Raw genomic sequence first — 124,377 nt, 5'->3', positions numbered from 1 at the left:
AGTTAAGTAATGCAAGTAAGAAAAAGATGATGCTGGCTTGCAGTAGGATGGTAAGATGTGGTTTGATACTGCTCGTATATTAAAAGTAGAGGCAAAGGAAGTGCTGATGGGTTGGATGTTAGGTGTGAGAAAGAGTAGTCAGGCATAAGCCCAAGGTTTTTGACATAAGCAACTGGAAAGGTGGGAGGATCACAAAAAGAGTAGGTTGTGGGGTTAAGTGTAGGTGTTTGTTTGATTTTGGACATGCCAAGTTTGAATTGCCTATTTGATATCCAAACAGAGATGTTAGTAGGTAGTTGGACATACAGTCTGAAATTCAGAGTAGAGATCTGAACTGGAGATACACCCTTGGGGGCACTATTATAAAGATGGTATTTAAAACTATGAGATTGGATGAGATCATCAAGAGAATGGGGTAAATGGTGGAAAGGAAGTCTGAGGATTGAGCTTCCAGTCCTCAGTAGAGCCTCTGGTCCACAGTGACATTTTAGCTGTTCCTCTAACACCTAGGGGTGCTCCTGGGTTAAGAGGAGAGATGAGGAAGAACCAGCAAAAGGGAGTGAGCAGGAGGAAATCTATGAGTGTGGTGTCCTAGAAGCCATATGAGGAAAATGTTAAGAGAGAATAAGGTAGTGGTCAAGTATGTCAAATGATGCTGGTAGTTTAGTAAAATGAGGACTGATCAATGACCCATGGATTGACCAAGTGGAAGTCACTGGTGACTTGATGAACAGTTTCCCTTTTGCTGAGGGGCAAAAGCCTAAATGTAGTGGGTTTAAGAAGAAACGGAGTAGGGGATTAGAAATGACAGCTTATACAAGTTTTGCTATAAGAAAGAAACAACAAAGAAATAGAGTGATAACGGGGGGGGGGGGTGTAATAGATTCAAGAAAATCTTTTTTTTTTTTTTAAGACAAGAGAAATAAAAGCATATTTGTAAACTAATGGGAATGAGCCAAATGAAAGGGTAAAGAAGATGATTACATGGGGCCTAGTAGCTGGTTAACTTTAACTGGAAGCATAATCAGTTTGTCCCTAGTAGTAGGCAGGAGGGCAGAGCAAAATGTGGTGGATAGATAGGAGCTTTTACAGTCTCATCTGATGGCTTCTGTTTTCTTAGTTGGGAAGCAAGGCAGTGAGCTGAGAGTGAGAACAATGGTGGAAGCACTAGAGGGTTGAAGAGAGGGGTGAAGATTTAACAGTCATCTACGAGTATGGGGGAGTAAATAGTCTAGAGAAATCTTGTCTGAGTGCTCAGCAGCATTAAAGATCCATTTATGGTTCATGATATGAATTTGAAATGAGACTTGCTGCCACGGTTGGGTGTTTTCACCAGCTACATTCAGCTACTTGAGCAGCCTCAGGATAGATGGAAATTGTTTATCAGGGCTGCGGTTTTGCCAGGAGGTATAACTAAGTGATAGAGGGACAACGGAGTGCTTTTCACTAACCGTGACCTTTAAGCTGGGTAAAAAAGGAAGTGGAAAGAGGGCAGGATCAATGGATTTGGGGTTCAGTGAAGTGGAGGATAGGTGGGGTCAGGGCATGACAAAGACCCTTTCCTTGACCAAACTTCAGTCAGGTTCCTCTGAACTGTCTTCTGACCTGAGCCCCCATCCTTGCTGAAGCTATCCTTTAGAAAGCTATCTGATCACCCTGGCCTGCCTTCAGCAAGAATCCTGTTAAGTCTGTTTAGCTAGAATCCCCCTATGCTTTCTATTTCCTCTTAGTAATTTTCCATTCACTGGCCCCCTCATTTTACTTGTTACGTATAAATCCTCAACTATCTTTGCTGTATTCAGGCATTGAGCTCCACCTCTGTCCCCTATTGTGATAGTCTTGACACCTATTGCAATAGTCCTGAATAAAATCTTTCTTACCATTTTAACAAACATATGATTAATTTTTTCTCAACAGGCCTACGAAATGAGCTGAACAGAAAGAGGAAGGGCCTGCAATTATGGATAAGAACAAGGTCTAGGTATGACCACTGAGTAGGAAGGAGGATACGATTAATACAGAAGCGGAATTTAAGTGACTGCCAGGCCAGGGTGTTGGAAGTCTCATCAATGTGGATATTGAAGTCACCAAAAAGTGTGGCAGGGGTGGTGTTGGAGAGATCCAGGAGCCATATTCCATGTTGTTCCATTCCATTCCATTCCATTCCATTCCAGCAGAAATGACCAATAAAAATGCCACAGTTTAACTCATGAGACCTCTCCCTGGCAAAGCCACATTTCCACTAGTTTGAGCCCTTTTGTCTACAGCCAAAGACAAGTGGGAGGAAAAGCGGTGTTCATTTCCTGAAGCTCAAGTGACAGTGTAACCATAGAAGGAAAGTTAGAAATGTATTACTGAAGCTCTCTAAGCTTCCATTTCCTATTGAAAAATAGAAATAATAGCAGTACCTACCTACCTACGTACCTCATAGACTGGTTATGCATATTTAATGTAACACTGCATGCAAATGATAACACTGAACATTTCAGCATTGTTCTCAAGCGCCTATTGGTTTAACTGAGTCACCTTATGCGAGAGGTTGTAGTTAATCCCTAGTTTACAGATGAGAAACGTTGCCAGGTAGTGCTGATGTTGCTGGTACCTGAAGAGAATGAAATGGGCGTCCGGAGGTTCACAAATCCTGTAATTTCTACTAGATGGGAGAACGCGGTAGGAGGAGAGGGACGAAAGCGGGCGGCAGACAAAACAGACCGACTGATGCGTGCGCCTCCAGGGCTCGTCTGGATGAGCGGCCAATGGCTCCCTCAGGTGGCGGAAGCAAAAAGGGCAGCCGGTGGGCTGGACCAAGCTCTAGGGAAGGGCACCTGTGATGAGGAGGGAGGCCAGGACCCAGCGGACATTCCGGGGATTCGAGAGCCTGGATAGGACACCCGAGGGCTTGAACCGACGCGGCCCCGTGTTCCCGCGACACACCGGGGCCAGGTATCGCGGTCCCGCCCACCTGCAGCCTGCCTGACGCCGTAGCCGCACGCTCCTTTCATCGTTGGCTCTTGAGGACGCCCCTGAGCTCGGAGGGAGGTCCCGCCCTGGTGACTGGCGCTTGTTTGCACCAGGGTAATGGGCGTTGTAGGAGCCGTGGCCCACACCCTGCAGGCGGCGCTCGCTTGAGGGGCACCCCTGGCAGCATCCAGGGAGCACGTGGAGCAGGAGGAGCGCTGGCCACTGGAGCCTGGAGGGGGCGGGGCTTTTCCTGGGTGCGCCCATGGGGCGGGGCCGAGCCCGGGGACCAATGGGACGCGTGTGCTGGGGGGCAGGCTCCCGGCCTGGCATCCCGGTAGCCGCAGCTGTCTTTTCCGGCACCCGCGCCCCCTCCGCCCGTAGGGGACCCCTCTGGCTCTCGGGGATCACCCCGGAGCATCTGCGTCCTCCGGGTGGGTGAGTGAGCGCTCCGTCGCACCTGGGCTGTGGGGGTGCGCGTGGCAGGGGAGGAAAAGATCGCGGCCCCCTCCTACCCACCCCGAGAGAAAGTGGGCAGGAACCGGGGCGGGGAGGAGGACCTACCTTGTGTTGCCCGCCTGTGTTTCTGTTTTGGTAGTCGAAGGGTGTATTTGGGGGTTACTTCATGTGGTGGAAGGGATCTGGTGAGGCCAAGGGGAAGAAGAGACGGTTTGAGATGGGTTGAGGGAGAGGGTTGAGGGAGGGTGGGGCGTGGGAAGATTGGGAAGTTTCTTGTTCCCAGTAGGTGAGGCGACTGCATAGGGGAGCTTGAAGGGGCGGCTCAGTACTGCGGAGGAGGGGGTGAGGAGGGCTTCCTGCCCAAAACTCACTTCCCTTTTGGGGGATTTGCTTCCTCTTCTGCTAGTTAAGAAGGGAAAGGACCTTTGCTTCTTTCCAGAACCACTGCCATCCCTAATCTCAAGAATATGGGGAACGGGTGGCCCCTAGGAGCTGAAAGGGGCCTTGCTGCCCAAATTCTGCCATTGTTGGGGCAGTGGCCAGGGCCAGTCACGCCCCCCCCTCCCCGTCCCCCCCACTAACTCTTTGTGTGTGTTTCCTTTGGATGAGGCTTCTGGGTGTTTACTTAAAGGTGTTTGTCGGGGGCAGTCAGTGGAGCTGCTTTCCATTCAGGACACTCTCTTGTGCAGGCCTCATAATCCACTGCTGGCTTCCTCCACCTGCTTTCAGCCATGGCCAATGAAAACTCTCCTTTGCTGGCCTACCGGCTCCTAGGGGAAGATGGGGTTGCCTTCTCTGCTGATGGGCCTGGAGGGCCTGGAGGTGAATCTGCCAGGAAGCTTTCCACCTTCCTGGGTGTGGTAGTACCCACGGTTCTTTCCATGTTCAGTATAGTTGTCTTCCTGAGAATTGGTGAGTGGATGGGGAAAGGGGCTTCCTAGGGGGTGTAGTGGGGAGCAGGGGGGCTGGGATGAAGTTGTGGAAGGGCTATATAGGTTACCAAGGACCAGTGGGCAAGGGGTAACTGTGGGGGATGTGAGTCATCCTTTAACCTGCTTTGCCATGCCTGTCCCAGGGTTCGTGGTGGGCCATGCTGGGCTGCTGCAGGCTTTGGCCATGCTCCTGGTTGCCTACTTCATCCTGGCACTCACCGTCCTCTCTGTCTGTGCCATTGCCACTAATGGAGCTGTTCGGGGCGGCGGAGCTTATTGTATCCTTCAGCATTGATTGACTGGGGTCTGGCTCTCCCATCTTGTAGGGAGGAGGGAGGAGCCCCTCCATTCTTGGAGGCAGGGCAAGAGGGAGGCAGGTTCTAATGAATGTTTTGAAGACAGGCTGGTAGGGGGAAGGTAACCAACATAGCTTTACAGGTTAGTGCCACTTTCTGGTTGATGAGGTGTATTCCAGCTGTCGTTTTGGTTCTCCTAACAGCCTTGTCAAGTAGGTTGCATTCATTTTAGAGAAGGGGAAACTGGAACTTAAGAGCATTAGGGACTTGTGTGAAATCACATGGCTTGGGAGTGGCTGCACTGGGACATGTTGCTCCTGGGAACATGCAGGGAGACCAGACCTGGAGGGTCAGCTACAGAGTGCTTTGTGCTGGGGCCCTTCCTCATGCTCCTTTTTCCTTAATACTCACTCCCTGCTTCCACTTTTAGTCATGATCAGCCGGACGCTGGGGCCTGAGTTTGGAGGCAGCATCGGCCTCATGTTCTTCCTGGCTAACGTCTGTGGCTGTGCTGTCTCCCTGTTGGGACTGGTGGAGGCTGTGCTTGATGTCTTCGGAGCTGGTCTGTTCTCCCCACGCTGGTCATAGAACCTCTGTGGGTTTGCTAGGATCATGAGGGAGGGAGGCCCTCTCCAGGAGAGGGGCAAAGTGCCCCATTAGCTTGTCTTTTTTGAGCTTTTACCATGTGCCCAACCATATGTAGATGTCCGAGAGATTGTCCTGGCCCACAGGGAACTTACCATCTAGCCTCAGAGTCCAAGCTAATATCCCTAAAATCGACAGTAAGATTGGTGGTACCCACCCAGCAAAGCTAGGATGCTGGGGTTCAGTTTAGCGAAGGAGTAGGGAAGGTGGCCTTTCTAAGAACCGGTGGCACAAGGCAGGGTGTCTATTCCTGCTTTGTGGTTGGGGTCTCTCCTCAGGGCCTGGTCTTCTAATTTTGTTCCTTCCTTTGCAGATGCCACAGGGGCCAGTGGGCTCCGAGTCCTGCCCCAGGGCTATGGTTGGAGTTTGCTTTACGGATCCCTGCTGCTGGGCCTGGTGGGCGGGGTCTGCACCCTGGGGGCAGGCCTCTATGCCCGTGCCTCCTTCCTCACATTCCTGCTGGTCTCTGGTTCCCTGGCCTCAGTGCTGGTCAGCTTTGTGGCTGTGGGGCCCAGGGTCATCCAATTGACCCCTCGGCCTGGCCCCAATGGCTCCTCCCTGCCACCCCAGGTTGGCCACTTCACCGGCTTCAATAGCAGCACCCTGATGGCAAACTTGGGCGGTGAGCTGGACTCAGAAGTGCTGGGGTTCTCAGGGCAAGGAGCAGGCAGGTGTGGGGGCTGGGCCCTTGGAATCCCTGCATGAGAACAGATGTCAGAGAGAATTGGGGGCAGGTGATCTGGACCTGGAACAGAGCAGTTACTTAAGATCAGTTTGGTGTGTGCTGGCTGCCCTGTGTTTGGCTAGTGGGGCGTGAGAGTGGAGGACCGCAAGACAGTCACTGCCTTAGAGGAACTTGTTTAGTTGGAGAGATAAGATGTACAAGCCAGGAAACAATCAAATACATTAATAGACTGAATGTGATTCAAGTAGACAAGAATCAAAGAGAAGTCTAGAGGAATCAGATGGGAGGATGGGCCCGGGGCGGGAGGAGTAGGTGGACCTGGAGGTGGCCCCAGATAGGCTAGGAATTCAGGTAGGATCGAGAGGGAAGGTGTCTCAGGAAAGAGCATGGGTGAGGTCTGGAGGGAGGAACGGAGTGCACAGGAGAAGAAGGTGATGAGGAGCTGAGCCGGGCCCAGTGCTCGGTCAGGGATGTGGTCTTTGTGAGGGTGGCGGGGGAGGCAGGGGTGTTGTGGAATACGAGGAGTGGGTGGCCAGGCCAAGACACCTGGATCACTAGGAGGGATGTTGACACCTTCTCTTTCCTGGCAACAATCCCTCCTAGCCGGCTACGCCAAGGACTACACCACAGGGGCCGTGATGACCTTTGCCAGCGTCTTTGCCGTCCTTTTTAATGGCTGCACAGGCATCATGGCTGGCGCCAACATGTCTGGTGAGCGTCCCTGCCTACTGCCTCTTGGGCGTATGGGGCTGCCACCCTGTGCCCTTCCTTGGGTGCTGAAGGCTCAGGGATGTAGGGGATGGTAGAGGGCTGACCTCTTTCCCTTTGTTCCCCTCCCTCCAGGAGAGCTGAAGGACCCCAGCCGGGCGATTCCCCTGGGCACTATTGTGGCTGTTGCCTACACGTTTTTTATCTACATTCTGCTTTTCTTCCTCTCCAGCTTCACCTGTGACAGGTGCCTAGGGAGGGGGTGAGCCTGGTCCTCTAGAGGGTGCGGGGGTTGTTGGGACAGTGTCGATGGACCTGAATCACCAAAGATCACACAGGCTGAGGGGCAGATGCCCAAGTTGTTGGGGTACAGAGAAAATGGGAACTATTTCTCCCATGGGAGAGAGATGGAGCTACTGCTGCCAATGGGAGGGCTAGCTGAGTGGTGATAGATAATCTGCAGTCAGCATTCGCCATGTGCCTGGTACTGTTGTAAGCACTTGGTTTGGAGGTAGAGAATGGCTTTCTAGTCAATTTCCATAGACAGTTGGCTCCTTGTACATACACTGTTGGAATGTCTGTCATGTGATTAATTCTAAAGCAGTCCAATTATAACCAATGAATGCCAAGTCTATCCCCCTGGCACACTTGATCTATGACTATGGTCCTTGAGATAGGGGCTGGGCCAGTTGAGAATGTCCATCTCTTAACCTCACACGATGTTGTGAGCTCTTTTCTCTCAAGGACCCCAATGGCTGCACATTTGTTTATGATGTCTTCCTCTTTCCATTCCTGTAGGATCCTGCTGCAGGAGGACTATGGGTTCTTTCGTACCATCAGCCTGTGGCCCCCACTGGTATTGATTGGCATCTATGCCACAGCACTCTCAGCCTCCATGAGCTCCCTCATTGGTGCCTCCCGCATCCTCCACGCCCTGGCTCAGGACGACCTCTTTGGTGCGCTGTCTCCTGCTTCCTTGCCCAGCTCTGAGCATGCCTTTCATGTGTGTCTCAGTCTGTGCTGGGCCCAGGCTGATGTGTCTGCTGCGTTTCTGTTTGCACAGGAGTGATCTTGGCACCAGCCAAGGTGGTGTCCCGAGGGGGGAACCCCTGGGGGGCCGTGCTCTATTCATGGGGCCTAGTACAGGTAAGCCTTCCTCTTTAGACTGCCCTTCCCTTCACCCTAAGCCCCTCCTGGTTATGCTTTCAGGACCAGGAGGAACTTAAGTGTGGGCTGGGAGACAGAACCGAAAAGACAGGACGCATTGGCATTTGGTAGGGGGTGGCCCAACACTCAGCCTCTTGGTCCTTGTCCAGTTGGTGCTCCTGGCTGGGAAGTTGAATACCCTGGCTGCTGTGGCCACCGTCTTCTACTTGGTGGCCTATGCTGCGGTGGACCTGTCCTGCCTGAGCCTGGAGTGGGCCTCGGCCCCCAACTTCCGGTGAGAGAATGCCTGTGTTCCTTGAGAAAGAAAGAGGAATGGAAAGGACTTAACACCAAGAGGGCTGAGGCTGGAAATGGAATAGAGTGGCCTGGTGTTCAGAGCCGGCCCTGAGTGTCCTTCCTTCTCTCTGTCCATCTGCAGCCCCACCTTCAATCTGTTCTCCTGGCACACCTGCTTGCTGGGGGTAGCCTCCTGCCTGCTCATGATGTTTCTCATCAGCCCTGGGGCCGCCGGCGGTTCCCTGCTGCTCATGGGGCTGCTTTCTGCCTTGCTCACAGCCCGAGGTGGCCCCAGCAGCTGGGGCTATGTCAGCCAGGCCTTGCTCTTCCACCAGGTTGGGGGAGCTCAGAGGAGGGTGGGGAGGGGAGGGGGCAGTCTGGGAAAACCAACCCTACAAAGAGGCCTCCTCTTCCCTTGGCTAGAGTTGTGGTCCCTTTCTGAGAGGTGTTGAATGGGGGTTGCCCACTTGAGCCTTTCCTCCCCACCGCCTCACACTGTTCCCAGGTGCGTAAATACCTGCTCCGACTAGATGTGCGGAAGGAGCATGTGAAGTTCTGGCGACCTCAGTTGCTGCTCCTAGTGGGGAACCCCCGGGGTGCCCTGCCTCTGCTTCGGTTGGCCAACCAGCTCAAGAAGGGAGGCCTCTATGTGCTGGGCCACGTCACCCTGGGAGACCTTGGTGAGTTGCCCTCCACTCCTCCTTTCCCTCTTGGTCTCAGACATTCTTGATATTCTTTGTGTCCCAGAGGCCTCATCCTTCTCCCCAGGTGGCACTTGCAACCAGTGCACAGCCCTGCCCAGACCTTTTTCTTCTGCCCATTTGGGATTTGGACTCTAGGAGAAAGTACATAAGTTTCGCCCACATTTGCTGCCTTCCTTTTCCACAGACTGCCTGCCCTCTGACCCCGTGCAGCCACAGTACGGGGCATGGCTGAGCCTAGTGGACCGGGCCCAAGTGAAAGCCTTTGTGGACCTCACCCTCTCACCCTCTGTGCGTCAGGGAGCTCAACATCTGCTGCGGATCTCAGGCCTTGGTAAGCTGCTCCTTCCTGGGTCCCCTGTCTCCCTCTGTAGCCCTTTTCAGTCTCTGCCACTCTCCCCCTGACCACCCAAAAGAGTAAACCACGGATTGCAAACTCTGAAAGGAACCCACAGCCTAATGCAGATAAGAGATTACACTCAAAGATAACAGACAGTATGTGATCAGGTCTTGGAAGAAATGCTTAAGGACTAGAGATGGGGTGACATGTTATTTTTTTCTGATCCAAAATTGGGGCACAGGCTCAGAAGAGCATGTTATATTTCTGAGGACAATGGGAGTATTATTTGAAGCTGGGCACTGCCCCATCAAATCTGACAGATGGTTTCAGAGAAAGGAAGACCACTATGCGCTTATGTAGCCAGCAAAGGTTTTATAACAAGATGGTATCTCAGCTGGGCCTTGAAAGGGGTGGAGAAGCAGGGAGTGGCATCACATGGCCTCTGCAGAGATGCGGAGGGTGTGTGCAGATGATGCTTTTGGGTGGAGTGGAATCCCCAGCTTGTGACTCGGTCTCATTGCTGAGGCCTCCGGTCTTGTCCCCCGGCTTCCTCCAAATCCGTCCTCAGCTGCCTCCTCCTTTCTTAATCTCCGTGCTGGCATTTGTCCCCTCGCTGAGTACATGCATCCTTCTCCACTTAGAATCTGGCTAAAGATCAAGTGTTGGACATTGTCCCATTTGGTGTATATCAGAACCCTGAAAAATGCTCAGGAAAGGGTATCACTAGTTTAATTTGCAAGATCAGCGGGAGTTCACACCTGCTGAGGTGTTTTGGGATGTTATCAAGCGTTATGGCATAGACCCTGGAGCACCTTAGGGCCTGGTCTCTCTTGTGGGGAAACCTGTGGAAAGAGACCACTACTTTCATATTTAACCTGCAGAAAATGATTCAAATAAAAGGAAAAAGATTTCCTTTAAATACTGCATTCTCCTGGCAATCCATTTGTTTCCACTGAAGCGGTCTTAGAAAAGGCCCCAGAGTCTTCCTGTATAGTCAGCCCTCTTAAAGGGAGGGAATTATCTGATTCCACATTGGATGTTTAAAAATTAAAAACCAGGAGCTGTTGACAGGGACTTGGGGTGTTGTGGTGGGTACACACACCAGCCTAGAGGCTAAGAGAATGGGCTCTGGTGTCGGATGCATTCTGTTTACCTGTGACCCCAGCATCTACCAGCCATGAACTTTTGGTCAGGTGGCTTCACTGCTCTGTGCCTCAGTTTCCTTATCTGTGAAAGGGAGTGAGTACACAGTCCCTATTGGATCGTGTTGCTTCAAGGATCAATGAATTAAATAAAATGTGAAGTGCTTTCAGTAAGCCTTGGCCCCTGACCAGTATGTAGATGTTAGCTGTCCCTTTTCTGGGAACCATGCTTTGGACATGCCATCAGTAGGGAAACAGATTGTACAGCCCCAGCACTGAGTTCTCATCCTCCCCCAGCAGGGTCTGGGTGCTGTTTCCCTAGATATCGAGGCCATAAGCTTGACTCATCAGGGGCTGCCCAGTAGAGTCAGACCCTCAACGCCCATCGTGAAAAAGGTGTGCTGCAAGAAGCTTGGAGCGAGTGCATCCTACTGCCATGGAAAGTGCTCATTAGTTAAAAGAATCCTAAGGTGAACCTTGCCTATTTAAATAGGGGAGATTAGCCATGGAGATAAGTCAAATAAATGCATGAGAAAGTGTTTGGGAAAACTAAAAGTCATTATGCAAAACTGCATAATGTTGCCCTAAGAGACCAAGCAAAGTACAAACGAATGTCATACCTGATGTTGCCATCAGCATGTATGAATGGATGCGTATAGTATAGTGTAAACTCAGCGGCTGAGTCTGATTCCTGTTGGTTCCTTCCTACCTCCCCCTCTGTTTCCCCAGGTGGCATGAAGCCCAACACATTGGTCCTGGGTTTCTACGATGATGCTGTACCCCAGGATCACTTCCTGACAGACCCGGCTTTCTCTGAACCTGCTGATGGCACCCAGGAGGGCGGGTCCCCAGCCCTGAGTACTCTGTTCCCTCCACCCCGGGCTCCTGGGAGCCCCCGGGCTTTAAGTCCCCAGGACTACGTGGCCACAGTTGCGGACGCTCTCAAGATGAACAAGAATGTGGTTCTCGCACGGGCCTGTGGGGCCTTGCCCCCTGAGCGGCTGAGTCAGGGGTCCAGGGGCACCTCTCAGCCACATCATGTGGATGTGTGGCCCCTCAACCTGCTGCGGCCCCGGGGTGGGCCTGGCTACGTGGATGTGTGCGGCCTCTTCCTGCTACAGATGGCAACCATCTTGGGCATGGTGCCTGCTTGGCACAGTGCCCGGCTCCGGATCTTCTTGTGCCTGGGGCCTCGAGAGGCCCCTGGGGCGGCTGAGGGGCGGCTCCGGGCACTGCTGAGCCAGCTGAGGATCCGGGCCCAGGTGCAGGAGGTGCTGTGGGGTGATGGGGCTGGGTCCGGAGAGCCTGAGGAGGAGGAGGAAGGGGACTTCGTGAACGGCAGGCGGGGAGACTCTGAGGCAGAGGCCCTGGCATGCAGTGCCAACGCCCTAGTTCGGGCCCAGCAGGGGCGTGGCAGAGGAGGAGGGCCTGGTGGGCCTGAGGGTGGGGATGGCGAGGAGGGTCCCACCACAGCACTCACCTTCCTGTATTTGCCACGGCCGCCTGCTGATCCTGCCCGCTACCCCCACTACCTGGCACTGCTGGAGATTCTGAGCCGAGATCTGGGCCCTACACTGCTCATTCATGGTGTCACCCCCGTCACTTGCACTGATCTCTGATGCCTGTTCCTGAAGTAGAGTGTCCAAGTCTGGCAGCCCACCTTGATTAGCAAATGAGGAGAGGAAGGGCTGCCTCCGGCCTTCCCTGCACATGGGACGTAGAGCCAGGTAGAGGTATTAGGGGACCCCGGGCTAGGGCATCGCTAGATCTCTAGGAGAGGGGCCTCGGTGCGCTAATTAATGCGTGGTCGCAGCTGTCCCTGCCAGGCCAGGGGAGGGAGTCAGCGCTGCCCCCTTTCCCTTCACTGGTGCCTTGATGGGGGCTGGGTCTCTGTGAGTCTAGGCTACCTCAGTCTCCCCCTCACCTGACTGACTCATTGACCCCTGAGGTTGTAATGTTTTTGTTCTGTTTTACTTTTCTAACTGCTGAACGTCAATAAAAGACAACACTACAAGCTGGCTGAACACTGCTGGTGTGGGGGTAGGGTAGGTGGGACAGGAAGAGGGAAAGATCTGTTTGGGGCGGGGGTGGAATGTGGGAAAGAGGAGCGCTGGAGTGTCCTAGCGGCGAGGAGGCCACGTGCAGGACCTGGGGCGCCAGCCTGGGTGGGGACTCGTGGAAACGGAGCCAGCCCGCAATCACCCAGACGGGTTCTGGCGGAAAGCCCTCCAAGCGGGGCAGCAGGGGGCTGACTTGGGTGGGGGGAAGGAACGCTGTTTAGGGCCTAGGGGGCCACGTGACCCTCCCCCAGGAATGTGCTGACGTCACCGGGGGCGTGGCCGTCCCCCAAATTGGGGAGGCAGGGGGGGAAAAAAGGCCAGGAAAAGTTTCTTTCCTGGAGTCCCAAACGAAGTGTGCGACGGAAGAAGGAATCAAGGCCAGAGGCCCGGGGCTCCGTGGGACCCTAACCGCTGTCAGGAGTCCCCCGTTCCAGGCCATGTCGGGGCCCACTTGGCTTCCCCCCAAGCAACCAGAGCCCGCCAGAGCCTCTCAGGGGCGAGCTCACCCCCGAGGTATCGCGGGGCCGCCCCCAGCCCGCGGAGCAGGTAAGACAGCCCCAGTAAGGCTGAGGAGGCCCCCGGCTGGTAGGCTTCTGCAAGTCCCACCGAGCCTGCCCCTGCCGCTCCTTACCCTAAGCGGGGCTGGAACCAGCGGCCCCTGCCCTCTCGGCAGCCCTCCTAGCCTCCTGTCTCATTCTCGGACTCCAGGTGCGGGTGGACGTGGGTTGCGGGGAGGCGGAGAGGAGTGACCCGAGAGGGCGGCCTCCACAAGTGTTACCCTTGTCTCCTTCCCTATCTCCACCTTCACTCTCTTTTCTCTCACCCAAGCACTCCAGCCCCACCCCAGGGTCAATTTTTGCCCTGTCCCATCTGAGCAGTGTTACCAGGTCTTGGGTGGACCGGAGGATAGGGGGCCGGCCTGGGCGGGGTGCCATGGTGCACCCCAGCGCTCTCAGGTAAGAGCCGGGATTGGGTGGGGGTGCATCGTATGCAGGGCAAGAGAAGAGGCCATGTGATTTGATTCCCTGCTTTTACTCTATCCCCAGGGGCTCCCCCCAGATAGGGGGGGCCTGCGCCCAGGAAGTCTGGATGCTGAGATAGATTCCCTTACTAGCATGTTGGCTGAGCTGGATGGGGGTCGTGGTCATGCCCCACGGCGGCCTAACCGGCAGGTGACCCCCCCATCCCTCCCTTGTTCCTTGTCCCCTCTCTCCTTCCTTCAGCCTGGTCCCTTCTCTCTCCATTCAGCCCCCCACCCCCACCCCATGTAAGTGATGCACACAGCAGCTCTGGACCTCTAGAGCTCAATGGGTTGTCAGCCACTCCAGGGTGGGACCATTCCTTGTCAAAAACCATCCCTTACCTGGGCGCAACACACATGGGGTTGGGGGCATGGGAGTTTCCACAGGTGTGTGCCCTATAATGGACTGCTCACTCCTTTTGGTCTGCATTTCTCCCCAGGCTTATGATCCCCCTCAGCCCCCTGCCTACCGCCCTGGCTCTGGCTCTGGCTCCATGAAGCCGAACGGAGGGGTTGTTCCTCCTCCACTGCTCCCAGCATCCCCCTATGGGGGCCCCACTCCAGCCTCCTATGCTACAGCCAGTACTCCTGCTGGCCCTGCCTTTCCTGTGCAAGTGAAGGTGGCACAGCCAGTGAGAGGCTGTGGCCCCCCCAGAGGGGGCCCCTCTCAGGCCTCAGGGCCTCTGCTGGGCCCTCACTTTCCTCTCCCGGGCCGAGGTGAAGTCTGGGGGACTGGCTATAGGAGCCATCGAGAGCCAGGGCTTGGGTGTAAAGAGGAGGCTGCTGGGAGCTCCAGCCCTGCAGGAGGAAGAGGAAGTGGGTACGGGCACCAGGTGAGCCCTGGACAGTGGGATTTGGGGTCCTCACAGACAACTGGAGACTGATTGGGTGGGGTGGGGGTGGGGGTGGGGTATTAAGTGCTGGTTGTCGGAGGTTTGGGGCCTCAGAGCTCTGGACCCCCTCCCCGTCCCTCCAAAGGTGTACAGGAGATCCCGAAATGTAAGAGGGAGGGGACTAGAGTAACACAGTGGCTCCTCAAGGCACACCCTTGGACCCTGCGCTGAGATGTTCTCTAACGAGCTTTCTGGTCACCCTCAGGTATTTTGACAGCACTGAAAGCTAGAGATAGTGCTGAACTCGATTCTCACCTCCCAGGTCCCCCTGAGCCAGCCTCCTGAGGAGGAGCTTGAGAGGCTGACCAAGAAGTTGGTGCATGACATGAGCCACCCACCCAGTGGGGAGTACTTTGGTGAGCCAAGTCTGAGGGTGGGTGGAAAGGGTGGGGGGCTGGAGAGTCAGAGGGACAGCAGATGTGGCTTTCTGGCCTATGCAGGTTGACCCTGTCCCTCCCTGTCCCCCAGGCCGGTGTGGGGGCTGTGGAGAAGATGTGGTTGGGGATGGGGCCGGGGTTGTGGCCCTGGACCGCGTCTTTCACGTTGGCTGCTTTGTGTGTTCTACGTGCCGGGCCCAGCTTCGGGGCCAACATTTCTATGCTGTGGAGAGGAGGGCGTATTGTGAGAGCTGCTACGTGGTAAGTTGTTGGGGCTGGGGGCTAGAGTCAGCAGAGGAGGGGGGCGGGGGGGGGGGCTTCCATCCAAGGTGGGAACGAGATGTCCATGTCCCAAAGAGGAACAGGGCTCAAGGCTGGGGGACTAAAGCTGGCATACAAGGGAGGAATTAAGTAGCTAAATACTGGCTGCTGGAGGGGAAGGGCAATAGCCCCTTGCAAATTTGAGGCATTATTTATTTTAGAGTTAAGGGAATGTATTAAATTTCCCACAACACACTGTAGGACAGATATTGAAGGAAACTGAAGTTCAGGGAGGTTACATAACCTTTCTGGGAAGCTGCAGTGCTGAGATTTGTACTCAGATCTGTTCAAGGCCACTTTTCACTAGATCAAATGCAGGGGCTACATAAACAAATGGGTGGGCTGGCAGGATGCCTGTAGACCTGCTGTGGGCCTTCCCAGCCCCTGACCTTCCTGTCCCACTTCCCAACAGGCCACCTTGGAGAAGTGTTCCACATGCTCTCAACCCATCCTGGACAGGATCCTTCGGGCTATGGGGAAGGCCTACCATCCTGGCTGCTTTACCTGTGTGGTGTGCCACCGTGGCCTTGATGGCATCCCTTTCACAGTGGATGCCACCAGCCAGATCCACTGCATTGAGGACTTCCACAGGTCAGACTGGATCCCCCATCTTTGTCTCAGGATGTCTGCTTTTTTCACCTTTCCCCTCCCTTCTTCATGTCCCAGGACCAGCCTCTCCTGTTTCCCACCTTTGCCATGCCTTGTCCTCCTTAACATCACTTCCTTCCCCAACATCCAAGACCATACCGCTGGCCTCTCCCCTTCCCTCCCACATCCCACCTTCTCTGGACTCCATTGTTACTCCCTTCCAACCCTGGGCCTTGACAACCACCTTGGCTCTCTTCTACTCCAGGAAATTTGCTCCACGATGCTCCGTGTGCGGTGGGGCCATCATGCCTGAGCCAGGTCAGGAGGAGACTGTGCGGATTGTTGCTCTAGATCGCAGTTTTCATATTGGCTGTTACAAGTGCGAGGTCAGGTGTCCTGGACAAGGGGAAAAGGAGTTCTTGGGGTCCAGGCTCACTGGGTATGGTAGAACCCAGGGGTCTTGGCCTGATGGAAAGCTGTTACTTCTTTCCTAACAGGAGTGTGGGCTGCTGCTCTCCTCTGAGGGTGAGTGTCAGGGCTGCTACCCACTTGATGGTCACATCTTGTGCAAGGCCTGCAGTGCCTGGCGCATCCAGGAGCTCTCAGCCACGGTCACCACTGACTGCTGAGTCTTCCCAGAAGCACCTGCTGCATTCTCCCTTCCCATCCACCACCTTCCCTGACATCTGCCTTTACAATTCTGTCACCAAATGATATGTCCTCTTCCTCCAATCATGAAATAATAATCTCTTAAGAGTTTGTAAGACACCTCAAGTCTATTGTCTCATCTGATTCTTACAGCAACCCAACAAAGCACAACTGTTGTCAGCATTTTTAGCTGAGAAGTGACCTTCCCAGACTGCATGGTTCTCAAGTGGCAGAACCTGGGTCTTCATAGTCCTGGCCCAATTTTTTGCAACTCTACTACAGTCAGCCCTCTATATCCCTGGGTTCAATCACCTGAGGATAAAAACAATTGAGAAAAAAGTTACATTTAGCTAACGTGTACTGTGTGGTTAGGCTTACCGTGGCCGTGCCCAGTACTGAACATGTACAGATTTTTTCCTTTGTCATTATTCCCTAAACAGTATATTATAAAAACTATTTACATAGCATTTACATTGTATTAGGTATTATAAGCAATCTAAAGGTGATTTAAAGTATACAAGAGGATATGCATAGGTTATATGCAAATAATATGCTATTTAATATATGAGATTTGAGAATCTGCAGATTTTGGTATCCCTGGGGGTCCTGGAACCAATCCCCTCCAGATACCAAGGTACACCAAGGGATGACTGTATACATTCTTTTCTTTACAATGTAGTTTGGTGTAGAGATACCCCACCTCTCAGTGCTGGGAGTAAGGCAGCAGCACGCTCCAGGAGACAGCATTTCCTATTGTCTTCACACTCAACTCACTGACCAAGGACTTGGTGCTATCCTGAGGGTGGTGGTGCACTTAATCTGGGGCAAGCCACATACTGTTGATCAAGACCTCAACCTACAACCTGTGTCATCAAAGTACTGGTCGGGACGAGACTCAGATTAGCCAGTTTTGCTTACAAAAGGGGGTACCTTTGTCAAAGAGGAGGAGGAACAATGAATGAATGGGTTTTGCAGGTAGATTGTACCAGGCACCAATGAAAAGGCTGGTTCTCCAGAAGGAGCACAAAATGGTGGGAGATGCTTTAAAATGGTTGCTCTAGCCCGCTAAACGCCCGCACTCCCCAAGCCCCATCCCTGCGCGAGAGCGGGGCACAATGCCTAGATGGTCTAGAACCGGACACTTCCGGGTAAGTGTGACCTTCGACCTCGGCCTGAGGAAGCTCTCCTTCAGTACCGCCTTCCCCACGCTATGCTTGGTCCAGCCCAGCCTCCGTAGTGTCTCTTGGTCAAGCAGTTCTCGTTCCGGAAAAATCGCGAGTTTTCAGAGTTCCCGTCCCTTCCCATCATTCCCCGGTGCGCCGGGCCTTTCCCTGTTTAGTTCTAGTTAGGGCCGCGCGGGTAGTTGTAGTGCGAGGACCCGTTCCGCGAGTGACGCAGGCACCGCGCGAGCTGCGCGCCGACCGCATCCTCCGCTGTCCCACTCTCTTCGCAACTCCTCGGCCCCGTACCTGAGAGCCCGGTGTCTCCCTCTCACCATCTTCGCGGTCCTCTTCGCGCGCCCGAGGCAAGGGGCGGGCCCAGGTCTCCCAGAGACCCTGCAGGCGGGAGCGCGAGGCTAACGGCCGCGACCCCTCCCAGGTGGGGGAGGGGAGGGGCCTGGAGAGCCGGGGCTGGGGCGGGCGGGCGGGCGGGAGGGAGAGGCGCTCGGGGCAAACGGGGTGGGCGGGAGACCCCTGGGGGCGAATGGAGTCTCGGGGCCGTCCACCTGCTGGGGAAGAGGGCTGAGGATGGCGGGGACCGCGGAAGGCTGGCCTTTGCCGGGAGAGGCAGTAGTGCTGTTTCAGAGGGGCGAACCTTTTTTTGTAAGGGTATTCACCTGAATACCGTTTTTGGGCTCCAGGCTTCAAACCGCGCTATGGGTGACAGTGATGACGAGTATGATCGAAGACGCAGGGACAAGTTTAGGAGAGAGCGCAGCGACTATGATCGTTCGCGGGAAAGAGATGAAAGACGTCGAGGGGACGATTGGAATGACCGGTAAGACACTTTTTCTCGGTTTTGGCACCCCCCACCCCCATTCACATGTTGTACTCCATTCTCATTGCGTTTCCATTATAATTTCATTAGGGCAAACCATATGAAATCGCTCATACTTGACCGTTTCATGTGGTTCATTCAACCTGTTTGTTCTTGGCCACAGATCCTTGAAATATCCAGAAGATCAAAGCAATAGAGCTGAGAGAGTTTTGAGTATGGAAAAGTAGTATTTATAAGTGTTCTTAAAATATGTCTATTTATTGTTTCTAAATTATACCTCAAAAAAGTTGATTAAAAAAAAGTAGTATGATAGAATTGATTTCTCTGGAGAGGCTGTCAGACTAGTTCCCTGGCAGAATGTGATTAAATTTCTTGTAATTGTCTTGCCTAAAATCAGAATGTTCTTTGGATAGTGATGGAATTGAGTTTGACAGTGATAGGTTTGATTCAATAGTGATTAGCTTTCTGGGGTATACCCGAGTTAATTATAGTTAGGGTGTTTCCATTAAGAAACATCAGACATGGCCCTGGCTGATGTGGCCTAGTGGAGTGAGTGTCAACCTGCAAACTGGAAAGGTCCCTGGTTTGATTCCTAGTCAGGGCACAGGCCTGGGTTGCAGGACAGGTCATTAGTTGGGGGCATGAGAGAGGCAACTGGTCACTCTCTCTCCCTCTCTTTCTCTCTCCCTTCCCATCTCTCTAAAAATAAATAAATGAAATCTTTTTCAAAAAATCTGATGTGACTTCAAATAAAGTAATCAAGATTAGGAGGAACTGTGGAAGGTTTTTAATTTTTTTTTTGTAAATATAAGAAGTGTCACCAATATCTAATCAGCTGATGGCAGTGGTTTGATTTGGAAACAGGTTACCAGAAAAAAATTTGTTGCTGAATTACTGTGATAGGGTTTATTTATTCAATATGGTTTTGAAAAATTAATTTAGTAAATTATTCAGGCTTTAAATGTATGTCTTCACTGTGGAGACACTTGCACTGTTTTCTTTGGTATTTTCTAAGAAAGAAGGAAAGCTGTTTTTAATTCTGTAGATGAGTAATGTGTGGTTATTGTTTTTAAGGAGCTTACAGTCTGGGGGGCCAGTATGGCCTGGGGTATATGCTACAAAAGAGTATTTATGACAGATCATCATAAAGATGGTAAGCATTGAGGGAACATTTTTTTTTAAAATTTTTTCTTACTTATTTTTTAGATTTTATATATTTTTAGAGGGGAAAGGAGGGAAAAAGAGAGGGAGCAGAATGCCAGAGACCAAACCCACAACCGAGGCATGTGCCTTGACCAGGAATTGAACCGGTGACTTTTCGCTTTGCAGGACCATACCCAACAAATTGAGGCACGCAGGTCAGGGCAAGGGAACAGATCTGTTAAGTGAGGGGAGTAGTGGTGGAGGTGGTGTGTCAGGGAGCGCTGCAGGAAAGCAGTGCTTAGAAGAAAGATGCGTGAGAATTCCCCAGACACAGGTGGTGTGAATAGCTTTGAGTTGTGGATAAAACAGGTGCAGAAAAGAGCATGTATTCTAGTTTTTTCAGAGTATTGGTTCTCAAAATGTGGTCCACAGACCCTAGGGGATGTGTGAAATTACAACTATTTTTATGGTAATATTAAGTGTTGTCATTTGGGCTGTATTGACATTTGCACTGATGGTGCTATAGCAGTGGTAGGTGAAACTGCTGGTGCCTTAGCACACAGGAAGGCAGTGGCACCGAATAGGAGGGGGAAACCCAACCATTTTCAGTTAATGGTTCTTGATAAAGCAGTAATATTTTTATTAAGTTGGATTATTGAATATACATTTAATATACATGACAAATGACATAAAGCAGTTCTGCGTGTAAGAATAAAATGGTTATCTTTTTTTAAAAAATAAGATTTTATTTCTTTTTAGAGAGAGGGGAAGGGAGGGAGAAAGAGGGAGAGAAACATCAATGTGTGGTTGCCTCTCTTTCGCCCCTGCTGGGGACCTGGCCTGCAACCCAGGCATGTGCCCCAGCTGGGAATTGAACCCGGAACCCTTTGGTTTGCATGCTAGCACTCAATCCACTAAAATGGTTATCTTGAGGAAGAACATTTGTAGGATTGAACCATGAGATAAGTAATAGGGTTTTTTTGTTTGTCTTGGTTTTAGTTGTTTCTATGAGATGCCTTTTTTAAAAAATATGAATAAAAAATTGTAAAACAGTGGTTATTCATATTTGGGTATTTGGCAGTTGTTTTCATGAAAACAAACTAAGAGAACCTGTTACTTAAAGAAAAATTATTAGGCCCTGGCCCATGTGGCTCAGTTGATTGGAGCATTGTCCAGTACATGGAAAAGTCGTGGCTTTGATTCCCAGTCAGGGCACATACCCAGTCAGGGCACATGCATGTTTGTCCCTGTTTGGTGTGCATAAGAGAATCAACTGATCCATGTTGCTTTCTCACATTGAAGTTTCCCTTTCTCCTCTAAGAATCAGTGAGCTTGTCCTCTGTTAAGGATTAAAAAACCAAGGGTCAGTTTTGTAGACAATGAGGAAGTGTAACTTTCCAATGAAAACTAAAGTTTTGGGAAACTTGTATCTACTAATGTGAAATTGTCAGCTTCCCACTACTTAAGGACTTTTCTGAGGAGATGGGTAGTGGTACTAAAGAATGTGATGTTTCGATACCATGTAACAAGATATGTCAAGATCCAGTCATAGAGCAAGGTAGAAAAATGGATTTTACCTTGACACTATTTAGTAGCACACTAATTGTCAAGTTTTGGGTGGTGTCAAAGAATATCCCCAGTTACCTGACAAAGCCGTTAAAATTATTGTTTTCCAACTACATACCAGTGTGAGGCCAGATTATCTATATACTTTTCAGTTGAACAACATATTACAATAGATTGAATATAGAAGCAAATATGAGAATCTAGCTGTTAAGCCAGATCTTGAAAAATTTTGAAAATTTAAAAAGTACCACTTTTCTCACAATTTTTTTGAAATAGCCATTTTAATAAAAATATGCAGTTTATATTAATATACGACTTCACATTGAATAGGTACTAATTTTTTCTGTGCCTATTTTGAATAAAGTAAGTATTGATAGATAAAACCCACATAAACAAAAACTCTTTAACATTCAGTAATTTTGAAGAGTATAAGGGGGTCCTAAGACAAGAAAGTTTTGAAAACCAGAATTAGAGCAAAGGAGTTTTTTTGTTGTTGTGATGGGGCTTGGGGCAACTAGGGACTGGTGGTGAGGCTGGGATGAGAGCCAGGAGCCAAGGCTTTGAACAGTGTTGTGTGCTGGCATTTAAGCAAGGACATGGCATGGTCAGATTTGTGTTTGAGAAAGATCACTTTGTAGAGAAGGGGGAGAGACCAGAGGCAGGTAAGCAGAACCAGTGCTGCACTCCAAGGAGAAATGACCAGAGGGTAACAAGGAAGAGGACAGCTTTGACAAGTTTGGAGGCAGAGGATAACAAACCAATAACAGAGTGTAGTGGTGAGGGTGACACTGGATAACTGGATACATGATGACATATTGATACACCAAGTGCGGGCAATAGGAGGAGGGAAGCAAATTTGGTTTCATAGTGGTGGAAATAATAGGCTGAATTCTGATATGCTGAATTTAAGGTGACAACGGCCATCTAGTAGGGGATTATTAATATTGGTCTAGCACTCAGAAAAAAGGCCAGGCTGGCGGAAGAAGAGTTGAGAGCCATCAGTTTATGAGTAATGGCTGAAGTGGTGGAAATAGGCAAGAGTCTTTTAATTCTGTTTGGAGGGTGAGGGTAATTGTATTTTAAAAAATTTTTATTTATTAATTTTACAGAGGGGGGTTGGGGGGAGAGAAACATCTATTTGTTGTTTCACTTATTTATGCATTCATTGGTTGATTCTTGCATGTGCCCTGACTGGGGATCGAACCTGTACCTTTGGTGTATTGGGATCCTGCTCTAACCAACTGCAGTACCCAGCCAGGGCCTAGAGGGAAGTTTTATAATTTTATAATTTTAGTCTTTTAGTCTTGTGTCTCAGGATTGGAAGGGTCTGTCCAGAAGTATGACCTTGGACTATCCAACTGTGTCTTATTTACTGTTACTGTCCATATCTCCAGAGAATGGGACCGTGGCCGGGAGCGCCGCAGTCGGGGTGAATATCGTGACTATGACCGGAATCGACGAGAACGCTTTTCTCCTCCTCGCCATGAGCTCAGCCCCCCGCAGAAGCGTATGAGGCGAGACTGGTGAGATGGCAACAGTTTCTCTGTCTTCCCTCACTTCTGCTGATAACTTTGATCATTTCCTTTCCTCAGACTTCCTATAAACCCATCTTTTTGTGTCCCTTTAAATCCTTAGGTGAGAGATCACATTCCATATGCCCCTCCCTCTGTCCCATCCTCCTTCATGTTCTGGAGAGATGATTCTCTCCTCTGTCTGACTTTTGTGTCCCCTACCCTCAGGGATGAGCACAGCTCTGACCCATACCACAGTGGCTATGAGATGCCCTATGCTGGGGGGGGTGGGGGCCCTACTTATGGCCCCCCTCAGCCCTGGGGCCACCCAGACGTCCACATCATGCAGCATCATGTTCTGCCTATCCAGGCCAGGTAAAGATCTGGGATTCTAGAGTTCTGGGGATAAGGGAGTTGTTGGACTTGGGGAATGGTTGGGGTTGCTGAAGACGGTGGTAGGAAGTGGGTTAGACACACAGTGGAGTGCCTGTGAGGGTGATAGCTATTGATGCCCGGGTTGAAATTCATGTGGGCAAAGGAAGGGGGCAGCTTGCCCCCCCAGCCTCCGTAACCGAGGCTTCCTGGCCGGGCTCCCCTCAGGCTGGGTAGCATTGCAGAGATCGACTTGGGTGTGCCACCACCAGTGATGAAGACCTTCAAGGAGTTTCTCTTGTCATTGGATGACTCTGTGGATGAGACAGAGGCAGTTAAACGCTATAATGACTACAAACTGGATTTTCGAAGGCAGCAGATGCAGGATTTCTTCCTGGCTCATAAGGATGAGGAGTGGTGAGTGCCCCTACCTTCCTATTATCTTTTCCCTAGCATGTTTCACCTGGTCCTGCTGGTGGAGCCTGCAGCCCTGTCCTTCTCCCATTTTCCCCAATCCAGAACTTCCTAGGGGGTGGGGGATGGGAGTTAAAACAGCATTGGCTGATGGGTTCTCCTCCTCACTTCAATGCCTGCCACGGCCCCCCACCCATCTCCCTTCCCTACTGTCCTCAGTCAGTGGGACACCTCCCGGCAGCTGGCCAGAGCCACCTGTTCCCTTGGGGCAGCAGACAGACTGCTTCCCACTTGCTGGATTTGGGTCGTTGTCGTCCCTGATCGCCAGGACCCTGTGTGACTGTGGCATCCTCCCAAAAGCAACGAGGGAATCCAGACAAGAAAAGCAAAGATGTCAGGGTCGTTTGACAGAAAAAGAATTTTAATTTTTTTCCTTTTGTGGATGTTTTAATTTTAATCAACCATCTTTTCCCCCCTTCCTGCTCCTCCTCCTCATCCTCTTTCTGCTCCTTCTCCTTGAAAAGAGCCAGAACTGGGAACTACACCCGCTCATCGACGGAGCTCGGAGCAAACCCACCTCCACCCCCACCATACCCAGCCCATACATGAGCCCCTGGGCTGAGCCGCGCTGCCCCGGCCAGGCAGACAGGCAGGGCACTGCTGTGCACAATGCAGCAGTTTAGCTGAATGTGATTTCTCAGGCAGTTAGTCAGTCAGGGCCCCCACCGCGGAGTCCCGCGGGGGTGGGGCATCCGGGCCGGGACACCCCAGCCAGGAGCCAGCCGGTGGCCCACCTGACAGCATGGGCCCTGGGCGCGCTAGTTAAATCTTGAGCTCTGTTTGACCAAGCGGCCAAGGTAAAGATCCTGGAGGTGACGCCTGCAGCTTTTCTTTCCTCTTAATGCTCAACTTGTGGTTGTTATGTCTTTCGCTGTCCTCTTTCTTTCTCTCTTTGTCTTACTCATGTACTTTTCTCTCTCTGTCTGTGTTCTTGCTCCCTGACTAACACTTCTTTTTCTACCCCCAGTTTCTCTGTCTGGTCTTTCTGGTCTTCAGTTTTTCCTTTTGTTTTTGATATGTGGGACTTTCTCACACTTTTTCCTTTTCCTCATATTCCTAATTTCCTTTTCTTTTTTTTTAATCCCAGGGTCCTATTTTAAATGTCCTCATGCTCTACCCTAACCCTCCACCCCTCTCTTCACACTCTCTCTGTGGGCATTACCTGAGGTTATAAGGGCACTTCAGTTTCTCCCTTTGGTCTTTTCCCTGTCCCTTCACCATCTGCTTATCTTCCCAAGGGGGGAATAAAGGTATCCTGCCTTTTTGGCTTTTCCTATCTGGTGCATTTCAGGTTTCACCCTGTCTTCCACCTAGGGGTGGAGGGAGTTGGTGGGAGTAATTCTTTTAATGACTAGTTTGGGGTTGGCAAGGAGAGAGAAGGAGGTACTTTGGGACCTACTATTTCCTTAGCCTTCCTCTCAGAAACTTTGGGAAACTACACTTTTAAAGTTAGTGTTTCTCAGAGACTTAAGGCAATCAATTTGCCTCTCCAACCCTGGTTCTCCCTATAGTCATTACTGTTCCCAAATCCAGAACTCTTAGTTCCTGGCTCTCCCCAAAATCTCAGAGCATAAACTCTGGTTCCTTTGGGAATATTGGGTATTTTAATTATACTCCTTTCCCCAGTCTCTGCTTTTATGATCTTTTGTGGGTGTGAGAGGATGGGGGCGAGGTCCTGATTTTCCCGGGCCCCTTCCAATGTCCTGGCCTTGGCCTCTAGTGACAGTTTTGTCTTTTTCCTCCCCACGTCCTCTATAGGTTTCGGTCTAAGTACCACCCAGATGAGGTGGGGAAGCGTCGGCAGGAGGCCCGGGGCGCCCTACAAAACCGACTGAGGGTGTTCCTGTCCCTCATGGAGAGTGGCTGGTTTGATAATCTTTTCCTGGACATAGACAAAGCTGATGCCATTGTCAAGATGCTGGATGCAGGTGTGCAGATTGTTTGGGGCAATAGATGTCTCGTGATCAAGTTCTTAGTTGGGAAACAGAAGTAGGTTGACAGAAAGCCGGAGGCCGAAGGCAAAAGCCCTTGGATTGTGACTTATGTTCCCTTTGCTGGTAGCTGTGATTAAGATGGAAGGAGGTACAGAGAATGATCTACGCATCCTGGAGCAGGAGGAGGAGGAGGAACAGGCAGGAAAGCCTGGGGAGCCCAGCAAAAAGGAGGAAGGCCGGGCTGGATCAGGCCTGGTGGATGGAGAGCGCAAGGTCAATGAGAAGGAAGACAAGAAAGAAGATGGCAAACAGGTCAGTGTTGGGGTCTCTGGGTGCTGCCTGTGAGTGCCAGGGGAAGAGAATGAAGTTACTTCGATGGCAGTGGGGTCCACAGGAGTTAGAAGTAGAGGGCTGTGTATTAGATAAGGGAGAGGTGAACTTGTGGGCTCAGCTGTTGAAGCGGAAGGGGTTGATGGGGAGAGAGAGATCCCAGTGACTGACTTTACCTGTAGGCTGAAAATGGCAGTTCTGGTGATGACAAAACTAAGAAATCTGAGGGTGATGGAGACAAGGAAGAGAAGAAAGAAGATTCTGAGAAAGAAGCCAAAAAGGTAAGGCATCTCTTGCATGGGGTCAATATCAGGGCAGGGGTCCTTGTTATCTGGCTCATGTCCTCTTGCTGTGGCTCCCACAGAGTAGCAAGAAGCGGAATAGGAAGCACAGTGGTGATGACAGCTTTGATGAAGGCAGCGTGTCTGAGTCAGAGTCGGAGTCTGAGAGTGGCCAAGCTGAGGAGGAGAAGGAGGAGGCTGGTAGGTTTTATTTTCTGCTTCTAGTACAGTCTCTTCCTACGAATAGTGGGGTAGGTGTGAAGTTGGTGAAATTGATGGGAGGGTGGCCTCTAGGGAGAGACTGGGGGGTGCGGTGGGAGTTTGACAGCTTTTCTATCCTTTCTTTCAAAATCAACAATAAAAACTCACCAACTCCCACCACTTCCTGCGTAGAAGAAGCTCTCAAGGAAAAGGAGAAACCCAAGGAAGAAGAAAGGGAGAAGCCCAAGGACACTCCTGGGCTGGAATGTAAACCCCGGCCTCTGCATAAGACTTGCTCCCTCTTTATGCGCAACATTGCACCCAACATTTCCAGGGCTGAGATCATTTCTGTGAGTGGGGGAAAATGTCATTGGGGACAGGGACAATACCCAGGCTCCATTCTTTCGAGGGTAGGAGGAGGCACTAAGTGGGGAGGAAATAACCTGGCACTGCTTCTGATGTACATCACTATTTCTCTAACAGGGAGGCTCCTTTCCCATGGGCCCATGTCTTTCAGGGGTTGGTCCTGGTTGCACCATTTACTTTCAGGCATTGTCACTCTTTAAGTTCTTCTTTGGTTTTTCCTTACCAAATAAAAGCTCAAAGGCAGTTCCTTAAGGTCCCAAGGACATGGGGATTGAAGGAAAAAGTCAATTCTTCAATCAGTAAATGGGGTTTCTGTTCCTTTGCTTTTCCAGCTTTGCAAAAGATATCCAGGCTTTATGCGTGTGGCACTATCAGAGCCTCAGCCTGAGAGGAGGTGAGGAATGGAGAGAAGTGTGACCCTGGATACTTTGGAGAAAAGGTGCAGGGGAAGGTTAACGGCCAACATCACTTCCATCCCAGGATTATGTTGACATCTCCGTTATTTTTTAGGTTTTTCCGTCGTGGCTGGGTGACATTTGACCGCAGTGTTAACATCAAAGAGATCTGTTGGAATCTGCAGAATATCCGAGTGAGTGCTGGGAGCAGGGCTGTTTTGAGGAAGAGGTGTGGCTGTATTCCGCACACTTCTTACTGCTGTCCTCATTGATTTCTTTTTCCATTTTACTCCCTGTTTCATCCATTCAGTCTGCTCACATTAATTGTGTACTGTTGTGTGTGGGCTAGGCCCTGGGACACATAGGATTAGAACTCAGAGGCTAATCACTGGTGCTCTCAACAGGGTCAGTCTTTTAGGTTGCTGCTTCCTGGGCAAGTGCTGGTAAGCTTTCTGTACCTTTTAGCTCCGGGAGTGTGAGCTGAGTCCTGGCGTGAACAGAGACCTGACCCGTCGCGTCCGCAATATCAATGGTATTACCCAACACAAGCAGATAGTGCGCAATGACATCAAGCTGGCAGCCAAGCTGATCCATACACTGGATGACAGGACCCAGCTCTGGGCCTCTGAACCTGGGACACCTCCTCTGCCAACAGTCAGTGACTCATCATTGAACTTTTTCAAAAGTAGCCTATACCCCTTCATCTGTGGGCATTTCTGGTCTCATATGATCTGTGGCAATGTCTCTTTGTACCCTCCCATTTCTTGGCCCCTCTTTATTTAGGCAGCACCTCCGGCAGAACAGATTGGTGTTAGTGATTATTTGTGGGGTATGGTAGTACAAGTACAAACCTGAAGACAAATCCTAAGGCAGTGATAACAGGCCAAGTGAGGCTTGAGTTCTTTCAGCCTCACTTTGCCATTTCAAATTAGGTTCCTGGGCTACCTGTCCTGAGGTGCTTTCTATTTCACTTGCCTCTCCTCCCTCCAAACTAGAGTCTGCCCTCTCAGAACCCAATCTTGAAGAATATCACTGACTATCTGATTGAGGAAGTGAGTGCTGAGGAGGAGGAGCTGCTGGGGAGCAGTGGAGGGGCACCCCCTGAGGAGCCTCCTAAGGAAGGGAACCCAGCAGAGATCAATGTGGAACGAGATGAGAAGCTGATCAAGGTGCCAGCAAGAGCAATGTGTGGGGTGAGAGCCTGGCTTGGGGTGGTAAAGGGCAAGAGTGTGGTGAACTCATGGTTTCTCGTTTTCTCCTAGGTTTTGGACAAACTTCTCCTCTATTTGCGCATTGTGCATTCCCTGGATTATTATAACACATGCGAGTACCCCAATGAGGATGAAATGCCCAACCGTTGTGGCATCATCCATGTTCGGGGACCCATGCCACCCAACCGCATCAGTCATGGGGAAGGTGAGCTCCTTGCCTGGGTTTCCTTTGTTTCCCTTTCTCCCCAGCTACCTCTAGTTTTCTGCTCTGGAGCAGTGCTGTCACTTTCCCCTCTCCAACCTGCTATCTGTCTCTGTTCCCAAACCACAGTATTAGAGTGGCAGAAGACATTTGAGGAGAAGCTGACTCCGCTGCTGAGTGTGCGGGAATCTCTTTCAGAGGAAGAGGCCCAGAAGATGGGTCGAAAAGATCCTGAACAGGAAGTGGAAAAGTTTGTTACCTCTAACACTCAGGAACTGGGCAAGGATAAGTGGCTATGCCCTCTCAGTGGCAAGAAATTCAAGGTCTGGGATGTGAGAGTGTTGTGGGACAGGTGGGAGGAGTGGGTGGAGCCAGGAACCTGCCTCCAGACCTGGGAGGAAACTTCCTTGGGATCAGGTGGGAGGGGAGGGTGATTATCTTGGGGTTTGGGGAATTAGGGAACTGCTTGCTCAGTTTTGATCCTCTCCTCTCTGCATCCAGGGCCCTGAGTTTGTACGCAAACATATCTTCAACAAGCATGCAGAGAAAATTGAGGAAGTGAAGAAGGAGGTGGCATTTTTTAACAACTTTCTCACTGATGCTAAGCGCCCAGCCCTGCCTGAGATCAAGCCAGCCCAGCCACCTGGCCCTGCCCAGAGTAAGATACGATCCATGAGGGTCTGTCACATTCCCTCTCCTTTGACAATTGAATTCCTGGTTCTTTAACCTGTTGTCCCCTGAAAAGTTTTTGCCTTACTCTCAGGCCACATTCCTAAAAGCTAGTTGTCTGTGTCCTCCCTGCCCCCCCCCCCCCCCAGTAATTCATGTTCCTGTCTGTGTTGTACTCCCCCCAGGCCTGACCCCGGGACTCCCCTACCCACACCAGACTCCCCAGGGCCTGATGCCCTATGGTCAGCCCCGGCCCCCAATTTTGGGCTATGGAGGTAAGTATAGGAGGGATTTGAAAGGGCTTGGTGGTTTGAGAAAGAAAGCAGCTAAGACGTAGTTGAGGTCATAGGTTTTCAACTCAACACTGATCTTTTTCATAGCTGGTGCTGTCCGCCCTGCAGTTCCCACAGGAGGGCCTCCATATCCCCATGCCCCTTATGGTGCTGGCCGAGGGAACTATGATGCCTTCCGAGGCCAGGGAGGTTATCCTGGGAAACCTCGCAACAGGTGAGAGTGAGCTAAGATGTCCAAGCTTTCTTGCCCTCTTTGATTGGGACCCTCAACTCTCATCCCATTTTACCTCTTTCTTACCTCACAGGATGGCCCGTGGAGACCCACGGGCTATTGTGGAATACCGTGACCTGGATGCTCCAGATGACGTGGATTTCTTTTGAGCCATCTACTTTTCCTCACTCTTGGTATCATCTATACTTAATGACTGCCGTGTCCCATCCAGCTCTGAAAATTTTTTGTACGTCCAGCCCTACTGCCAATAAAAGCACTTCTGCAGTGACTCCTGACTGAGTATATATTATACACTCCTACAGATGCTCCCAAATATTGGCTGGGGCAGTGGTTAAGCTGGGCTTTGCCATTTTATTGATGCCAATGGTCCCAGGCTCTGCTGGGACTTAATGGGGGCCTAACATGGGGCAATGTCTAAACCTCTGCTTTTGAGAGTACAGTGAGTGAGCAGGGCCAGAGTCTCAGTTCGTGGAACTTTGCCTCAGTCCTAGGCATGCAGTTGCTTTTCAGAGTTCTGGCTGGTCAAACACAGGTTGTAGAAGGAGTTGGGGTCAAAGGTGGTGCTCACCTTTTGCCAGCCCACCCACCCAGCAGCCTGTAGTTCACTGGGGTTTTTCGGAGCATTCCAGCAGTGAGGGTCCAATACTAGGACGTAGGCTTCAGTGCCTGGTCTCAGGCAGACTCCCAGCAAGGCCTTGGATTGGGCATCCGCATCCCCCCCAACCATTACAGGCCCCCCGCCTCCTGCAAAGTGGGAGTAAAGCCTCTCCAGTTCCCCCTGAAGCCCAGCTCCACGGGGAACGTGGCATAGGCGCCCCTGGGGCCCTCTGAAGTAGTCCAAACAGAGACTGGCCTCTACGCAGCCGATCCAGCTCCGGGATCCCCGAAACCCAGGTGGCTTGTCACCCATGTCCTCCAGTGCCGCCTGCACATCCACCAACCCGGGTACGCCTGCGGGCTGCCCATCTGGCCACGAGCATAGTGTCTGCAGAGTGCGGTATCCGCAGCCCCAGCCCCGGTCATCCAGGCCGTCGCAGCCATAGTGATAGTAGAGGTAGTGGCCCGAAAGGATGGCCAAGCGAACAGGGCCACGGCCTGGGGGGGCAAGGCCCAGGTGGACGTCCTTCAGCAGCTCCAGGGCTGTCGGCAGGAGCAGAGGTTGTGGAGGCAGGGCAGATGTATCTGGCGGCGTGAGGCGAGCCCCAGGGAGAACTCGGGCTCCAGCACTTACTCTCGGCCCCCGGTCTTGGGCTGGCTGCAGGACCAGCAGGCCGACTCCAGCAACAGCCTCGCGGGGCACTTGGAAGGAGTGGAGACCGAGTCGACACGCAGGGTTCCCACAATGCACCGCGGCGCCCGCACCGCCCTTCTTACTGCGCAGACTCGAGCTGCGCGAGGGGCGGGCTCCCTGAGTCCCACCTCTAAGAGGGCCAGTCCTCTCGCTCCAGCGACCACACCTCCATTCCCTCAACCCTGGTGGGGAGGCGTTCTGCCAGAACTGGGCTTCCCAATGGCTCACACGCCTTTGGCTGTAACAGTTTATTGGCAGCCCAGAGGGGCAAAGGCACCGCGGGGTGGGGGCTCGGCCGAGACATGCAGAGGACTGGGAGCCCTGGGGGAAAGTCGGGTCGGGCAGGGTCTAGGGCTCCTCTGTTATATCCCAGACCTCAGATAAATAGTATATACAACTAGGGGACCGGGAGGGGTGAGAGGGACGGTGGAAAGTGGGGGTCCCGCCTGGGTCACAGGTCTGAGCAGCGATCCTGCTTGCTGTAATGGTCAAACTGGTTCTTCCAGTGCACCATGTAGGAGCTCCAGCGGTGGAACTCGGCCTTCCACTGGCGCTCTGCCTCGTCCAGCGTGTCTGCGGCCAGGGCGCCCGGCAAGTGGGTGGGAGAAGGATGTGGGGAAGGTCAGGGAACGGACATGGGGTGGGGGGCGTGAGTGCAGGAGGACACAAGGAGTAAGGAGGCCACGTAGGATGGTGGAAAGAGGATCAGAATATGAGAAAGACGAAAGACCGGGGAGGATGACGATATAGGGGGGTCCAGAGAAGGACGGTGGGAAGGAGGAGGGAGGGGTAGAAAATGACCGGAAGACGGGAGGAAGGAAGGGATCAGGAGGGTGGAGCATCCATGGATTGATGGGGGAAAAAAGAGAAATGGTTGACGGTTATAGCCCCACTGGGAGGTGCTATCTAGCCCCGGGTCTTCCCTCTCCCCCCAACAGCAGGCTCAGGCTCCAAGGAATAATTTTATAAAAAAAAGAAAATTGGCATTTTCATTTCCATTTAAACAAAGGCATGTGGGTCCCTGAGATGGGTCGTAGGTCACCTCTCTCCCTGTCCAGTTTGAGTCTTTTTGAGGAGGAAGGGGGCGCTGGGTCGGAGGTCCCTGAGTGGGGCCGTTCCCCACGGTCCGACCTCTCATTAGAGAAGGGGCCCCATGAGGCCGGAGGAGGGGAAGAGGCCGTGGTCACAGCCGCGGGAGCTGAGAGTGGAGGAGAAAGAGGAGAAGGAGGGGTAGGGGGAGGCCGGGCCTGGGCCTCGGGGCGGCCACCCCGTGGGCGGGGCCTGGGCAGGTGCTGGGAGCCTCCGAGGCTGGTGGGGAGAAGAGAGGGGTTATACACCCCGCCGGCTTCCGTTACCCCCTCTCTCCGAGCCCCATTTCTCCCCCCTCTGCTCAGCCCCTGCTCACTGGCCCCTGCGTACCGGTGGCGCTGAGCAATTTGGGTAGAAAGCCGTTCCAGAAGGCACAGGTCTGGGCGCGCAGCCCCCGCCGCACCTCCGGCGGCTGCAGGTTGAGGCTGACGTACTGCTGCGCTCCCCCGGTGTACGGTGGCCACTGCGGGGCTTTGGGGTCCTGGGGGTCATTGGGGTCCCTGTGGAAGGAAAAGGAAGGCTCAGCCTCAGGCAAGCCTAACCTGCCCTGGGGTTGGGGAATGGAGAAAGGGGAGAGGAGGAGGCAGGCTGCTCCCAGACCCCATGCCCTCTTTGCTCCAAGGAGAGCCCCATTCCTTCCCTCCCACCGCTGCTTTAATCCTCTGTCTCTTCTCCAGTATCGCTCATCTAGAGTCTCTCCCCTTCTTTTCCTTCAGTTTTCCTGCTCCATTGTTGTCTTTGTTTCTCATTTAAAAAATTGATGATATATTGAGCCCTTACTATGTAATCAGGCCCAGTCCTATCTCTACAAACATCACATTTACTTTTTACAACACCAACATCATGCTGGATTTATTGTCCCCTTCTTCAGACAGGTAAACTGTGTGTGTTTGCACTCATGCATCACAGCTAATAAAATCACCACTGGTCCGATTGACCCAGCTCTCCTGTTCACACTCTTTACTATTATGGTAACTCCTCTCTCTCTCCTTGTTCAGCTCTTATCTTTGTCTCTGTTGCTGACCTTGTCTCCTTGTCTCTTCAAGACCTGCCACCCCACTTCCTCCTTCCTTCCTCTTTCATTCTCCTGTGTCATTCTCTCTCTCCCCCTTTGTCTCTTTTCCTTTGTGAACTTTCCCCTCTCTTTCTAGCCCTTCTTTGCTTGTCTTCTGTCCTCTCTCTGTCCCCCCTGCCTCCCTAGCTCCCAGAGGCCATCCTCCCCTCCACACTGCTGACCCTGTGCGGGCGAAGTTGGCCCAGTATTTCATCAGTCGCTGGGCAAAGGCTCTCTCCTCGATGGTGTAGTTTAGCGAGGGTTCCAGGGGGAGCCCAAAGATGAACTCGATCTCGTAGCCGTGGGGCACCCCCATCCAGGGGGGCCAGGAGAGCGTAGATGCACGGTGTTCAAAGAGGTAGGCATAGACCCGAGCACCCTGGGCGGCCAGTCGCCCAGCCAGTTGGGCCACAGGACACACGACATTGTGGTCGCCCACCACATCACTCATGGCCTCCCTCAGGCGTGCTGGGTCCTCGGGGTTCAGCCAGTCTGTGTAATGCAGGACCACAGCCTCGGCAGCCAGGTCGCTTGCCTGGGGGACCCCGACCCGCACCCCGGCCAGGAACTGTGCCCGGCTGATGAGAGACTCGTTGTCTTTGCTGAAGCCTGGGGCCCCGTAAACCAGAAAATAGGAGCCCTCATCCTTCACCACACCCACCAGCACCTGGGGGAACAGGATGAAGGAATAGGAATGGGAATGGGAATGGGTGGAGGTGGGCGCAGACACAGACAGGCAGACAGAAACAGAAGGACAAAGAACCAGAGAGATGAACAGTTACAGACGCATAACCACAGAGGAAGATAGTATGAAATTGGGGAATAGGTGGAGAGAAGGGAAAAATATACTGGCATTTTTTTTCCCTCTGTCCCACTGGCCACCCTGGGATCAAGCCCTCAAGGAAGAGAAGCCTGGGCCCTTGGGAGTGGGTCTTGTGGATCCCTCTTGCTGGGGTCCCCAGGGAGAGGGTGGGTGGGAAAACAAGCCTAGAGGAACCAGCTCCACCCCCTCCAGCCATTAGTCACCTGCAGGCCCTGGAAGTCTCCAGCATTGATGAGGGCCTCGGGCGTGTCACTGAGGAAGTCTCCGTCTACCACAGGCACAAAAGAGAAGCGGAAGACACTTTCCTGAGGCAGCACTTGCCACTCGTGGTCCACCAGGTCCTGAGCTGGCCGTGTCCGCAGGCAGGCGACCAACTCTGTGTCATTGCTACCAGCCCCACCTGGGGGACAGCCTACAAAGTGGGCCAGCAGTGTGGCCCTTCGGCGGGCCTCTCCCATGCTCACCGTAGCCCAGGGCGCATTGGGTGCACCGCTCTGCAGCACAGCCCTGTGGAACAGGCTCCGGCTGGGTGGGGACAGAAGATGCATGCCCACAGAGGCGGCACCTGCACTTTCCCCAAACAGAGTCACTGACATTGGGTCCCCCCCGAAGGCTGCCACATTCTCCTGTACCCACTGCAGGGCCAGCCTCTGGTCCAGGAGACCCACATTGCCTGGGGCCTCCCTGCTCCCTGGCAGGGCCAGGAAGCCAAAGGCTCCCACCCGGTAGTTCATGGATACCAACACAGTCCCCTCTGCTTGGGCCAGGAAGCGGCCATCATACACATCCAGGGAGGCAGCCCCACTGTAGAAGCCACCCCCATAGATCCAGACGAGGACAGGGGTGGGGGATGTAGGCCGAGGATATGGTGTCCACACGTTGAGGTAGAGGCAGTTCTCACTCAGCTCACGGTTGGGGTTCCACATCTCGGTGCCCTCAAAGCCAGGGTACAAGGTGTCCACGTATTGGTAGCAGACACTTTGGAAGGCTGTGGCATCCAGCACCCCTGACCAGGGCCGCTTGGGCTCCGGTGGCAGAAAGCGACGGGGGCCCACGGGTGGCTCTGCGAAGGGGATGCCCAGAAAAGCAGAGACAGGGCCCCCAGGGGCCCTTAGGCGGATGCCCCGAAGCCGGCCCCCACGCACTGTCACCAGCAGCTCTGGGTCCTCTGGGTGCTCAGCTTCTGCCCCTCCTCCCAGGAGGAAGAGGAGGAGGAGAAGAAGTCGGGATGCTGGGAAGAGAGTGTGCAGGGGACAGCATGGGGGCCTCATGGCTGCCAAGGCAGGCAGGCGGCTGCTGGGAGAAAGAAAGGCAGAGGATGAAGGCCTGAGGCTTCTAGGAAGGAGATTAGGTAACACTCTTGCCCAGGGTTATCGCTAAGCTGCAGAGGAGGTGGGGCAGGCTGGCAAAGAGGAAGAGAGTAATGGAGAGAGGGAGACAGAGAGAGACAAGGACACAGGCAGACAGAGAAGCAAGAGGGGACAGAGATCAGGCACACATACACCCAGACAAATGTAAGGAACAGAGACGAGACCTTTCAAGCAATACCCTCCCCTGCCCCACAGAGGCCCTCACCTCCTTCCCCCAGCTGGATGGACTGGTTTGGGCCAAGTGCGAGCAATGCGGGCACCCGCACCAGAGGCCGCAGTTCACGTACTGGCCACCCGACAGGGGCGGGGCCCTCGCTGAGGCGAGGCGCCGATGGGGCCGCTTGCGGTGGCGTGAAGGCACAGCCTCTTCTGCGTTGGCCAGGGCCAGGGCCCTGGAGGGTGGGTTGGGCATTCAGGGTGCGGGAGGCGCAAGTCCTGGGGCACCCCAAATCCTGCCTACTCCACACCCTACCCACCCAGCCCGCCTCATCCACTGTCTGACACAGCGCGCTGGTACCCTTGAGTGTCTGTCAGTTGCGCACCCCTGTCGTCTAGCCTTAGTGAACGGATTTGCCAGCCTTGGACACCAAGACTCCAGTCCCCAATCCGCGCGATGCTGCTATACACGCTGCTGCCAGCAGGGGGCAGTAGAGACCGAGAAAATACCCGTGCTCCCCGCCCCGAGTAAAGCAGCTGGTAACTTGGGGCGGGGGTCCAGGGGCTTGCGGTCATTGCGAAGGGGTCTGAAGAGCGAACTGGGACGCCTCTGTTTTAGGAGCTCCGGAGATCCCCGGCTGCAGGGGAGGGGGCGCTATTTTGGGGACAGCAGCTGCTGCGGTTCCGGCATCTCCAGCCAAGGGATCAAAATTCCCCGGGTCGGAACTCCCCCCTCTCGCGGCGGTCACCTCTCACCCAGCCGCCGGCGTCCTGACATGGGGTGGTGAGATTAACTAGGAAACCCGAGTAGGGCTAATTATAACTCGGGGCTTCCGCTGAGCCTCCCCTTCCCCCAAAATAGAGACGGAGTCCCCGTGGGAGGGGGATGCCTGGGCCTGGCAGGGGGCTTAGGCTGGGCGCTTCTCGGGGACGCTGGGTCGCCGGATTGGGGTGGGGTGGGGGGTAATGGCAGCCGGGCGCCAGGAGCCTGCGTAGCCGGGGTTCCGCCCCAAGCAGGGGGCGTCTTACAGTGGCCCCAGACTTGAGGACCAACGGGCAAGGGGCGCTCGGGGGTCCTCACAGGAAATTGAGAGCAGAGGCAGCGGCCAGCCCTTCGGGGTGCCGACTCCCTGCGTGGGGGACCGTAAGTTTTCAGCGGCGAGCGAAGAGTTAAGGATGAGTGAAGGGTGGCAGGGGGCGTCGCTAGGCAGGCCTGGGGGCGCAGTGGGCGTCAGGTCTGGGGGCCCGGATCCCTCCGGGAATGCACTGTGCCCCGGACGCGGAAGGGGCCGCAGGCTGGGGGAGGGTCCCGGGCGGGGCGGGAGACTCACCTGAGGCGGCCAAGCCGGGCCGGGCCGGGCCGCGCCGGGAGCTGGAGGTGGCCGATATTCCCCGGCGCTGGCTGAGCCGACTCTGACAGCCGCCGCCTCCGGCCCCCCGCACACACCCCCTCCGGCCCCGCAAGGCGCCCTCGCCTCCGCCCACTGTCTCCGCCCCCTCCCCTCCCCACCCGCCTGGGGCTGCCACCTCCTCTCCCTCTTCCTCCCTCGGAGCCGAGACCCACAGACCCCGAGGCCCAGGCGGAGCCAGTGACAGAAGCCGACAGACGTCCAGATACTCGGTGATCGGCACGACCGAAAGACCCGCAGTGGCGGAGCAGACACCCACAAGACAGACGGACGAACAGAAGCCCGCGGAGACAGACACACGCAGCCGGACGGTCTCATGCAGTGGCAGCCACAAACGCAGTGAGAGACATTCACAGACGGATGGACACTCTAGGACAGGGTGACAGCCTCGGTCGGGGCCGCGCGCCGAATAAGTGAGCATTCCTGGCCACAAACACAGCAGGGATGGCGTGGGAGGCGGGGGGAGGACCCCCCCTCAGAGGAACGGGAGGTGGTGCTGGAGAAGAGGTTACATGGGACACTCTTGGGAACGAGGGCGCACCTGTGGAAATGAGGATGTGGACATGAGATCATGAGTGGAAATAAAGGGGACCCCCATAAAGGAGACGGAGGGAGGGGAGAAGTGACTCGCGGACACTCCAGAAGAAAAGCCAAAGTGGTAGCACGGAAAAGGGTGGAGTGCGAAGCCGCCCTCCGCTGCCGCAATAGAAACTTCCGGAACCCCCGCGGGTGGGTTTGCGCTGGTTTCCTGACGGGTGACCTCGGACTATCGTCACTAGGGGCCAGTAGGTATGACATCACTAGGCCAGGCTCTTATTGGCCATCGCGACGGGCAGGTGGGAGCGGCCTGGCCCGGGCCCTCTATTCTGTTCCGAGGGGCCGAAGCCGCACAGACCACCACGTCCCGCCCTAGGGGATCGCCCTTGGGAAAATGCAGCCGCGATGGTGTCTCACGCTCGAGGTGAGGGCGGAAAAGTATGAGGCGATGTCCGCGTGATTGCGCCGCGCGAAGACGCTTAACTCTCTCGGGGTGACCCGCTCGGGAATATGCGCCCCCGGCTTGGAGGACCGGCGAGCGCGGGCGAGCGACCTGGCGTGCGTGCGCGCGTGCGGCGGTGCGGGGCGCCGCGCGGGTCGGCCGCGCGCGCTCACGCTGGCTCAGCCATCTAGCTCCCCGGCATGTCCCGGGCTCGCGTCTGCAGCCATAAGGGGCCGAGAGCATCAGGTCTGAGGTCTCGGGAGTGTCGCGGGATCCGCCCGAATCGAGAGATGTGATCCTCCCTGGGCTGCGCGGACCCAGTTTTCCTAGCTGGCATCCACCGCCCACCCGCCGCCCCAGCTCGCACGTGCGCCCCGCGGGAACCGGCCTCCGCAGGACAGGTGATCCTTGCTGAGTCTGGTCTGTTCTCCGCTTGAGGGCGGTGGCCGCCAGGTGGCGCCGAAGGCAGCCGCTCAGTCCTCGAGGACTGGGATGGAATGCGGAGATGAACCCCCTTGTCAGTTCTTCCCACCTTCTGGCTTTTCGCCCCTCCACTCTTCAGACACCCCAAATCCCCTGCAGGGACACCGAGGTTCCCGGCATCCAGGCTTCAGCGTCCTAGTCATGACCACGTCCCTATACATTATTAGTGCTGTGAGTGGTGATAGGAGACAGAAAAATGGACAGCCGGTGCAGCTGCGAGAGAAAAGGATGTGAGGCAGGTCTCCCAACGTGGTAATTATGAATTATTAGAATGATAAAAATCCGCTATGAATGAATGAGCAGAGGCCTGCTCCAGGTCTAAGGCTGTGGAAGTTTTTGGCCTGTAGAGGCCCTGACAGTGATGGGGGCTTGCCTCCCTGTCACTCTCCAAAAACAGCTGTCCGATGCAAGTGCCTTACCTGACTTCTCTAATCAAGAGTCCCTAGGCCTGTACCATGAAGATAGAGAAGGCAGAGACAGCTTATAGCCCAGTGTTACCATGAACTAGTGAGACCCTAGATAGTAGAAGGTGAGAGGACAGGGCATGTTCTAGGAGCTAGCCCAGCAGAGACTGCCTCAGAGAGGTCAGTGCTGAAAGCCTGGACCTCCCGCTGGAGTCAAAAGACAGGACACATATGGTGAGCTGGAATCTCCCAGGGAGGCAAATCGTACATTCATCTGGTTTTAAAGCAGATTCAAGCCAGAAAAGGTGTCCAGATATGTCTGCAGGGGCTGGAGTGCAGAGCAAAAACAAGGGCAGTTCCTAATTGCTTGGGGATGGAGTGAGGCAGTGCCGTGACGGATCCATGGGAGATAAGGGCAAGGCAATTGTGAAGCTTTCCGAAGCGTCAGAACTCTATTCCTTTCAGGGGTGGGTACTATGGAAAGTCAGGCAGCAGGAGAGGGAAAAGAAAGTAGAGCTTCCAAAGATGCTGGAGAATCTGGGGCAAGAGTGGATGCAGCCATTGATGTCAGTACCCCCTCTGCACTCTCCACACCTGTGAAGATGGGAAGAAGGGAAGCCCAGTGTGGGAAGGGGGGTTGCATGGAGGATTATGGGGGGTGAGTTGGAATCTGAGGAGGGTGTCCTACTCCTGGAGCCCCTGATGTACTTCCCCATGCTCTGGGTCAGGAGGGGGTCAGTTGAATGTTCAGTCATGTGAATCTGCAAGACTGCATGGAGTTCTAGGGCATGCAGGCCCTTTGTCTCTAATGTAGGTGTTGCAAAAGTAGGCCGGGGTCTCTACAGCTGCAAGCAGCTCTGGGAGACGTGCCCACGGGCCACAGGTGTGTCCTCAGCTTGCCGTTTGTCCCGGGATTGTGAGGATGGGGGAGACCACACAGATTGTGTTTCTATCTTAGGTTTTGTTTTGTTTTGTTTTTAATTTTAAATGTATGTACTTTTTTAAACAGTGATAAAATATACTTTTATTCACTTTGTTGAGTCAGAGGGTTGTAAAAAAATTATTGTTAAAGTAGGTATCAGGAAAACAGAAATGTACTTTAGAAGTCCAATTACCTTGGAGTTTATTTAAACAATGTTTTCATTCAATACATGCTTGGTTCTTTAAATAACAATTATGACAAATAACAGAGAATGAAGGAATACTGCACTTGTGATCCATACAAAACACCAACATTTTGGGTTGTACATAATTTAAAGAAATGTCTCAAACACTTTTTAAAAAAATTCTGTTATAGTCAATGCAGAGAGGCATGCCTAGGGGGCCATAGGAACACAGTTTGTTATTTTTATCTTTTAAAACTTTTTATTATTATTTTTGATTTTAGAGAGAAGGGAAAGGAGGGAGAAAGAGACAGAAACATCAATTTGAGAGAGAAACATCGATTGACTTGCCTTCCATACCCAGAACCTGCAACCCAGGCATGTGTCCTGACTGGGGAATTGAACCGGTGGCCTTTTGGTTTGCAGGACTCTGCCCAACCGACTGAGCCACATTAGCCTGGGTCATAGGAATGCATTTTAGAAAAGAAAGGAATAAAATCACACTGGAACTACTCAATTTCTTCAAAATCACAGAGTAAGGAAAGCAACATTGAACTGCTATCCTGATTCTACACAACTTCTATACAGTACCTTGACTTAAACCCAAGAGCAAAAGTTAAGACTCTCTTCCTCTATTTTTGGTAAACAACTGCATGGTAAACTTAGATGACCCTTCCCCTTGGATTTTACCTAGGAGTAGCCTTTTAACTTTTTTATTTAGAAGAGGACAAGTGTGGCACTTTTATACTGATGTCACAAAATATTTCTTGGGAATCTCAGGAAGATTCACATTCTTTACAGCTGATACAGCAGGGACTGCAGCTCCCATTAAACCAGCCTCAGATTTTTCCAGTTAATTTTGTGCACCAATTTGTGTAGCGGTTTCATTCGTATTGGTCTCTAATACCACTCCCCCATTACCATCTCTGCAAGAATATTGTGAACCTTGTTTACATGGAAAGTTAAATCCAGTACACAGACATTTTCAAAACACTTGTCTAATGTTTATACAAGTACTTGAATTATATCTTCAATGCCAAGTTCACTGTCCGAAAAATCTACATAGAAGACAAAATATAACATTGCGTCATGTCTCTCAATTGGTCTGTTGTCAGATTCTTCAATTAATAATCCCCCTTTTAGGAAATTACAAACACTTTCATCTCTCTTGGATACCAAACGGAATGTATCCCTGATGCTTTGCCGTTGTGTATCTTCACCGTGAAGCTGGCAGAACTTGGAGAGCTGTGGCTTCCTGTGGTTGCCGGAGATAAGGATCATCTTGACCGCGGCTGAGCTGGGTGGACAAGCCGGCACTGGCGGCCAGGGCCGAGGGTGGGTGCTTGGCCTCACCTTGGGTCTCACTGGTGACCCTTCCCCTCAGAGGGTTTTTAAATTAGCAGGGACCGCCCAAGGGAGCCAGAAAAAAGGGTGCAGGCGACAGGAGATCCACAGGGCCTTGGCGTAAGCCCTGGGCTGGATGTCCTGATTCCTGGGTTCCGGCCCAGTGCTCGCAGTGAGACCTCTGCCAATAAACACCATTTGTCTGGGCCTCAGTTTCCCCATGTGTAAAATGGTGGATTGGACTTAAGCATATGTCAGAATTATGGGCGCCACTTCAGAGAGGCTGCTCCATTTGGTGTTGGGTAGAGTACTTAAGTCTGTATTTTTAGCAAGTCATCAGGACAGTCCTATGAGGGCGCTGTGAGGACCACATGAGGAGAAATGCTGGACTAGGTGCCCTCACAGTCAGTCCAAACCCCTGATGACCAATAGGCTCTGTGGGTCAGCAGCGGGTGCTATGGGAAGTCAGCGAGTAGAAGAACTAACAGGGACACCTCTGGCAATGAAGAGAGATGGACAAGGATTTGAGCTTGTTCTTGAACAGAACTTCCAGGAACAATTCCTCTTTTTACCAACCTTAGTCAACACAGGGACCTCACCTGTGTAGCCGTGACACCTTTCTTTACATAGTCCAACATTATAACCCCTCCCATGTCCTCTGTGACCTTACCTTCCACAACCATCACTACAGGGATATCCTTGATTCTTCCATTTCTTCCTTCACCATGTCTGTTTATCCAGGAATTAATCTTGACTCTACTACCAGTTCTGCCAATTCAGGGAACACTCCTCCTTCACTTGCATATCTGTGTCTTAGCTTTGCCAACATAGGGAACTGTTACTTGTTACGGTCCTTGCCCCACCACTGCCAACAAAAAGGATTCTCATCTCCTCTGTTCATTGGTTAGGGTTTCGTTCAGCTATGTGATACAGAAAACCAGACAATAATGGAAATATCTTTTTCTCTTACATAAAGGAGATCTAGAGGTAGGCCATGTAAGGCTGGCAGGGAGCCCTGGAAGCCAGAGACGGGGTTCCTTTACACAGCCTTGTGTTCCTCAGTCATCATGCAGCTTCAATTTCATCGTGTAATGTAGTTGCTAGAGAGCATCAGCCATAACATCTGCCTTCCAGCCAGCCAGGAAGGAGGGAGGACTGAAGAAGGGCATCGCTCCTCCCTTTAAAGGTACTTTTTGGAAATCATACACACAGCCCTTCATTTACATCTCACTGGCCAGAACTTAATCCTAAGCTGGCAATTGGCTATGCAGGAAGTTCAGAGGTGTGGCTTTTAGGATGACTTTGTACTCATCTAAAATTTTACTGTCCTAATACTAAGGAAGAAGAGAGAGCAGATCCTGGGGCTAGCCATTGCCTGCGGCCACTGTCCCAACCCTATTAAGTGGGGTTCTTAACCTGCAGAGGTGGGAGCCTGAGCCAGGCAAGAGACTTTCCTCCCTTCTCCCTATGCCTTCCTGTAACCCCTTCTGAAGACTGGCCTAAGGCACATCATTTTACAGGATTCCTCCTTAGACTCGCCCATCCTGTTTGTACCTTTTTGCTTTTGCTACTTTGGAGCATTTTGCACAATTTCTAGCCTGTCTCTGGGTAATCTGATTTTATTTCACAATTGTGTTAAACATTTAACCAGTTTACAGTATTTCCCGTGCAGTTCATTAGACATCCTTCTGCTTATTCTCGCCCCCTTTGTAGCAGGAGGTAGGGTGGAGTGGGTTTCATATCTTGTGCTCTGAATGGATTACAGACATTGGTACACTTCTCAGGGTGATTTCTGTCCATAAGCTATAATGGCTCTGAAAGGAGTGAAGAAAGGTATAATTTAATTCACCAGGAGTACATTTTGCCCTGTGTTACCATTTATCAGCCCTGGTGTCAGAACCCTGGAGGAATTCAAGATCCTGGAGTATGACTCAGCTCCCAGCTGACAAGGTCCCTGGTGTGCAGACCTACTGCCTGTGCAGATTCCAGCTCCAGCCCACCCTGATGCTGGTTTTATTTTAAATTTTAGCAGCACATCTTGCAGGACCTCTTGGGAATAGCTAGGTGCTATCTATATTGGACACTCTGGGAGCTCCTGAAATGTCTCCAGTTGCTTCTGCAGGTTATCAGCCAGCCAGTGAGAGCATCCCAAAGCAGATTCCTTGGATGAACCCGGCTGTGATTCCAGGGACACCAGGCATCACATGCCGAAGGTGTGAAGAAGTGGGGAAGACTTGCCTGGGATTCCCCACCTTGACTAGAGACAGTGCAGGCTGGTGGCAAGGTTGGCCACATGGCCAACAATTCTGTGGACAGCTGGAGCCCCAGGTCAACATCCACAACACTGAGGACACCAGAGTGGGTTGGTGAGTAGTCAGACCCAGTGTTACTTTCGTGTTAGCATTTACTTGGGGTCCTGTTTACCAGGCGCTGGCCTGAACACTTTGCTAAAAAACATCACCCCAGCTCTGGTGTCTGTTGGTTGGAGTGTCATCCTGTATACCAAAAGTTTGCTGGTTCAATTCCTGGTCAGGACACATACCTCTGTTGTGGGTTTGATCCCCGGTTGAGGTGCATAAGGGAGGCAACCAATCATTGTTTCTCTCTCACACTGATGTTTCTCTCTCCACCCTGTCCCCCCACCCCCCTTCTCTCTCTAAAATTAATAAACATATCCTCAGGTGAGTGTTAAAAAAAATCATCTCATTTAACTCTTGGTTACAACATTCCAGGGGGCACGCCCTATTACTCTTACAGTTGAACTCTCAGTAAATGGAAACTGAAACCCAAAGACATTAAGTTTTTGCCTATTTTTATCAGCTGCTAACTGGAGGCCCTGGACCTTGGATGAGAACTCTGACCTGCACTGGTGTTAATATGCTACAGAGCCACTCACCTTTTCTGTGACTTCCAGAAAATGAACTCCCGGAGCCCAAGAAAAGAAAGGCGGTGGGTAGGTTCCTACCTGCCTCCCACTCTCCCCTCCTTCTTTCCCCACTTCCATCTCTCCCTCCCTCCATTTTTCTCTCTCCCTCTCAGGCCTCAGTGGGGGATCCTGCTTATCAGATCTTCCAGCCATCTTGGACCATGAAAACAGGTATTGGTGACAGGTGCCTGGCTATTGCTCCAACATTCTGAAGGGGGAAGACAGGTGGAGAATACCTAACTCTGGGGGAGAAGAAGGGCAGGTAATGGTTTCTGCGGTTCTCAGGGACCTTTCCTCCTCTCCACCTGGGACCCCACACCTCCACCTTGCTCGCACACTCGTGACAGCTCTCCTGACAGCAGGACCAGCACATTCAGCCAGGCCAGGGCCGGGGCGCGTGGGATGCCCAGCCTCCAGGATGGTTTGAGGAGGTCAGTGCCCGCTGAGTCTCTCCACCCCATCCAGAGCCCACAGGCCACCACATCAGTCCCTCAGCCCCCAGCCTTGTCTCTCTGGCCCTTCCCTCACCACCCCATCTCAGGGGCCACTTCTGAAGCCTCTTCACTGTGCCCAGACCACCCCCTTTCCTGGGGCTCCACGGTTTTCAGGAATTGAGATTGAAGGGGAGAGGGTCCCCCTCCCCTAGTTGCTTCTCTGTAGGCTGGAGAGCTCTTGGGAAAGTGGGAAGGAGGGCCTGACAGCCTCAGGGACCCTGGGGTTTGAGGACAGTGGAAAAAATTTAAGTAGTGAGGTGGAAGAATCTAAACAAAACAAAACTCATTGATACAGAGAACAGACTGGTGGTTGCCAAAGGTGAGGCGTAAAGAGTCGGCAAAACAGGTGAAGGTGGTCAAGAGGTACAAACTTCTAGTTACAGGATAAACAAGTCCTGTGGATGTGATGTGCAGAATGGTAACTGTCGTTAATAATACTGTGTTGTAGATTTGAAAGCTGCTAAGACAGTAAATCTTAAAAGTTCTCATCATAAGAAAATAATTTTTAACTATGTGAGGTCATGGACCTTAACTAGATTTATTGTGGTGATCGCTTCACAATATTTACATATATTGAATCACTATGTTGTATTATACACCTGAAACTAATGTAACATTATATGTCAACTATATTGCAATAAAAACAAAACAAAATAAACATACTATAGGATATTTAAATAACCAAAAAAAGCATACTGGAAAGTATCTTTAGAGACATTAAATATATAGTGCCCATGAGGGTAGGGTTGAACAATTTGTATTTTTTAAATATAAATTTGTGAATGCTCTTTATATATTATAGATATTAACCCTTTATCTGTCATTCACATTACAAGTAATTTCCCACCAACTATTTTGTCTACTCTGTATTGTTTCAGCATCTTTTCCTTACACACAAAAAATTACTTTTTTATGTAATAGGATATGTAGAATTTTATTTTTATAGCTTTTGGGTTTTGCATTTTGATTAAAAGAGTTTCCTCAGTTCCCAAGTTTTAGCCTTATAAAGTTTCCTCTGGGATTTTTAGTTTTTTTCTCATGTCTTTGATTTAGTTTGCTTCATATTTTAATGTTGTAAGATCTAACTTTATTTTCTGCTACATGGGTAGTCAGTTGTTGTGTTTTTAAATAAACAATTCATCTGAATTAAATTCCATCTTTGTTGTATATTTGAATAATTGGATTTATTTCTGACCCTTCCATTGTTTCATTGATCTATTGCTTATTCTTATGGCAACACCATACTGTTTGGATTACAATAGTTTTATAGTACGTTTTAAGTATATGACAAGGAAAACCTCACAATTACTTTTCTGTTTCCTAGTATATTTTTAGACATTATTCACCTACCTGAACTTTAAGATAATTGCATTCACTTAAAATATTCAACCCTGTTGTGATCTAAAGTAAAATGGCATTAAATGTGTATGTTAATTTTAGGGAACTTGACATATTTGTGTTATAAAAATATTTACACCCACGAACTTGGTACATCTTTTCCATTTGTTTAGATCTTGCTTTATGACCTTGAATAATACAGTCTTATAGGTTTTCTCATGTGAGATGTTCTTTTTTGTTAAATTTACTCCTATTTTTCTATTTGAGTTTCTATTGTGAATGGAACATTTCTTCCAATACTCATTTCTAGCTGATTATTTTTAGAATGGGGAAAATTGTTTTTATACTCCATCCAGCCACCTTATTAATTTTATAGTAATAGAGTAATGTAGTAATTTTTTTAAAAGAAGATTTTTTAACTTCTTTTTTTTTTAGAGAAGGGAAAGGAGGGAGAAAGAGAGGGAGAGTAACATTTATGTGTGGTTGTATTGCACGCAGCCCCTACTGGGGACCTGGCCTGCAACCTAGGAATGTGCCCTTCACTGGGAATTGAACCGGCAACCCTTTGGTTTACAGGCCTGTGCTCAATCCACTGAGCTACACCAGATAGGGCTAATATACGAATTTTTAATATAGTATTTTTTTAATATAGTAATTTTCCCCACTAACTTATTTGGCTTTTCTAATTATACAATTTCATCAGCAATGAAATTAATATATAGTAATTTTTAATATAGTAATTTCTTCCCCACTAACATCTTTGGATTTTCTAATTATACAATTTTAGCAACAAAAAATGGGGCATTTAATGTTTTTCTATTGTTTATGCCAAGTATTTATTTTATTTTTTCCTTATTACATTAGCTGACACTCCCAAAACAATGTTGAAATAATGACAATAGTAAGCATCCTTGTCTTTTTTTTTTAATTTCAAAAGATGTCTTGAGTACAATAGCCATGATCTAGAAATAGACCAAGTGCCCATCAGTAGATGAGTGAATCAAAAAGCTGTGGTAGATTCCAACAATGGAATACTACTTGGCCATAAAAAAGGAAATCTTACCTTTTGTGAAAACGTGGATGGACTTGGAAGGTATTATACTAAGTGAAATAAGCCAGTCAGAGAAAGACAGATACTATATGATCTCATTCATATGTGGAATCTAATGAACAAAATAAACTGCAAACAAAGTAGATACAGAGGCATGGATACATGGAACAGACTGACAACTGTCAGAGGCGAGGGAGTTTGGGGCTGGATGAAAAAAGGTAAATAGATTAAGCCAAAAAACCACATAGACACAGGCAGCAGACAACAGTGTGATGACAGAGGGAAAGGGGAGGGGGGCAGGCGGAGGTGGGAAAAGGCGGTGAACGTGAGGGTGGAAAGATGCTGCTTGGGAAACGGGGGCATGACGCAGTGTGCCGACGTTTTGTTCAGTCGTACACTTGAAACCCAAATGGTTTTGTGAACTAAAGTCACCCCAATAAAAAATAGCTCGAGTATTTGATTATTTAGATTGTATTATGTTACTGTCAATTCTCTTAAATTATTTTTTGAGAAATATATTACTCATAAAAAGTGTGGAAAACATACACAGGACTAAAGAATAATAATTTAAAAATCCATGTTCCCACTACTCAGCTTAGGAAATCGAACACCACATGCTTAGAAACCCCCTGGATACTTCTTACCATTTGCATACAGCTCCTTCCTTTTTGATAATTGCTATCCTGAATTTTGCGGTAATAAGTACTTTGTTTTTCTTTGTGACATTACTACACATATATGGAATCTTAATCAAAATATTGTTTAAACTAGCCTTTAAAAATCATATACATTGGGTTGTATCATATATATTTCTCTGTGAATTCTAATCCTCAACATTACCCTATTTCTTGATTTTTAGATGTCATCATGTTCCAACTCCCACCAATACCAAAATTCTCTCCTTTACTGTTTTATTTCTTCTACAAAGTGTCCAGAAATGACGCCCGTTGTTACCACCTCTGCTTCTCATGTCACTCAATATATTGATGTAGGTCCAGTGTTAAAAGTAACTCCTTCCCATCGTTAGCAATCACTTCCAAGACTTCTGTGAGCATGTTGTCAAGTCGTCTCAGTTCTGGGTCACCCCCCTTTTTCTAACATAACTGTGATGTCAGTTTCTCCAGTATAGGGGTTTCCCCTCCTTCACTGTAGGTAGTTCTGCAACATCTTTGACTGCAGGGGTTGGGGTTGAGCCTACCAGCAACCCATCTGATCCTCCTAACTTTATCATCAGAGGGACCACCTGCTTTAGCTTTGTCTGACAAACACATAAAGACCCACCTTGGGCTTGAGTCTGCCTGCCAATGTCATTTGTGGATCTTGAATAGGATAAACCATACATAACCACTGCCAGGATCCCGGCTGTGGTAGATTGGGTCATTGCTCAACCTACAAAGTCTGTCCAGAAAGTATCTGTCCATGTAATATGAAAAATAGAGACATTTATTGAAGAAGATACAAGATACAAGAAACATTGTACATAGGGTGATGACTCCTCAGTCTCCTTCAAAGTAGGTACCTTGGGACCTCACACAGTTCTCCCAATTGCCACCAGCTGCCCTGTCATATTTTCCTGAATGTCATCAATGGTCTGAAATCTCTTCCCATTCAAAGGGGATTTTAGTTTTGGGAAAAGCCAGAAGTTGCAGGGCATTAAATCTGGGCTGGAGGGGTACTGAGTCACCTGGGTGATATTATGTTTCACAAAAAAACCTCTGCCCGAGGCATGATGCATGAGTGGGTGTGTTGTGATGAAGCTGCCAATCACCAGTTGCCTATTAGGCCTTCTGAATCATCCTGATAGTTTCCGTGGAGGAATGTTCAAGCTTAACAAAAAATATGAGGCAGATTCATTGCTCTACTTGCTCAGTCATTTTGAATGCGATAGCCACACAGTACACATGTTCATTCAATGGTATCTACCACCCCCACTGACTAGTACAGTGAAGTGGTCATTGTTCATACACGTGCATTCCATTCTGCTCTCCTTGGCTACCAGGTTACATTGACGTTGCGCAAACTCTTCTTGTTCTATTAACAAAGGCTGGACTTTTTCCAGACAGACCTTGTATTTGTGTTCCCTCCTTCCAGTGGATTGTACTTCCCCTCCCCAGTGACATCAAGCTTGGTGTCAGACCGGCATTTTATATCTTTATCAAACTCAGGTACAACCAGGTGACTTGTTTTGGATAACAAAACATGGGTGGAGGGACGTATATCATCTCTGGAAATAAGCTTAAACAGCCAGTTTGTGGTTTTGCCATCTGTCATTTCCCACTGCCACACGATTGGAAATGTCCCAGATAGAGGCTGTTCCATCAACTTGGGTATTCAAGAGAAGATGACATACATAGAGGACAACACAGATGTTGAGATGGGTAGGTACTGTGAGTGAGAAATAAACCTCTATTGTTATAAGACACTGAGCCTTACAATTATTCATTATTTCAGCATAACATGACATCTCTTGATTGACACACCAACCATCACTGGCTTCCACGTGCCTCAAAACCAAGTACCAATTATTTATCTGTCATCATGTAAATGGATCCCACACTACCCTACCCACCATGACTCAGGCACAACTCTGGTCAGCACCTTGATTCCCATCACCTCACATCATTAATGACAACTGCAAATTCAGGTCATGACACAGTGGAGAGGCTGGTGAGTACACTGGCCTAATGGTCACAACCACCTAAGTTTTACTCCTGTGGGGACAAGGAGTGACTTATTCCTGGGCTTCAACACTTTGTCCCTTGTCCTTGACATCTGAGTAATGGTCCCAGCCTGTACTTTCATGGATTCACATCTTCTCCACCAGGTACCTGTGACAATGGTGAGACCTTGGAGAGAGCCCAGTGCCCTCACTGTTGTCACATGAACCCAACTGTAATGTTACCTCGCCTGTAGAGTGAGGTGCTGTGAAGGGGCCCAATGGTAGGTGTAACTAATGATTGGCTCAAATTCACCATCCTCAGCCCCCAGTCTTTTCACCTCTGCCCCCGTCTCATCACCAGCAGCCCTTTTGCCTTTTTGTTCATCTTAAACTTTGGTTGCACACACACACACAGACACACACACACACACAATCTTTGATTCCAAAGAGAGAAAGGGAGAGAGAGAAACACTGATTGAGAGAAACATCATTTGGTTGCCTCCCACAGGCACCCCAACTGGGGATGGAAGCTGCAACCTAGGTATCTGTCCTGACTGAAAATCTAACCTGTGACCTTTTGGTGCATAAGACAATGCTCCAACCAACCAAGCCACACCGTCTGGGTTGGTTGGGGCCATATTCATTTCGGGAACCACCTCTGGGTCTTGGTTGTATGTGGACAGCCTACAGAGAGACAAGGCTGGACCCCAACATGGGGGTGGGGCTTGGACCGCAGCAAAGGACTCCAGCAGTCTTATCTTGCCCATCTTCTCCTTAAGCTCGGTGGGGGTCCCCTGACCATTGACCTTGCTCAGAATGCAAAGGTATAACCATACTCTCCCCCTTATGGGCAGGCATTCAAATGACTGTAATATCTGCCACCAAATGATAGTTAAGTATCGAAGGAGAGATATCAGTAGTAAACACCATTAAAATTCAGGAGTGGGGAAGGTCACTTCCTGATTCTACATGGCTTCCTGGTGGGAGGAGAGAAAGGGCAAAACAGTAGATGATGGGTGGGATTTTCACAGACAGAAAGGAAGAGAAAGGGAGATGGAGACGGCATTCCCAGTACAGGAAATAATTAGGCAAAGTCCCAGAAGTAGCAAAGCCTGAAGCAAAGAGGTCCGTTGGTTGGAATGAAAGGAAGTTTATACAGGAGAGGGAACTGAAATCGAAAGGGTAGATAGGGAGGAATCAGGGAGCATGACGTTGGATTAGGATCCATCTTCCCAGGAGCCAGGTATCCCTTACAAAAGGGGTCCATTCATGTTTGTGTCTCCAGCACAGCATCTTGGTCAACCCTGGTGCTTGACCTCATAGCCCTAGTTCCACAGAGACTCCTCTGAAAAACAACAAAACTTTTCAAAACACCAGTATTTTAATGCTTCACAAACTGGTCAGTGTGTTAAGAAATCAAAGTGGAGGATCCCAAGGGTGGCCTGGCCCCCTGCCAGCTCCCTCCCCTGGGCTGCCTCTGTGGTGCTGCTGTCTTGGTCTAGGCTCCACCTCGTCAGGATGCTTCATCTTTTCATTCCTTTGTCCACTCTGGCCACCTTGACCACACAAGATTATTGTAGCTTTGCGGAAAGTTTTGAAATCAAGAAGTGTGAACCCTCTAGTTTTGTGCTTCATTTTCGAGATTGATTTGGCTATTCAGAGTCCTTTGAGACTCCATGTGAGTCTTAGCAAATTCTTGGATATGATGTCAAAGTTCTTTTATTTTAAGCACTTTGAATGTAACAACCTACTGTCTTCTAGCTTCCAAAGTTTCTGATAAGAAATCTGCTAGTAATCCTTTTATATTTTTTTAGGACTAGTTGTAAAGAAAAAAAAGTCCTTTATTTTAAAAAGATTTAATATAAATATTTTTATAGGGACTAGTTCTTTATTTTAAAAATATTTATATCAAAATAGTTGCCCTGCTTGTTTCTTTCTCCCAACTGGCCCCTAAAGAGCCCACACCAAAGGAGCGCATCTGTTAAGTCAATAAGCTGCAGGACGCGGACCTAGCAGACCTCACTGAAACCTCAGCAAAGCGGGGGGGGGGGGGGGGGGGGCGGGGCGGTTACTGAATAAAGAAAGTTTAAAGATCAACACACTGACAGCCCAGACCGTGGAGGGCTTTCACAGCCAGAGGGGGTGGCCAGTGCGCCCCGACCACAAAGAAGCAAAGTTTCAAAATAATATAAAATTTTAAAAGTTCTGTACATGAGCTATTCAAGATTTCTCCAGCACTAACTGATACAATGAACAACGAGAAAGCACTTTTAGAGACAGTAGCTTCAGATCAAGAAAAGGATGATGAGATGAATTTCATATGGCTAAATCAATGGCAAAAACCTAATTTTCCTTCTTTCAAGGAGGCATGAGAGCAAATAACTGGTCATTTCAATATAAGGGGCACATGATCCATTTTGTGAACCACTGAGAAGGGGGTAGAGATGACACAAGGATTTGGTCTCAGAGAGTTCTCACCATTTTAATTTGTTTGGCTACTTCTGATAAAAAAAAAAAAAAATTGCCCCAAAATACCTTACTACCTTAAAGCTGAAACCTGAACATCACTTTTTTTTTTTTTTTTTTTTGCTAACTCCTCCTGGAATCATCTTTCTGGTTTGGCTAGTACTCTGCACAAAGCAATGATTCCTCACCGTGAAGTCTTTCTCTGGGCTCTGTTTAGCTGCCAATAAGGCAGACTCATAACCCTTTTCTGCCTCTATGGAGAGGGCAGTATAGATTAAGCTGAAAAATTACCTTCTAAAAATGAGAAAGGGGTTAGATTACTGCTTGAGAACGATGGAATCACAAATGGTTGCTATAACAACCAAAAAGGTAATTACAAAATGTGTATATCACAACATGCTTTTAAAGACACTTTGCATTGTGTTGACATTCCCTAAATGTCCCCAAAGGTGCTCAGCCTCTATTCCAACCAGAATCTCTGGGGAGAGGCAGAGACAGTTTGGCAAAAAAGACATTAGGGGGAGGGGGTGGGGAGGAAGTGAAAGGAGAAAGTAGGCTTCCAGGTAAAGATCAGCCCTCAGTTTAAGGTTCAGTTTCTGCCCCATGTTCCTCAGAGGGAGTCAGAGTCAGAGGGAGGAGAAGCAGTAGCAGGGCAGGACTGGGGCGCTGTACTCATTCCGGTCTCATTCCGGTCAAGCAGAGTCTGTCCAGCATCCTTTGTGAACAGAGCTGTTCCTCTTTGGTGCACTTCAGTTTATCATCCAAGTCATCAATTGCCTGTCTGTTCCAGCTTGCCTACCAATCTCTCAGCAAACATCCTTGAGCTTATCAGTAAGAATCTTTATCTCTTCCTCATATTTGTCTTCTTGAGAGTACTTTTCTTCAGCAGCACTGAAGACAGTTTAGGGTCTGGTCAATTAGTCTGATCTGCTTATCCATCTCTCGGCAATGGGACTCTGACAGCTCAGCTTGTTCCTCTGTGAGTTCCAGGTCCCCCTCAATAATGACCAGCTTATGAACTGCCTCTTCATGCTTCCTATCCTCCTCTTCTGCAATAGGCCTAGTTTCTTTGAGTTCGGTTTCCTGGAGTTCCATCTTTCCTTCATCTTTTAAAACTCAGTTTTCAGTACCCTACATACCTCTCTCGCTCTCATCTGCAGCTTTCCCGGCTTCCTCCAGCTTTTGTAGGGCAGTAGCCAGGCTCTCCTGAGCATGGTCCGGCTCTTCTTCAACCAGCTGCATCTTATGGTTCAGGGAGACCACCTCCATTTCAGTTTGTTCCCAGGCCTGCCTTTCTCCTTCCACTTCCCGCTGGAGGCACTGGGCCCTCTCAGCTACATTGCTGGCCGCCTGCTGCTGCAGAATTTGGATCTTGTGTTTCACCACCTCAGTAGTGGCGATCCCAGCCATGGTGCCCACCCGGATCCTGCTTCCATTCAGTTTCCTACCTTCTCTGCTTTGTGCTGCACCTGCTCCTCTCTGCTAGTAATCTTATTGAAGATTTCTTGTAAGTGACATTTTGCTTCTCTCTTGCTGCTTTCAAGATTCTTACCCTGTCTGTGTCTTTTGAAAGTTTGATTATAATGTATCATGGGTCTCTTTGAATTTATCTTATTTGGAGTTTGCTGAGCGTCTTGGATATTTATATTCATGTATGTCACCAAATTTAGGAAGTTTTCAGTCAATATTCCTTCATATATTTTGTCTCTCTCTTTTCTTGGAACTCCCATAATGTGATGTTGGTTGGTTGTTGATGTCCCACAGGTCCCTTAGGCTTTTTTCCCCTTCACTCTTTATTCTAAATTTCTGTTTTTCAGACTCAATGATTTCCATTGTTCTGTCTCCAAGTTGTAGGGTTTTTTTCTTTTGCCTGCTCAAATCTGCCTTTGAATCCCTCTAGTAAATTTTTTATTTCAATTATTGTACTTTTCAAATTCAGAATTTCTTTTTGGTTTCTTATGCTTTCTGTTTATTGATATTTTCATTTAATTTCATTCATCACCTTCTTGACTCTCTCTCTACATTGTCTTGCTTCAGGGACAGTTTCTGTTTATATTTTTTCTTTGAAGGGACCAGATTTTCCTGTTTCTTTATATGCCATGTGCTTTTTTTGTTGAACACTGAACATTTGAATTTAATAGTGTAGTAACTCTGAAAGTCAGATTCTCTTCCTTCCCCAGGGTTTGCTGGGGTGGTTTTTTTTATTGTTTATTTTGCATTTCTTTTCTCTCTCTCTCTGTCTCTGTCTGTCTGTCTGTCTCTCTCTCAATTGTAGGCTGTCTCTGTTCCAAAGATCAGCATGAGGTACAAACTAAAGTCTTCCCAAGCTTTTTCTCATCCTTTCCCTGGGTATGCATGGTCACTTTCTAATTTTTCCCATGAATAGTTATTTTTGAATGCCCTGGTCTTTAATTTCTGATTCTTAAAAGGTGGGAAAGGGAGGGGGAAAAAGGTGGAGGGAGAGGAAAGAACACGAGCCCTTTAAATGACTTCTAGGGGAGGGTGAGGGGCTTGCAAGAATTGGGACAGGTACAATAATGGTGGCTAGCTGTCTTTTTTCTTGCACCTTTGTTATCAGAAGCAGCAATTAGTGATTAGAGCACAGACCCAAGATATTAGGAATACGTGGTCCTTTTTGCCTACCCTAGCTCCCATAAGCCACGGGCAAGCTGCTTCAGGAACACATGCACAGCTGCCTACCATGTGGCTGAGAGTGTGGGATGGGTAGTTGCTGCTGTGCTAAAGCTGACATTCACCAACATTAACTGCAACTCACTCTCTTGGTCTTCCCCTGGAAGTTGGAAGCCTTCAACAGACTCTAGAATTCCAAGAGCAGTTACATCAGAGAGATTCTGCAAATGGAATTGTCCTCTAGATGCGGAGATGAATTCTTTGTGTGTTGTACCCCACCAAATTCCTACAATCCTCCTCTCATTATTTTTTAATTACCTTTCAACACATAATATAGTCTCCAAGTAGTTGACAAAGCCAGACACTAGATAAAGTGGTAAGGACAGATTTTTAATCAGTAATATACTATTGCAATAGGGAAAAGAGTCCAGCATGAACTGAACTCCACTTTGATTTGCCGAGGTAAGGAGGCATTTTAAAGGTAGAGTGAGGGAATAGGGAGGTAGCTAAGCAAGGGCTCAGTAGAGTTGGGAAAGTGAAAAACTACAAAAAAGGGAAGGGCGGCTGGTCCATGTGAAACTCATCTAGGTTTGCTAAGTGGTTTACTAAAGTCTGGCTCCTACTCTCTCCATGGGCTGGGACAGGGGCACCATCGCCAGGTGTTGTCTGGAACAGTCAGTTATTGTGGCAGCCTTGAGCTTTCGGAGGCAGGCACTTTAAGGAGGGCTAGCATCATCCTAGGCATGTGGCCTTGAACGAGTAGAAACTAAGTTAGTGTTTGCTCAAGTTTTTATAAGCCAGGTTTGAGGCTGAGTTGAGAAGAGGGCTCAGAGGATCCTGGCTAGAGTTTGTTCAAGGAGCTAACCTTTGTTAAAGTAAAAACTACAGGTAGAGCCTAAGTTCTCTATCATTCCTAACCTTCGTTCTTTCATGCTTCTCCGAGCTCAGCTTGCCCCTGTTATTGCGGTAGGTGAGCCTCTTGACAAATTCTGAATGCACTTAACACTTACACACACGTGTGTGTAAATATATATTTATAGGAAACATATATGTATATTTTAACAAAAGTGTGTCTACTGGTTTCACTGAACAAGACATCCGAGGGTCTTTCCATGATGGTATCGTTCTTTTTGATTCAAGCATAATGTGACTTTCCATAGTCATTCTAGTTTCCCTGCTGAGGGTTGTTTCTAATTTATATCAGAATTGCAATAAACTGGATGGCAACAAACATCTCATGAATGCCTCCTTGAAGTGTTTCTTGAACACAGAGATGAAATGGGGAAATTACTGGGTCCTTGAGTGTGCATTGAAATCTTACGAGATGCCACCAAATTGCATTTTTAAAGCAGCCCAGCCCACTTACATTCCCACCAACTGGGTAAGAGTGTTTATTCTTCACACTTTCCCCAACAGATTGGAATCAAACTTTCTGATAGATGTTAATTGGCTGAGTCGAAACTAGTCATTTTGTTTCCACTGGCCATCTGCATTTCCTTTTCTGGGAGCCAGCCCAAATCCTCAGAGAGTAAAATGACTTCTGATTGGATTCTGCATTGCTCCCATGGCTTCGGCCATGGGGTCAGAGTTCCAAGGTCCTGCTAAGGGCAGGATGAAGAGAGGGAGGAACGAGTGGCAGCAGGAGTGAAGGAGAGGGACGTTCCACCTTTCTCCTCCGGAGCTGGAATAGAAACTAAGGAGAGGCTGTGAGAACCGGCCCCAGAGTCCAGAGTGCAAAGTTTTGGCCAAGTGTATTCTCCATCTGGTTTTGCTAGTTCTTGGTGGGGGGAAAGGGAGGGGAAAGGCAGTGTTCTAGGAACTGCTATGGGTAGGCCAGCCAGGTGGAGATAGGGATAGGAGAGGGTGTGTGTTGGTTTGTCAGCAGCTCTCCCAGGGTAGTACCTCCTGGGCTCATCTTATCTTCTCTGAGTCACTTACCACAATAATAAAGTCAGATATGGGGAGAAGAGGGAAGTGGGGTGAGGTGGGGTAGTGTCCAGGAAAAGGAAGAGACATGCTCAACCCCCACTCTCAGCAGGGGAGGCAACCACAACTTCCAGTTGGAGCGGGGTGCTGCTGTGCACACTGTGGCTGCCTCCCTGCTTGCTGTCCCCTGAGCTGGTGCCTGCTCTGCCCCCAGCCCGTACCACAATGAGCTCATGCAGCTACTTGGGCTCCTCAGCCTCATAATGATGCTCAGGGCGTCCCTGGAGGCCACAGGTGAGGGGGTGAGGTCAGTGGGGGGAGGATTGGGGAGACCCTCCTGATGTCCAGGGCAGGGATTTTGGAAGGGGTGTTGGCTCTGAGGCCACAAGGGAGGTTGGGGAAGGGTTTCTTAGAGCTATCCTGCAGGGTGAACTGAGGCCAGGGGAGGAGAGGGAAGTTGGGTCCAGCTGGCACTGCTCTCCGCCAGCAGGCTATAGGGCCCTGCGCCTGAACAGGAAGGGCAGAAATAACCTCTTTCCGGAACATTGCTCTCTCCCACTTTGACTCAGGTTTCGGAGATCCCTTTCTCTTCTGTCAAACACTGTACCTTGGACTCTGTCCTTCCTTTTACTTCCATCTCTGCCACTCTCCTGTGAGTCCCTCCCTCTTGCCCCTGGGGCACTTCATCTCCTTGGGGTGTCTCCTTGGTCTCTGGTGCCCCCTCCTCCAGTTCTGCCTCTAACTCTTCCAGCCCCACTGGGCCCATGTTTCTGGGCACAGGTGTCATTGGCAGGGCTGGGGTGGGGGATCTCTAAGTGTGAATTGTTCTCAAAGAGTGGCTCTGAGACCAGCTGGTGTTGGGCCCTGGGTCTTTTCTCTCCCACCTCTCAGGAACCAGCAATTTCTCTGCAATTACCTTCCCTCTGCCTCTCAGTGTCTGCTCCTGACCTCCAATCGTAGTCCTTCCAGACCCAGAGGCCCACGCTTCACCCTCTCACTACCCTCCAGGGAAACAGAACCAGAAACAGAAACCGCTGACACTACATCTACAGGTGAGACGACCGACACAACCTCTTACACATTTACCCCGAAAACCACACTTACCCCTACCAGGGATGATTCTACCGAGTCTGCTGCGACACAGATAACCTCTGCTCCCACGGTGACGTCCTCGGTCACTCCCGCTAAACAGTCAGTTCTCTGACACCCACCAGCTCTGCTCCAGTGACCACCGGTACCTCGACGTCCACCACCAGCGCACCCCCGTCCTCTACGCAGGCCTCAGCCACGCAGTCAGGGCCCACCGTCCCCTCAAACACTAGCCCTGTGTCCACCTTGATCACTGCACACTCTACTGCCAAGGCCACGTCCAACCCCACACCTCCCGCTCCTACTGTCACCACGGCCACGACTGGAACCACCACTTCTGCTGACACTTGGGCCCCTGCCACCTCCACCACAGCAACCTCACTCCCTCCCTCCACTGTGGCAACATCCATGGCTGCTACTGCCCTTGGCGAAACAATGCCCACCCTGACTGCGACTCAGGCCACTCCAGGTATCAGTACTTCGCTGGGCTCCTCCACAGGAGGCACACCCACACCCACAGTCGCCCCATCTGCCCCCACCTCGGGCACCGTGCACATACCCACAGCCACACCCCCGCCTTCCGTCAGTACTGTAATGCCTGCCGCCACCTCGACGCGGGTCACCTTCCCAACCGCAGGCACCCCCGGGTCCTCGACCTCTACGGCCAAACTCACCTCGGCACGCGTCTCGTCCACCAGGCCCGCCACCCCCACAGACACCCACCATCGCGTCATCCCCCGCCACGCGCAGCACAGGAACAGCATCATACAGCCCTCCATTCTCTGTCAGGAGCACTAAGGATGAGTCTATGCCATCTGAAACTTCAGGTACATTTTCAAGTGTTTCTTTCACAGCCTCTCTTCCTGCAGTAAGTACGTCTACAAATGCAATGATCACTTCTTCTATTACCATTATATCTTCTTTAACAGCTGAAATAACAATGTTGTCTTCTGTCTCTTCTCCCAGTGCTACTTCAATGCCAGCCACTGACTCTACATTTTCTCCCCATTCCTCAGTCACTATGATAAGCAGAGGTTCCTCCGTCACTTCTACTTCATCTGAAACTACAAAAACTTCATCAACCTTGTCTTCTCCAATAGCCTCTTCTATTGAAACAACTCCAACCATTTCGATTAACCCCACGATTCCATGTCCAGAATATATATCTGTTACAATAGTGCCTACTTCTCCACCACTCCAAGTATAGAAATTGATCCAAATAGTAAAGTTACTTTTGCATCCACTATCCCATTACCAGTCTTTACCTCTACTACTGAGGTGGCCACCACCTCTCCTAGTTCCACAGCTATGACAACTGTATTTCCTACACATATGGACACTTCTACTTCAGATCTGGAAACTGACCCCACCAACATCATAACTGATTCTCCTAATTCTATCAGCCCTGGGACTGTCCCTGTTGGCACAGTTTTGATGAGCACACACACACCCACCAGTGGTACTTGGATGAGCTCCTACTCTGTCACCACCTCAGCTGTGCCCCGCTTCACTAGCCTCCCACTGACCATGAAACCAAGCAGCAGCTTTCCAACTGTCATGAGGACGTCAAGCAAGTTGACACACCCCAGCCCAACCACCTCCAGGAATCCAGAGACATCGGTGGCCACCACTCAGACTCCCACCACTTTGACATCACCCCGGACAACTTTGACCACTACTCAGATGCCCATACAGTCTACACTGACCACCACCCTAGGTTGGACCTCCTTTCCCCCTTACCGAGTTCCCATGTCTTCAAGGTCTGGCTCTACCCTGAACTTCCCTTTCTTTCTATGCTACCTAGGCAGCCGTGACAACGGTGGCACCTGGATACAGGGATGTTGCTTTTGCTCCTCGGGGTTCTCTGGGGACCACTGTGAGCCGCAGGAGATGAGGGGCCAGAATGGAGGTCAATGGGATGGCCTCAAGTGCCACTGCCACAGTACCTTCTCTGGCTCCTGGTGTGAGTTTGCCGTGAAACAGGTGGAACTGAGTGAGTCACCAAGAGTCCTGCCCTATGCACTTTCTCCTGAGAGGTGCGCCTGACTCTCCCTGGTCCCAGCCCTGTGGTTGGCCTGGAGTCATCAATCCCTTCATCCCTGCCTTTTCTCCCAAACCTTCTCTTATCCCATCTCAAGCCTCCTCTCTTCCCTCACCTCCAGAAGGTGGCTGAGACCACAGTCCTTCTGGGGCCCACCCCAGTCTGGGCTGCTCAAAGCTATATTAGTTTCTAATTGCTGTTGTAAGAAACTACCACAAACTTAGTGGCTGAAACAACACAAATTTCTTATCTTACAGTTCTGTAGATTAAAAGTCCAATGTGGACTTTGCTGGGCTAAAAGTAAGGTTTTGGCAGGGCTTCATTCCTTTTCAAAGACTCTATTTCTTTACCCTTTCTACTTCTGGAGCTTCCACATTGCTTGTCTCAAGGCCCCCTTCTCTCCATATTCAAAGCCAGCAACATTGTATCTGTGATTTTTCTTCATACTCACATCTTTCTCTGACCAGTTCTAACTTTTCCTGCTCCCTCTTCCACTATTAAGGCCCTTGTGATTATACTGGGCTCACCTGAATAATTTATGTTGATCTTTACATATTTAAAGTCAACTGATTAGTAACATTAATTACATCTATAACTTTGATTTCTCCTTGCCATGTAACGTAACATAGTCATACATTCTGAGAATTAAGACATAGGCATCTTTGGGAGTCATTATTCTGTCTCCCACTGGGGCAGATAAGGGAGAGACCAGAGACCTGACTTCTGTGCATCCTGACTTCATTCTTTCCCCCATCGCAAGACAGCTCCTCCCAGAATTCCTACCACTCTCCCTCTTGCTATTCAGTCAGTCCTCAGAGAACATGGAGAAGGGCCATGGCAGGGACCTCTGGGGTGGGGTGGTGATGGTGATGTCAGATAGGAGTAGGTGGTGGCACGATTAGAGCAGAGCATTAGAGTGTGCAGAAACGGTGGACGCTGAAGCGGGCATGGAGGTGTCTGTCCAACAGGAATTCACGCCGGGGCCCAATGACAACACTTCTGAGGCCTACATGGATTTCAGCAACACCTTCAAGAATCAGGTGAGGGGAAAGGAGGGGACTCAAGGGTCCTAACCTGGAACTGAGCTTGGGCTCCTGGGTGACCTTAGTTCTGGAGGTTTAGACATGAGCCCAAGGATCCTTGGCATTTCAGAGGAAGAATGTTTACTGAAACATGCAGGGGTTCAAGGGTGTGGAGATCCTCTCCCTGAGGTAAAAGCCTCTTCTGGGGTCGCACAGATAGTGGTAGATGGGGGGACTGGGTGCAAAGAAATGCTCGGGAAGCCATCCCTTGGTTTTGGAAATCATCAAATTTCATAAAGAGAAGGATGAAGAGAGTATGCAAGGGAATCACTCAATGGAGGACTTTTTAAAAAATCCTTATGCAAAGATATATATACTAATTTGAGAGAGAGAGGAGTGGAGGGAGGGAGACAGAGAGATAGATAAATAGATAGAAAAACATCAATGTGAGAGAGAAACATTAATCAGTTGCCTCCAGTAGGTGCCTTGACCAGGGATCAAACCCACAACATTTTGGTGTATGGGACTATGCTCCAACCAACAGGGCCATGAGGGACTTTAGAGATCATTTTCTGGGATAATTTCTCTGTAAGAGGGAAACCACCGCTACTTTTTTTTAAATGCATGATAAGTAGAGGGATTGCATGGGACATGCAGTGAGGTGGTGCATGTGGGCTGGTGGGAAGGCTGGTGTATGGACTGTAGCAGGTCTCCTTCTGGCTGGCATCTGGCCTGCTGGGTGGGTCAACATAAGCGAGGGAGAAAGTCCAGGATGGCCTGGTTTGGTAATGGCTTGTGGCAATGCGAGAGAATGGCAATCATTCCTTGTCCTGCCTTTCCAGACTGACCACTTCAGGGATGCTGGCAACTCCTTCTGAACATAATGTCTGAAATCCCAACTCGTTGCCTCTGCCCCCCGCTTCTTCCCAACACCTGTGTACCTGTGGTTGGTCCTGGAGGTGTCCACCTAAGGATCTGCGCCCCAGGCCTGGGCACCTTTTAAGGTCCCCTGATCCCCTTGACCCCCTCAGAAGTGGAAGCATTGTGGTAGACTATCTGGTCCTGTTGGAGTTGCCCTTCAGTGTCCAGCTGGAGAATGAGTATGAGAAGGTGAAGACGGCCCTGAAGGAGGAGCTCCGGAATGGCAGCAAGGACCGGGCCAGCTGCCTGAACAACCAGAGCGAGTTGAGGCTGTGGGCCTTGGGCTGGAGGGAAGAGTCAGCGTCCCAGTCACCACGTCAGCATGCTCCAGTTCACACAGGGGTCTCCTGGGTTCATGTGCCAACCTTGTGATACCTCCAGCAGGTTTTAAGAAGCAACACAGGTCCACAGCCAACTGGGTCAAGAATGGGGCTAAGGAGGAACCTGACAGAACCTGGGTGCTGGGGAAGAGACCCCTTGACAGTTCTCAAGGTTTCCAGGACAGCTGAAGACCCCTGACCAATCATGGATGATGAGGGAGGCCAAAGGAGCCTCCCCTGGCAGCCCATGCACACATGTTCCTTGCCGGCAGAGCCCTTGCTGCCCTTCACTGTGCTGGCGCTGCTTTGCTGGCCCACAACCCTTGACCCTTCCCCTCAATTCAACCTGTGCCTGTGTCCCCCCCAGCCCTGTGTTTTAAGCCTGACTCCATAAAGGTGAACAACGACACCAGGACGGAGCTGACCCCGGAAGGGAAGGGAAGGGCAAAGGGCTAAGTGGCCCCGGGGTACCATGACTCCTCTCACCAGGGACATCTGCCCAGTGAAATTCCCTGGGGAGCATGGAGAGAACTTTTGGGGAGGCATGTGAGGTAACCCTGCAGTACCGCCCTTCCTGGGCAGCAAGGAAGGTGAGAAGGTGAAGGTGTTAGGGGCCTGGCCTGCTCCTCCCTCATCTGATCCCAAGGTCTACCCCCTGGCACCCCACTCTTGGAAATGGAGTCCTGGCATCCATTTTCAGAATGACGGTAACAAGGCCCCTGCGTTGTGGAGGAGGTCCTTGCCTGTCTCCGCCCCCCTACCCTCCCAGCCATCTGTGGCCGCGCCGCTGCCCAGGGTCATGAGGGTTTCTACTTTCCTTTGGTGGAGGAGAACCGGCTCCGCTGCGTCACCAAGAGCACGCCGGGCGTGGATGGCGCAATCTACTGCAGCCAGGGCCAGTGCCTTCTAGAGAAGAGCGGTCCGGCTTGCCGGTGAGGCCCGCCCAAACGCGGGAGTCCCGCCCACAGCCCGCTGGGTCTACCAGTCGGCCCCGCCCAGCCAGGCCCCCCAGCCCCTCTAAGCCACATCCTTTCGCCTTAGGGTGGAGCCCCGCCCACCTGCTAGCTTCCGCAGGGTAAAGGTGCTGAGTGACCCTGCCGGGGAGGTGGTGAAGGTCTGTGACCTGTGAACGCCTCCTCCAGCTGCTTCTCCACGAACACGCACTGGTTCCTGGGCTCGCGCTGCGAGGTGTCCGTCGCCTGGAAGGCGCTGGTTGGGGGCCTCGCGGGGGCCGCGGCCCTGCTGCTGCTGCTGTTGGTGGCATTCGGCGTCTTCGTGGTGGGCCCCGGAGGAGGCGCGGCCAAGGTGGAGCCTGGTGAGCGTTCTCGGGGTGGGGGTGGGGGTGGGGGTGGGGGTGAGGGTGGCAAAGGGGTCTCAGGCAGGGCAGCCCTGCTCTGACCGCATGCGCCCTGATCAGGTGCTGGGACGATGACGACAGGAAATGGTTCCAGATATGGGATGAGGACTCCGTGGGGACTTTTACAAACTTGGGCTTCCAGGACGACACAACAGGTGAGTCCTGCCCCTTGAGGGAAGGAACAGGGCCTTCCCTGGGCACCACTGCCTCCTGGACAGGACTCGAATATCTCCCTTGCTCAGGACAGACATACACCTCCCGCCAGGGAGCTTAGCTCTCTGTTTGCTCCGCCCTTCCTGTGGAAGATCCAGTGTCCTACACAGGCCACCCCAGCAGGGCAGGAGTAGGGGCACAGGAGCTGCCTGGGCCCTGCTTGACTCATGTTTCCTTGCCTCCCTGTTTTCCCCTTCCTCTTTCTCTCTCTCTAGTCAAGGAAGAAAACGTCCATGTGGCCTTGGAGAATGTGGACACCAATATGAGGGTGAGAGGGCAAAGGGAGGATGGGTGGTAAGGAGCTCTCCCGGGCCCAGCTCCACAGACTGCCGGCCACGGGGCTGAGCGAGGACCGGGAGGCAGAGACCTCCCAGCCAGCCTGGGCAGGGCGGCTCCCTGTTCTCCCTCCCTCCCTCACACTCTCTGTGGCAGGTACACACCCAGAGACCTGAGGTGGACTTGTCCTCGCTGTGAGCCCTGCGCTGTCCCTCTACACTGCCCCAGAGAGCAGGAAAGAACCACCTACACTGCATCCATTTCAAGAGATGGTCCGGGTCTCATGCAGCTCAGTGTCCTGGTTTCCTTGGGCAAAACCAGAACATCCTCTGACACCTGTCTTTCTCCACCTTGGGTGAAACTTACCTGGAGACTGAGTTCAGACCCGGCTCCACTGTCGGACCTTGGGCAAGTCAGTAACTTCTCTGAACCTGTAAAATTAGTATAGCATACTTGTTCTAATACCTTGTACAGTTCTTATGAAAACGAGAAGTGCTCAGTCCCTTCTCGGTCCCGGTGCACCTTCCTGTGTCACCCCCCATGCTTAGATGGCTTCCCTCAGATCCTAAGTCCCCACATCCTTGGCTGGGTCTCAGGCCCTTGGCTCCGTTCTCCTGTGAGCATTCCTACTGCCTGTTCCTCACCCTAGCCCTGTAGCCAGCCTGAAGCCCATCCCAGCCTCCTTCCCTCCTTATATAGCTCCCTGCCCTATGCCTTGCTCCCATTCTTAAATCATTTCCCCCTCTAAACCCACTTCTTACATCACTCCTTCCCCACATCCCAGCCCCCAGCCTTAGTCTCCTCCAGTGTCCATACTCTCCCCTTCCCCACGCTTGTACCTTCGGCCCTAAGCCCTTACTCTCCACCCGGTGCCCAGTCTGATATCTTCCTTCCTCCCCCACACCCCTGTCCTTCGATGGTACAGGTGTGCTCACCATCTTACACCCTGCGCTTGTATTCCCCAGGCTCTGGTCCCCTATGCTGGGGCTCCATCCCTTCCTCTCCCCGCTAAGGATCTGGATTCCCATGGGTGGGGGATTGGGACATGGGTTTTCCCAAGCCCTCAAATGTGAGGGGAAGTGGGACCCTTAAGGGAAGCTCCCTCAACCCCCTCTTCCTCATTTCCCTCATTTTCCCTCCCCTCCTTTACTGCTTCACCCCCCTTCAACCCCCATCCCAGCTCCTCCTTCTTACCCTCTTTCTGCTCCCACCCCTGTCTCTGCAGTAACCTCTGAGGCCAGAAGGTCCCAGCCTCCTGAGCAGGAAGGTCTCTTTCGGGGCAGGAAGTCTGCAAGTCTCCAATTCTCCCACGGAACACAATATAACATTTATTGTAAAATATGCTGCTGTGTCTTTCTCCTTCTCACTCCCTGGGGCCTCCACTTGGTTGGGGAACAGGGACATCTGGAGATGTTGTAGGAGAGCCTGGGAAAGCTGGTTTCTCCCAGTGAGGAAGGAAGGGGCCCCTCATAGGGAACATAGAGATTGGGGGGCCCATTGTCTTAAGGACTGGGAAACCCCTCCATCAGCAGTACGTGGGGGCCGGTTGGGCTTGCTATCTGTACTCTGCCCTTCTTGACATTAGGAGCTTAGGGCTGAGTCGGGGAGGTGGGTAGCCCTGACTGGGGGAGCTGCGGTTTGTACCAAGGGGTAAGCTGGGCCTCCCAAAAGATCTTGAAACTTGAGACTCCCTAACCCTGGGTGGCAGACACACTCACACCAGGGCCTGCCATGCCTGGGGCTTGGGCCCTTCTGTTCCCCCTGCTGTGGGTGGCCAGGCCTGCTGAACTGGAACTGAGGGTGATCAGAGCTGACAGTGTGAGGTTCTTTGGGTGAGGGTTTGGAAAAGGTTCCTGGGACCTTTTCCCAGGACAGTCAAGGGACTGGCAGTGACCAGCGGTGACGATCAGGACCGTAAAGCCATAAGTGTTAATGGTGTTAATGGAGAAGCACCCAGGGGCCAGGCTGGTGGTTGGGAGGCTCTGGGGGAAGGTTTGCACTACTTTGGAAGCGACCGGCTTGAGGTGGAGGATGGGGAAGGAAGGCTGGAGGAAACAGGGGACTCTCGGGGGTTGGGGTGGAGGGTCCTTCACTCAGCCTGGCCTGCTGCTGGCTGCTCCTTCCAGGGTTTGTCTCCCCCTCCCTCCATAGTCACCTCTCCCTGGCATTTCTTGGCTCCTGCCTGTTGGCAATCATCATACACCCACAGCTCTGGCTTCCCGTCCCTCCCTCTGGCCCTGCCCCACCTATGTCTCTGGCTTCCTGGCAAGACCCTGGCTGTGGGTGGTCAGCTCTCTAGGAGTTAGAGCTGGAGATGATTAACAGGCTGCTCTTTGTCCAACTCCTTGTGGTCACTAGGCACCACCCACCCAGCCCCAGTACTGCACCCCCACCCTGGGCCAGGCATTGTCTTTCCCCAGGACAAAGGTCCCCAGGGTCCTTTTTATAGGTGTCCCTTCCCTGGGAGGTGCACACTTCTTGGTCCCTCCTGACAGGCGAAGAGCCTGCAGCCAGGGCCCTGCTCTCTGGGAGACGCCGGTGATTTTGTGTCTTGCCACTGGCTCTCTGGCTCTGAGCACTCACACTGCCATGTCACCTGGTGAGTGAGACCCAGCCTGGCCCAGTGCTCCCTGGTGGTCCTGGCACGTGCTGGCCTCGGGCAGGGCTGCAGCAGGTGGCTGGCCTTCCTACTTCTCACCTCCCTCCCTTTGCAAAGTATGGGGCTCCCAAAGGGCTGGATACCAGCCACGACCTCCTCCTGCCTTCGAGAGCGTTAAAGCGATCACCCTGGAGCCCTGTGGGTGCAGGGGAAGAGGTGTGGCCTGTGGTTGTAGAGGTGATGGCCAGCACCAAACCCCTGGCAGAGGGGCTGAGTGGGGGCTGAAATCTACCCCCTCTGCTCTCCAGGCTTCCCCTGGGAGAACAGGGACTTTGTCTTGACTTAGACAGTGGTCTCTGCCTGCCTTATCTTGGGGGCTGCTTCTGCCAGCGGGCCAGGTCCTTCTGACCGCACAGAGGCACTCACTGTCCAGGCTGCCAGCCCTGGCTGGGGAGGGAAGGAGTCCGCAGGCATGTGGTAGCTCCCCTGCTTGCCTGGGGAGAGCCTCAGGGACCCCTGGGAAAAGCCCCCTCTAATTAGAAATGGCTGAAAGGCTGAAGGGGAGACAGGCTCTGGGGTCCTTGTTGAACCTTGTCAGGGCCATTTGTCTGGGAAGTGACTGATTACGAGCTGATTTCCAGCGGGTTCTCTCACACAGAAGACACTCTCTTGATAGCCCCAGAGACAGGGAAGAGCTCTGCGGAAGGGGTGGGCAGGGCAGACACCGGGGCCAGGGGCAATGGGGGACCAAGCCCAGGGCCCCAGGGAGAAGAGGCAGCGCTTGAGTTGAAAGACCTGAAGGGTGTGCGGGGAGGGATGGTGAGTGGGCGGGGTCTCTGCAGAGGGAACATCGGCCCTTAGGGTCCACCTCGTCAGCGTGCCAGGCGCTGACATACCTCCTTTCCCTTACCCAGACTTGCTGGGCAGGAGTGGCGCAGGCCAGGAGCAGCTAAGGGGAAAAGAGCAAGGGATGTTGGTATAAAGTGTGTGGATTTAGGGACGTTATAAAAATACATTAATTACAGCTATATTAACTTTAAGGTTAATATAGGAAGTGGTGGTAGGGCAGGAGTGGGGGCGTCAACCTTAGAAGGGGCCCTACCTGTCCCCACTCCTTGGGCAAACTCTGGGCGTCTCTCTGGCCAACCTATCTGAGAAGAGGGATGGTGGTGGTGGTGGTGACGAGGGTGAAGGGCCCAATAGTCAGCAAGCGCATAGTCTCTGTGTGTCCAGCCATGAGTTAAGAGCCAGCCACCCTCAGAAGTAAAGGCTCCTCTTCCTAAGGCATTGACACAGGTGAACCCATTAGCATGCAAGCGTCAAGAAAAACATCTATGATAAGTGCAGAGAGCTGTCAGGGGTGGGGAGGTAGGACAAATTCCAAGGGGACTCCAGAAAGTCTAATGATTCCTGGAGGCCGCCTGCCCCGACTCGCAGAAAGCTCTGCTATTTACAAAGCCGTTTCAAAGCACATATGACTCTCACAAGGAAGACTGTGGAAGGAAATGAAGGCAGACAGGAGACTGAGGCTCAGGGAGCACGCGTGACCTACCCGGGGCCACACAGCAAATAATTAACATGCAGTTACCCCTTTAACACTAGGTTTGTGCTGCCCGGTCCCACGCGGAGGACCCCAGCCCTCTGCAACAGCCCCACTGCCTGAATGTATTCTGCGTGTCCAGGGAGGAGTTCAGACGTTGGGTCAGAGACTACCAGTGGCATCTGCAGTTTTCTTTGTTTCTAATCTGCACCCTCCTCTGGGTACTTCAGTTCACCATAAGAAATGATGAGGTTTTAGACAAGTAAACAGTAAGGAGAAAGAATGCCAGCGTGAGAAGGTAAGAAAAACACATGCATGGCTATGCAGGGGAGCCGAGGCGCGGGATTCCCTGCCTGGAAGACGACGGGACGTGTACTCCGTGGGTAGGAGTTTTGAGGGAGTAAGTTCAGTGGTGAGAGAGCATCTTTGGGTGACAGGAGCGTTAAAGCCGAGCAGGGGTTTTTAGACACCTGAGAACCATGTTAGGTGGGTTGCCCCACACCAGGGCGGATTTGAAGAGAAGCACTGAGAGCCATCCTCGCACGAGGCCATGAGGGTCCGCCGGGGATTCAGCTCCCAGGGAAACGGACAGGAAGATTCCATTTGATGTTGGGCTGTGAGGACACTGGGGTAGTCCTAGATCTTCTGTGACTGAGAATGCAGGGGCCTCTTTTTGGTGGTGGACTACGGCTTTCACGTGGGCCTATTGAGTTTGGGGTGACCATGGAGTTTCTGGGGGGAGCTGTTCTGGAGGCCAGGGGCTCAGCAGGGAGCACAGGAATAGAATTCTGCATTTCCCATAAACTGCAGGGCCACAAAGCCCGGACAATGCCAGGCCAACGTGGGACTTGGAACCTGTATCCTGTTTTGTGTACATAAAGTTCCAAAGTGCTCTTAGTCAGGTTGGAGAGGGAAGCTCCTCAGGATGGCTGGCAGTGGGGGACAGGGACTGTCCTGGAGGGGCTGGGGCAGGCGCTGAAAGGGGTCAGAGCTCTGCAGCCTAGAAAGGTGACGGTGGAAGCGGAAATGACGAACAAGTACAAAATCAGGAAGAATGTGGTAACGGTGAGAACAGATTTGTTCACAGTAGACAAGGGGGCCACTGTGAAACTTGTGTGATGTAAATTTAAAGCAGTTAAAAGCAAGTGCTATTTTATACTGAGAATAATAACCTTATTCATTCAGCAAACATTCCTAGGCCAGGTTGTGGGTGCTCTGGACAAGGTAGGATGAATGAAACAGCGTATCATTGAGTTTTTTAGGTGGAACCATGGGAACAGTACGGAAAGAAGCACAACTCAAGCCTGGTGCTGAGGCTCCGAAAGGGGCCCAGGATGCTGGAGGGTGTGGAGACGGGCCTCCAGGGCTGCTCCTGCCTGGGCTGATTGGGGAGGTTGCAGGGAGAGGTAGTTTTAGAGTTTGGTGGCTGTTGAGTAGTACAGGGAGAAAGTATTCATAGTTATTCAACGGTCTTAGACAAATTCAGAGCCAGCAAAGCCATACATAGTTATAGAGAGAATTAGAATATTGATTTAAAAATTCTCTGGGGTACAGCAAATTGGGAAGCTACACTACCCTGGCTATTTTATATATTATATATATGTGTGTGTGTGTGTGTGTGTGTGTGTGTGTATTTATTTTTTATTTATTAATTTTTAGAGAGGGGAAAGGAGGGAGGAAGAGAGGGAGAGAAAGATCAATATGAGAGAGAAACATCAATCAGTTGCCTGTCCTCTGCATGCCCACTTTCATGCCCTGACTGGGACCAATAGTGACTACAACTGTCTGCTCAGATTTATGTTAGGGCACCCAAGTTAATGAACATGTCCCAGTGTGCTCTGGAAGGGATGTGCAAGCAGAAATATATACTTATTTCTACATAACCATACAGATTTGTCAAAATTCATAGCCATACTACCAGCAATTCAACTCATCAATCGCAGTCAAACCCTCCCCCAAATTATCTGGTGACATCTTGTCTTCTAAATGAACAATAATATTATACAGAAGAGACACAGGTCTAGATAAAACTGTCCAAAAACTGTCCAAATCTATAGGTTCCCCTGATACTCCCTATATACCCCTGAAAAGTAAAGCCCTGTTTCAGTATCATGAGCTGCAGCTCTCTCTCAGCCAGGCTGGGACAGACTGTCACTAAACTCAATGACAAATTTGCAGACCACACTATCACCTCTGATTCTTCTTAATCCAGAGTCACCTTCAACCACACTTACTGAGAATGTGTCCACATCAAGTTCTGGAGAATTCTTTTTTTAAATAAATTTTATTGATTATGCTATTACAGTTGTCCCAATTTTCCCCCTTTGCTCCCCTCTGCCCAGTACCCCCATCCCCCCCCAGGAATCCCCGCTTTAGTTCATATTCATGGGTTGTGTGTGTGAGTTCTTTGGCTTCTCCATTTCCTATACTATTCTTAAATCCCCCTATTTTGTACCTACCATTTATGCTTCTTAATCCCTCCACCTTTTCCTCCACTTTCCCCCTTCCCCCTCCCAGCTGATAACCCTCCAAATGATCTCAATGGCTATGATTTTTGTTCATTTTCTGGTTGTTTGCTTAGTTAGTTTGTTCATTTTTTAAATTCAGCTGTTGATAGTTATAAATTTGTTGCCTTTTTTAAGTTCATGGTTTTGATTTTCTTCTTTTTCTTAAATAAGTCCCTTTAATATTTCCTATAATAATGGCTTGGTGGTGATGAGGCCCTTTAGCTTTAGCTTGTCTGGGAAGCACTTTATCTGCCCTTCCGTTCTAAATGATAGTTTTGCTGGATAGAGTAATCTAGGTTGTAGGTCCTTGTTTTTCATCACTTTGAATACTTTTTGCCAGTCCCTTCTTGCCTGCAAAGTTTCTTTTGAGAAATCCGCTGATAGTCTTATGGGAACTCCTTTGTAGGGAACTCTCCTCTTTTCTCTTGCTGCTTTTATGATTTTCTTTTTATCTTCAACCTTTGGCATTTTAATTATGATGTGTCTTGGTGTGGTCCTCTTTGGGTCCACCTTTTTTGGGACTCTGTGCATCCTGGACTTGTATGTCTATTTCCTTCTCCAAATTAAGGAAGTTTCCTTTCATCATTTTTTCAATTAAGTTTTCAATTTCTTGCTCTTCCTCTTCTTCTTCTGGCATGTTTCCCTATGATTCAGATGTTGGCACATTTGGAGATGTCCCAGAGGTTCCTAAGCCTCTCCTCGTTTTATTTTTTAAATCTTGTTTCTTCTTTCTGTTCTGGTTGAATGTTTATCTCTTCCTTCTGTTCTAAATCGTTGGTTTGAATCCCTGCTTCCTTCCCTTCTCTGTTGGTTTCCTGTGGATTACTCTTTATTTCACTTAGTGTACCCTTCATTTCTCCCTTTATTTTATTTTATTTTTTTGATCTGTGATTTTGTTTTTAATTATCCTAAGCCTTATGATCACATAATTAACAATTTTGTGTTCATCTATTTTCCTCTCCTTTAACCCTTCTAGTGAGTTGGCAAGAGCACCATTACCTATCACACGCATATATTAATTCTACAGTTGTTTCTGAATAGCTGTTCAAGACAATCCTGAATTATAACTTAGCCTGACTTCAAGAATTCACAAAGTCTGCTACTTTATCTTGTCAAAGCATTTGACCTTACAGATCTATAAAGTGTGAGAAGTGTTAAATATTCTGTATTTGATATTATACACAAACTACACTAAAATGCCTTTTATTAAGTTAAAGGCAATAGTTTAGATACAGGACATTTTAATTAAATTGGCATAGTTAGGACCAAAAAGATAAAATGGACACTGCCAGCTTATCTTCAGCTCTTGCCTTTTAACAGGCTAATGAACACAAGTTAAAACAGAAGCGAGTCTTGCTTTCCTAATAAACAGTAAAGGGATTTTCTCAGTATTTAAACATGTTTATATAACCAGTCACATAAATCTAAATATAAAACCAGCCTCCTACAGGTTTTGAGACGGCATTCACCAGCTCTGTGAAAAGTTCAGTGTTACAAACCAAGTCCAATCATATTTTTAGAAGGGGAAAATAGTGATAGCAGTTGCTGAACCAAAATTACCATCGAAGTTCAAAAAGCCGATCATATTCATTTAACCACCAGCCAGTATTTTATTTAAATCAGAATTGCCCAAAAGTAACATTCTGTCAGCCTTTCATGATCTAAATTCTGGTGTTTGAGATCAATTTAAATATGGTATACATAAAAAAGTCCTGAGACATTTGTAATAAATAAGGCAGTGGCCAACTATTACTCATTAGTAGCTTTTATGAGATAAGCTATCAAATCTGCCCTTTCTGAACTCTTCTTAATGCCAGCAAAGATCATTTTTGTTCCAGGGATGCACTTCTTGGGCTTCTCCCAACACTCCATCAGTGCAGCCTCTCCCCAGGTGATCCCTTTGTTCTTGTTGGCGTCTGTGTAAGAAAATCCCGGTGCCTGACCTGTCTTTCGCCCAAACAGACCATGGAGACTTGGCCCAGTCTTGTGCTCGCCTCCCTTTTCGACGGTATGGCACTGCGCACACTTCTGAACAAAAATCTTCTTGCCCTTCTCAACGTCACCCATTTTAAAATCACTCTTCCGTCGCGCGAAAGACTGAGGTTGCCACTCGCAAGCCGTACGTCCCGCTCTCTATTTCTCCCTTCATTTAATTCTTTGCTGTACTCGAGTTCTCTGAACATCCTAATGATCAGTGTTTCGAACTCTGCATCTGATAGGTTGACTATTTCCTTTTCGCTTAGTCTTTTTTCTGGGGTCTTGTTCCGTTCTTTCATTTGGGCTATATTTCGTTGTCTCCTCAATTTAGCAGCCTCTGGTGTTTTTTTCAGTGTATTCAGTGTACAGTGCTTTTCTCCCTGTCTTAGCAGTGTAGCCTATGTTGAAAAGGCACCTGTGAATTGTGTGCAGCAGCCTTAGGTAATTGCCAGTGCACTCGCTTCACTGCCTTGTGGTTGTGTGGGGAGGGTTTGGAGAGGGGACAATGCTGCCACCTGACTCTGGTGGTTCACCCAGCACTCACCTCATTTCCAGTCACTTCACCCCTTTCTTGTATGCAACTGGCACCCTTCCAGCTGCTTCCCCAGTGGTGAATCCCCGAGTGAGTGGGCTTGTGTATGTTCTAAGGCTGTGTGGGCCCTTTATGTGGAGAAGGTCTGGCAGTTTCTTCCACTGCCCCAGCCCCCACTGGTTTTCACAGCCAGAGGTAATGGGGATCTATCTTCCTGGTGCTGGAATCTTGGGCTGTGCTGTCTGGCCTGGGGCTGGGATCATTCAGTCTGACTATATCCCTCTCACCCATTCTGCTGCTTTCACCACAGCCTTTCTGTGCTACCGCCTCTCCACCCATCTCCATGACTCCTCCTTTCCTACCCATCCGGATGAATGTGTCTTCTTTAAATTCTTGGTTGTTGGACTTCCATGCAGCTTGGTTTTCTGATGGTTCTGGATGTTATTAGTTTTGATATCTGGTTGTAACTCTTTCTATGGTTGTGCAAGGAAGCAAAGCATGTCTCCCTATGCCTCCATCTTGACTGGAAGCCTCCAGTGAATTATTGACCTCTTCTGGTCGTGAATGACCATCAGCCACATCTACTACTGTGGAATCCACAGTCTTTTCCTACAATACAATTATTCTTCCTCAAGTCCAACGTATTCCCAATACCCTGACCGCTAGACGCAGTGTTACAACTCACACTGGATTACCCTCTGTTTTCACAACTATGTTGGATTTTTTCAAGTCTACCTTTTCCTTTGGAATCTTGTATACCACAGATGATGGAAATGCTACATTCCCTTCAAGCCCTGGTCATGTATTTATCATTGGTGTTGTCTCAGCATGAAAAATCAGAATTCTCATCGACAGATCCAGTCTTTATAGGCATCCCTGATTCATCAAAACATACTGCTATCCTGGACTACACCATTGCCATTACATCAAGCCCAGGTGTACTCTATCAATTCTCGTGCAGTAACATTTTTTTCTCCAGGGTTGAACTTCACAACTACCTCAAAAGAGTCCATACCAACATTTTCTACCTACTCTTTCTTCAGCACAGACAATGCAAGTCCCGCTTCCCCATCAGGCCCCAGTGAGCTCTCTATCCCCACTATGGTCTCTGAAGAAATGGATACAACTTTCAGAGGAGCCAACTGACTTCGCCCCTGTTTCTGATGTATGTGAAGCCACAGTGTCTTCTGTGATATTGGGATTTCAGTGCCTTCTGATGTTTCTCATACAAAAGGCATTGGTAGTTCTTCAGCCACATCAAACCTTGAAGAGTCACCCACAAGCCCAGCTGTCTCAGAACCAACTGCCACCCAGAATTCCACAGACCACACAATCACCTCTGATTTCTCTAAACCCACAGACACATCAACAACCACCTCTGCCAAGGATGATGGAAGTCCTGGGTCCACATTAAGTCCTGTTGAATCCTTTATCATTTCTAGTGGTAATAAACAAACAACTGTGTCAATCGGACACTCAACCACATATTTTTATCAGGGACCCACTTTCTGTACAACAAGCTCAGATGTGTCCACACCAAATTTTTCTACCTACAGCACAGAAAATGCAAGTCCTGCTTCCCCATCAAGCCCCAGTGAGCTCTCTTCCCACAGTATGGTCTCCAAAGAAACAGACATGACTCTCACAGAGGAGTCAACTATCTACACTACTGTTTATGATTTGTCAAAATCATTTGTTTCCTCTGAAACCTCCTTTACAAAATCTGAAGGATCTCCCACTACAGGTAGGTATCAGGAAACACCAACACAGCCTTTACTATGGAATTTACTGTCTTTACACTCTTCTCAGACTCATCTAATCCAACAGTTCCATGTGATATGCCTTCTGTACTACTGGAAAAGCAAACCATTCTTCTCCATCTGATTCTGATGATTTAATTTTCACCACTGTGGTCTCTGGGCAGACATCCTCAACCCTTCTTGAAGCATCCGCTGTCTACACAACCATTTTTTATTTGTCTCACCCAACTTTCAGCTGCCACCTTCTCTACCACTGTTAATGGAACTCCTGTTTCCAATCAAGCTCTAGCCAAACAGCCACAGTTTTCATGGAAAAGCTAACTGTCTATACCACCATTTCTAATTTGTACAGTTCTAAAGTTTTTGTTGACACTACCTCTACCACTCTGAGTGATGGTCCTGCATCCCCATCAGGTTCTGCCTTATTGCCTTCCATGACCACACAGCCTTCACTGAGACACTCAGTGGTTTTATCACTACTATTTATTTCTGCAACACAACTGATTTATCCAATGCCTCTGATACCACAGCAGATCTTAGTCCATTATTCTTATAAAGACCACCCATTCTTCTATTTCCCCAGTCACTTCTGGACAGATGTTCACCACCTTGGGTGAGTATTGCCCTCTCTTTTTCACCAGCAATGATTCTGTCAAGTCAACTATTTCTACTTCTACCCTGTCTGCCACAGACAGTGCTAGTCCTGCATCCCTGTCCGCTCTCACTTCCTCCTCTACAACTAGAGCCATCTCTGAACTGACAACCACCACCTTTAGTGGAAGATCTACAGTCTTCCAAATCAGGTCACCAAACACAACAGCCCAACAGCTCTTGAACCAAAGTCGCTGATACCTCTTCTTCAGCCTCAACTATTCCAGGCTTCTCCTCCAGGCCAGTTCCTGACCCTTCTTCAGCTATTATGACTTCTGGTTTTTCTCATCTCTCTGCACTTCAGACTTCACCTGGCTGTACTCATACTTCCTTCCCTGGGCTCAATGCCACTTCATCTCTCCATCCCCTGTTTACTGGTACCTTCACAACTGTAATGACGACCTACTCTCCACCTATGACACCAAGTAAGTCTGCCTGTATTTTATTCTGTGGGCCTTTCCTGTCCATATTTCCTTATCAGCTAATCACCTTAAGCTTTTTTTATGTGGTCTTGTTTCACCCTCCCAACACCTTCTCGCTGTCAGTGCACATTGTCCCTAGAATTGGATATTACTCTCTTTTGATTGGTAGGGCCCTTGTTTTCTTTGGTCATCCTTTCACCTCTTGTTTCCTTCTTCCTGTTGTCCCTCCTCCTTTCCCCACTATTTCCTGGGGATTGAGGTGACAACTCAGGGATCTTGGTTGCTGTGTGATCATCTGGCCCCATGCCCCTCTTTCAGTGCAATGCCTGAATGATGGGACTTGGAACGGGAATTAGTGTTTTTGTCCCTTGGACCTCCATGGTGACTGATTTGCATTCTATCCCTCCACAGAGCAATGTTAGAATGGGACTACCTGGAATGGAAAAGAATATGTCTGTCCCTAAGGCCAATTTAGTTACCAGTGCCTATACCTTTTGGACTTCTTCCTAGGTATTGACTTTTTCTGAGACCTATAGGTTGTCTCCATGCTCCTTAACTATTTAAAATTGGGGGACAGCACTGGAAGGATCATCTGCTACCACTGTTTCACTGTGTAGGAAGAGAAGAAAATGTGACTTTTACCCGGGCCAAACACTAGTCAAACACAGACCTTCTGCTGCTCCCTTCAGGGCCCTTCTCACTAGCTCACCTGCCATTCTCATCAGGGTGCTTCTATTTCAATCCTTTCTGGAACCCTCCACTTAGTTCTCTCTGGGTTGTGATCCTGGCCATTATTCAGAGACGAGGGGCAGAAGTTTTAACAACTCCTACTTGCTTCTTAAATTTCTGTCTTCTCTTCTCCCCATTTTTCTTTGCCTCCATGAGACCAACAGGTGGAGAATAAACAATTTCAGAAGACATTATTGAAAGATGAGTGTGGTTTGTTCCCACAGAAATCTCATAAGTACTGTGCCCTGTTCCCAAAGAAACTGTGGTAACATCTTTTGAAACTCATGCATAGGATGGCCTGTTCCCACAGAAATCCCAGAAAAAAAATCAATGCCACTTTAAGTGTCACAGTGAAAGTGACTTCACAGAGGAACTGAAAAGCATATCCTTCCAGGCATACTGGGACTTCGCTCAACTATTCAAGAGCAGGGGAAGGCCAGATTCCCAGTGTGGATGTCTGATGTGAGAGCAGATGCAGGAGTTCATCCTGACTTACTGTTCAGGATTTCTCAGCTCCTGGTCTACCCACATCCTGAGAGCAGTCTTTGGAGAGCTTCCTCTCTTGAGTCATACCCCACCCACATCCTGGCAGAAAGAATGTCTTTGTGCCTTCCCTTCCTTCTTTTCTATGGCTAATACATGGGTTCCCTAGGGGAAAAGGTCCTGGGGGTGCCCCCAAGATATGGAACAGGGGCTGCTGCCTGTTCCAGGCCTGTATGAGCTCACCTGCCTCTTTTTTTTTCAGATGAATAAAGCTTATATGGACAATGACTTCCCCCAATTCAGAAGTGTGATCATTAGGAAACTGTGGTGAGTATGTGTGAGGGATGAATTTATAGACTGTGTTGCCTCTCTCCCCTGCTTTTTTCTATCGTGAATGGTCAGAGTATCAGTACCTAGCTGGGTCAGAGGGGCCCCCAGACCTGAGGCAACACCTGAGGCCTCTGAGACCATTCATTCATTCATTTCTTCATCATTCATCCAGTCAACAAACTTGTATTGAAAGTGTACTCTCTGCTCGGTGCTGGGAACACAGTGGTCCTGGTCTTCATGAAGCTTAGAGTGGCAGAACACAGAGAGCAAAATGGCTGTGCAGCCTGGTTGGAGTTATGGTAAGGAGCACACGGGGTGCAATGGGAGAGGTCCTGGCTGCAAGCTTGGTGAGGTGGAGGGAAATCTTCCTGGAAGAAGTGATAACTAGGTTTGAAAGATGAGGAGAAATGGGCGAGGTAGAAGGAAAGGAGGGGGTCTGTGTTATAGCAGGAGGATCAATGATGAAGAGCCCAGAGATGAGAGAGAGGAGAGCAGATTCCAGGAATATAAAGAACAGTTGGCTGCCTGAAGGCAAAGGGGTCATGGTGGGACAAGTGATTAGGAAAATGACCCCTACCCAGTTATGTAGACTTCAAGAATCAGCAGTTATGGCCCATGCGGGATAGTATCTGATTTTCACTACAGACTGCAGCCTGGCCGCTGGACTAAGAATGGGCGGAGGGAAGAAATGATGGTGGCCTGGACCAGAAGGGTGACAATGCAGAAGAAAAGTAGTTTGGTGTGGAAGGTCTTTAGGAGGCAGGACCAGCAGATCATAAGGATTTGATGGATGGGATAAGGATAAATGACACCAGATTTCTAGGATGCTGGGAGTGTGGGGTGCCTTTGCTGAAGTGAGAAACAAGGAAGAGTAGGATGGAAGAAAAAGATGATGGATTTGGTGTAGGCCATGTCAGGTCTCAGGTGCCAAGGCCCAGCCATGTAGAGTGATTGAGTGATGCAGCAGCCAGCAGTCGGACATGTGATAGGAAGGTCTGAGTGGAGACACTGGTGTTGGCATCCCTGGAGGCCCTGGGAGTAGATCAGATGGCCCAAGGGATGGTCCTTACATAGGAGTGAGATATCCCAGGAAAGCATGGGAAGCACCAGCACCTAAGGGATAGGCAGGAGAAACAGAGTTACCTAAAGAGAGTAGAAAGAAGTAGAAAAGGGGGTCAGAAGAGTGCCCTGAGGTTGTCATATCCCAGCAGCTGGGGGAAGAAAGGGTTTCAGGAAGGAGGGAGTTTTACACTATCAAGAGCCCTGGGTTCCATGGCTCAGGGCCCTCGCACTCCCCCCTCTCCCCCCACCAAGCATTAGCACCATTGTCTCCATCTCCGTTCTGGCTCCGGATATTTTTGGTTCAAGTCCTCCTGGGTCCTGCTCCTGAATTCTCTGTCACAACGGTTGTGAGCAATGACTGATCTTGTCTCAAGATCTCTTCCCTTAGCAGCATTGCTAGCCGTCTAACAGGAAGCTTCTACGTTGGAATCCTGTGTTTCTCAGGTGATTTTATGTTTCTTCATGTTCCGTAAGTTCATTTATTTGGTTTCCAAAACATAATTCAAGAGCCTCTATTTTTAATTTTGTAATTTAAAATACTTTTATTGTGGTAAAGTACCCATAACATAAACTTTGCTCTTAACTATTTTAGGTGTACAGTTCAATGGCACTATGTACATTCGCATTGCTGTGCAGCCACCAGCACCATCTGTCTTCAGAACTTTTCATCTTTCCGAACTGAAACTCTGTGGCCCTGAAACTCTAACTCCCTATTCCCCCTCATCCCTTCTCTGGCAACCAACATTCCACTTTCTGTTTCTATAAATTTGACTATTCTGGGTACCTCACATTAGTATTCATGTAAATACTCATACAGTATTTGTCTTTTTGTGACTGACTGGCTTACTTAACTTAGCAAAATTTCCTCAGGGTTCATCCATGTTGTAGCATATATCAGGATTTCCTTCCTTTTTAAGGCTGAATAATGTACTTAGAGACCTATATACATATAGACCACATTTCATTTATCCATGTGTCCATCAATGGACACTTGTGTTGCGTCTACGTTTTAGCTACTGCAGATAATGTTGTTATGAACATGGATGTACAAATATCTCTTTGAGTGCCTGCTTTCAGTTCTTTTCAGTAAATATCTGGAAGCGAATAGCTGGATAATATGATAGCTCTATTCTTAATTTTCTGAAGATCCTCCATACTGTTTTCCATAGCAGCTGCATCATTTTACATTCTCACCAACAGTGCGCAAGGGTTCAATTTCTCCACATCTCCACCCAAGAGCTTCTGGTTTAGGAATGAATTTGTCCTGTTGGCATTTACTGTGATCACTGATATTTTGAGATCTTAGATTGTCTTACTCTGCGGCTCCCTCTAGGTTGTTAACTGCTGGAGGGAAAAGTCTCCAGTCGGTCTTGCCTCTGAGTCATAAGGCTAATTGTCTCTCTCCATCCCTCTTGCTTCTTGGACCTCACTTGCTGGGAGAGTGGGTAACATGGGGTAACTGATGAACCACCAACTCCTGGTTCTAGCAATGGCAGTGTCATGGTAAAACCTGTCATTGTTTTGGAGGACACTTCATAAGGGCCCACTCCAGTGCCCCGGAGGACATTTTACGCTTCAGAGTTTCAAGAACTGTTGGCAAACATCACTAAGATTGTAAAGACCAAGATTATCAATGAGACCAAAAAGCTACCCAGTAATTCTGAAGAGTGCAAAGGCAGGCTCAACTTTTCCCTCTGACATCATCGGTGGGGAAAGGATGGGAAGGGGTCCCTTGGGGAGGCCCATCAGCTGCACCACCCCGTCTCTCCTCTCTTCCGGAACTTCAGAGACCTCCCTAAAGGGAACTTGGAGGCAGGCCTAGGTGCCTTCCCAGACTATAGTGCTCCAAGCAGCCTCTCCCAGTCCCGGACTGAGGTTGTCACCAGCATTGATGTCCCCATTTGAGTTTGCTTACGGGACCAGCCGTATGCTCTGTTTTGTTCTTTTCTACCACCCTTGGCAGGCCCCTCAGTCCTGTGCTTTGATAAGGAGCTCACCACCATGAATGAGACCTTGAAGCTGGGCTTTGACCTGTAAGGTAAGCAGCCCCATGGAATAGTGAGCATGGGGTGGGGGTTCAGAGTGTGGGCAGTAAATGTGGGGGCTACGGCCATGCTGACCAGGCAGCCTTTTGCTGTCCCTGCCTCACCCCCAGAACAATGCACTCAGAAGTCAGCAAAAGACTATGCCTACCTTTACTATGTGGATGAAGTGAACAGAAAGCTGGCCTGAGTGACCAAGTACACCCTGTGGGCAAAGTTGAAACTGAACTGTCGCCAGGACAAATGCCAGTTGCAGAAAAGTGGCCCCCAGTGCCTGTGAGTACCCCGCCCCTTTTAGCCTGATGCCCACTCTCTCTGGTGGTAGAGCCACATCTTCCGCACAGTCATCTGAGAGGCCAGAGTGGAGGTGGGCAGAGCTTGAAAGACACTACTTCCCCCGCTTCCCCTGCATCCTTTTTACTGCTACTTGGGGCTCCCATCACCTCCACTCCCCTGCCCCAGAGGGAGAGGGAGGCACAGATTATAGACCTGAACATCTTAGGACTGAGTAAGTTCCTTTCTGAGAATGTTCGTATCTGAGAAAGTTTCAGTTATTTCCAAGTTTATATTTATATGTCTGTATCTATCATTCATTTTCCTATATCATCCCAGCCACAGAGCTATTATTACTTCTAGCAATAAATTCAGGAGATTACAAATTAAAAAACCAAAACATGATAAGAGGCTTGTCAAGGTGGCAGCTCCTTAAAGATTAGATGGGTGAACATCTTTGTCTGGGAGGAGGCACTCAGCACTCACGGATTCTGAATTCCTGCTTTGCAGTACTGGGTTCCCGCTGTCCCCTCGTTGTCCCTTAACCTTGGGGAGTCAGGGAGGGTACCCAACACCTGCCTTCAAAGGGAGAGCTGGTTTCCTGGGCTTTGACATTGTTTTTTTCTTTTGGGAGACTAGATGTGAGGGATGTTGGTGGGCTGGCCTGAGCTTGCATGTGTCCCCAGATGTCTGACCTGCACTGGTACTGGGCAGAAACCTGTGACCTAAATGCCAGCAAAAGCCTGGTGTATGGGAGTGTGGGGGCCGTGCCGGTTGCCCTGACCGTCTTTGTTGGCTGACTCTAGAGGAAACTGCACAGTGAGTTTCTGGGGCTGGACCTGGTGAGACCACAGCTGGAATATCTCAAGGGTCTGTTTCTTCTAGCTCAACAATTGGACGTCAGCCAAGGTCCACAAGGTCCAGTCCCTCCCAGCTTCAGGTACAGCAAAGAGCAGCCTGCTGGTCTAATAAGGTATATCTGTTTGGCAGAGAATTAGAAGCTAATACTTACGCAGTGAACCTAGATGATGTAATGAAATTATGTGGTGTTTGTAAATCACCTTGGCTGCCACAGAGTCCAGGACACTGGAACACTGGGAATTCCACACCAGAACACTGGGAATGTGCTGTCGGATGTCACTGTCCCCAGCTGTAAAATAAATAAGATTCATTTGAGAAGGTTGCCATGAAATGCCACCCAGCACAAGCCTCGGCCGGCAGTCAGCAAAGGGAGCCGCTCTGACTGTCCAGTGCCCCCATCTCACAGATAAGGAAACCGAGGCCCACTGAGGGGAGGAAAGGGGGAGCAGGCCACGGTGATGTTCCCAGGCGTTCTCTTTGTTTTGGACAGCTCCCTCTGACTCAGGGCTTGGCCATGGTCAGACCCTTCTGGAAGCTGATGGTCAGGCCTCCTGAGCCCCCTCTTCCACCGCTCTGCCACCAGCTGCTCGCAGCCTTTCTGAAAGCAGGCAAGAGTACATTGTGGCAGAGTGGCAGAGAGAAGCCATCCTTGGCAGATTCAAGAACATAGACATCTGGGTAGGTACCTCTTGTCTGGAGCAAAAAGGGGCACAGCTGGAGGATGAGAGGCTAGAAAAGCATCTTAGCCAGAACTAGTGTGGCTGTGAGTGACACTCGTCCCCCTAGCCCATCCCACATCTGCTGTGACAGCCAGCTGCTCTGCAGCATCCTGATCCTGATCTTGAGCTCCCGTGGGCAGCCCCTGATGACCTCCAGTCTTTTCTCGGCTCCTCCAGCTGGTACGCAGCCCACATCTATTTCCCTCTGACATGCTTCTCAGCTGCTGCACCGTTGCCTGGAAGGTTCCCCTCGCCCAAGTCCCTGCAACCCCCAGTACTGCTCTGTTTCCAAGATCATGTTCAAACATTGTCTCTCCATGGAACCTCCTGTGTGCTCAGCCTCCTCTGGCTCCCAGAGTCCCTAGCAGCCCCAGGCCCAGCTGCTGTGGAAAACTGTCATGTCACAGCTGTCCACCCTCCTCCCGACCCCTGAGCAAATCCTGCCTCCCCAGTTCTTCCTGAAGGTGCTATGGAGGGGCAGCAGGGAGGGCTGAGAGATGGTTCCTGATGCCGGAGACCACCCCAGGTGAGGGCCGCGGACACACGGAGTGCGTGGGATGATAGGTCATACCCAGAAGTCTGCCTGACCCAGTCTGGGCAGAGGGTGTTGCCTGAATCTCTGATTCGCTGTGTGCTTGGAGCATTGCTACCTATGAGCTGGTGTGGAAGCTAGCTGTGTGCTGCTTGCTTCCAGGGAGGAGCAAGGCCTTATCGCAGTGAGAAGGGACAAGGCTTTCCAGGCAGTGGGCACTGCTTTCAAAAAGGCATGGAGGTGAGAAAGAATGTGGCCTGTGCTGGGACTGTAAGCAGGTCAGTGGACATGAAGTTGGCAGAGCCAAGTCATGCAGGGCTTCGTGGGCCGTGATTGGGACGCCCACTGCAGGGGCTTTAAGGAAGGAGGCCAGATGTGCATTTTGAGCAGTTCACTCAGGTGCATTTAAGGAGGTAGCACTAAGGTGGGGAGACTAAGAGAGTGGCTTCCCAGTGATACAGGCAAGGGATGACGAAGCTGAGTGGAGGCAGTGGGGACCGAGAGGAGGAGACAGCAGATGAGAGTTTAGATGCCAGTGAGAGGGGCAGGGCTTGTTGCTTGCAGGCTTTGGGAAGGAGAAAGCCTGGTTCTGGGGTGGGGAGAGAACTGCCTGAGACCGGGTGCAAGAGGGAGGAGAAGCTGCAGGTGGGGCATGCTGAGGGGGGTCTGATCGGGGCTGACAGAGGATGAGGTGGGCAGATGTGGGCATGGGAACAGAGGGAGGCACCGGCAGGGCCCTGGAGATGACCTTGAAGAAAGCCAGGAGGAGTGGTCAGGAAGGTGCTCTTAGCCCGTGGCAGAAGAGGAAGTTCCCTGAATGACTGGGGCAGTGGATGCTGAACACACACCAGCCTGAGTGAGTAGATTCAGGGCGCAGCTGGTTTCTGCCTGTCATGTTACCATCACTGTGAGTGTGTCCTGGTGACCCCTGAGCAGTTCCCATCCTCCTGTTCCACCCTGACCCCAGTCACTCCTGTGCCACTCCTGGTCCACACTCACCATGGCCATGACTTTTGATCCCAAGATATATCAAGGTGCTGCTGCTCTGGTTCCCTCCAGTCCCGGCATCACACCGGGCCGGCTCCCCAGGCTCCAGAGTTGTCAAGACCCACCTCATAGATAAGCGGCCATGGTAGGAAGGTGGATGGCCCATGGGCTATGCAGTTTAGGACAGATATAGGATTACTTTTTTTTAAATACTTTATTTATTTATTTTTAGAGAGATGGTAAGGGAAGGAGAAAGAGAGGAAGAGAAACATCGACGTGAGAGAGAAACAGATCAGTTGCCTCTTGACCGGGAACCTATAATCCAGGCATGTGCCCCGACCAGGAATTGAACCCACGATCTTTTGTTTTGTGGAATGATGCCCAACCAACTGAGCCACACTGGTCAGGGGAGGACTACTTCTTTTACTATATAAAAACCTCCTCCTCTGTGTCTCTCCAGCCTCCCCCAGGCTCACTCTCACCCCAGCAGTTCTCCCCACAGGTCAGAATTTGAAGGACAAATTCAGCCTTGAAACCACTGATATCCCCTCTTGCCCTCCCTGAAGAATGTTGACCTCACCACAGCCAGGAGCTGCTCCAATTTCCCTAGTTCTGCCCCCCACCACCCTGGGGCTCCCAGAAAAGAGCAGGGCACACTTGCTCCAGAAGCAGTCTGCTGGCCTCACCTCCACTCTCTGACCCTCCAGCGGCATAGAGGCCCAGCGAGGTGACAAGTGCTCAGCAAGTGAGGCAAGGGCTCCCAACACTCACCAAGATCTGGACAACCAGATAGCAGCAGACAGATAGCCCCCCACAGATCAAGAGGAAACAGATGTCAGGGCCCAAGGTGGTCATCTCAGAGCTGGCGGGCAGGGCCCTGAGCCCCACTGTGAGCCCCTCTCAGCTACCAGGAGTCCCAAGGCTGCCCAGACACCTCCGAATCCTTGTTTGTTCCATCCACAATGACTCCTCACTTTGGAATTTCCCTACCAATAAAAAAAGTCTAAAGAGCAGAATGGTGTGTTCCTTCCTCTCCTGCCGGGGCCTCTGGAAGTGTCTTTCCTGGGGAGAGCACCCCTCCAAGGGTTGAGTGCCAAGTCTGGACATGGGATGATTTTGTCCCAATCTTGTGCCCATGTGTGGAACACAAAGCCCCTCACCTGCTCCAGGCTGGGCAGGACCAGGCCCACCTCTGCCTGAGGTCCCAATGGCGGATGAGCCTACAGTCAGGTTTGGGGGAAGGAGGTGGACCTCTGGCCCAGGGAGTCCGGACGAGAGCAAAGGAGTGAGCACTTGGTTCTGTTGACATCGAGGGGGTGCCCAGGTCATTCCAGATGACCATGGGGGTCCGTGTCCACAGTGAACCCACACATCCCTGGGCTCACAGACCCAAAAATTCTCAGTCATCCCAGGATGGCATGGCCATGACCTGCACCCTATGTCCTGGGGGGTGAGAAAGGTTATCCACAGGAGCAGTAAAGAGGGCTTGAGCACAGGGGATGGAGTCAAACACAGGGCACCTTTCTTTTTCCGGCTCAGGTTCAGTCCCCTCTCCTCCCCTCCTCACCTCCCTCCAGGGGTCTCAGCTCTCCCAGGCTGCTTCAGACCCTCTGCCTGCCCCTCTATTGGGGTGTGTCCATGTGCTGCCTGGACAGGGAGGCGCTCCCCCTACTCTGCCCTTTGGCCTGTCATGTGTGAAACTCCAAGAATGACTCAAAGTCTGCCCTGCCCCAAGTTTCCAGTATCTCAGGGATCAAAGGGCTCTAGGGCCTATTTATTTCCAAGGTTCCTCAGCTGATGTTTATTTTGCTTATTTCCAAGGTGCAGGACAGTGCAGGACAGGTGCGCTAGGTTCTGAGCTCCAATGTCAAGACTGGTGACAACGACGCTCTGTCTGCTGCTCCTTGTCCTCCTGCTCTTGCCCCACCATGGTACTGCTCAGCATGGTGAGTGACTCCCCGGCACCCCCCACCCCCCCAACCTCACAGCCTCAGCCCCACCAGTATCTCTGAGATCTGCCAATGCCCTAGGGAGGGCTGCTTCCTGAATGCACGGGGCGGGGTACTTTCTGCCCAGAGTGCAGCCTCGTGTCCCTTGCTTTCTCTTCTACCCTCCCCAGGGATATTTGGGGGAAGAGCAAGGGCTTTGGGATTCATTCAGGGTAGCCTCTCTCAGGCTCAGTTTTCTCTCCAGAAAGTGAGAAGAGCGCCAACTTGCTAGTGCTAAAGGTTTAGATGAAATCCCCCCGCACAATCCCTGGCACATGATAGATGTTCAAGCGATGTTATGGTCTGTCCTTACCTTGTGAACGTGCCCTTCCCAACCCCCTCTCACCTCCCATCCCTGCCCATTGTCTTTTTTACTTAACACGAGACGAAGGTCTTACATCTCTGCTCTTTCTAACTCTTGTCCTGGCCATTTCTCCATCATCCCACCCTGCTTCTTGTCCCAAGGATGTCACAAGCCTGTCAGGTGCCCCAGAACCAGGAGAAGGACCACTGCTGTAACCAAACGGGCAAAAGATGGGTTTTCGGAGCTCCAGATCCTAATCCTATTGTGAAACTGCTGTTGCGCTGTGTCGCAGCTCGGTTCATCACTGGCCTGTTTCTCCCGCTAAAACACAAGGACCCTCTAGGGTCCTTACAACTCACCTGCTCCAGTCTCTGTGACTGTGGGGAGCGCACTCAGGCTGGCAGAGAATGACAGCAGGTCCTTGTCAGACCTTCCAGGGGCTCCCTCTGCCCCTCTCTGCCCCCAGAGAAAGAGTGAGGTGAATGAAGGCAGAAACAAAACCGTGAGCCTCAGGACTCCCAGTACCTTGAAATGTCATCCTAGGGTGGTCCGAGCAGGGATAGAAGGGGGTTAGGAGATAAAGGCGGAGGCCCCTATCAGGTCCCGTGAATGTCGCTCAGACTGTCATCTCTGGACTTTGTCCTGTCTTGAGCTTATGACGCTAGCAGCAGTGGGACCTTCTGTTGCCCTGGCCCCAGAGCATGGCCAGCTCTTCTCCAAGGAGGAAATAGGGTTGGGGGAGGAGCAAGTACACATAATTATAATCCTGGAAACTGTATCCTCCTTGGCCAAAACCACGCACAAGAGGCAGGGCCTTCCCTAAGGTCTAACCTGAGGGCCGACCAGGGAAACGAAGAGGATGGGAGAGGCAGGGGGACAGAGGCTGCGTAGGGATGGGGCAGTGGCTTGGCTTGCTCTAAAGGCCATCACTTGGCAAAGATCCCCCATGCGACATTACCTGGAGCTGCTATTTTATTAGTATTAAGAATAACATCCTTATCCTGGCTGTTGTGGCTCAGTTGGTTGGACGTCATCCTGCAAAGCGAAAGGTTCCTGGTTCAATTCCCGGTCAGGGCATATGTCTGGATTGTGGACCAGGTCCCCAGTTGGGGCACATGTGAGAGGAAACCAATCTATGTTTCTCTTTCACATTGATGTTTCTCTCCCTCTCTTTCATCCTTCCCCTCTCTCTAATATAAGTAAATAAAATCTTTTTAAAGAATGATACCCTCTTCCTACAGCCCCTTCTAGACCTTCCAGACTCTTAGTCACTTTATCTCTAAAGTCATTTTAGTCAGGGAAGATCTTTCTGGCTCCGTCCCTTTCATCCCTCCACCCTCCTGCCCTCTCCTTTCTTTCTCCCCGTTTTTCCCTTCCCTCTCTGGCCCTTCTTTCCGCTTTCCTCTCCCTCTCTTGGCTTTTCTCCTCGTTCCTCCACCATCCTGCCCTCCCCTTGGCCTCTTCCCCTACATTCCACACTCTGTGGCTCATTGTGTCTCTAGCCTTAGTCCCCCTCTCTGTGAAATGGAGCCTTTCAGGTTCTCTGTCCTACTCTTCAGGATTCTGTGTTCCTACCCCTGGGCCTGGCATTGGCTTGCATACAGAGCCTTAGCCAGCTTTGAGTGGCATCTGACTTGCACATATCCCCTCTCTGTGGACTCAGAACCACATCCTTCCTCAGGCTACTGGGCTGAGGATGCCAGGATAGGGCATGGGCCTCATATTGGCCTCACCTGGCTTTCCCTGGAAGACACACCCTCTCACCACTGCCCAGCCCTCCTCCTTCCAGCACGCCCTGGTTATATTGCAAACCAAGAAAACACAAGGTCCTTTCCGCCCAGCCCAGCCCCATTCAGCCTTGGGAAGCATTCTCTCACCTTCCATACCCAACAGGAATGGGGCCAAGATGTGGATGTTTAGTATCTGTCTTTAACGTGTCTCTCTGCCGTTTCCACCCTCCCCTGCCCACACCTGTCCTGGGGTCTTTCGCCCACCCCTTGTTTCCACCACCATCCTACTTTGGCCCTCCTCCTGAGAAAGCCTAAGGAGCATACACTCAAGTGCCCACCCTTTCCATTCCCCCACCCCTAACCCCATTCCATCTACAAGATCCTCCTCTGAGGATTCTTCCTGGGTATTTCCGCTAACTTCTCCCCTCAAACCTACCCCTGCAACCTCAGGTAATCAGAAGGGACGTGCGTTTGCTTCCTAGAGCTTCCATAACAAATTACCACAACCTGGGTTGTTTAGGACAACAGAGAGTTTTTGTCTCGTGGTTCTGGAGGCCAGAAGTTCAAAACCAGGTGTCAGCAAGGCTGTGCTCCTTCTGAAGGTAACAGGGAAGGATCTGTTCCAGGCTTCCCCCATGGCTTCTGGTGGTTTGCTGCAAATCTGGGCACTCCCTGGCCTTGTAGACACATCGCCCATCCCTGCCTTTGTCTTCTCACGCCATTCTCGCTGTGCGCATGCCTGTGTCTAGACTTCCCCTTTTTATATGATATCAATTCTATTGGATTATCCTCAAACCATTCCATGACTGGAACCCATTAGTTTCCTAGGGCTGCTGTAACAAAGTATCACAAACTCTGTGACTTAAAACAACAGAAATTTATTGTCCCACAGTTCTTGAAACCAGAAGTCTGAAATCAAGGTTTCAGCAGGGCCACGTTCAGTCTGGTGACTCTAGGTTGGATCCTTCTTCACTTCTTCTGCTTTCTGGTGTTTGCTGGTCACTCTTGGGCTTCTGTGGCCTACAGAGAACCCCTTCGGTCACATGGCTGTCGCCTCCCTGTGTGTCTTCACACTGTCTTCACTCTCTGTGTCCAAATTTCCTATTCTTCTAAGGATACCAGTCATAATGGATTAGCTCATGAAAAAACATTGAGCCTGTTCTGATAATCCAGGATAATCTCCCCACTTTAATTGATTATTAACTTTAAATACCTACAAAATTCCTTTATGATGTAACATATTATTGGAAGTAACACCAGGGAGTAGAGATCATGGGAGCCAAAATTTTGCCTACTTCACAGCCCAAATATCCATCTCAGGAGACTGATTAAATAAATTATAGTACATTTATTCCAAGGGACACTGTGCAGTCATTAAAAAGTTTAATATGCTAATGTTGTTCAAGAAACTAAGTGAAGAAAAGCAAGACACAGGACGATGTGTAACTATATGGGTTTTTTTTTTTAAGTGTTTAAGATGTATATATGTCCTTGAAAAACCTCACAAGAAATCAGTTTATCATAGCTGATTTTGAGAAAGGAAATGAGAAAAAGCAGGAGAAAGACATTTTTCAGGCTATACCTTTTGAACATTTCAAGTTTTGTACTATGTGGGCATCAATTATTCAAAAATCAAACCTTCTTCTTCTTCTCCTTCTTCTCCTTCTTCTTCTCCTTCTTCTCCTTCTTCTCCTTCTCCTCCTCCTCCTCCTCCTCCTCCTTCTCCTTCTCCTTCCTCCTCCTCTTGGCCTCTTCTCCTTCTCTTGTTTTTCAAAACAATTTCTTAGGTAGGCCCTAAGAAATCTCAGGCTAGGGCTATATATTTCCCTTTACTGAAGCATGATCTTCCCGGATACTCTATCCAATGCTCTGTGAATTATGAGTTTTTCCAGTTTGACTGGTGGAAACAGCTCTGTTCCCATCCATACGTGAGAGCCAATTCCTGTTCCTTTTAATCTTTTCCAGTGGTATTTCCTTGAACTTGGGTAGTTTGTTCATAAGCAATCTCTGATCAGTACCATGTGCAGCAATTCTGTCCTACGAATTCAAGATTCCTGGTCTCCTAAGACTCTTGTCTGTAACTCCTTGACTCAGGAAACCTGCGAGGGTCTGCCAGGGTTCTCTCTCCCTGCACCGCTGCCTGGAATCTGCTGTTAAGCCAGTAAGCCAGGGCAATTGTAGGGCTCACCTCGTTTGTTTCCCATCTCTCAGGAACCACGGCCCTTTGTTGTCTGACATCTAGTGTATTGAAAAATCATTGTTTCATATCCTTTGTATGGTTATATGGTTATATAGAGGCTGGATGTTGTTTTAGGTAGGAGGTTAATCCAACCCCCATTACTCCATCCTGACCTGAAGTGAAACCCAACATAGCTAACTATGTTCCAAATGTTTCAAGGAACATAGCTAGCTAAATATGTAAAATAGATTAAACACTAATAAAGATCCTCATCAAAGCTTTTGCTTTGGTGAGGCTATAGGCTATAGTTATAACCTATAACTATAGCTTATAGTTATAGGTTATAACTATATAACTTAGCTATATAGTTAGCTAAGTATATAAAATAGATTAGCGTTTAATCTATTTTATATACTTAGCTAACTATATTCCTTTAAACATTTGAAGTTGTACCCTGGCTGGTGTGGCTCAGTGGATTGAGGGCTGGCCTGCGAACCAAAGGGTCATTCATTCAATTCCTAGTCAGGGCACATGCCTGGGCCGTGGGCCAGGCCTCCAGTAAGGGATATGCGAGAGGCAACGACACATTGATGTTTCTCTCCCTCTCTTTCTCCCTGCCTTCCCCCTCTGTCTAAAAATAAATAAATAACATCTAAAAATAAAAATAAAAAAACATTTGAAGTTGCATGTATAAAATTAACACATTACATTTTCTATTTAAAGACTTCAAGTGTTTGATTAATAAGCAAAACCTTTCCTGCACACAAGAAGCTCCATAAATCTAATTCATTAAAAATATATATTTGAAAACTTCCCCAATACTTAAGTAATTTTACACACCTAAAAAATTAACTACATATGGTGAATCTTAAGTTCTCTTAAATACTATCTACAACCCTAGCAAAATTTTAAGGTAAAATAACAGGTATAAAACCATCACTCAATTATATATTTTAAGTTGAAACTACAGGTTAACATGTTAGTCCAACAGGCCAACTTTTCTTGAGCATTACAAATATATGAAATCCCAAATGTGAAGAGATTGTTTAATGTACAAATATTAATACTAAACGTTTGAATTTCTTTCTTTTTTCTCCTTTTTTCTTTTGGTTTGAATATCTTAAGGATGATGAGAGTAATTGTATCTGTTTCAGCTCTTCACTGTATTAGTTAGGACATTTTTGTATTTGCTGCAACAAAGGTGCCTAAAGGTATAATAGATCCACCACAATAGAAGTGCTTTCTCGCTGGGGCAACAATACAAGGCAGATGTCCCTGGCTGTCAGGTAGCTTTCCTTCATGGGCTAATTCAGGGATCTATATTTCTTCCCCTGAGGCTTCACTTTTCCCTTGGGTCTCCTCACCATCTGCTTCCAACAGGCAGAGCAACTGGGATCACGAGGGGAGTCCTGTGGGTGAAGCCTGGAACTGGCACCCATCAGTTGCACTCACATTCCATTGGGAAGGACTTAGTCACAAGAAAACACTTACTTTCTTGAAATCTGACTCCTGAATTGGGCAGGAGTTCCCTGTCCTGTACCTGCACCATATGACATTGTCCCGGCTTCCCAAGGACTTGTGAAGCCTCATCCCCCAGCCCCAGTTTTCTTGCTTCACCTGTAGGTGGACTAGGTCCTGATGTCTGATTTCTAGACTGTTACACAAGGAGGTGGTTGAGGTACCAGGGCCCTTTCCAGAGGAGGGTGAGGGAACTCACAGAAGTCTTGAGAGAATGCAGGATCCTCAGATTGGGAAAGGGGGTTATAGCATCAGGAGACTAACTTCCTTTTCTCTCAGACATCAGTGAGGGCAAGGCTGTTTGGAATAGAGGAGAGTGTATATCCCAGGAAGATGACTAGGACCCTCAGAGCCAGCAGAACAATAAAGCAGGTGAGGTACTCTGCAGCCTTGGAGGTAGAGCAAAGGAGGCCCCGTCATGCAAAAAATTGGGACAACCCTTGGTAGGCTGGCAGAGGAACCTGATTTTATGGTCCATGACTGCTTGGATACTGGGGTCTTATAAAAAGTCCTCAAGGGTGGAGGGAGTGAGCCAGGGCCTGTGGAAGGGGGATCAGGCTCAACCTGACAAAAAGCAGGCTAAGAAAAAAGGTGTGAGAGACAAACACACCTCTAACAACGATTTCCAGTTCATTTCAGACAATGAACAGTGACACAAAAATTTCTCTGAAGACTTTTTTTTTAGGTTTTATTTATATACTTCTAGAGAGAGAGGAAGGGAGGGAGAAAGAGAAGGAAAGAAACATCAATGTACGGTTGCCTTTCACATGCCCCACACAGGTGCCCAGTCTGCAACACATGCATGTGCCCTAACTGGGAATCGATCCATCAGCCTTTTGGTTTGCAGGCTGGCACTCAACCCACTGAGACACACCACCCAGGGCTGAAGATAGTTTTAGTCTACACTCCTCCATAATAATGATTTCTGACAATCACTCCTGTGACTCAAAAGGGTATAGTTGGTCATTAAAAGCTGTAACAAAAAAGGAATGCTTGCATTAATTCTAAATAAGCTCACATACTTTATCCAGGTGAAAGTAACACTATGTATCAGCTCTAGAGAATGTAAAGTATCATTTAAAAACCCTGATACCAGCACCAAGAGCAAAACAAAATTTAAAAAAAACACCATTGCTTCAGGAGCCAATGTATTTGCAAAAATATATAATTACTAGAATATCAATAATACTGTAAGAGTTATTACAGTCTGTAAGAGTTGGTTTTTCAGCAACTTTGACTAACAGCACCACTTCTCAATTTCCGCATAGAAAAGACACAAAAAAATGACTACTGTACACAACACACTGAAGAAAAGCACTATAATAGCTACCCCACCCACATCATGCCTCCTGTAAGCACCACCCTCTGACAACCTCCACGGGGGCTACCATATCTTCAATACCTTCTACAGGCACTTCCCCCTTGAATGTGAGTTCTACAGGAGGCAGCACACCTTCAGCAACTCCAACTGACAGCACCACTCTTCATTCAAGTTCCCCTGGAGGTACCTCAGTGTCGACAACGCCTACTGAAACCAGCACATCAGTGACCTCCGCTACAGACACTACTACAACCACAGTAGCGCCTCCTGTAAGTACCACCCCTCTGACAACCTCCACGGGGGCTACCATATCTTCAATACCTTCCACAGGCACTTCCCCCCTTGACTGTGAGTTCTACAGGAGGCAGCACACCTTCAGCAACTCCAACTGACAGCACCACTCTTCATTCAAGTTCCCCTGGAGGTACCACAGTGTCGGCAACGCCTACTGAAACCAGCACATCAGTGACCTCCGCTACAGACACTACTACAACCACAGTAGCGCCTCCTGTAAGCACCACCCCTCTGACAACCTCCACGGGGGCTACCATATCTTCAATACCTTCCACAGGCACTTCCCCCCTTGACTGTGAGTTCTACAGGAGGCAGCACACCTTCAGCAACTCCAACTGACAGCACCACTCTTCATTCAAGTTCCCCTGGAGGTACCACAGTGTCGGCAACGCCTACTGAAACCAGCACATCAGTGACCTCCGCTACAGACACTACTACAACCACAGTAGCGCCTCCTGTAAGCACCACCCCTCTGACAACCTCCACGGGGGCTACCATATCTTCAATACCTTCTACAGGCACTTCCCCCTTGACTGTGAGTTCTACAGGAGGCAGCACACCTTCAGCAACTCCAACTGACAGCACCACTCTTCATTCAAGTTCCCCTGGAGGTACCACAGTGTCGGCAACGCCTACTGAAACCAGCACATCAGTGACCTCCGCTACAGACACTACTACAACCACAGTAGCGCCTCCTGTAAGCACCACCCCTCTGACAACCTCCACGGGGGCTACCATATCTTCAATACCTTCTACAGGCACTTCCCCCTTGACTGTGAGTTCTACAGGAGGCAGCACACCTTCAGCAACTCCAACTGACAGCACCACTCTTCATTCAAGTTCCCCTGGAGGTACCACAGTGTCGGCAACGCCTACTGAAACCAGCACATCAGTGACCTCCGCTACAGACACTACTACAACCACAGTAGCGCCTCCTGTAAGCACCACCCCTCTGACAACCTCCACGGGGGCTACCATATCTTCAATACCTTCTACAGGCACTTCCCCCCTTGACTGTGAGTTCTACAGGAGGCAGCACACCTTCAGCAACTCCAACTGACAGCACCACTCTTCATTCAAGTTCCCCTGGAGGTACCACAGTGTCGGCAACGCCTACTGAAACCAGCACATCAGTGACCTCCGCTACAGACACTACTACAACCACAGTAGCGCCTCCTGTAAGCACCACCCCTCTGACAACCTCCACGGGGGCTACCATATCTTCAATACCTTCTACAGGCACTTCCCCCTTGACTGTGAGTTCTACAGGAGGCAGCACACCTTCAGCAACTCCAACTGACAGCACCACTCTTCATTCAAGTTCCCCTGGAGGTACCACAGTGTCGGCAACGCCTACTGAAACCAGCACATCAGTGACCTCCGCTACAGACACTACTACAACCACAGTAGCGCCTCCTGTAAGCACCACCCCTCTGACAACCTCCACGGGGGCTACCATATCTTCAATACCTTCTACAGGCACTTCCCCCTTGACTGTGAGTTCTACAGGAGGCAGCACACCTTCAGCAACTCCAACTGACAGCACCACTCTTCATTCAAGTTCCCCTGGAGGTACCACAGTGTCGGCAACGCCTACTGAAACCAGCACATCAGTGACCTCCGCTACAGACACTACTACAACCACAGTAGCGCCTCCTGTAAGCACCACCCCTCTGACAACCTCCACGGGGGCTACCATATCTTCAATACCTTCTACAGGCACTTCCCCCCTTGACTGTGAGTTCTACAGGAGGCAGCACACCTTCAGCAACTCCAACTGACAGCACCACTCTTCATTCAAGTTCCCCTGGAGGTACCACAGTGTCGGCAACGCCTACTGAAACCAGCACATCAGTGACCTCCGCTACAGACACTACTACAACCACAGTAGCGCCTCCTGTAAGCACCACCCCTCTGACAACCTCCACGGGGGCTACCATATCTTCAATACCTTCCACAGGCACTTCCCCCTTGACTGTGAGTTCTACAGGAGGCAGCACACCTTCAGCAACTCCAACTGACAGCACCACTCTTCATTCAAGTTCCCCTGGAGGTACCACAGTGTCGGCAACGCCTACTGAAACCAGCACATCAGTGACCTCCGCTACAGACACTACTACAACCACAGTAGCGCCTCCTGTAAGCACCACCCCTCTGACAACCTCCACGGGGGCTACCATATCTTCAATACCTTCTACAGGCACTTCCCCCTTGACTGTGAGTTCTACAGGAGGCAGCACACCTTCAGCAACTCCAACTGACAGCACCACTCTTCATTCAAGTTCCCCTGGAGGTACCACAGTGTCGGCAACGCCTACTGAAACCAGCACATCAGTGACCTCCGCTACAGACACTACTACAACCACAGTAGCGCCTCCTGTAAGCACCACCCCTCTGACAACCTCCACGGGGGCTACCATATCTTCAATACCTTCCACAGGCACTTCCCCCTTGACTGTGAGTTCTACAGGAGGCAGCACACCTTCAGCAACTCCAACTGACAGCACCACTCTTCATTCAAGTTCCCCTGGAGGTACCACAGTGTCGGCAACGCCTACTGAAACCAGCACATCAGTGACCTCCGCTACAGACACTACTACAACCACAGTAGCGCCTCCTGTAAGCACCACCCCTCTGACAACCTCCACGGGGGCTACCATATCTTCAATACCTTCTACAGGCACTTCCCCCCTTGACTGTGAGTTCTACAGGAGGCAGCACACCTTCAGCAACTCCAACTGACAGCACCACTCTTCATTCAAGTTCCCCTGGAGGTACCACAGTGTCGGCAACGCCTACTGAAACCAGCACATCAGTGACCTCCGCTACAGACACTACTACAACCACAGTAGCGCCTCCTGTAAGCACCACCCCTCTGACAACCTCCACGGGGGCTACCATATCTTCAATACCTTCTACAGGCACTTCCCCCCTTGACTGTGAGTTCTACAGGAGGCAGCACACCTTCAGCAACTCCAACTGACAGCACCACTCTTCATTCAAGTTCCCCTGGAGGTACCACAGTGTCGGCAACGCCTACTGAAACCAGCACATCAGTGACCTCCGCTACAGACACTACTACAACCACAGTAGCGCCTCCTGTAAGCACCACCCCTCTGACAACCTCCACGGGGGCTACCATATCTTCAATACCTTCTACAGGCACTTCCCCCTTGACTGTGAGTTCTACAGGAGGCAGCACACCTTCAGCGACTCCAACTGACAGCACCACTCTTCATTCAAGTTCCCCTGGAGGTACCACCAGTGTCGGCAACGCCTACTGAAACCAGCACATCAGTGACGCTCCGCTACAGACACTACTACAACCACAGTAGCGCCTCCTGTAAGCACCACCCCTCTGACAACCTCCCACGGGGGCTACCATATCTTCAATACCTTCTACAGGCGCCACTTCCCCCTTGACTGTGAGTTCTACAGGAGGCAGCACACCTTCAGCAACTCCAACTGACAGCACCACTCTTCATTCAAGTTCCCCTGGAGGTACCACCAGTGTCGGCAACGCCTACTGAAACCAGCGCATCAGTGACCTCCGCTACAGACACTACTACAACCACAGTAGCGCCTCCTGGAAGCACCACCCCTCTGACAACCTCCACGGGGGCTACCATTTCATTCAATACCTTCTACAGGCGCCACTTCCCCCTTGACTGTGAGTTCTACAGGAGGCAGCACACCTTCAGCAACTCCAACTGACAGCACCACTCTTCATTCAAGTTCCCCTGGAGGTACCACAGTGTCGGCAACGCCTACTGAAACCAGCACATCAGTGACCTCCGCTACAGACACTACTACAACCCACAGTAGCGCCTTCTGTGAGCACCACCCCTCTGAAAACCTCCACAGGGACTACTATACCTTCAATACCTTCTACAGACAGTGCCACATCGACAGCAGGCTCTACAGGAGCCGGCACACCTTCAACAACTCCGTCTGACAGCACCACTCTTCATTCAAGTTCCCCTGGAGGTACCACAGTTTCTGCAACGCCTATCGAAACCAGCGCATCAGTGACCTCCGCTACAAACACTACTGCACCCACAGTAGCGCCTTCTGTGGGCACCACCCCTCTGACAACCTCCACGGGAGCTACTTTATCTTCAACACCGGCTATAGGCAGTTCCAGCTCGACTGCAGGCTCTACAGGAGCCAGTACACCTTCAGCAACTCCAACTGACAGCACCACTCTTCATTCAAGTTCCCCTGGAGGTACCACAGTTTCAGCAACACCTACTGAAACCAGCACATCAGTGACATCCGCTACAAACACTACTGCACCCATCACATTGCCTTCTGTGAGCACCACCCCTCTGACAACATCTATAAAGACCACCTTTGCTCCAACTTCTAGTGCTCCACCAACCACACCATGTAAGTAACTCTTTTAATTCATTTTTTGAAGCTTACATTTTTTTCAATCTCACCCCTTGTGGTTTTCTTCTTAAGTGTTTACTTCTTCACTTATTTTGCTCTTACTCTGGTTCCACTACAATAATACCTCTGCAGTCTTATCACTGTTATATATTTCTCTCTATGTTTAATGTTGCGTACACTAGGTCACTCTTTTATACAACACAGTTTACCTCTCCTAGCCTGGACACCCACCTTCAGTTCCCAGTAAGGTGTTGACACATCTCGTTTCCTTCCTTTCATACTCCGCAAGTGTGTGTCCCATTGCATTTTATGTACTATCATTTCATTAACTTTGTAGCTTTCAGTTTTAGTGTTAAGTCTTTTTATAGGTTTTCCTCACTGCTTTTGGTCGTGCTTAAGTGGAAAATTGTGGTTTTTGTTTTGTTTTGCAGAAGATGTGGCCTATACTATTCACATGCACCTTAGGCAACTGTCTCTCTGCCACCTTTCACTTTTATTTTGTTTGAACTTATCCTCTGAGCATCCACGATAGAAGGAAAAGAAGGTTCATTTTAATCCATTCTGAACTCTATTCCTGTGTTTGAATGTTTATCCTTATGCCTCCGTCTCTTCTCTTTTACTCTAGAGCTTCACTTAGTCTCTCCACTCTGGTTAGGATGAGACCTGCTTCCCTTCATAGCCACTGCTATAATATACTGTTATTTTTATTATACATAGTTTACAGTATATATTATATGGTATACCATTATACCTGTCAGTATTATATGAGATTGGGAAAGGATATGCATTGATGCCCATTGAATGAAGTGCAGCAGACCTTCGAATAATGTCTCGTTCAACATCATTTTATTGTAATATTAATGAGATGCCTTAGGAACTTAACTCTTGTTTATATCAGGCAGTTTATGGTAAAATTGGTTTATTATAGATTATTTTACTTTGCAGGTCCTATTGATTATGTTAAGTGAGGACTTGCTGTATATAAGTTAAAATAATTGAAAACTTTACCGACCTAAATGAGCTATATATACACCCACAGACACATGAACTGTGTCTGCCTAGGGCACTGCCCAATCTGTCTTGAATTGGTAGAGATGAAAGACAGTTCTTCAGTTTTTGGCTGCTACATTTTCTCAGGATTTTGTAAATTCTTCCTCTGTTGAGTTCTGCTTTGCCTGACCTTTCTATTAAGCAGCTTTGTTCTCTGGTTTCTCTCCAATGTGTCTTTGTCTTGGTGCATTCTCTCTGGTTCTTAGGGGGTGGGCTGAGCTTCTTCAGAAGGGAGTTGTATACCTTGTGTTCCCAGGAAGCTCTGCAGGCGTTTCACAGTGAATGCCAGGTGGCTGCATCACTGCTGAGCTCAGAGCTAGTTTTGGTCGTCTACCTGAAGTCAGATGGTCCCTTCTGTCTTCCTCCTATCCCCTGGAGGTTGGCTTTCTCTTTAGACTGTTGGGCAACAGGTGAACACAGCTCGGCAGCTGCTTTTGCTTTGCTCACAAGCATGTAGTTTAGCCCTTAGATCAAGTCTGGACATTCTTCAGTAACACATGAGAGAGAGAGAGAGAGAGAGAGAGAGAGAGAGAGGATTTACATGTCTCCAGTGTGCCCAGGCCTCTTGTGTCACCCTTTCTATTCTTCCTGAATGCCTTGGTCCAAAGGCTGTAAACCGAGGCAGCTTGGTGTGGCTGCTGTGGGTGTGTGGCCCCTGCTCTCTGAGTCTGGTGGGGTAGACCAGGAGGCAGCGGCAGGGCAGGGCTTCGTAGAGCGCATGCACACCTCATGTACCTCCCCAGAGAAACCACAGCTCGGATGCCGCTCTGCACAGGCACAGCCCTTTACCAGAAAAGCCAGAAAGAACAGAACTTTTGATTTTCCAGGCTGGTTGGCATAGACATTTGAGATCTGTCTATAACCGCTTCCTATCTTTTTAAACTAAGCCTGCCCCCCTCCCTCAAACTCCACATCCTCACAAATTCAGCATGGTCAGAAACGGTCCCAACGGCAATGATGTCCAGGACCAGCTCCTCTGAACCCGGTGCTGAAGGGACAAGGACATGCTTATTCCCAAGCTTGGTGGACTCCAGCCTGATGAAGTCCCCCTGAGTTCTCTTCAGCCTCTGTACCCCTTTTTGTCATCCTCAGCCCTGACTGCGCTGCCCCAACTTCTCACAACACCAGGTTTTTCTATCTTTGATTTTCGGAGCTAAAGGAGAGCATGCTGGAAATAGGCCTCCACAGCCAGGCCAACTCTGCTTCCATGTGGGGCCTCAGCCTCACTCCACTTCACTTCTCCCATCTGTAGAGTGAGCGTGGTACTGTCTGGCCCACCCAGGGGCTCGTGAGAATATAAAATTAGAGTATGGTCTGTGACACTGTGTTGCAAGCTATAAAGTACTGCACAAATATGTGTGGTTGAACTGAGCCTTGTCCCTTTCAGTGAAGTGCCTCAATGGAGGGACATGGAACGGGAAGGCCTGTGAATGCCCACCTGGCTTTGGGGGAGATAAGTGCCAGTCTGGCAAAGTGATCTGCCAGAATGGAGGCTCCTGGGATGGGAACAAATGTCTGTGCACCAGCCTCTACGAGGGGCCGAGGTGTGAGGACGTGGTCTCGAGCATTGAGATAGGTGAGTAAAACTGCAGGGCCCCTTCTTCCCCAGCCCTGGGCCCCCTCCATGCTGGGCACCCATTCCTGCTCCTCCTCCGGTAGGAATACGGCCCCTTCCTGGGGCCGCGACCATCTTACCCAGTGGTAAGAAAGTCAAAATATTTTAAAAATGAATTAATCAAGAAAGTATAGTTTGGAACAAAATACAAATTTGGGGCAGAATTTTACCATAAAATATACTTAAAATGAATGAGTATATGATGGAGCAGAATACAAAGAGTGTGTAAAATTCTCTAATAGAATATAAGACCCAGGTTCCCTTGGGCACCATTGCAAAGCCATGAGGAGTACAGTGCGCCCCCTCTCTCCAGGGGCGCTATGGTGAGATCTGAGTTGGGGTGGGGGTGGACACCAGGCACTCGCCTACCCAGAGCAGAGTCACAAGAGGTATGGGTCTCCTTGGTAGGAAATTTAGTGGGTCCTGCCCTCAGTAAGTGCTGCTGTTGTCTGACCCCCTCAGAGGCTCCTCCTGAGACTGTCTCTGCCCAGATGCAACTGAGTGTAACAGTGACCAGTGAGGAGTTCACCAAAGAGCTGCTGAACCGGTCTTCTTCGCAGTTCAAGAATTTTGAGACGTCATTCAAAACGCAGGTGGGCCTGGGAGAGCAGAGTCCCCATTGCTGCTCGGGTGCCCCCAGGGAGGAATCTCTAAGTGCTAAGAGAAAGTAGATGAAGGCCCTGGTGTGTGGCCGTGGTGGGCGAGTTCCTCACCATTTCCTCAGGGCTTGCCAGGGAGGGAGGGGAAAGACAAAGCAAGGTTCCACTTGGGGCTTCCCAGGGGCCCCAGGGGCAGGACTGGTTTCTGGGAAGAGACCACTTTGTTTGGGCAGGGCACCCCTGTCCTCTGGGGAAGGGGACAGGAAGATGCTGCATGTCCATCCTCTGCCCTCCTGAGGTTCTATGGAAAGGGCTAGCAGGCTCCCAGCTGGGGCCTCTGGGATAACAGTGGCCTCCTTGCCTTTCAGATGGACATAGTTTATGCCGGGATCCCTGAATATGCAGGGATTAACATCACAGAATTGACGTAAGTATCTGAGTCTCTTAGGGAAAAGGTCTATGGAGTAGAAACTCTAGTCATAATTATAAAGATAATTGTCATTATGCCCCCTGAGTTAATCTGCTAGAGCTGCTCCTAACAAAATATCCCAAACTGGATGGCTTAAACAACAGATATTTACTTCTCATGGTTCTGGAGGCTAGAGGTTCAGATTCAGGTGTCAGCAGGTTTGGTTTCTTCTGAGGCCTCTCTCCTTGGCTTGCAGACAATCGCCTTCTCTCTGGGTTCTCACACGGCCTTTCCTCTGTGTGTGTGCATCCCTGTGTCTTTCCTTGTAACCAAATCTCCTCTTCTAATCTGAACCTCCGATCAGGTTGGATTAAGGCCCACCCTAACAGCCTCACTTTAATCTAATCATTTCTGTGAACGCCCTATCCCTATATACAAACATACTGTCAGATACCCGAGGATTAGGGATTCAAGATATGGATTTGGGGGAAGACAATTCAGCCCATAAAACCCTCTAACAATTACAGTCACAAATACATTTTCCAAATGAAAGCTCATAACCACTCTGTAAGTGAGGCCAGTAGGGTTGTTCCCATTGTGCTGATGAAGAAACTGAGGTTTAGAGAGATGCAGTAAGTTGTTTGAGGGGTCATTTATAGAGAGTGGTAGTGCCAAGATGCCAACACACCAGAATACCTGGAGTCTACAGCTTGTGTGATGGATACCCCATTAGTCTTCACTGATGAAGCTAAATAGCTTGCAAAGGGAAACCTCCAGGACTAAAGATATCCAAGTTCACAGTTGTCCTGTATTCACTTATTTTCACCTAGGATAGGATTCTGCCTTCACAGAACCATTACTCTGGTACTGATCCCAACTTCATGAAATCCTTGGGAATACAAGGGAGGTATCCTTTCTCATGGTTTACAGAGTTATATTGATAATTTTCAAAAGGAACTTATAACCAAAAGAAAAAAACTTTTTTTTTTTTTTTTTACAAAAAGCACAGAAAAATACTGTTTACCAGCCTTCATTTTTCTTCCTCTCCCAATTCTATCTACCATGAAATCTTCTGTCTCTCACAAGAGAGGCCAACCCAGGTAGGACCAGGTGGGCCTCCCAAGTCCCTCCCCGGACTTCAGACACGGCAGGTGCCAGACCAACCTGTGGCCAGGCATGTCAGCTTTTCAGCAGCTCAGCTACTCTGGAAGAGAACAGTGTTTTTCTTTCTGCCCCTAAAACTCCTCTCCAGGACTGGCATGTATTGACCCTATAGCACTCTCTCTTTTGCTTCTGGGGTGGGGGTGTGGTTAGGGGGCTCTGTAGTGCCAATCCTCATCCCTGTATTCCACGTGTCCCTCAGTCTCTCAGGCAAGAGAGGGAGGGTGGGCTCTGTGGACCAGGACCAGGCTTTATGGTCCTGCCTAAAAGCAGGGGGTGTTCATTCATCTATTCCGCCTCCTTAAGCAGATAGGAGGAGGACTGGGCTGGGGGGCCAGAGGGCCGTGAGAAAGCACCCTGCAGGAAAGTGATTCTTGCTCAGAGGGCAGGGTGTTGGGAGCCAGAGAAAAGGAAAGGAAGCAAAAGGAAGCTGTCAGCCTGTCTGAGGCCCTGGTTTCTCCTAACTCTTGAGCAGGGAGTAGGGAGAGGCTTTTGATAAAAATTTTAACCTTTTAGAATTAAGAAATATTTGTGGGAGCAGGAAAAAGTGAATGTATGCACCTTGAAATTTTTGCATATAGCCTTAAGCAGTTCACAGACCTCCTGCAGCCAGCCTACCACCTAGCAATTCATAAATCCCGTAGGCCTCCTTGGCACACCCTCTTCCTCCATGTCGATGGCCAGCAGCTGCCCAGTCTCCTGCTTCAGTACCTAGGGCAACACCTCAAGGTCGGCCACTTTCATGGTGCCATCCCCTGTCCATCTTCATTCCCGAGCCTTCCCTGAGTCTTCCTGGCCATGTGGCTCCTATAGTGACATACCAAGTGCAGTGCCTGGAATGGAGCCTTCACCCAAGGGATATTGTATCTTCATTTTCAACCATCCTCTCCCAGCTCTGCCTTTCCAGGGGCGCAGAGAAGGCAAAGCCTGCCTAGGGAAAGGGTTGGGGAGATGAGCACCTGTCAGTGCTCAGGAGGATGACCAAGGACATCTTTCTCTCTCTGCTCAGTTCTGGCAGTGTGGTGGTGAAGCATGATGTCCTCCTGAAGGCCAAGTTCACCCCAGAATACAAGGAAGTTTTTAAGAATGTCACCAAGAAGATGGAGCAAAAAATCATGAATGTAACCCAACAGCAAGTAATGAAGGATGAAAAGTGCACAAGTAAATTCCTAGGCTTCTGGGGAGTGGCCTGAGGAGGCTTTCAAAGAATATTTGAACTTGTCATGCCTGCGGTGGGGGAGGGCTGAGAGGCAGAGGGTGGGGAGCAGGAAAACACTGAGAGACCAGGAATCAGTCCCAAAGCCTATCACTCTGGCTGGCAAATGTCAAAAGAGGCTCTGAAAGGAGGATGCAGAGGCAGGTGTTCTAAGTCCTGAATCTGCACGAAAAAGAGGATGAGCCTGACTTACTACCCAACGTAGATGTTTCTTAGTGCAATGAGCCATGTGGGGATCTTGGTCAAGGAGGGTATGAGAGAAGAAAATCACTTGGGGAGTCGTGGTTCTGGAGAGCAGGAAGTGAGGCTGGCATTTCCTCTTTGCAGGGACTGATTTCCCCCTCACCCTGGGCCCTCCCCGCGCCCCCCGCCCCATACCTGGGTACCTTGCTAAACAAGCTTATCACAGGCTTTGTGTCTCCTTCACAGGCTTACTGTGCTTCAACAGTACTGCCACCAAGGTGCAAAATGTTTCCATTATATACAACCCTGAAGGTTGGTGACCCAGGGGCTTCTGGGAGGGTGGGGAGGCAGGCAAAGCTCCCAGTCTCTTGATCATTTGCGTCTGTGGCCCCTCAGAGGAATGCCGGAAGAAAGCTGGGAAAGACTTCGCTGACTACTTCTTTGTGGAGTACAAGGACCAGATGCCAAAATGCATCAACCGCTGTACACCTGGCTACAGCACGTCCATGAACTGCCACTTTGGGAAGTGCATGCTCGAGCGCAGTGGCCCTCGTTGCTAGTGAGTGTCTCACCACCCCACCCCAGGCTAGCCGCCCTCCCCTCTGCACCCCCTGGGGACCCCACTTCCCGAGACTCCAAGGTCGTGGAGTGAGTCCTGGACTTTCCTGAATGCAGCTAGCCACAAAGGACAACCACGGCCAGAGCCCCAAGGCCAGGTCCGGAGTGGACTGAGAGTGGTTCAGCAGCTGCCGTCCTTTCCCTGTGCTTTGTGTGCAGTGAGGCTGAGGAGGGTGTCAAGCTGTAAGGAAGCAGACGGAAGGCCCCAGCCTTGGGAAGCCCCTAGTCAGATGGGAGAACAGAGCTTTGCTTCCAGGGAGAGGTCAACATCCCCTGCTGGTGAAATGGAGATAGCAGATCACACCTACATGGGGAGGGTGGAAAGCCTATAAAGGCCAAGGGAGTAGGAAAGTAAAGTATTGCCTACTGAAACTAAACCAAAGAGACACCAGCTGGAGCGCCAAGTATGGGGGAAGGAGTCACACATATGCAAAGGCCAGAGTAGTTATTCTGGGAAGGCTTCCTGGAAGAGGAGTTTACAGGCTGTCCTGGGGAGGAAAGAAACAGGGTTTAGAAAGGGTATCTCCAGGGAAGAGGACTCGCTCTGGATCAGGCGTGAGAGAGAGTAGAGAGAGAGGCTGAAAATTAAGATGAGTACTGTGTGGGCAAAATGGTATTTCCTCGGTTCTCAAGTTCCTGGGTGCAGCCTAGGGAAGCCTGAGTTGAGCCAGCTGTTTTAGGCCTGGGTTAGAACGTATAGGCCTGGAGCTGGGTATTGGGTCTACTTAAGGCCCACCCATGGAAGCTTGACTTTGTCTCTGTTCATCCCCTCAGGGCTCCTTGCTCTGCATTGCAGCGATCTTTTCTACACCTTTTCCTCATTATCCACCCAAGGGGTCAGGACTGGTTCTGAGGCTGGGGGACTATGGGCATTGGCTAGCCCTGACTCTGAATGGCTCCCTCTCCTCACCTGCTCCTTCTCTCCATTGCAGCTGCCTGAACACAGACACTCACTGGTACAGGGGGGAAACCTGTGAGTTTAGCACCAGGAAGAGCATGGTGTACGGGCTCCTGGGAACAGCGGGCGCAGTGATGCTGATTGCCCTGGTCGTCGTCCTGGTGTTCGCACTGCGCTCCAGGAGAGAGGTGAAAAGGTGAGCCACTGCCACCGCTTCTTCTGCTGCCTCCAGCTCCTCCTCCATTTCGGATCCCTCTGTCCTTAATCATGTTATCCTTGGGGTGGACAGAGCCAGTCCCCAGATTTTTGTCCCCATGCTCTGCTCAAAATGGATTCTCTCCTGTGTTTCTCTCAACAGGCAGAAGTCCAAAGTGACTGAGTTGTACAAGTGGCATGGGGAGGATGGCGAACAAGCCCCTGGGACCTTCCAAAACATTGGCTTTGACACCTCTGAAGGTATTAGAAATTCTCAGTGGACTCAAGTACCTCGAAGTGTGGAGACATACCTCTGAGGCATGTGGGAGGGGCTGAGGAAGCAAAGAGGTAAAGCATTTGCATCTCCAAAATGTTGGGTTCCACATCTGCAACCCTATTTCCACCACTGGCTCCTGCAAGGGCCTGTATGGGGAGCCAGCATGGGCACAGCACACTTAGACCATGAGGGGGTGCCACAGGTTAGTGGAAGGCCGCAGTTTCTCTAGAACACAAAACTGTGCCTCTGTGGACATAGAGAAGCACCTAGGAGTGGGTAAGTTCATGAACAGGTGGGTTACAGCTCAGTAAAGTGGTGACCTATAGATTTTGTTAGGTGAAATGTATTTGTTAAAATGTCTAGAAATTGAGTTTTTAAATTCTAAAGAAGGAAAAAATGGCATGAGGAAAACATTTTAGTCTATCCACAAAAAGGCAAGAAAGGGGAAACAAAAAAAGGAAAGTGTGAGACAAATAGCACAAAATAAAAGAGAAAATAATCCAACCATATCAATAACTATAATAAATATACATCAATTAAACACTCCAATTAAAAGAGTAGGCTTTTAAAATATCTATTCACTGTATATGAAAAGCACATGTAAAATAGAAGCATGGAGAAAGGATAAAAACAAAAGTATGGAAAAAGGCAAAACAGAGAAATACTGAGATAGCTGTTGTTCTATATATGGCTATATTCACTGCGGGCCAATTAACCCTAAGGCAAAAAAATAATTTAATAAAATTATTACCATCTATTAGGAGAGGGCATATTCTGTTGAGATATAACAGGTCTAACCTGTGAGTCCTATTAATACAGCTTTAAAATATAGAAAGCAAAAACTGACAAAACTACAAGTAAAAATTGATTAATCCACCAACATGGTGAGAGATTTAAAAAAAACTCTTAGTAATTGATTGATGAAGCAAACAAAAAAATCATCAAGGATGTGAAAATAAATAACAGCCTTAATACAATTGTCATAGACAGACTGCATTCAACAACTGGAGGGTATACATTCATTGTAAGAGTATATGGAAAACTTTGTGTGTGTAAGAATCTCCACATACGAAGTCAGGAAAAAGTCCCAATAAATTTCAAAAAATTATTTAAATGATACCCTATCATCTGACCATAATACGAGTTAGAAATCAATAACAAGGATATTTCTGGAAAACAAAAACCCTAAATCTTTGGAAAAAATTTTTAAAAGTCTCTAAATAATTCATGAACCAAATAAGAAATTATAATGGAAGTTAGAAAATATTTGGCTACGAATGAAAATGAAAATACTTGGTTTCAAAATGTGTGGGATACAGCTACATCTGGACTCAGAAGGAAACTTATGCCTTAAAAGCACTTGTACTGGTGGAGGAAAAGAAAGAATTGGAAATCGTTGGGCTAACTTTTCAACTTAGGAAGTTAGGAAAAAACAGCAGCAAGATAACTTCAAAGAATGCAGATGTAAAAATGAAAAGCAGAAGTCAATAAACTAGAAAGTAGAAATACAATACAAAGAGTCAACAAATCAAACACTGGTTATTTGAAAAGTAATAAAATTGACTGATTTGTGCTTATGACTAATGAAAAGGGTGAAGATACGAACAGCATCAGAAATGAGTAAGGAAAGAGCACTATGATTGCAGCAGTGATTTAAAAGCTAATAAAATACTATTATAAACATCTTCCAACCAACAAATTCATAAACTTTAGGCAAAATTCAGAATGGTCCTAAAACTGTTTTTGAAAATGAGTCAGGCTCAGAAGGTTTTACAAGTGAATTTTACCAAACATTGACAGAGCAGAGACTGATAATCTTATACAAACTCACTCAGAGACTGGAAAAAGAGACGATTCTCTGTATTCATATTATGAGCCTACCATAAATGTTTATAGCAAAACCAGACAAAGGCAGTAAAAGAAAATAAATTTAAAGACCAAACTTGTGCACGTAGACATAAAGATGCTAAACAAAAAATTAGCACACCAAACCCAGCAGGTATAAAAAAGATGACTAGTTGAGTTTATTCTAAAAACCAAATTAGTTCAAGATTAGAACATCTATTTATAAATTCACCACATTACTAGAATAAGAAGAAATATATGATCATTGCAATGGATGTAAAATAAAGCATTTAATAAATGTCCTTATCTGCCCATCATAAAAACTCATCCAATTAGGAATAGAATCTCCATTTCCTGATAAAGGATCCACACAAGCACACAAAAATCATTCTCAGTGATAAAATATTAAAAGTCATTCAGTTTAACCAAAGACTGACAAACTTTTTCTATAAAGAATATATTTTGGGCCATGGGCTATATCATCTCTATCATAGCTACTCAACTCTGTTGCTGTAGCATGAAAACAGACACAGACAATATATAAATGAACGAATGAGTGTGGTTGTGTTCCAATAAAACTTTATCTACCACTTAAAACTTTTCAAAAATTCTTTGCTTTTGGGACATATAAAACCAAGTGGCAGACTGGATTTCACCCACAGGTGGTAGTTTGTCAAGCCCCGTATTGAACCAGGAGCAAGTCACAGGTGTCCTCTATCACCAATTCTATTAATTATTGCCCTGGGTGTCCCAATCAGTATAATAAAAAAGAAAAATAAAGTGTTCAAAGATTGGAAATAAAAACACAAACCTGTCATTTGCTCATGTGGTTGTCTTACATGAAACCCAAAAGAAGGTTAAATCACTAAAATTAATAGATTTAGCAAAGTTGCCAGATTTAAGATCAATTTTATAAGATGAATTGCATTTCTATACATCAGCAACAAACAGATAATGTACAGTAATATAAAAAACACTCTTTGTACAGCACCTAAAAATACTAAAAAGGGTGTTTAAGGCTTTTCAGTGGAAAAATGATGAAACTTTTAAAAATTGTAGAAAACCTACATGAAAGAAAAACTACATGTTCATGAAATGGGGCAGCCAATATCCTAAAGCTATCACATGGCACCCCAAGCCAGGCCAAATCTTAATGGATTTCATGAACTTGAGAAGGTGCTGGCAAAGGGCTTATGGTTTTTCATTGCTGAATTTTTAAATGTGATTTTTTTTTACATCTTTTGAGAATCAATCAAACCTTTTGCTGAGGTCAAGTAATTTAGGTAGCTTCTCAGGTTTGCAGAAGTTTTCAGGATCTTGAGAGGTGAGGATGCACCCCTTACCCAGCAGTAGGTGGGATTAGAGGGAGAGATGAGAACTTATCTTCCTAACTTTCTTCTTCCATGGGGGCTTTCTCCCTGTGTAGAACAAGAGAACTCCATCGACCTGGACTCCATCTATAGTAACTTCCAGCCCACCTTGGGCCACATAGACTCTAACACAAAGGTAAGAAGGGTCTGCATGAGATGCTCCCCTCCCTCTGCTCTGAGACCCCATCTCCCCTCCTACCATGGTGGGATCTTCAGGAAAGTAGTCATGTTTATGATGTGTTAGTCCAGGTGGTCATCCAAGCCTATGCTGCTGGGAAGTGGACATAACTTGGGAGGGATGGCAGTGGGTGGGGGAGGAGGGCTAAGCAACAAGGTCCACCTTTCTCAGACCCCCGGAGGCTTCAGGCTCAGAGGTTTCACGTTAAGTATGTCCTTGATAGCCAATTTATTTAGTTATTTTAATTTTCAAACACCCATGACAGTCAAAACAGTAGTGTAGTAAATACCTATATACCTCATCTAAATCAACAATGTTTAACATGTTTAACGTGTGTGTGTGTGTGTGTATGTGTGTGTATAAATTTTTGCTGAACCACTTGGAAGTCAGTTGCAAACATGACACCTGGTTGCTATACACATTCGTACACACCTCAGAGTACCATTATCACACCCAGTAAGTGGATAATAATTCTAGAATATCATCCAATATCCATTTTTTCAATTAATCCATGAACAGCTCTTATTACTAGTTTTTTCAAATGTGAATACGACAAATTTCACTCACTGACTTCTGTGGTGTCTCTTTGGTCTTTCAACCTACAACCGGCTCCTACCCTTTTTTTTAATATACAGGGGTGGGGAAAAGTAAGTTTATAGTTGTTCATATGAAAATAATACAATAATTAATAAATAATAGTTTAAGAATGAACCCTGTGTTTTGTGTATTCACAACCATAAACTTACTTTTGCCCACACCTGTATTGGTTTTTGCAAGAGTCTAATATGGTTGTCTTAAAGAATGTTGTACATTCTGAATTCAACTAATTATTTCCTTATGGTGTCATTTAACTTGTCCCTCAATCTTCTGTATTTTCTATAAACTGGCAACGTGGTCTACAGGCTTGATTACGCTCAGCTTAACCATTTTTGCTAAGCATATGTCATAGATAATGGCATTGTATCCCCTCAAGAGGTACATAATGTCAGGTTGTCTCACTATGATTGAGGCCAAGATAGGTCACCTGGGTAAAGGGAGACAACTCCTTAATTGCCACTTTTATTTTAACTGGATCGGTATTTGAGGGCAAAAGAAATACCCTCAAAGTATTCATACCTCAGAAGAAGTGTGATTGACCTCAGTCACTAGTTTCCTTCCCTAAAGACAACCTCATTGCAGAAATGAACTCCTAGCCAGGACACCTTTAAACCTACCTAATTTGGGAGTTGGGTAGAGTGGAGGGATACAGTTGTTTGCACTAGACTCCAGGTAATAGAATAGTTCTTAACTGAGTGCTTCCCCTGTCCCAAGATGCTTATGCTTCCAAATTCCAGGTTTCTCATGGGCCCAGGCCTCACCTGTTTCTGACTCTCTTTCCAGATCAAAATTCAGAGGCCTCAGGTGATGATAACATCACTTTAAGACAAAGGCAAGTTCACATGGAGCTGCAGGGTCTGGAAGTCAGGAGATCTCAGTTCAGCTAAGTTTGATGGAACATTTCCCCATTGAGAGCATTCTACAGGAACATAATAAGAAATAAAGAAGAGGAGAGAGACCACAGTCCTGAGGAAGAAAGAAGGAACTCCTACTTTTTGCAATAGCATGGATGGAACTGGAGAATATTATACTAAGTGAAATAAGCCAGGCAGCAAAAGACAAATACCACATGATCTCACCTGTAAGAGGAAACTAATGAGCCAAATAGAACCAGAGGCAGGGAAACAAGGAACAGACTGACAGTGGCCAGAGGGGAGGGGAAGAGGGATAAGGGTGGAAAGAAGGGGAAGTGACTAGCCAAGAAACATGTATAAATGACCCATGAACAGGGACAACAGGGGCAGGATTGGCTGTGGGAGTGGGGGCAGGGTGGGCAAGGCAGTGGATAGCAAGGGAAGAAAACTTAGGGCAATTGTAATAGAACATCAATAAAATGTTTTTTTAAAAAAAAAAATAGAAACACCATGCGAGTTCCAATGGGCTTGTCAGGTCCTCAGGCAAGTCCCTTCAGCTCGTTCTGGGAAGGTTCTTCCCGCTTCATACCAAGCTTCAGCACCAAGGACAGCATCCCCCATCAGCGGGTTTACAAGGGCAATCCGTCAAACACTGGATCGCACTTACTGTTATACAAAAATGATGTTTAAGATTTATTGTATTCCCTCTTCATGAAAAACGTATGTTTTAAAAAATATATAGCATTTTCTTTGAGTATATAAGATGATGAGTATTTAAAAATTTCTTTTAATCTATAGATCCTGCATTTTTGTTAATATAACCATATATATTTAATAAATAAAAACAACACAAGCAATTTATATTAAATTTGTTATAATTCCCATGCCAGTCTCCAGTCAACGCCCTATACAAGCTCCTGTTCCTCACCGGCTGTGCTCTCTCTTCCTCCCCTTCTCTCCTCTAGGATGTGGCCTATGATGAGTTTGGCCTCAAGATGACAAAAAGGAAATCTGCCCCCAAGCAGAGTGTCACCTTCTGACCTTCCTTGGCATTACTTGCTGGCCCCCCAGCATGCCATGAGGGTCCCACACACACTCGCTCACATGACACAGGGACTCACTTCCTGTTGAGAGAGAACCAGGTTCTCCTTTTGGAAATGGACTCTTTCCATAGATCTAAAGAGATGGGGTTTTGGGTTCTATTTTCAGATTTCTCATTAACTCCCTTGGTAAAATTTGGGAAAATCGTATTTGACCATTTGAACTCAGCTTTACCTCCTGCTGAATAAGGACTAAGTTGTTTGTAAAGTCCCCCTTATCACTGAGATTTTTAACATTTTTAGAACGCCTGATTACTATTTCTGCCATGCAGCTCAGGATTCATTTTGTTCTGGAAGGTCTCTTCCGCAGGCCGCCCCGCTTAAACCTTAACCTAAGAAAGAGCATAGGTTCTGCTGCCCCCACATGGACACTTAGAGCATCTGCAGGTACCGTTCAGCAGCTCCCTGCCATTACCGCCTGGTCTCCTGCGTTAGAGAGCTTTAGGCTTCACTTCGTTCATCCCCGTATTTGCCATCAAAATCCTCAGCTCCTAAAACTGGGCTGTCTTAGTCCGTTCAGTCGTCTACTACAGAATGCCATATACTGGTGGCTTATAAGCAACAATTATTTCTCAGTTCTGGAAGCTGAGAAGATCACAGTACGGACAGATTTGGTGTCTGGTGGGCACCTGCTTCCTGGTCCACAGACACCTGTCTTTTTTCTGTGTTCTCACATGGTAAAAAGGGCAAGGGAGCTCTCTTGGGCCTTTTTTATAAGGTCACTAATCTTATTCAGGGGGGACTCTGCCCTCATGACCTAATCACCTCCCAAAAGGCCCCACCTCCTAAGCACCATCACACAGGGAATTAGGTTTCAACATGATTTTGGTCGGGGAAACACATTTAGTCTGTAGCATGCACTGAATCCAGGTGTCTTTACTGCCACAACTGCCCCCTGCCTTCCACAGGCCCAGACATCAGTGCTCATGGGAGGGGGCATTTAAAATGTCAACAGACCCCACGTCCAGTCTAAAACCATATTACCCACCGCAGCCCCTCCCTGCTCTCTCTTCACATCTGCTCCGCGGACAGGCAGAGTAGAATGGCGAAATGCATAGCTGGCCCAGGTCCAACACTGGGTCAGCTATCCAGCTACTTGGGTGAGCTTGGGAAAGCAGCTTCTTTCTGGAAGTCAGTTCTCTCAGCTGTAAAACAAAACAAAACAAAACAAAACAAAACAAAACAAAACAAACAAAAACTGAGTAACCTTGTGCCAAGCACCATTCTAAGTGTATATTTTAACTCATTCATTCCTTACAACCCTGTGGAGTGAGACCTATCATCATCCTCATTACATGGGTGAGGGAATTGAGGCAACGAGACATCCAGTAACTTGCCCAAGATCATGCAGTTAGTGGGTATAAAGCTGAGATTTTAAACCAGTCACAGTTTAGTTCCTGACCATCAGTTATACACCCTCACTGTGGGACCGCTCTTGGGATTAACTGGGTTAATACACGGAAAGTCCTTGGGAAAAAAAAGCCTGGCTCATAGAAAGTTCAAGAAAGAGAGAAAACATTAGTTATTGTTACACCAACTTTCTCCTTCACAATTCTCTCTGTTCATAACCCTTCTCTTTCAAGTCTCTTCTTCCTCTCTTCCAACCCTCAAAGAGTGATGGGTCTGACGGGGGGCAAGGTGAACGAGAGGTCCCTCCACGTTGCAGAAACGGGGAAATCTAAATGCACAGAGGCACAGAAGAAGGATGAAGGTGGGTGGATACAGCAAAGGCACAGAGAGGAGAGTCTGGTAGGGGCTTAAGAGCAAAGAAGTGTTTGAGAACTATCCCTGCAGGCTCACCTCTGGCCGCCTGCATCACCCCCAGTTACACAGTTTTACACAGTTCCATGTGCCATGGCTTCCCCTTCGGTGCTGCTCCTGCCTGGACCACGTGTCTGTTTAGGGCCATCACCTCTGGCCCAGCATATTGCCTTGTCTGCCTCATGGCTACTCTCCCTTTGGCCTGCCCTCCTGCCAATCATTCCTTTCTGCCACAGCCACTGGCTCCTTCTCTGTTATGCTGCTCACTTGCTCAAAAACACTGATGTCTCCACCTTCTTATTAAAGCAAGATCCACACTTCTCAAGTGGTCTTCAGGGTCCCTGGAATTGGGGCCCACCTTCCCTCACGGCTCCATCTCTCCTTCATCTCTCCATGGTATGTTCTGCTGAAATGCCACCCACTTCCCTCAGCTGTTCCTTCAGCCTGAAGTGCCTTTTCCACACCTTCCTCTTTAGAACCTGATTCAACCTGCAACTATAATTTCACTTCCTCCAAGAAGCTCTCTCGATACAACCCTTCATAATTAATCTCTCTCATCTGCCTTAGTCAGCTCAGGCTGCCATAACAAAATATCATATACTGGGTGGTTTAAATAACAGACATTCATTTTCTTGGAGTTCTGGAAGTTGGAAGTCCAAGATAAGGGTGCCAGCAAGATCATGTCTTTGTCAAGGCTTTGTCCTGAGCTTGCAGAGAGATGGCCACATTCTCACTGTATGACCATATGACTGCTTGTGTGTGTGTGCACACACACAGGAACGGGGTGGGGACCAAGCGCTCTGGTGTCTCTTTTTATAAGGGCACTAATCCCATTAGGCAAGGGCCCCACCTTCATGACTTATCTAATTCTCAAAGGTCCCATTTCAAATACCATCACATTGGGAGTTAGGGCTTCAACATATAAATTTTGGGGGACACATTCAGGCCAGAGCCCTCCTGAACACTGTTATGTATATTTTTTATGTCACATTCATAACCTTCCCTATGTATCTATCCCCACAGGGTGCACATGGGTCTTTGTTCCCTCTGTTCCCCACCTAACACAGTGCCTAACACAGTGCCTTGTGCATAGAAGATGCTATTAATGGTCGCCAAATTTAATTGAATCAATATCCATTCCCACAGTGTTTTTTAAAGCTCTTCCTGTCAAATCATCGCATGCTTCTCTGGCCTTTTTGGCTTGTGTCAACATGACATAATTGAATTCTTACTTGATCTCTAATTGCTTCATGCATGGTTATCTCCGACCCTATGGAAAGCACCATAGAATCTAGCATAGGCCGTGCATGCTGTCGGCACTTCTGCATTCTGGTTGACTCTCTGCTCCTTTCCTCCCACAGCCAAGCTTCATTCTCTCTGGGAGAGATCAAGGCAGAAGAAATGGTCAGCAAATCTTTTTCTCCATCCCAGGAGGCCCTGGCTTTGGGAATAAATACAGCATCCTGGTCTTCCTCTTTTACTTCTCTGGGGTTTTTTATGTCACTTTCAGTCACCCAGAGACCCTGTGGATGGGACAAATGTGAAATGAGGCTGGAAGTTCAAGGTTAATTCCCTGATGATTAACTAAGACTAATGCCACTAGCTCACCCTCAGAATGTGTAGAGATGAGGGAAATAATTTTCTAAAGCATCCTCTAAAATACAGCTCTCAAAGACAGTGAAGGTCTTGGCATTCAGAACCCCAGAGATTTTACTAGACCTGGATGATGTGAAGATTGTGTTTTGCTTGATTCATCGGTGATGATACAGCAGGCGGGGGCGGGGGCGGGGGTGAAGCGTGGGGGTGGGGGGAGGAGTGCTGACTCCCGAAGGCAGGCTGCCTGACAAGAGGCAGGACTCACGGGGAGCCAGCAACTAAGGAAATTTACTGTGTGTTGTAGCCAGGGGAAGTGCAATTGGACCTGGGCGATAATCAGCCTGATTAGCGCAGTGCCTCCTGGAGACAGCCAAGGTCAGGAGGCAGTGTGTGGTGGGGGCGGGGGTGGGGGAACAGGTTAGGCAGCATCAATCAAGAACAATTGGGGTCCTGAGAAATGAATAGGGCAACAGACCCAGAGAAAACAAGTCCAATACCCAGTTGCCCAATTGTGGGAGTTAGAGTGGGTCAGAGCGAACAGACTAAAGTCTGGGAGGGGGGAGGGGGAAACCAAGGCACAGGCGGTGAAGTCAGGAGCCAGGGGAAGAATGGTGGGCAGAGCTGGGGTGCCTGTAGCACCTTCTCACTGGGTGCGGGCGCTGGCCAGGTTAAAAACTCGAGATCCACCATCAGCAGCCCCCTCTCAGGCGTCTCAGACTCGGCCTCTGCTGTGTGTGCCAGACGTGAGCAGAGCTCACTGGGGTTGAACTTGGTGGCAGGCCACAGGGTCCCTGGAAGGCAGCTAGCAGCAGGGGCACCTAGAGCTCTGGCTTGTGAGAAAGAACCGCAGCCACTCTCTCTGCTCTCCCCTACCCCCATTCCAACAGGATTAACATTTTGAATCTTTGGGGGAAAGGACCCTTTATGCCTGGTGAGGATTGAGTGATTTTGTTCTCCATGACTATTAAAGGACATTGATGGTCCCCTGCCAGGTGGCATCTTCAGACTTCCAAAATTGTCCAGATCAGAGTCACAGTTCAACCACTTGTGAGCCTGTGATAGCTGCCAGGCCTGGTGCCAAGCACGCACATACATTAGTTCATAGCTTCTCAACCTGCACACTTCCACCCCGTGTGCCCTGAAAGGGTTACAAGTCTTTGAGATTTTGTAAAGGGAGAGACTTTTTGAACGGGATCTGCAAAACACAAACCGCATATGGGAAAATGTTCTTTTCTCTTCAACAAAGGGCACTGCAGAGGCAATTAAGATATGGGTGTCTAGCTGGAAAAAGATGCTTGCAATGTCTGAAACTCAAAGGAATTAATGTCTCATAAACTCTTGTAAATCAACATTAAAAAGACAAGCAACACAAAGAAAAAAAGGCAAAGATTATGAAAGCAAAATGGCTAACAAGCATGTCAGAAGCCCCCAGCCCTCCAACCACCAGGCAGGATTTGCCCAAGGCTGGTGCCTCACCCAGCCATCGCAGGCAATTTATGGCCTCTGGGTGGACCAGGGCAATTGTTTTTCACATGCTTGAAAGCACACCTTCATTTTATTGAATCCTTACAACACCCCAAGAGGAAGTACTTTTATTTCCTTTTTTACAAATGAGGAAAATAATTTGGAGGGCTAAGTGTCTTGCCTGTGGTCACCCAGCGAGGGAGGGGAAGGCTTGCACTGGACCTACTTAATTCGAAAGCCCACTAACTGAACGAGCCTTAAGGAGAGCCAACTGCTCTCTCTCCAGCACCGGGTCCGACATGAGCAGGTCATAATCGCTAGCTCTCCCCCAGCACATCCAGGGAGACAGAGGGTCTGCCTGGGTAGGGTGAGGGCCTCTTTTGACAGGATTGGAGATGCCTATTTCTATGTGACAAGGTAGGCCAGAGGGAAACAAAAACGGCGCTCCTGAGCACTCTCATGCCTAGGGTTAAGCAAAACCTTCCGAGGGTGGTGGGGGCACTCAAACACTAAGCTGTTTTCTCCTAATCCTTTTCCCTTACAAGAACAGAGCTGTTTGCACTGCAGAGACTCATTAGGAATATTCAGGCCTGGGATTTGGTGCAACAAGTCAGAGACACCTGATTCAATGCCAGACTAGCTGAGGGTTTGCTGCAGCTTTACTCTTCAACCTGAAGGGCAGGCTGAGCTGGAAACCCTGATGGCGAGCTCTTCCCAGGAACAGTCCCACAGGCCCGACTGAGCCCACAAGACTCACCAGGCAGCAAATCAAGACCCCTGACACACCCCAAGGAGGGGCTACTCTCTGTAATGCTTTCCTAGGGCTGCAGCAGTAAAGTTCCCTTAAACAGGAGAAATTTATTCTCTAACAGTTCTGCAGGCCAGAAGACAAGGTGTCAGCAGAACTGGTTCCTTCTGAGGGCTGTGGGGAAGTATCTGTCCCATGCCTCTCCCCTGCCTTCCGGTGGTTTGTGGACAATCTTTGGTGCTCCTCGGTTTGCCGTTCTGCCTTAATCTCAGGCGGTATTCTCCCCGTGTGCATGCCAGTGTCCACATTTCCCCTTTTTATAAGGACACCAGTCATACTGGATTGGGGGCTCACTGCAACTCCAGCATAACCTCATTTCAACTAATTACACCTACAACAATCTATTTCCAAATTAGGTTACATTCTGGGGTACTGGAGGTTAGAACTTCAGCACATGAATTGGAGGGTGGGGACGCAATTTAACCCATAACACAGCTCTTCTCCTAGAGCAACAGTTCTCTGATTTGGGTGAGGATCAGAATCACTATCAAAGAACCCAGAGGAGCCCTGTCCTGACCCGTGTGGCTCAGTGGGTTGGGCATAGTCCCGCAAAGATTCAACTCCCGATCAGGGCAGCCAATGGATGTTTCTCTCCCTTTCTTTCTCCCTCCTTTCCCGTCTCTCTAAAATTAATAAGTAAATCTTTAAAGAGAGAGAGAGAGAGAAAGAGAGAGAGAGAAAAGAACCCAGAGGCTCAGGCTCTTTGACACAGGGCAGGGCCTAGATGATTCTGATACCCCAATGAGCACTGCTCTCCAGTAGGGCTTTTAATTGGATGTCAAGTACAGAAGCCTGTGTTGGTTACACACCTCAGATCATCCAACAAGCCAAGGCTCATCTCTCATCAGACTTACGCCTCTGTTCCTGTGTTTACTCTTTTCTCTCCTCCACAAGTGCCCACTCCAATACACCTTAATATATTAAGGTTGCCTTGCCCTGGCCGAGTACAAATTGTGGGGTTCAGTTGGTTGGACCATCATCCTGTTACAGTGGCAGCTAGGAATGAGCGGCCAGAAGGGAAATATAAGGAGGGCCCTCACCATTACAATCTAACAAAGAGCTTAATAACAGGAGGCTAAAAGCAAAGGAAGACACGTTTCACCCGTTGACCCGGTAGTCCTGAGCCTGGTTTGATAAGACTGCCAGGCATTCTGAATGACACAAGTAAACTATGATAGTCCGGGAGGGGGGCAGCCTTTAAAAGTCTGTGTGTATCATTTCCACTAGCTGGGGAAAAGGAAACCTTGAGACTGTGTATTCATCCTAAGGCCTGGCAGGGGGAAGGAGGAGGCGGTGCATGGTGAAGTCCATAAAGCTTTGGTTAACTGCCTGCATTCCATCACGTATGCAACATGAACAAGCAGTCTGGAGCAAGATAAGGGTTTGGACTAACAGACCCCCCACACATACCAACCTTTGGGGAGTCACATCTACCCGGTCGGGGGGAAAGCTGGCACCACCTTTACTTGCCAGTCAATATGCAAACTTCTTCACCCCCATCCTGCCAACTATGTAAGTTCTCAGAACAAAGGATTCTCTTGGCTCATGACCCTTTCTTGCCACATGGGGGGGCTCCTGGCCAAGCAGCCTCTGGCCATCTGGGTGCTGGCCATTCTGCTTTTGCCACCTTTGCTCTAGGTACTCCTGCTTTTGCTCTCTCATTAGAACTTAGCACTAATAAACTTTGCTTGCACGCTAATAGGCTTGCTGATCTGTAATGATGTACTTAGTCAGGAAGAAGAAACCAAGTTTCTGGGAGTTTTCCTCCTCACATAAATGGCGCTGTGACTGGGATAGTAACTCAGATCTCACCCCTGTCTCTGGCCATTTGGAACACAGTGAGCACGGTCTCTGACCTTTGGCATGAAAGAGCTGTTGTGCTGTGGGAGTGAAGCGCTCAAATATGCAAGGCCTGCGTTTGGAGGTAGGAACAATGAAATCTGAAATGAGTGCCTGGGCTCCGCCCAGGCTCTGAAGACAAAAGAGGCACTTCCTCCCTGTGGCCCAAGTTCTTGGGAGTCCCTACATGAGTGGGAGCCTGGCGGAGGTGTCTGGGGTCCATCCCTGAGACATGCGGGGGGCGCCTCATAGAGAACTCCCATCACCCACTCTACGGTCTCCTTAGTCTTTCTGCCTCTAAACCTGGCCAGGAGAAAAGTCAGTTCTGATCATCAGCCTGTTGTAAACTTGCAGCACTTCTCTCCCCCAGGTGGCTTCCAGCTCTTCAGTTTGCATCCAAATACCATTTGCAGGAGCTGCGAGAGGGCAGTGTTCTATTTGCGGAGTGAAAGTCTTGCTCTCTGCCTCCGGAGACAGTGCCGCGCCCTGTGGGCACAGGCGGAGCATTACAAGCCACAAGGGTGCTCGCCACAAAGAGAGACCTGGTGAGAGGATAAGCTGGGACGCGGACCAGGGCAGATGGTAGGTTTCCCACCAGCTGCAAGAAGACCATGCAACAAGAAGCGCGCTTTAAAAGCAATCACACTCCCATCCCTGCGGTGTATTCCCCACTTGGTTTAGTTCTCGGTAGGAGATAGAAAGATTTCAGCCTTTAGTGGAAGTGTTGGCTTTTCCAGATTCTTTTCTTCTAATTATGCCCTATCTACAACTTAGTCTCTTTTGCAAATGCCTAGGCAGGTAATCAGAAATCCTCTACATACAGGCATTATTATTGTTCAAAGAAATTTGCATGGGAATCATACTGCTATATATCGGTCTGTCGGTTTCTTTTCTCTGGGAACAAGTCAGTTTCAGTTTGAGAGCACTCCTCTGTCTTGGTTACAGTTATTCTTTGCTTGCTTGCTTATCTTTTGGGGACTTGGTTTGATCTTTGCTGTTTTATATACACCAGGAATCTTCTGTCTCCACCATTTGGGCTTTGCGCATTTGGACCTCCTCAGGGTTGTCTATGGTACTGGTGGGAGTGAGATAAGATTCTAAGGCTAGTGTTCCCGTGCTCCCTTGAAATTCTGTCTTTGTCATTTTTGGTTCTCTTTTTAAAATGAGTAGCTTGGTTTTGATTCCATCAGAGAGCCCGTTAGGTAGATGGTAAAACTCAGGAAGAAAAAAGTGAGTCTTTTAAACACTCTGAATTCTCCTTCTGGAGGCCCAGGAGCTGCAGTCCCAGGAACAAGCTATGCCAACCTTGATATCTCCCCTGCCTCTTCTCCAGCCTCTGCAAAAGTTGCCAAGGTGACTAGATAATGAAACAGCCCACTTTTGAGCACACTAAAGGAATACAGTAATCACAAGGAATATTTCTTTTTCTCTTTTTCTAGCCTCAGAGCAGGAAAGGGGAGACAACCTACACTCAAAGCTCCTTCCCCGCTCCCCCTGGTATTTTACAGAGCTAGGTTTGCCTTTCATCCTTAGACATCTTCTGTGTTTTAATCCAATAGACCCCCAAGACCAGAGGAACACAATTCCACATAGGTCTGAAATATTTTGACATAGTAGGGATCTCTCTTATTGGGTTGAACAAAATATATTGGCCTCTAGTCCTTACAGGGAATATACCGAATGACTAGTGCCATCTCCTCTTCTCCACTCTTGGAGGCCATGACCAAGAAGCTGAACTTTAAAAAAAGCCTTGAGAGAGAGAGCTGCAGAAAGGGTCCAGTTTAATCGAAGCCATCTACTTCACCAGTAGCATTCTAGGAATTGGGTATGTTTGATCCCGAACCCTCAAGAAAAAGAGGCTAATTTTCTTGTGTAATACAGCCTGGCCTCAGTACATGCATTCTGTCAGAGGCTAGGCAAACGGCTGGAGCTTCCCTACATGCAAGCTTCTTTTGTATTATCTCATGCTCCATTTCTTTGTTCTGGGTTGAAGGAAACATCTGCTTCGGGGTCTCTTGATGACATTCTGGATAATCCCCTTCTAAGTTAAGAAGAAGGATTTTCCTTCACACTTTATATTTTTCTCCCTACCTCATCCCTCCAGAATTTGGAATTCTGAAGGAGTGAGTGAAGGCATAAAGTTTCTATGCAGAAAACTAATAAGACCAGTTGCTAATGGTAGTTTTGTCAACCAAGACTTTGGCTGGAATGTCATGCCTGAAGGAGGAATGCCTGAGCTCTGGTTGTCACTAAAATGCCTTGAGGAAAGGGAATTGACTTTTGAAGCTAGTGAAAGCCCACTGGAGAAAACCCTTGTACCTTGGTTGGTTGTATGGTTCATGGTAGTCTTTCCAGGGAAGGAACAAAGGTTGTGCTCCTGAAGGATGGCTAGGAGGACCTAAGAGAAGCAGGTAGTAGAGGCAAGGCCAGATGGCAGATGTGTGGCTCAGCTTCTGTGACCTGAAGGACAGTCTAAAGAGTCAATCTAAAGGTTCCTTGTATGAGTTCCAGCAAAGCAGACTTAAGGATCAATTGCTGCTCTTGTTGTGTTTATGAAAACAAGCAAAATTAAAACTGGACTTAATGCAGTCCCTTTAATGACAATGAGGGTCATCTTAGGGAGAAAAATCATGATTCAGGGAAAGTTACAATAATATTCAGCAGTGGACATTAGACTAGTACAGCTAACTGTCTTCAAAATTTGTTTTCACTTGGAAGTTGAAGTTGGTTTTGTAACATCACCAAAGATGCTCAATTTATAGGCAAGAAAGATGTCAAATTGCCACTGTTAAATGTCATTCCAGCAAAGGCCTTGCAACTGGATATCTTTCCAAAAGACAGTCTCGCAGACTCAAAGACTAGTTTGTGGGTTGTTGTGTGAATTAACCATTTTGCACAAGTTTGCTCATTGCAGTTTGTCTATCCACCTGGCAAACCCCTGCACCCATTCTAGCCAAGGCACCAAGTCTTACTAAAGACCTGGAAGACTCAAGGCCCTGAACAGCAGCTGGCTGAATGATGGACTTAGTCCCTATAACGTCCTGTTGACAACACATTCTTCCCTAAAGCTGATGGGAATCAAACCCTCACACAGCACAGTTATTAATTACACTAGTAATATTACTATTTGGACCCATGATCATCCACTTACTAACTGAATTAATCTCTTCTAGAATAGAGGCTATAACACTACAGATAGTCTTCACGAACAACAATAGTCCTTTGGGACCTCAGGCTCCAGACATCAATCACATGCCAATGGAATGGCACTTCCCTCCACTTCCTCTGACTAATAGTTAGCAAGCAGACAGAACCCAAAACAACTCCACATCCCCTTTACAGCAGGAAGTAGCCAGAGCAGTCATCAAACCAAAACCCCTAAAGATTTGGATTCTGAATGTTTCAGGGGGGAATGTTACCTAGGATAGATAGCAAACCAAGGCAGGGAGAAGGGAGACATGTCTCACCTGTTGATCCAGCAGTCCTGAGCCTAAAGTCCTCAAAGATTTGGATTCCTATTACTTGAGGGGGGAATGTTACAGTGGCAGCTGGGAATGAGCAGCCAGAAGGGAAATATAAGGAGGGCCCTCACCATTACAATCTAACAAAGAGCTTAATAACAGGAGGCTAAAAGCAAAGGAAGACACGTTTCACCCGTTGACCCGGTAGTCCTGAGCCTGGTTTGATAAGACTGCCAGGCATTCTGAATGACACAAGTAAACTATGATAGTCCGGGAGGGGGGCAGCCTTTAAAAGTCTGTGTGTATCATTTCCACTAGCTGGGGAAAAGGAAACCTTGAGACTGTGTATTCATCCCAAGGCCTGGCAGAGGGAAGGAGGAGGCGGTGCATGGTGAAGTCCATAAAGCTTTGGTTAACTGCCTGCATTCCATCACGTATGCAACATGAACAAGCAGTCTGGAGCAAGATAAGGGTTTGGACAAACAGACCCTCCACACATACCAACCTTTGGGGAGTCACATCTCCCCGGTCGGGGGGAAAGCTGGCACCACCTTTACTTGCCAGTCAATATGCAAACTTCTTCACCCCCATCCCGCCAACTATGTAAGTCCTCAGAACAAAGGACTCGCTCTCTTGGCTCTCTTGGCCCTTTCTTGCTACATAGGGGGTCCCTGGCCGGGGAAGAGAAGCCTCTGGCCACCTTGTTCTTGCCATCCTTGTTTTTGCTTTCCCATGAGAACTTAGCATTAATAAACTTTGCTTGCACACTAATAGGCTTGCTGATCTGTAATTCTTTACTGTGTTGCCAAGAAGTACTGAGCTTCTGGGAGTTCCTCCCATAACAATCTCATACAGCAAAAGGTTGTGGGTTCAATCCCCAGTCTGAGTACTTATGGGAGGCAACCAATCAATGTTTCTCTCTTACATCGATGCTTCTCTCTCTCTTCTGCCCTCTCTCTCTAAATCAATAAACATATCCTTGGTTAAGAATTTTTTTTTAAAGTAGCCTTGAAAGTTATATTCTGTTTTACCTATGTAGGTATATGAATGTGTTTTGTGGATCTCATCTTTTCCTATTTCTATTATTTTGAAAAGGTTTTTAAGACCTTTCCATGTGAGAGTTTCTCTAGGAGTTTCATTGCTAAGACAGCCGCTTTCCACAGAATTTAGTGTCACTGCTTTGCCAAGTGGCACTCCTGTGGGGACATCTGTGCCCATCTCCACTCCCCCCTCATGTCTCTACAGTCCTGCCACTGGGTGGCAGGGGGCACAGTGAGCATCTTCTGACACGCTTGTTAGCCATTTTGCTTTCACAATCTTTGCCTATTTTTCTTTGTGTTGCTTGTCTTTTTAATGTTGATTTACAAGAGTTTATGAGATATTAATTCCTATGAGTTTCAGACATTGCAAGCGTCTTTTTCCAGCTAGACATCCATATCTTAATTGCCTCTGCAGTGCCCTTTGTTGAACAGAAAAGAACATTTTCCCATATGTGGTTTGTGTTTTGCAGGTCCCGTTCAAAAAGTCTTTCCCTTTACAAAATCTCAAAGGTATTCTCCTACATCATCTTCTGTTTAGTTTTGTAGGTTTATTTTTCACATTGAGGTCTGGAGCGATTGGGAGTTCACCTCTGGATGCAGTGAATTAGGGATCCATATGGATTTCCCATTGCTGCTGTAACAAATTACCACAATTTAGTGACTCAAAACCATACTGATTTATTATTTTACAATTCTGGAGGTCAGAAGTTCAAAATGAGTCTTATGGAGTTAAAAGTGAGGTGTCAACAGGGCTGTTCTCTGCTGGAGGTACTAGGAATTTTCCAGCTTTTGGAAGCTGTCCACATCCCTTGACCTGTGGCCCCTGCTCCTGTTTTTATGTTTTTTATTAAAGACTTTATTTATTTATTTTTAGAGAGAGG

General features: G+C 49.1%; 9 protein-coding genes and 1 pseudogene across 18 annotated transcripts; 5 read left to right on the top strand and 5 right to left on the bottom strand.

Moving 5' to 3' along the window:
- The first annotated feature begins 3,332 nt into the window (after nt 1-3,332).
- SLC12A9 (solute carrier family 12 member 9) lies at nt 3,333-12,305 on the top strand. Of its 2 annotated transcripts, none has more exons than XM_054589292.1 (14): nt 3,333-3,396; nt 4,107-4,329; nt 4,493-4,627; nt 5,076-5,207; nt 5,604-5,912; nt 6,579-6,686; nt 6,819-6,930; nt 7,482-7,639; nt 7,747-7,829; nt 8,000-8,124; nt 8,269-8,461; nt 8,632-8,806; nt 9,015-9,161; nt 11,039-12,305. In XM_054589292.1, exons 2-14 carry the CDS (start codon nt 4,149-4,151, stop codon nt 11,926-11,928), a joined length of 2,748 nt encoding a protein of 915 aa, XP_054445267.1. In that variant the 5' UTR covers nt 3,333-3,396; nt 4,107-4,148; the 3' UTR covers nt 11,929-12,305. The 2 variants fall into 2 exon arrangements, with proteins under 2 accessions (XP_054445267.1, XP_054445268.1); XM_054589293.1 differs by lacking the exon at nt 11,039-12,305 and adding an exon at nt 10,607-10,730.
- A 330-nt stretch (nt 12,306-12,635) lies between these two features.
- TRIP6 (thyroid hormone receptor interactor 6) lies at nt 12,636-16,380 on the top strand. Its single transcript, XM_054589291.1, has 9 exons — nt 12,636-12,915; nt 13,198-13,325; nt 13,416-13,541; nt 13,831-14,223; nt 14,546-14,639; nt 14,752-14,921; nt 15,394-15,572; nt 15,835-15,955; nt 16,067-16,380. The coding sequence occupies exons 1-9, from the start codon at nt 12,807-12,809 to the stop codon at nt 16,196-16,198; spliced, it is 1,452 nt and encodes a 483-aa protein (XP_054445266.1). The 5' UTR covers nt 12,636-12,806; the 3' UTR covers nt 16,199-16,380.
- A 1,106-nt stretch (nt 16,381-17,486) lies between these two features.
- On the top strand, nt 17,487-29,661 carry SRRT (serrate, RNA effector molecule). Of its 5 annotated transcripts, none has more exons than XM_054589779.1 (20): nt 17,487-17,816; nt 18,079-18,215; nt 22,319-22,447; nt 22,664-22,810; nt 23,036-23,224; nt 25,040-25,209; nt 25,343-25,527; nt 25,728-25,826; nt 25,910-26,027; nt 26,223-26,377; nt 26,726-26,787; nt 26,904-26,982; nt 27,254-27,442; nt 27,784-27,957; nt 28,051-28,204; nt 28,331-28,524; nt 28,703-28,859; nt 29,056-29,145; nt 29,251-29,377; nt 29,469-29,661. In XM_054589779.1, the coding sequence occupies exons 2-20, from the start codon at nt 18,094-18,096 to the stop codon at nt 29,542-29,544; spliced, it is 2,616 nt and encodes an 871-aa protein (XP_054445754.1). In that variant the 5' UTR covers nt 17,487-17,816; nt 18,079-18,093; the 3' UTR covers nt 29,545-29,661. The 5 variants fall into 5 exon arrangements, with proteins under 5 accessions (XP_054445754.1, XP_054445752.1, XP_054445751.1 ...); XM_054589777.1 differs by having other exon boundaries at nt 29,044-29,145; XM_054589776.1 differs by having other exon boundaries at nt 17,488-17,742; nt 26,220-26,377; nt 29,044-29,145; nt 29,469-29,660.
- A 4-nt stretch (nt 29,662-29,665) lies between these two features.
- On the bottom strand, nt 29,666-30,931 carry UFSP1 (UFM1 specific peptidase 1 (inactive)). Its single transcript, XM_054589786.1, has one exon. The coding sequence runs from the start codon at nt 30,303-30,305 to the stop codon at nt 29,883-29,885; it is 423 nt and encodes a 140-aa protein (XP_054445761.1). The 5' UTR covers nt 30,306-30,931; the 3' UTR covers nt 29,666-29,882.
- Nucleotides 30,932-30,950: 19 nt separating this feature from the next.
- ACHE (acetylcholinesterase (Yt blood group)) lies at nt 30,951-36,630 on the bottom strand. 5 transcript variants are annotated; one of them, XM_054589785.1, is made up of 6 exons: nt 36,510-36,627; nt 35,228-35,414; nt 33,856-34,945; nt 33,012-33,496; nt 32,106-32,275; nt 30,951-31,259 (listed from the first exon to the last, which is right to left on the bottom strand). In XM_054589785.1, exons 3-6 carry the CDS (start codon nt 34,921-34,923, stop codon nt 31,138-31,140), a joined length of 1,845 nt encoding a protein of 614 aa, XP_054445760.1. In that variant the 5' UTR covers nt 34,924-34,945; nt 35,228-35,414; nt 36,510-36,627; the 3' UTR covers nt 30,951-31,137. The 5 variants fall into 5 exon arrangements, with proteins under 5 accessions (XP_054445760.1, XP_054445756.1, XP_054445755.1 ...); XM_054589781.1 differs by lacking the exon at nt 30,951-31,259 and adding an exon at nt 31,302-31,884 and having other exon boundaries at nt 33,856-34,948; nt 36,510-36,630; XM_054589780.1 differs by lacking the exon at nt 30,951-31,259 and adding an exon at nt 31,302-31,884 and having other exon boundaries at nt 36,510-36,630.
- A 3,516-nt stretch (nt 36,631-40,146) lies between these two features.
- Nucleotides 40,147-41,030, bottom strand: LOC129083808 (AP-3 complex subunit sigma-1-like). The gene is made up of 2 exons (XM_054589787.1): nt 40,574-41,030; nt 40,147-40,394 (listed from the first exon to the last, which is right to left on the bottom strand). Exons 1-2 carry the CDS (start codon nt 40,835-40,837, stop codon nt 40,299-40,301), a joined length of 360 nt encoding a protein of 119 aa, XP_054445762.1. The 5' UTR covers nt 40,838-41,030; the 3' UTR covers nt 40,147-40,298.
- Nucleotides 41,031-52,461: 11,431 nt separating this feature from the next.
- On the bottom strand, nt 52,462-53,244 carry LOC129083451 (tropomyosin alpha-3 chain-like; annotated as a pseudogene).
- Nucleotides 53,245-58,501: 5,257 nt separating this feature from the next.
- On the top strand, nt 58,502-64,895 carry MUC3A (mucin 3A, cell surface associated). The gene is given in 13 exon segments (XM_054589162.1): nt 58,502-58,670; nt 58,673-59,197; nt 59,285-59,473; nt 60,446-60,561; nt 60,674-60,732; nt 61,575-61,723; nt 62,152-62,215; nt 62,552-62,716; nt 62,927-63,066; nt 63,144-63,296; nt 63,570-63,622; nt 63,787-64,042; nt 64,856-64,895. Coding segments are annotated over 12 exon segments (1,824 nt in total). The 3' UTR covers nt 63,829-64,042; nt 64,856-64,895.
- A 7,053-nt stretch (nt 64,896-71,948) lies between these two features.
- On the bottom strand, nt 71,949-72,373 carry LOC129083450 (cytochrome c-like). The gene has a single exon (XM_054589289.1). It carries the CDS (start codon nt 72,341-72,343, stop codon nt 72,026-72,028), a length of 318 nt encoding a protein of 105 aa, XP_054445264.1. The 5' UTR covers nt 72,344-72,373; the 3' UTR covers nt 71,949-72,025.
- Nucleotides 72,374-99,366: 26,993 nt separating this feature from the next.
- MUC17 (mucin 17, cell surface associated) lies at nt 99,367-110,398 on the top strand. The gene is made up of 11 exons (XM_054589161.1): nt 99,367-99,397; nt 99,800-99,988; nt 100,490-100,620; nt 100,995-101,053; nt 103,206-103,357; nt 103,842-103,907; nt 103,992-104,154; nt 105,146-105,307; nt 105,470-105,567; nt 108,855-108,934; nt 110,357-110,398. Exons 1-11 carry the CDS (start codon nt 99,367-99,369, stop codon nt 110,396-110,398), a joined length of 1,173 nt encoding a protein of 390 aa, XP_054445136.1.
- The last annotated feature ends 13,979 nt before the right edge of the window (nt 110,399-124,377 follow it).

Source organism: Pteronotus mesoamericanus, unplaced genomic scaffold, assembly GCF_021234165.1.
Source record: "Pteronotus mesoamericanus isolate MK-2021 breed Mesoamerican mustached bat unplaced genomic scaffold, CSHL_Meso_final scaffold_167, whole genome shotgun sequence".
NCBI lineage: Eukaryota > Metazoa > Chordata > Mammalia > Chiroptera > Mormoopidae > Pteronotus > Pteronotus mesoamericanus.
Note: the sequence above shows the minus strand (reverse complement) of the source record. Positions and strands in the feature narration are given on the sequence as shown.

What these genes read in the sequence shown, in the direction of transcription:
- SLC12A9 (XM_054589292.1), top strand. Translation starts at nt 4,149, where the DNA reads ATGGCCAATGAAAACTCTCCTTTGCTGGCCTACCGGCTCCTAGGGGAA. An exon ending in CCTGATGGCAAACTTGGGCG is followed by an intron (nt 5,913 to 6,578) that starts GTGAGCTGGACT and finishes AATCCCTCCTAG; the next exon opens with CCGGCTACGCCAAGGACTAC. An exon ending in CGTCACCCTGGGAGACCTTG is followed by an intron (nt 8,807 to 9,014) that starts GTGAGTTGCCCT and finishes CCTTTTCCACAG; the next exon opens with ACTGCCTGCCCTCTGACCCC.
- TRIP6 (XM_054589291.1), top strand. Translation starts at nt 12,807, where the DNA reads ATGTCGGGGCCCACTTGGCTTCCCCCCAAGCAACCAGAGCCCGCCAGA. An exon ending in GTGCACCCCAGCGCTCTCAG is followed by an intron (nt 13,326 to 13,415) that starts GTAAGAGCCGGG and finishes CTCTATCCCCAG; the next exon opens with GGGCTCCCCCCAGATAGGGG. An exon ending in GAAGTGGGTACGGGCACCAG is followed by an intron (nt 14,224 to 14,545) that starts GTGAGCCCTGGA and finishes CTCACCTCCCAG; the next exon opens with GTCCCCCTGAGCCAGCCTCC.
- SRRT (XM_054589776.1), top strand. Translation starts at nt 18,094, where the DNA reads ATGGGTGACAGTGATGACGAGTATGATCGAAGACGCAGGGACAAGTTT. An exon ending in AGAAAGAAGATGGCAAACAG is followed by an intron (nt 25,528 to 25,727) that starts GTCAGTGTTGGG and finishes CTTTACCTGTAG; the next exon opens with GCTGAAAATGGCAGTTCTGG. An exon ending in TCAGTGGCAAGAAATTCAAG is followed by an intron (nt 28,525 to 28,702) that starts GTCTGGGATGTG and finishes CTCTGCATCCAG; the next exon opens with GGCCCTGAGTTTGTACGCAA.
- UFSP1 (XM_054589786.1), bottom strand. Translation starts at nt 30,305, where the DNA reads ATGGGTGACAAGCCACCTGGGTTTCGGGGATCCCGGAGCTGGATCGGC.
- ACHE (XM_054589781.1), bottom strand. Translation starts at nt 34,923, where the DNA reads ATGAGGCCCCCATGCTGTCCCCTGCACACTCTCTTCCCAGCATCCCGA. An exon ending in GAGACTTCCAGGGCCTGCAG is followed by an intron (nt 33,497 to 33,855) that starts GTGACTAATGGC and finishes CTGTTCCCCCAG; the next exon opens with GTGCTGGTGGGTGTGGTGAA. An exon ending in GCCAACTTCGCCCGCACAGG is followed by an intron (nt 32,276 to 33,011) that starts GTCAGCAGTGTG and finishes TTCCTTCCACAG; the next exon opens with GGACCCCAATGACCCCCAGG.
- LOC129083808 (XM_054589787.1), bottom strand. Translation starts at nt 40,837, where the DNA reads ATGATCCTTATCTCCGGCAACCACAGGAAGCCACAGCTCTCCAAGTTC. An exon ending in GCATTGAAGATATAATTCAA is followed by an intron (nt 40,395 to 40,573) that starts GTACTTGTATAA and finishes GAAAAATCTGAG; the next exon opens with GCTGGTTTAATGGGAGCTGC.
- LOC129083450 (XM_054589289.1), bottom strand. Translation starts at nt 72,343, where the DNA reads ATGGGTGACGTTGAGAAGGGCAAGAAGATTTTTGTTCAGAAGTGTGCG.
- MUC17 (XM_054589161.1), top strand. Translation starts at nt 99,367, where the DNA reads ATGATGTCCAGGACCAGCTCCTCTGAACCCG. An exon ending in GACCAGCTCCTCTGAACCCG is followed by an intron (nt 99,398 to 99,799) that starts GTGCTGAAGGGA and finishes TGTCCCTTTCAG; the next exon opens with TGAAGTGCCTCAATGGAGGG. An exon ending in CGCAGTGGCCCTCGTTGCTA is followed by an intron (nt 104,155 to 105,145) that starts GTGAGTGTCTCA and finishes TCTCCATTGCAG; the next exon opens with CTGCCTGAACACAGACACTC.